Raw genomic sequence first — 121,896 nt, 5'->3', positions numbered from 1 at the left:
TATCTACACAATTTGTGTAGAAGTAGACCTGCTCAGATTGACCCAGTTACACAACTGTTATATACACAATTTGTGTAGAAGTAGACCTGCTCAGATTGACCCAGTTACACAACTGTTATCGACACAATTTGTGTAGAAGTAGACCTGCTCAGATTGACCCAGTTATCCCTTTTTAAAAAACCCAGCTTCTGTCATATTTTCACTTCTTTGGCACTGAAACAACTACACCTCATAGTTCATAGAAAAATCTTTGAATACAAATGTCAGTCCACCAAGGGCAATGCCCTATTAACACATGAATGTCCACATGGCAACAGTTTGTTCAAATGTACGTAATAAATGTAACTTACACAAAAAAAAAGGCCCAACGCAGATCGATATAAATCACAGTGTATTTATTGATTACAATTGATAACTTGAACACCCAGGTAGAAGAGAAACCAAGGTAATACAACGTTTCAGCAAGGTTTTTTTGTTTCTTTAGCATGACCTCTAGGCAGGAAGAAATAAATACACCAGAAAATAAGTTCAATGGCTAGCCTGGACAACTAATATTGATCTTACTATTGATACATATTCAATAATTGGTGTAAAACTTTGTGCCACTAAGCTATTTTAAAGTGTAATTCAAATATGAAATCCTACAGTTAAAGACATATGCCAGGACACATACATTGCAGTATTGCTCTTTATTGGAAACCTACAATGACAAATGAAGATAGATAGTCCTTGATGTCATCTGAAAGAGCAGCAGCATTTGAGCAATGTCAAGACAATACTGTTGCCTCATGTAGGACAAAGCTGGCCACCCAATGCATTGTCTCTTAGTTCAAAGATTCTATATGATTACAACAAACTGTAGACCACTAGAAAGATCCAGCCACAGATGTGCACAGTTTGTTAAGTGCACAGTTTGTCACATCTAAGTCATGTGCAATGCAAATAACTAAAAAGACTAAAAAAAAAGATATATTAATTAAAGATAGTCAACACATAGACAGTTCTACTATAATAATACTATTAAAACAAGTCTATGTTGATAATATTTGACAAGCTGTTAGCATTAGATCTTTGGAATGAATGAATCATTGAGAGCAATAGGTATTCAATTTTGTGCCTTATTAAATGTAAACAATTATTTTTGTTGCAACATTGAACCCTGAAGACAATACACCACCACCCAAGAGAATGTTCTAGCCGTTGACACAGTACACACAAACTGATTACATGGGGGACACACTCAAATGCTGAGTTCTTCAACATAATGTTTATTTGCTGAGTAGCTGTTACATAGTTTAAATATGTCAAAAGAAAAAAACATTTAATTTCCTCAGTTTTGTCAAATATATACACCATAAAAAAATAAATTCACTAAGTTATTAAAATATGTAAATAAGAATCAGAGATTCTAACTCGCAGTAGAGTTTCTTTCACTTGATAAGTTTCTGTCTCAAACAATTTTGTGTAGTCTTAACATGACTTCAAATAAAAATATCAGATCCAGATAAATTATTTCCAAATAAATAAAAGCTATCGAAGAGAAAGGCTATTTACAGTAAAAGTCTATCATATTATAGTATGCTATACATAGCAACATTGCCAGGATTAAAAGTATCCATAGACTCAAAAAGAAAACTATAACTGTTCAACCAAAATAAAAACATTGGACAGCATGTAAACTGGAGGTACAATTCAAGGGACAAAGGAAAAGAAAGAAGGACTAAGTCAATACAAAAATAGAAAACATCTCAAATGTATAAAAAAAAAAAAAAAAAAAAGAAATAAAATAAAATATGAGTATTGAACAAAATAAAAGTATATCTCTATGTTCTGTCTTCATGATATTTCCACATTCACAGCCGTACACCTCAGTTTAAAAATGAGAATGAAATAAGAAACTATGCTACCACCAGACAAAACATTTGCTAAATAATTTTAAAAACTAAAGTCACTTTTGAAAAGTGGACCGAATGAATTCAAAGAGTTTCTTCTGCGAGTGTATCGCTATTGAAAGAAACCAAGCTAAAAGCTATACATTATCTTTCCAGTAATTACAGACAGAATTTCTGTTTCCCTTCAGAATACTGATCTTGACATTCATGTTTTCACCATTTTTGTGTGACTAAAAAGCACAAGTTACTGAAGAGGCATCAATGTCTTGTCAAGTAACTTCATAGGTAAATGTATGTCTTGTCAAGTAACTTCAAAGGTACATCTGTCTTGTCACATGTACATCTTTCTTGTCAAGTTAGTTCACAGTTACATCTATGTCTTGTCAAATTATTTCACAGTTACATCTATGTCTTGTCAAGTTAGTTCACAGTTACATCTATGTCGTGTCAAGTTAGTTCACAGTTACATCTATGTCTTGTCAAGTTAGTTCACAGTTACATCCATGTCTTGTCAAATTAGTTCAGTTACATCTATGTCTTGTCAAGTTAGTTCACAGTTACATCTATGTCTTGTCAAATTAGTTCACAGTTACATCTATGTCTTGTCAAGTTAGTTCACAGTTACATCTATGTCTTGTCAAGTTAGTTCAGTTACATCTATGTCTTGTCAAGTAACTTCACAGGTACAACTATGTCTTTTCTTTGTCCTACATTACTGAATTGGTCTAAGAAATTCATAATAAAACATTTTCTACATTGTTTGGCTTTAAATCAGTTTGTCAGTGTTGCTGTTTTCAATACAAAGTAATTGTGATCCAATGTAGTAAATGGTCATAAAAGTCACACCAGAATTTAGTGAACACTTAATGATAATAATAAAAAAAAGAACATTGAGGCAAACTAAGAATTTTTTTTTTTCATTTTAAATCCCTTCATTGAATCCAAATGCAGACAATGAATGATTGGAATAAATCCTACACTGAGATTTTGTTCTCAGAATTTCTCGGACTGATATTCCAGTGACACACTTGGTCTAATATTTTTTAAAAATGTTTTAGAAGAAATACAAATAATTTAAATCTTTTTTTTTTTAATAAAGCCAATAGGACTTAATAATGTCCAAAACACACTTTGATCAACTTTTGTTACATTAGGTCACAATTAGACATTGGTTTTACACTGTGTAGCTCAGCAGCAAAAATCTAGCTAAAAGAAGAATACATTTATTTTCAATGACACATCACTCTTCTGTCAAATAGTACTATATGCTCAGAAGAAAATAAATTAAATAAAGCACTCATGCTACAGTACAGGCATGTGTGTAGTCATGCTACTTAGTCAGTTCTAATTGATCAAATTACTTACTGAAATATTCAGAAAAGAATTAAGGCTTTCAGTATAAAACAGTGTACAAACACATGGGAACAAATGAAAAGGTAAATGAAGGGACACACACTCAAAGTAGTTTGATAAGTTTAGATATTGAATCAGACTGAGCAGGCCCAGTATCAAGTAAGTCCATCCAGCTATTTACAGAAAAGCTTCAAGCAAATAGCCTTAGCTAGGACATATATAAAATATTATCATACTACATGTCTGAAGACAAAAATCTAGACCAGTATCTACATATGTTCAGGGTGATCACGAAGACAGTCAATGAAATTCCTAGGATCTACTTCTCTAGTACATATTCTGTGTATAGCAACAAGTAATGGAAACCTGCAAACAAAAAGAGAACATTGTATTATCATGTGAAAACAGATTGTCATGTACAGTGAATCCTAGTTGGCTCATAAAACATTTCTTTATTTATTTGCAATTAAAGACAGAAATTGCCAGTTTTGAAATATATTTTGGCCATTCAATTTACTCTGAAGTTCCTGTTCAATGATCAAGGGATGCAAAGGATGTAAGGCTCATGTTTGAATTGCTGACAGTTGACAAGAGTGTCATGTGGTCAGCACAATGCACTAGCATGTTTACTTTCCCAACCAACACCACATACCCATTAGAGTTGAGTCTTCAATGGAACTTGTGACCCTTCAGATTGGAAGCCAAACAGAGAATATTGTTAAAAAAAAAAAGGATGTTTTTGTCAAAGAAAAGGCTAACAAGCTTGTGAGTTGGTTTATTGCATGACAAGCTTTCAAACCTCCTCTTATTGCCTGCAACTATTTGTATGTGCAGGTGTAGTAAAGTTTTAAGGAGCATGTTGGTAAAAAAAACAAACCCATCAAGACAAGGTTAAAAAACACAGAAAAGGTTCAGGCAGTAAGACAACAATATAAATGCAACAGAGATCTAGTAGTAAAAAAAACTTTTTATTTTTCAGCCTTATTACAAAGAAGAGTCAACTAGCTGTTTATTTCTACATACATTAACATCATATTTCATATACTTGTTGTACTACATTATGTAGCCTACATAGGACCATATTTCATATACTTGTTGTACTATGTTATGTACATAGGACCATATTTCATATATTTGTTGTACTACATATGTACATAGGACCATATTTCATATAGGCTACTTGAGTATGTTATAGAAATGTACATAGGACCATACTTCAATACTTACTGTTCTAACATACTGTTGTCTTTCAAGTAGCTATAAATTTCTTTGGCGATAAGTGGACCTTGAAAACTTTGACCTCTAAGGATTTCTTTTTCTAGCAGTCGAATATCCTGACAAACATTAAAAAAAAAAACAGTTACTGTATCTAAAACTTCACATGCATTGGCTTATGCCAGGTAGGAGTGTTGAAATGGTGCTTCAAAATGCTCTTTGAGAAACTAAACACAACTAGTCTGATAGAGATGCTCCCATTTGGCAATGAAAAAAAAAGGAAAGAAACTAATTTAAAAAAAAAAAAGGTCTTGAAAACAATTTTGTTAGTTAAGTGAGCAAAAGCATTCAAGAAAACTAACTCTAGATAGTTTCACTGCTGCTGACTCCTCTGTGCGCACCCAGCACACACAAATTAAAGAATATATATATTAGAAAAAAAAAAATTCCTTATAGCTTTACCAAAAATAATAGAAAAACTCCAATGTATGTGCATAATCCCCTATGAGGATGCTTAAAAGATTGCTGAAGATGATGTAAGATGTTTTGTCTGATGTAATATATAGCATGTAATAGACTAATTGATACATTTATACTTCGAGTAAAATGTTTTTTTGATCTTCTAGTAATTTTTTTTAAAGTTTAAAAGTTTATATAAAGGCTGAAAATAAAATAAAATTAACAAAAAAATATGTATAAAAGACAATCATTAACAAAAGCAAAGCAAAAAAAAAAAAGTTTTTTTTTTCAGTTACACCGTAGCACATTGTTAAGTACTAGTAAATATATATATACAGATATATTTGAATTATACTGGGAAGAGACATTATGTTTTAAGTGGCATGGGTTTAGTAGTGCTGTGTTTCAGATTTGACAAGTTATAAGAACCCCCAGTAGAGAATGAAACCACAAAATGTTTCTAACAAGATAGAATTTACTGCCTGGTCTCAATTTCCTGTGACATTAGATACTATGAAAACTAAAAAACAGATTATCGAAAGAATATCAGGTAAAAACAACAAGGGCAGAAAATCTAGAATATGAACGCAACAACTTGGAAACAAGTTTTACATTACCACTCCAGCTATTCCACGTTTCTGTAAATGAAATATTTGAAATGTTGAGCAGTTTTTTAAGTTTACTTTCAGCTATAATGTTTGTTATCAGTTGAGTTTAAAGGTTTCTCAGCAGTTTTTATATTCTATTATTGGCAGTATTTCAGCCTACTATCAGATGTATTAAAATAAAGCATAATGTTGGCAGTGTTTTAAGTTTATTAACTGCATTACTTAAAGTCAAATATCAACCATGTTTAAAAAAAAACTATAATATCTGCATTACTTAAAGTCAACTATCAACCATGTTTAAAAAAAACTATAATATCTGCATTCCTTAATGTCAACTATCAACCATGTTTTAAAAAAAAAATTAAATATCTGCATTATTTAAAGTCAACTATAAGCTGTATTTAAAATAAAGTATAATATCTGCATTATTGAAAGTCAACTATCAACTGTGTTTAAAATAAAGTATAATATCTGCATTATTGAAAGTCAACTGTCAGCTATGTTTAAAATCTATTTCAAACAAGCAAACAAAACAATTCCTCTGTCATTAGCCATGTTGATATTGTTGGAGACAAAAATTATAAAAGATTGACCAATAGCATAAATAGTTCTGATCAGCATATTCATACCTTCATTGATTTCACAACAGCTTCCCCTAGCAACCGGTTTCTGCCTCCATGACATGTAGCCACCAAGTCGGCTACACCACAACTCTCAAAGAATACTGACTTGTCATCATCTAAACAAATTTAAGGAATTGTTGAGTAGTAAGTACATTTAAAAGAGAAAAAAAAATGTGACACATTTTAAAATTATGTGTGTAAAGAAGTAATTTCTTTCATTTTGTTTTGACAGTTGCTATAAAAGAAACAAATAATATCAAATGTTTTGATGTCACATTTCTAAATAAATAGATAAACACAGTCAGTAAGCCAATTCTTCAATCTTGCAAGCTACTAGCAATGTGGACAAACACTTTTAGTGCTGACAGATCATTACTATTAAGATAATAATTAATATTGCTGACACTTTACAGTGGATTGACAATTAGTTTGTGAAGACAATTGATATACTGACAAAATGTTCAAAGTTTCTAAGTGTGAGCAAATTATAGTAACAAGAAAATTATCCAAGAAAATCCACCAGTTCAACACATCAATATTATTTAAAGATGTTAATAAATTCAATTAAATGATGTACACAGCCCTAGCAACTAAATTAATTTAAGCTCATGTGAATTTAGGACCAGGGGTGCCACCCATGAGACCAAGTAAACCCTGAAACCAGAATTTCCAAATTTCACAAACCCTGAAATCATAAACCCCAAACTTTACCAACCCTGAAACGTACCGCATATACAATTTAAACACCAAAATTTTACGAAAGAAGAACAGTATTAAATTACTACCTAGATCTATGTCATAATATGCCCCCCATGTTTTAAATATGTAATTAGTAAGCCTATCATTATAATAAATAGAGTTTGTGTGTATTTATTGATAAAGCTTGTAATACAAGTTAAGAGGATTTAGTACAATTTTATATTAACAATGTTTGTAACCCCCCCCCCCCCCCCCCAACACACAGTTATTTTAAATGATGTTTCTCTCTTAACATTTTTTCCCTCATTATTCATTTGAAGCAGCCTACTTTAATCAACATTGATAAAACTGATTCCATCAATGTACACGCATGGACCTGTAAATCTATTGCAACAAGATAAAATTGATTTTGAGATTTAGTACAGATCTACTCCAAAATGAACATTAAGATTTAGTTTCTAATATTTAAATGTAGACCTAGATGGCTAGAATGTGCTGGACTGCCTATACATAATTATAATTTATTTGTATAAAAAAAACAACTATAAATCTATTGACCAATCGATCTATTTTTTCTAGCCTTCAGGCGAATGCAAACTTACTAATTTAATTCTTCAATCATTGATTCTAGTTCTGATCTAAAAACGATATAAATATCCTAAATCTAGATCCTACTTCTATAATACTCTAGACATAGGCTAAGGCTCGATGTCAATATGGAACCTATACAAATTTTAAAATATAAAACACGGGGAAAAAAAAAATTTTCTCACTCGTGAATTTTTTTTTCTTTCTATTTCTAGATCTAGGACTAGCCGCTAGGTACGCGAGTAGATCTAGACTATTCTAGACTATATCTATACTAAATACAAGACTTTACAGTCTAGATCAGATCTAGATTGATCATAGAAATAGATCTAGACTCTAAATCGAGCCGATTCGGGGCGCGTTCCGTAGATCTAGAAATTCTCTAAAGATCTAGAATGTTTACACTTTTTTGTCACTTAAAAAAAAAATACTGTATCGGTAAATAAAGCTTAGTGCGCATGCAAAGTGAAAGTCTCGCGAATAGCGAGATATGAGACTGGTCGATTTTTTTTAAAAATGGCGGCTCGCGCGATCGGAACTAACAAACTAAAATTAACGGGGGAAAATGACCAGAAATTTCGAAAAAATCTAAATCAACTAAAACCCTGGATTTTTACAAAATTGTAGAAGGCAAACCCGGAGGGGGGGGGAAAATCGCACCCATCAAAACCCGGATTTCCAGGTTATTCCGGAAAAGTGGCACCCCTGTTTAGGACTGATACTTTTCTTTTAAATATTTAGTGTCCTTATAAAATATCAATGATCCTAATGACAGATTTGGATAAATTAAAATCAACTCACTTCCTAAGAACACTTTGGTAAACTTCATCATCTCCATCAGACCGAGTCGAATCACTGCTGCCTTTGTATTGTCTCCATAGCCAAGACCATCAACTATACCAGCTCCAATACCAACAACATTCTGGTGCAGTAACAATACATTTGGGTAATTATTGACAGCAGATGGATTGATATTAAGTACAAATCAATTCAAGAAATGGACTATAATATAAGTTACAAACAACCTTTTTGCAGTTGCTGTTTTTTTTTATTTGCTTCATTCCCTAATTCTTAATTGTTCTAAAATAAATCTGTCAGTGAAATAAAAAAAATTGTATGGAGACTAGGCAGTCATTAGGACAGGGGATGTAAAGATGTAATATAGGGTATTAAGACATGATGCAGACATTTGACAATGAAGAAATTCTTGAGTTAGTGTCTTATTTCATTGATGTCAGTCACTTTTCCTCTAGACACCTTGCCCAAGTCGTTGTTGTAGAGTGTAGCATGAGGTCTTGATTGCTTATATTAAAATTGTGCTAATTTTATATTTCTGCATGAGAGCTCATTAGTCAGCAAGCTGGACTCCCTCAACCCTTATTAAAGCATGATAGAGATCTCTTACTTCAGTGTTGAATGAACATTGACTCATCAGGCTGGTTTTTTTATATTTATGGCAAAGCTATTAGCGATTTTTCTAAGAATTGTAACTCCAAAAGAAAACATTACAGCCCCAACAATGATTTGATCCAAAGACTCTCAATTTATCAGCCAAATGATTTACCTATCAGCTGGCTCCCATAAAAATTAAACAGTTTAATGGGGAATTTTTTTTTCAAAGATAATTTTCACAAATAAAATCATCAAATATAAAAAAAAATATTTAGAACTCAAAATTGAGTAAGTAATTAAAATTCAGCTCCTTTTTGTACAAATATATAGATAAATGAACAAAAGTTTGATTATTTTTTTTAAAGAACAGCATTATATGGCCTTAGATCAATACAAAACAAAAAAAAATTAGACCTTCAATGCTCCACAGGCCTCAACACCAGCAACATTTTTTATGACTTTGCAGCGGAAATATGAAGTCTCAAACAGCGCAGTCAAGAGTGGCTTGTAGCTTTCATTTTCACAAGCTATGGAAGCAAATAGAACAGTACAACTCAGCCAATGAAAATGATTTATCTTCTTTTTTGACCATCTCACATACATCAAATAGTATAATGTGTAGTGTAATAACATTAAACTCAGATCTGTCACATAGCACAAGGACCACTATAGATTTATTTCAATGAAGAAAGTGTCAGCAAAATCAAGTTATTAGAAGGTAATCTGTACATAGATATTCTTTACTTTTTTATTCTCCCTGAACTGAAAACTGAGCCATCATCAACACCAGGGCAAATATATATTCTGGGTAAAAGTGTGACTGCCAGTCAAATGTGTAACCTGCTATAAGATTTGGTTAATTTTGTTTGGTATTAAGTTTTTTTTCTCTAAATCAATGTCCATAGAAGTTCTGAAAATGTGTAGTATTGCATAAAGATATCAACACAAACAAACAGATTAAAATTATTTTTCTGTATGCAGATAAGCAGAGGGTTGGGATTGTGGAAACATGAGAAGCACAAGTATTTAGGTCAGAGAGAGAGGGATATTTATTTTGAAAAATGTAAATTAGATTAAAGTAAACTAGCAAGTTAATTTTAGTTCAGCTAGAAAGAGATACTTATTGTCCTTGTGGTATGAAACAGGTGGGTGAGTGTGACATGAACGCTCCCTACCCTCATTAGAAAAACAAGGTAAGGATGAATGTTTTTATGTATGTGCGTCTTTTGTTAATTGAACTGAATCATAATACAGTGGCTAATACAAAATGAATATCATTGATGGAAGAAATGATTAAGGCTAAATACTCTGATCCAAAGAAGCTTAAAACTAAATTGCTACTGATATCAAAGAACACTTGAAACCATAAATCCTCATAAAAATACTAAATTATCTTACACAGCAAGTTGTGAAGTCACTTTTTAAAAAAGATATTGAAAAAAAAGCAGTTGTGTTAGGCAAAATGTTATCTTCAAAATGAAACATTTTAATAAATTATTATTGTCTTCATCCTACTAAAATAGTTGAAATGGCAACTCATAGTATAACAAAGGAGAGCATTTAGTTTATAAATGAAGTTGACCATGGTCCTCATTTTTCTTGTACAAAGTTTGTGTTCAAAATGTTCTCTTATTGTCAATTGATAGTCCCTGCTGTAAATGTGATTTATGTGAGAGTTTAAAACATTAGTATGTGAGTCCAGCTGTACTGCAGGAGACACACATACACATTTTTGTAACATTACCTTTGTCACTCTCACTTTTTTAAAACTATCATTGAGTTAAGAGCCAAAAAAACAACAACATTATCATCATCATCATACTGAACAAGTGGACTTGAGACAAAACTTATAAAGAAAAAGATGAAAAACTTAGTTACTGACAAAAGTACATTTTTCTTCTACAAAACTGCCATTTGTGGAATGAGATGGATAAAGAATTTTATACATTGAAAACAAGGGAACTGATTATGTGATTGAATTGGTATCCATAATAGGTGCAAAGTGTTTATTTGGTAGCCAAAATCTGGCAACCATTATGTACAAAAAACTGTGATCACCACTCCTAGTCTACCTTATTGTACTAAACAAAATCTGACAAATTTTTGTGCCAAGACTCACCTATAGTTGTTTCACAAAACATTTCACTAGCTACTTCTGTGGCCAAATTGGCTCCCATGAGAACAGCAGTTTCAATACCCAAAGTTTCACTGATGACCTTTGATACCAATTGAATGCCATCACTTTCAGTTAGTATAAAACCCTGAAATATTATTATTTACAGTTTTTAAAGTCAAAATTTCCCAATTCTTTCAGGTAAATAAATAAGAAAAGGATTTTTAATAATTCACAAAATTTAAGAGGTAATGAAAAAAAAAGTACACTGTTGCACAGAAAACATTAAAACCTTTGTCACTGCATAAGTAACATGAAATAGATAGGCCAAAATACATGATCACATAACTGAACAAAGGCCAGGGTGGTCAAGGATTAAGTATTTAGATGCCATTTTAATTTTTGTTTTGTTCTTATTTGAAATACATAGAATTTCAGTAGAATAAAAAGAAGACTGAAATGAGTATGTGGTGTTAAACAGTTATAATTGGGCTTTGTACTTATATAAAAAAACAACAACTCACATATTAGTTAAACAATAACAAAAGCAACAAATATAGAATCTAATGCATGAAGTAGACCTTTGGCTTAGAGCCACATTGATTGGTAGGGTACATAATAGTTTGTTCAATACTTAAAGACAAATATAAAGTAAAAATGTCTTTTAGAAAAACCCTATTCCCTGAAGTTCAAGCAAGACTGAAATCTATGGGTCAGAGAATTTAAGCATGCTGGCTTATTCAATAATAATAATCATTATCTGGAATGCCTACTGTCAAAAGGTGGAGAAAAAAAATTTCTAGCAAGACAAGTGGCTAAGTGCCAATAATACTTTGACCACACATTAACTGTTGTGTTATATATACAAATGATTATCAGGTTTTATAATAAGTAGATAAATCACAAATTTTGATTGAACACACTGTTATGCTGGCCCAAGAAATGATACTGACATATTTTATTAATGTGATTTGAATTACTTTTGAACTGATAAAAACTATAAATTGAAATTGTCATGGATGAGGGGCATGGCACTTAGATTCTAAATAAGAAGTACTGAGTTCAAATAGCAAGTAAACTCAAGTGATTTACTTCAGGATTTTTGGGAAGTCAGTATTTAACAATGGTTATGGAAAGTGAAGGTGGTAGGTCATGTTGAACACAAGATCCTCAATAGCTCTCGCAAGGAATGCAGAATCAACACATGTGATTGATAATAACTAGCCAGTGATGGCTCTCCATTGGCTGAGGCTTCTGGGTAAATGGAATAGCCAAAAGTTAAGTAAAAGACAACCTAAGAAATCAGGATTGATGTATACACCGCAGCAAGAGGTCAAACAATCCCATGCTCTGAACATAATTGACTTTTTTAAAGTAAAGATAAGGCCATCTTCATGCTCACAGAAAATAGAGTTTGTTCATCTTTGGCCAAAAGGCAGAGATTTGATGTTTGAAACAGACACAATGAACTTCATATTAATTGCTCACAGACTAAAAAGTCTTGAGGGAACATTTTTTGAATTACCTACTGGTAAATGTCAATCCGTAGGCTGAGTGGTGGACCACAAAAACAGATGACCTTTACATCATCTGCCCAATTAATTGCAAGATCTGAAGGGGGGAACTCTTACTTTTTAAAGCCAATCCAAAAGCAAATGATTAATTTTAAAGCTCTGCTACTTTAGATAAGATTTTACTTTCTAAGATAGTCAAGAAAAATACATCCAAATAGCATATTTTCAAGTTAAAATATTTGACATTGTAAATCAATAAAATAAATTCGCAATGGAACCTTCTTTTAATTAATTTTCTAACAGCTAGAAATCAGCCTTAGAGGATAGTAACAATTGTGCCAGAATAGAATTAATTTATCACTGATACATAAATAACAATGAAGATATCACTTCCTATAACTGCAAGAACAGTTAATGAATAAAAATGAAAGGAACTATAACACTCAATAAAAGATGTCTATCAAAAACTAAAAGAAGATATTCTACAAAAATTTTAAATTTGATTATAATTTTTAACAAATATGATAAACAAAAAAAAACAACAAACTTTTATCAAGGAAATTCCTAAAGCATTGGGTTTAATGAACTGTTTCATTTTGAGACAGGTCTCCTTGACAAATTGGTGAGGCAAAACAAATATCAGTATGTCAGCATCATTACAAGCTTTCACCACATCAGGGACAGCAATCTGTGGAACATGTGGGAAATGTAGTTTCTATAAGTTGGAGATTCAGAATTAAAGCAATAATTGAAACCAGCATAGAAAATACTTGACAAGTGTTACTAAGTTTGCCAAGTCCTATCTTTCTGTTAAGCATTTCTGGAGTTTAAAGTATGTCACAGTAAGGTATCTTTCACTTTAATGATTAAATTAATTACAAAATATATTTGCTGTTAAAATATGTTCAAAACAATTTTTCTAAAAGAAAAGAAAATGTAACAAAAATGACACAGACCTATGGTTCTTTTTTTTTTTTTTTTTTTTTTTTTACCCGGGACCACTTTTCTTATCTTTACTTTTAAATTACAGTTGTTACTTCAAAAAAGAAGATAATTACGTTCTACGAGTGTCCATAGGTAAATCTTCTCATGCATGTTTATCAATAACTTTAACTTTGCAAATGAATTCAATAGTTTTCCTTGCTGACTCAGGCAACCCTTCCATGCTCTTATTGTACCAAATAAAAAGACAGAAAAGAAGCCAACAACTTCTGTACAATAACCCATAATGCAGGATATAAAAATGGAATCTGGTTTGTAATTCGAATATGTGGTATCCTAGTTCAGACATTATTGATATTCAGATATTGGTTGAAGTTCCTACATTTGTGGATTTCTCAATAAGCTGCTCCTGTATTAGTATAAATTAATCTCTGATTCAGATGTAAGTTTGTCAAAAAAAAAAAAAGGTTCAATACCCCGTCAGGAATATCCAAAAGAAGAATTGACTTCTAATCTTTGGTTTAGGTTATCATAGAATAGTTCCTAATAGACATATTAGTACAGAGGGGCTAGTTGATTATTATTCAAATTATCCAAATGGATAAATTGACTTTTAGCAAAGAAGTTATTTTAATTGTATACTATTTCCATCTTCCTGTGGACTCCCTACGGTCGTCTAACAGACCCCTGGGGTTCCGCGGACTGCAGTTTCAGAACCACTGACATAGAATATTATGCTGGAACACAGAAATAAAACAACAACCACATTTATTAACCAAGAAATTCTCCCTCTCCTCCATGCCAGCAAGATTCAGAGGAAGCTACACAAAATAAAAGTAACTTCTAGACTACTTAAATTTAGTACATTTAGAATTTTTTGATATATTTAGAGATAAAATACAACAAGATACCATTAATATAATGTATATCTGCATCACATTGATGTTCAAAATCTTGACTAAAATAATTTTCACATGAACATGTTTGTAGTCTTTATAAAATTTGATTTTTATAAACTTTCAAAAAACTTACCACATTGGCAGGCAGTTTAATTTCTGGTAAGTACTTTACATTTTCATGTTCTGAGTTAATTATGTCTGTTAGTTTCTGTCCATTCACAATTTCTTCATAGACATACATGAACACTTCTGTTTCAAACATGTCATCATGGGCCAACACATTATTGCCAACAATTTTGGCTATAGCTGAGCCCCTAAGAACAGAAAGATAAAAAACAATATTAAATTGCTTTTACGAAATATTAAGACAGAGTAACTGACATTTAATAGAAATTAGATTTAAAATTTTATACAATTTCAAAAGACTACAATTTTATGTATATATACAGTGGCCTTGATAGGGTATATTATATGCTGCCTGGTGTGACAGCCTCTCATGATGCTCTACAAAATAAACATCAATAAAAAAAATGAAAAAAGAGAATTAGATGAATTACAGAAATGGGAATCAAATTGGAGCATGTCTTTCCACCCAGAAAAATGTCAGTTATTAAGAGTAAAAAAAAAACAAAAACAAATTCCACTTATCTTATTCATGGTAAACCAGTAACACAGACAAAAAACGCAAAATACCTAGGTGTTATAATGAATGAAAAACTGTCATGGAATTCCCCATATTGATGAAACGAAATTAAACAAAATTTCTTTAAATCAAATAAGAACATAAAACTAAAATGTTATTTAACCTTGTTTAGGTCAATAATAGAATATACATACTCTGGTACCCCTCAACTCAAGAAAACATTAAGAAACTGGAACAGACACAAAATAGAGCAGTGAGATTCATAACAAACGAATATTCACATTTGACTTAGAGTAACACCTTTAGTAAAATCACTCAATTTAGAAAGCCTTCAGGATAGAAGATTCAAAAGTAAAGTAGCAATTATACATAAAATACTGAACTATAATCTTCAAATACAAAAACAAAATTTTATAAAATACTCAGAAAGACACAAAGATAAAGGCACATTCCTGGTTCTATATGCTAGGACAAATTTGTACACATGCTCATTCTTCCTTAGTGCTATTAGAGCATGGAATGAGTTGCCTGAGCCAACCAGGAAAACCAATGACTTGACAGAATTTTAGTCATTGGTTAACATGCATGACTAGATGCATGACACGTTGGATGTAATCATCTTCTTTTTTGAAGTAATGTCTGTATTATATAAGATAACATAAATATATTTCTTTTAAAAAAAAGATCAATGTTCAGAAAGAAACCTTATATCAGGAAAGAGATATAAGTGAATAGGGCACATCTAAGGCATATATACAAGTAACCTAAAAAAAAGATTAAAAAAAAACATCCAATTCTTCCTTTATGAAGATTGCAACTTTTTGTAAGTGGGATTACTTTGCTTCAACATGTTTATGCTTGTTTAAAATTTTACTAATGTTCCTTCACATTTGAAGATAATTAAATCTACCCAAACCTCAGATAGGAACACAGGGGTAACAGCAGGTAGGGTTTGAACAGGGAACCACCAAACAACAGTCCAGAGAACAAACCAAACAACCAGGCATCCATGCAATATAATATATAGGTCTAGATCAGTTTTTCTCAAACTGTGAAGATTTGCAGGTGTGCCGCGGGAGTTTTCAGAATGCCACACATGCAGGCGTTGCACAGGTCTGCCTACTTTTACATTTGTATTTTATGTTGCGATGACATCCCCACTTGCAACGACCAGTAATAGTAGTGGATCGCTCCATTATGACGGAAAGGGCTGTTAGCTATTCAAGTTATGGAATTTTTTTTTACTATACATATATTATTATAATGACTCAAAGGTAGCCCGCCTTAGCAGACACACAGCAGTTCTTGAATTGGTAACGATAATGATCATCATTGTCCTCATTGGCCTCCTTCAGTCGTAAAACGACTATGGTTCATCTCAGAGCACACTTCCTCATGTGGCTGTGGAGCCCTATTTTGGAGAGACACTCCTGTCCACAGATAGCACAGGTTAAGGTGGCTTTTGCTTCGGTGGTAGAGGAGCTGGCCGTTTTTCGGATTGTGCGTTTTTCTTCCTGGGCTGAGACCCATGTACTTTCACTGTCCATAGCTTTCTAATAATAAGCGATGTGTTTTATGTAAATTTTTTAGGTGTATGCTAATAACAAATTATTACTAAGCCTTATTCTTTGTTATCCATGGAGAAATACGTTAGCAAGAATGAAACTTCTAAAGTATCAAATGAAAAGCAAGAAACCAAACGAAGGTACAAAGAAGATTACATCGGATATGGTTTCATATTTTCTGGACCTAAAGATGCTCCATTGCCATTCTGTCTGATCTGCAATGCAACTCTGTCGAATGAGGCGCTTGTTCCAAGCAAATTGAAGAGACACTTGGAAACAAAATATCCAGCTGTAAAAGCGCAACCGAAAAAATACTTTCAAAACATCAGGGCTAAACAAAATAAACAAGCTAAGAAACTTACGAAGTACCTAAAGCTGCCAGAAAAGGGATTGATTGCAAGTTATAAGGTTGCTCAGTTATTAGCAAAACGCAAGAAAGCACACACAGAGGCTGAATCAATTATTGCACCAACTTTAGCAATAGTTGTTGAAACTATCCTTGGACCTGATGCCGCCGAAAAAGTTAAAAAAGTTTCTTAGTCAAATGATAATATCTCGCGCAGAATGGAAGACTTATCGTCAGATTTACAAGATCAAATGCTGCGAACACTTCGACGGGACTAACGATGAAGTGTCTCTGCTGTGGTCTCTTCAAGTTAATGAATCCACTGACGTTAGCGGCAAAGCCCAGCTGATAGCTTTTATTCGGTTCATAAAGGATGAAAAATGTGTCAACGAATTCTTATTTTGCAAAGACTTACCAACTACGACCAAAGGCGAAGATATTTTCATTGTGGTGAACGAAAACATTTTGCTCTTCAAACTACAGTGGAAAAAGTGTGTCAGCGTTTGCACCGATGGCTGTCCTTCCATGCAGGGAAATAGAAATGGATTCGTCACTCTTGTGCGTCAAGAAAATCCAAATGTATTAGTTGTTCACTGCATGATCCACAGAGAAGCTCTTGCTTTCAAATCTTTACCGAAAGATTTGTTGTCTGCTCTGGATCAAGTGATTGAAGTTGTAAACGTCATCAAATCTCGACCGCTTGCATCCCAACTTTTCTCAGAGCTTTTTGAAGCAATGGATTCAGACTACAAATGTCTCCTGTATAACACCAACGCTCGTTGGCTCTCCAGGGAAAAAGTGTTAAAGGTGTCGTCCAACTCGAGGCTGAACTGATTTCATTCTTGGAGGCTGAAAAAAAAAAAGACTTTGGATTTTCTATTCATGACGAGATCTGGTGGGTTAAGGTAACATTTCTCTCTGATTTATTTGACAAATTAAATTCAATGAATTTAAGTCTTCAAGGACCATCGGAAACCATCATCACTGCATCCTCCCTCAAAACTGAAGTCATTTGGTGAAAAATTGTCTTTGTGGCAAAGTAAGATCTCGAAAGGAGTCTTCGACTGCTTTCCTACTTACTATGAATGTGCTTCAAATAAAGAAATCACTCCCGAAATTCTGGACACTTTGAAACACCAGCAGTCAACATTGCAGCATTACTTTCCAACAGTTGGAAGTAATGAATATGAATGGGTCAGCTATCCATTTGGAAACAATGAAGCTACAAATCTGACAACTGAAGAAGCAGAGCAGCTCATTGATTGAAAAAACGATGCATTTCTTAAGTCAAGTTTTGCCGAGAAAAGCCTGGATGCGTTTTGGATTTCAATCAACAAGTTATATCCTGCAATCAGTTTAAAAGAAATCAAAATAATTCTTCCATTTGCATCTTCATGGTTTTGTGAGTTTGGATTTTCAGCATTGACTAAAATCAAATCTAAGAAAAGAGAGAGTCTTCTTACAATAGACGATGAAATGCGAGTTTGTTTGACTCTGGAGCCTCGATTAGATTGCATTTGCTCTAAAAAAAAACCAGGCACACCCTTCACATTAAATGTAATACTTAAAAACGGGTAAAATCTTTTTTTCTTTTTTATTATAAAACAACTGTTGCTCTTCGTGGTGTGCCGCGAAATTTTTGAAATTTTTTTACTGTGCCGCCAGACAAAAAAGTTTGAGAAGCACTGGTCTAGATAGATAGATAAAGGGACATCACTCTTGTCCGTGCCCTCTGGTCATCACCCATCAACTTTCTTTTAATATGTTCAAAATAACACTTTAATTAGTTAGTTCTTTATGTTGAATCAACACAGTGAGCCGATTAACCACTTTTATTGATTGTTACTCAAATGTAAAATGAGTGTCAATTCTATTATAAAATCCCACTCTTTAGATGACATTTATTGAATTCTTATTTCAAATTTTACAATGTATTTGTTATTTAATTAAAAGTAGAAACAGACTTAAAATCACCTGAACAGATTTCCTTTGTTATACTTTGAGACAGAAAAGGTATAGCGTTGTGCTGCTGTGTCATTTAAACTTAACCATCTAGATGTGTCTAGGCATATAACCATATTTAAGTACATAACAAGAGTCAGATTTTATTATTATTATCTTTTCCGATGTGTCTGCTTTTGCCAAGATATAAGTCTAATTTATTCCAACTTGGGTGTCTCCCCCCAAAAGGGTGTCACCCAGTACAGACTGCGCTCTTGCACCCACCTAGTGACAGCACTGGATAGATGCATATGTCACAATTTAATTCTAGCAGTTCAGCTAATGATATTTAGGCTTTTCAATATTGGAACATAGATCTAGATTTAAGAAATCAAATTATCATTATGATATTAATAATTATAATTATTTTAATTTCCTTCCATTTAGCTGTCTTTTTATGTAAGAAAAACGAATTTCAAATTTGTTTGTCAGGTTGTTGTTTTTTTCCTATGTTACCCGGATGACTTTACCTCTTCCTAGGGTTAAGACTATATTTTTTATTTTTTGATTGGCTAAGTCTATACTAATGAACCTGGCAATATTTATTCTGTTTTTGGAGCTGATTTATTTGATTTATAAGCCAAGTCGTTAGATTCCATACAAAAAAAAAATTAATAGGGTGTTCGAATTAAATTAAGATTTTCTTACCAAAATTTATATCGGACAGCCAGTTTAGGACATCAATGTTAATGATCTTATATTATATTTGTTCGTTTGTTGTTGTTGTTTTTTATAGAGAATAAATGGGCAAATGTTTGGAGTGAGCTTGGTACATTGAATGAAGTTAAATGCTTAGATCTAGAGCTACTAGATAGATCTAGATATTTATATAGAGAGAATATAGAATGATAGAGGATTCAGTTAAGCAAGAATGGCTATCCTAACTGGTACTATACTACAAAAGATCATCTGTATTAGAAATTTATTAAATTTGAAATTAATAAACAAAAAACACAAACATTCAACACACATCTAATCGTGCAAACATAAAATAAGTCTAAAAGTCAGTGCAGAAGTCACTATCCCAGTGACCTAATTTTAATAGAATTTAAGTGTGTTCATATTTTTATTTTTTGTGCTCGTATTTATGCATAGTTTGAAAACATCCTTATGATTTCATGTGAGGGGCTATGCCTGGGGATCTTAAAATTTAGTTAATGTTAATATAGAATTAAAACCTGAGTTTATTGATGCCTAAATATAGAAACTGTCCGAAATAAATTATTAAATATGTTGTCCAGAATCAAATAATGTGGGTCAAATTTGTCCGAATTAAATGAAAACACACGGCCTCTTTGACCTTAAATATAATAACAAATATAGGTTAGGGGAACAAATATAAGTAGTCATCCTTATTCTCCTTTAACTAAAGAAGATTTTGATACGTCATTTTCTTTTCTATGTCAAACCATTGTAAAATAATGCGCTGTCAAAGTCAAACTTTCACATTTGGGCCTATATTAACTATATAGGTGTCCGAATAGCATAAACTACTCTAGTTATAGATTCTAGTGACAACTATTATTAGTAGGCCTTTTATAGTCATTAATATTATTATTATAGATCTATCATCTATGCATCTTAGGTCTTAGTGTAGGCCTAATTATAAAAAAGTAATACTAATCTAGATTCTAGATATCTAGATCTAATCTATATAGATCTAGACTCTAATTCTAGAATAGTAGAATCTCTAAACTAATAGATCTATATTATTGACTTATAATTTTAAATTTACATTTCAAGATTGACTAGATTTAGTAGATTGAGATTCTAGATAGATCTAGACTAGATCTAGACTCTAGACTAAGACTCTAAGTCATTCTATTAATTCTAATGATTCTAATAATATAATAAGTGAAAGTGAAAAGTGAAGGTGTAGAAGATTTCTTTTCTTTTATTAAATCTTTACTTACCAATTGCCAGAGCCTACAACACAGACACGTTTTTTAACGTCAGTCATTTTTATTTGTACAGAAGATTATACGATTTAAATCAAGATAGGTATGTTCTAGTCTATAAATTAGAATCTAGTAGGTCTACTCTAATAATCATATAAAATAAATGTACTGATCTGTTTGTGTTTCGTTTTTCGTATCCTTCTAGCAAGCTATTAGGAACATTTTTTAGCGCTATTGACCTTGACAACGGTATGCTCGGTCACTCTCCAGACCTATATATAACAGTGACTCGTTGCTTTTATAACGGTTGTGTTCAATGCTTAAACCAGCTCTATATTTATAATATACCAAATACAATATCCAGTATCATTATGTATGAGCGTGTCCAAATGCAAGTGTATGAGTGTAGCGTGGCAGACTCGCACAACAGAAATAGTGGTGACAGATTATAGGAGAACCAAAAATAAAATAAAAGGGGGGGGGGAGAGAAGAGGTAGTTGCCAGTAGCAAGGCCTTGGAATCCTTATTTTCTTCTTTAGCGTAAATCTAGATCAGTGGTTTCGAAACTTTTTTGGCTCTAGGACCTTTTACCGTGCTTTCCGGTTTTCAGTAGACCCCCCTGCTTAGCTAATATTGCATTACACTGTGTGATGACCTGTGTGATAAGCACTCTGCTAAGTGAAACATAGTCAACCTACTCATGGTAGGAAAAAAAAAGCTAAATATCTTCCACCTCCGATACCTAATTATAGGCGGATCTTTAAAATAAGGTGGCAAGATAAAATAACCAATGAAGTAGTGCTTCGTAAAGTAGGTGTTATCAGCAGCAGACGCATTGGCTACGTTCATAGAATGCCAGAATGTCGACTACCACAAGACATTCTGTATGGCGAACTAACAGAAGGCAGCAGAGCCGCTGGTCGCCCACTGATGTATGCAAAGACAAGAAGCTCTTCAAAATCGACACTAACAGCTGGGAAAAAGTCTCACTGGATAGATTCACATGGAGAGCGAGCATAAAGGAAGGGTCCCGGATTGCAGATTCCATACACAACAGTAGTAGAAAGAAGGGTGAAAATGCAACGTGAAACTTTGAGAGAAATAGAAGTGACAACGAAGGATTATAACGTTTGAGATGTATTACAATTACCACGACATCACCAAACAAAACAATACACGGTTGTAAGTGAGAGGGATACAGAGGCGTAGCTATGCCATGTGCGAGTGGTGCAGCCCACACGGAGCATCTAGTGGTGAGGGGACAATCTTTCTCAGTAAGAACAACACACTGAACATAAATGAACAAGGACAAACTACTCAGGAATAAGCCTGATGCTTTCATAATAAAATGTCCATATTGATCTTTCATTTAGTTTGGCTTATCTCGGTTGGTGATGTCCAGTTATTATTATTATTATTATTATTATCACCATTATTATTATTATAAGTTTAAGATTGTCAACGATGCTGAGACCTCTTTCATCTAATTATGAAGATGAAAATTAGAAACTTTCTGGTGATATTCCATAATATTGAATAAGTATCAGATATGTCTTTTTAAGCCAGAAGTGATGATATCCTTTTTAAAATTGTACTTTAAGCTTTTCATTACTAAACTTATTCCGGACAATTCTTTTTGTAATGTTACAGCCGTCTCTTTATATCCTCATTTTGGATTATTATCATCATACGTCATTTGAGAATCAGGATAGAGGACAGTTACATGATCTATTTCTGTCAAAACGTCATTTTCCATCACCTTGTAGCGTCCAGTTATTCTCATTACATTTACAAAACACGTATTTGAAATAGCAATGTCCGATTTCTTCTTGGTGAATAGAGCAAATGTTTTAAAGTTGGATCTAAGCATCCACTAACTTCAAAACAGTTTCAAAAAGAGAAAAACCGGTCAAACGTTTGAAGACTCACGGACATTTGTACGGAGGAGCAATTGATGAAAGCTCTCTTCGTTTTCTTCACACAACTGAGCAAATAATCGCCTAGTTTTTGCTTTGGTTCGAATTCGTGAATAATAAATTGAAGAGATTAATACAATTCACCACACAGATTTTATACAACTAAATGTTGTCGATGAATATTACAGGGTTTTTCTAGCACACAGGGAACAAATGTTTTTAAAGGCTTACAAATCCACGGTACCAACAAACCTTGACAGGTGCTCCATCCGTTACTATTCATATTATATTTGATAAAGGAATTTCTTTGTTTATTTGAAGTAGCCCTTACAAACATTAACTTTTTCACATTTTATTATAATTGCAAAAGATAGTGTTAGATACTCTCAAACATCATTTTCTCTTTCGTGATGTGTACGCGAAGACTTTGTCCTCTTCGGGTCTATTTGTCTACTGTTGGTTCATTTTGAACTTTATCTGAGTATATGAATACATTTCAAATCTTAATCTTTCTTTTTATCATGGTCTCATTGTCTTAAATGATACTACAGCTTTGATGGTTTCATAGCGTCATTACCTTAACAACTTAGACATTGTTACATTATAACACACCTGAAGCCAAATTCAAATAATCAAAACTATACTGTCAAAATTTCCTTTTTAGATTTGGGAATGTTTATCGTAGACCTCGTTTGTACCTCATAGACTGTCATAGACCCACAACTCACTTTTTTTTCATTCTCGCTGATTCCTAGTTTCCAATGCATATATGCAAGAGATCTATAATCAGTAGATCACATTGGGTATCATTGATTTAGATCTATAATCGATGCTATAAATCTACGTATTTTTGTTTATAGCGGGGTCTAGTACTGGTAAAAGGTGCTCATTTATTTATAATTAATAGACCTAATTAAAGAGTTTTATATAGAAAAATGATGAAAGATGTAAATTTTCAGAAGTTGATGTTGTATTGTATGGCATTGTATGGAATAAGTGTATAATCCAATATCGAAAAGTTGATTACAAATTTTAAACAAAGTAAAGCAAGAGAAGGGAATTATGTTATCAGGAATTGTAAGTTACTATCTAGAGTTATCTTTCTTTTTCAATAAAATCAGTTAATTTATATGCATGACTGTAAAAGTGGCCACTAAATTTCATTCTACCATGTGCAATTTTAATTAGTGCTAGATCTATCTTCATTTAGATTTAGTTTAGAGCTTGATCAAGGATATCACCTATACCCATTTCCAAGTATTCTTAAGTTTTTTAGGGTGCGCACTTAAACATGCTGTTTGGCTTATACAGTGCATTCCTAGTGTATGCTTGACTACATGAAGAGAAAGAGACAGAGAATCTAGACTTCTAGGTATGTGTAATCTGTTATATTATTACGGTAAAATAGGGTATACTTATTTGTAGGCCTACAAAATTAGATTTCTTGAGGTTTAGGCTTTTCTAAATAAGGGTAATTTCTTCATTTAACTTGGAATCTAGAACCAACATATAAAACGTATGTCTAGATTTAGACTCTAGAGATAATCTAGTCTTTTTACCGTGCAGGGCCGTCTCGAGAGTTGTGGCCACCTGCGTGCGCAAACAAAAAAAATGCCACCCCTTATTTTTTGGTATAGACGTACGTTATTTTTTTTAGAATTTCTTATTATTGTATTCCATGGACGTGGCAAAGATTTTTTTGGGGTGGGGTGGGGGTGGGGGGTGGGGGGTGGATGGGGTAGGTGGGAGGGGAGATTGCTTTAAACTCAAAACCCCCTTGGTCTATGCTCATGGAATTTAGTGACTGTCTTTGCTTTAGGTTTTTAATCGAAGAAGGGGGTTACAACCTCAAAACCCCATGCAGATGGGTTTGAAACTCAAAACCCTCTTGAGTAGGGTTTTAAGCTCAAAACCTTCTCTGGCTATGCTAATAGAATTTGATGACTGTAGTCTTTAGTTTTTTATTGAAAAGGCGGTTACTAAACTCAAACCCTCTAGAAGCCCAGGCAATTGTCTATAATGAGTGGAGCTTTCAGAAAATATACTAAAGATACCCAGACGTCGGAGACACTGTCTTTGAGTCGCTCCGTTCTGTCTGCTGCGCAACAAACCAGACTATGTGGCACCTCTGAGCAGTGGCGTAGCTACCAATGTGCGGGTGGTGCGGGCCGCACAGGGCACCAAGTTGAGAGGGGCACCAAAATTCCCCCAGCGTGTATTAATTTCCTATTTCCCTGAGCTTTTCAGTAAAAGCGACTAATTGTATGGACACGAACAAACATAAACTACTGTATTTTAAACATGAACTAACGATTTATAAACTAGTCATGTCGCTATTTTGTTTCATCTCCTTGACTATTTCTTCAATACAATGTAAGCTATAAAACAGTTTGAATCTAATTTACTAGATTTATTTCGGACACACGGTACATGTTGTTACTACACTGATCAATGCTCTGTAATATAAAGAAGAAGAAGAAGATAGGCCAACCCTTTTTACTTCATTGTTTAGTCCATTGGTTTAATCTAGATATTGAGTTAACAAATATATTTCTAAACTCTAGCTCTAAACAATTGTCTTAGTTTATTCATTTCTTTATGATTCTTAATAGTTTAATTTTGGAAATAATTATATTGTAATGTCAATTTTTTAAAATAAGCTAACCTTTGTTTTCTACGAGTTTTTTTTTTTTAACTAACTAGTTAATTGTAATACTGTAACGTAAACAAATTGATGAACAATGCTCAAGACTGACTAGTCTGGCTGGCGCCTCAAAACCCTTTTAAGCTCAGACGGAGAAATCGGTATCTCTGGTTCTGTCCGGTCTGGGTAGACTATAAGGGCCCCATACCCAAATCTATCGGGGTTCCTCTTACCGACCCATCGGTATAGCAGAAAATGGCATCTGATGGGTAGGACTTTAGTGTAGCTGATGCCAAGTTTTGGAGTATGGCAGGTGTTAATCGCCTCTTGGTGGCTCCCTCTTGCCCTATAAGGGACATGTTTATTTGTGGGGACGGCAATCTCCTCCACGGAGGGCAAGTATTAATTCTTCTAATAGAAATTCTATCAGTGGAGAGCCCAGATGATTTTGACAAATGGGCCGCAATGTGGAGGAACGATCGCATTTTTATGCGGTTCCTCTCTCTCCACTGTTGCACTAAGATTGTGGTGGGTAGCCTAGAGTCGCCCCTTTTGTAGCGCTCGTAGGCCATAAGTACCGCCCTCTCCCTCCTTAAATGTAAAGGGGCCACGTTTGTTAAGATTTCATCATCTTCATTTAAATCCAAAGATGGATTCAATGAGTGGTGGAGGTTATCCCCGAAAATAGAAAAACATTAGACCAGCAGAGCTCACATTCAGTCATCGCTTGCTTAAAGGGGACTTGAAGTTCGCCTGAGAGTAGGAAACAATATGGACAACAAGGCCCAAGATTTGATTATACAAAAAAAAACGAAAACCTGGAGAGTTAGTAAAATTACTATCAAAGTACGATCCACTCTTGAGGGAGCATGTGCTTCGAACTAACCTTTGTTCCAGACCGAATACATACATGTCTCCACAAATACAAAATGAATTTATTACAAAATTGGGGGATCACACTAAAAAAACAAATCATACAGCAAGTAAAACAAGCCAAATATTTCTCTATTATTTTTGACAGTACACCTGACATCTTAAAGCTGGATCAAACTTCCCAAATTTTACGGTACGTTGTCATGGATAATGACGGGGTGCAGGTTCGTGAGTCTTTTATTGACTTCATCGACACAAAGGACAAGCATGCTGCTGGAATCGCTGAGATGATTCTAGTGAAACTGCGTTCGGATGGCTTAGACATAATGGACTGCAGGGGTCAAGGCTATGATAATGCTGCGGCCATGAAAGGTCAAAACTACGGTGTCCAAAAACGTATTCTAGAAGTCACTATTCATTGCCTGCTCAAACTCTGGAGACATTAACTAGCAGAGATGAAAATTCATCGACTAGATCTGAAGCAGGTGGATTATTGGTTGCTGTTCAGTCTTTTAATTTTGTCACCTATCTTGGATTTTGAGCTCCTGTATTAACTGAAATTAATGATGCGCAATTCTACCTTCAAAAACAAGGATTGTCTATTCGAGACTGCTCACTCAAACTAAAAACATCAGAGACATTTTTAAGTAGCAATCGAGAGGACATCGCTGAAGCCAGCATTACCTTTGCCGAAAGCGTGTGCTCATATCTGAGAATCAGTACAGAAACTCAAAAACGTATGGGCCATAAGAAAAAGATGCCTGGTGAGAAAAGTGACTACTCTGTACTTACACACAAAGAAGAGCTACGAAGGGAAATTTATTCTACCTTGGACAGGATTGTTCAAGAAATAATCACCCGATTCGAGCAACTTCATAATGTAGCAGATAGATATGAATTTTTGTCGCCTTCCCAGCTATTAAATCCTCAGGTCGAAATCAATCTCGATAGTACTCCTAGCGACATTGATAAAAACAAATTTCTTCTGGAGCGAAAGAGGCTTCAACGGTTTGTCACAGTTTCATCAGAAGCCTCCGAACTTCCAAAACAAGGACCTGTTGAGCTCTTGAAATTTATAAAAACAAATCAGCTAGATGATTCAGTCCCGAATATCTCATCATGATTCGCATATTTTTGACTATTGCGGTAAGCGTCGCTACATGCGAGAGACGTTTTTCCAAACTTAAACTGATCAAGAATTACTTGCGATCAACGATGACAAATTAACGACTCACTAATTTGGCCATTTTGTCCTTTGAATAAGAGGTGGTGGAAAAAATGGATTTCGATAAAATTATTGATACTTTTGCCAGCAAGAAAGCGCGTAAAATTCATTTGTAGAATGTTTATGTAAAAGTAATTTTTTTAAATTAACAATATTTGATATATGAATACATATTATTTTGAACAGGTTTTGCAATGTTATTAATTAGTTAGTTGTTGTTTTTTTTTGGGGGGGGGGGGGCATCAAGATGAGGTACCGCACCAGGCATCATATACTCTAGCTACGCCACTGCCTCTGAGAACTGCAGACGGTCTCGTGGACAGAGCACCATAATTTGCTTTTTAGTGGCAAAATAATCTTTAATTTTTTTCATAGTTGATAAAAAAAAATAATTTAGGCGGCTGCTGTAACAATTTTTTATTTAGTGAAGATGGTGATTCGATGTACAGCCTATATTATAACAACACAATAAATAAATTTAAATTTCCTTTGTTTATTATCGAGACCACATATACATACATATACTCTTTGAATTACAGTTATTACTTTTAGGACGCCGCCAACCCCCTCCAAAAAAAAAAACATTGGCCGCCTGCGTCCAACGCCCGGTGGCTAGACTAAAAATAAAATAGATCTAGATTAAGATTCTAGACACTATTACTAGCATAACTAGGCATGAGGCCTGATCGATCTAGTTCTAAATTTAGATCTAGATCAAGATTTATGCATTAGATCTAGAGATAAATTCTATCTAATCTTCTGATTCTCAGATTAAAGGTCTAGAACTGGTATACCGTACCGTATAGTAATAGTCTAGATCTAGATCTAGAGGTTTAGATCTAGATCTATCTCATGATTTACTTACCAACAGCCTGATCCGATAAGCGCTACACGGTTTCGCTCCACCATAATAGTATCGTAGTATTTGCTTGTTACTTAGTTTTGATCTAATTCTCAAAACAAAATATAGATTCTACATCTAGATTATAACTATTTCAACAAATTTGTTTTCTCTCGGGATAACGGCTACATCTTGTAGGATGTCGCACCAAACTAAACATGTGTGAACATAGAGCGACGCAAATAAAAATAGTGTGAAAGATTTGGTGTTGACGAGCTTCATGTCTTTAGTCATGCTGAGACTTGGTTCTTTAGTCTGTGTTGTCTTCTGTTTAACACGTTTATAGATACGTTAGAGGTATTGAAATGACACAAAGAATTGGAAGGCTTCTGCAGCAATGGCATAACTATCTAAGTGTGTCTGGGAAAATGCCAAACTGGCCATGGCAACCAAAATGCTAGTCTAAAATGTTTGTTTTACATGTTTCGGATGTTCCTTCAGAGTTGAAGATAGTTTACTTCCTAGTCCAAACCTCCCGCAGGACGACGGGGGATGGGAGCGGGCAGGGTTTAAACACGGGACCATCGATAAATCCCAAAGGACAGTCCAGCGCGCAAACCGCACGACCAGGCAACCATCTGTATCTTAATGGTACTGAGAGCTGGTCAACATGCATGAATAGATTAAATAGTTTTCATTTGATCTGCCTGTGGCGCATTATGTCCACCTCCTGGAGGGATCGTGTCTCCAATGAGGACGTTTTGAAATTGGCCAGTACGCACAGTATCTATGATTTTTTGCCATAAGACTACATTGGATAGGACATAGGAAGAATTCCTAAGGGCATCCTATATGCTGAGCTTGCATAGGCAGTCAGACCCAAGGGACGCCCAAGACTAACCTAAAGAGATGTCTGCATGTCTGACATGAGAACCACAGGCAACAAAGAAAGTATGTGGGAGAAAGTCGCACAAGATTGGATAGCATGGTGACAGACTGTGCGTGCTGGTACGAATCTCGATTCAGTTTTTTTATTAGTCACATCAGATTCTGCCCGGACTCAAAAAGAAACCTAAACCAGTGGTTCTTCATTATCTTTCGAGGCAGACTGAGTCATATATATATATTTACAGGCATTGTAGTTCAACCGTTGATTTGCGATTGGCTGATATTTTCTTTAGTCTGTCCTTTTTTTTTGTATGGAGTCTAGACCATGTTGTACATTGTTCAACGTCCTTGACATTAACCTCGTTCTTGTGTTCACAAGTTTCCCAATACCAGCCGTCGATGAGTTCACCGACTCTACTTGAAGTTGATATTATCAACAGAGTCAGAAATGATAAGTGATCCTCAACTACATGTTAGAGAAACGGTTAATGTAGAACTACTATGTTTTCAGTGGCGTAGCTAGGTACCCCTGGACAATATGTCAGAAATATGAGAGTGCGCCCCATCCCCTTTTTTTGTGTGGATGAAACTAGATTTTGAATGTGACAAAACAAAATGGAAGCATATCCTAGTTATTTACACAAAGACCATTCAATGTATGCAGCAGACAAGTAGGACCAGGACACTCAATTTAATAACGGTTTCTTTCAAGTAATAGTGTCAGGACATTCGATACCTGTGCGTCTTTTTAAAGTAATAAACAATTTTATCAATGGGCCCTTATTTGTCATGAACTCTTTCATGCGCATGTTGTTGTTGTTTTACGCCTCTGTATGTTCTAGTGTCTATGCTACATAGAATTTAACATCTCCTGTGTCAAGCGAGAGCTTATTTACACTCCATGTTTTGTAGTAATTGGACAGCTCCTGTTTCCTACAGTCTAGACCAGCCAGCATTAAGTTTTCTAGTACATCAACCTTCTAACTTCCTCCTTCAGTTCTTTTAGTTCTAGAAATAGTTGCTAGGTTAGACGTATATCCTTTAACATGCTTACGAAGCATAATTTGTATACTTTTGATTACTTTTGAAGAAAATTACTCCAAGCAACAAGACATCAGTTCATACTTTGGCTGAAGCAGTAGTCTATAATGATGGTCACCGCACTTCTGCACCATTAGTACAAAGTCTACAACTATTGAGGTGCCCACCGTTTTGAAAACAACGGGCAAGAGTCAAAGTTATATATATATATATATATATATATATATATATATATATATATATATATATATATATATATATATATATATATATACACAGGGCCGGCCTTACAAATTGCGGGCCCAATTTAAAACAATAACAACTATTACGATTAATTAGACCATTATATCAACATTTATTATACAACATGCATAGGAAGCAACTCAAATGACGTAAGGGCCAGTGGGCTAATTAAAGTTACGCCAATTGTACAATGCACTAAACATGTTACCCCTTTGAGTCCTACATCTGTAAAAGCCCGTGACAGAGCCTTGACTGATAGAGATATGCTAAATGTAAATTGTGGGCCCCTGCCAGGCGGACCATTTTTTTCCACACAAAAGTCGAAACTATAATAAAGTGCTATGGTCGGAATAGATTCGACCATTCTGAGACTTCTTTTTCTTCTTCTTCTTGAAACTGTCAGGTAGAATTGAGCCTTCGGCTCTTGGAACTCTAGGCCAGCAAAAATGAACAAGAGCTCCCTCTCACCGGCCTGAATGAGAACAGTTTACACTGTTCTGTCTGGCGGGTGGGTCAGACTCGTGGCAAGAGGCCGCGTACAGTAAGACCCCCGCCATTTTCCTTTTCTCTACCAGGCTAACCGTGCGGGACACGCCATTTATTATGTAACGGCTACTAGAGGAACAGCGCCTAAATTGTGACAAGGTTGTGGGAGCTTTTTTACAACTCCGCACAGTGCAATGAGGATGCTCTCGCACCCCCACGGGAGTTTTGTTTTGCTACCCTTTAGCCTAATCGTTTCCTCCTACGATCGTTTCCACCCGGGCGCCACTATGAGGCAGGGTAGCATGCCCGGGTCCATTCTGAGACAAAAAAAAATCCGGATGAATTACACTAAGCGAAACGTTTTGCAATGTTTTCTTCAAAAAGATTTGACCCATATCGTTGCAAACACCTCTCGAGAAAATGGTCTACGCTTGTCAAGGTCTTATTAGAAAATGAAACGACGTCTCTAACTTAAGATATTTTAATAAAAAAAAAGGATAATTATGTAACTTTAATAATATTCTGACATGGATTAACAAGTTGCCCTCCCCCTCCAATACATTGTTGTTGGTCGGTAGTTGGCTTGTAGCTCCAAACAGTTAATAAAGCTGAACCGATGTAGGCGTATTATATTTTAAATAAATAAACTTTAAATAACTTGAACAAACTTCTCTTGGGAACAAAACACTTAATATAACTGTTATAACAATACACTTACCTAAGTAACAGCCATTAAAAAAGTGAAAACATTGGCTTTTGAATTACTAGATCTACTTACAGGGCGGGCAATTCGACTAAACAATTGAGTTCTAGATCTATGTAGTAAGTAGTTCTAATAAGAAAAAAATTGTTGACTGTTCAGCTTCTCTAAGTGTCATTCAAAACAAATATTACAAACCCACAAAAATTCAAGAAATGAGTTGGCACCTATGGAAAATTCCGCCCTGCCGCTCCGCCCTATTTTTATTTCTTTGATAAATTTCCAAAATAACTTTTTATGCACGAATATCATTTTTTTTTTAAAAGTTATTAAAGGATACTGGAATAATTAGAACTAATATAAAATATTTAAATACTGAAGTATTTTTTATTAAAACAAAATTTCAAAAATAAAAAAGACTAATGATTTGGCCGCCCCTTAACTTTAGCAGTCTGCCTGCAATGCACACATTGCACAATAGGTAGCGGCGGCCCAGGTCGGCTACGTCCAATCGACTTGACACTGGATATGTTTGTTTCCTTTTTATTGCCTTTCATCTATAATCCAGTAATAAAATGTAGTATTCTATATCGATGTTTATATTCTGCAAGAAATTCAAATGCGTGTGGATGGTTCCGCACTATTTTTTTTTGTCATAAATGTACTTATTTTTTTTAAATTATTGTTTAACATCTTGCTTGCTGACCACCGAGAAGATGGCCGTGGGAACTGCTGGTGCATTTATTGAGCGCTCGACTTCCATTACCGATCACAAAAACAAAAGCTTTTTATTGTGTAATGTATATTCTATGTCCTGGATAGCAAGAATTTAAAGAGAAAATATCTTATTGCAAAGCTAATATCAACTCTCTGTCATTTCGTCTGTTTGTAAAAAGTTTGTACACGTTATTTCGCCCACACCCAATCTTAGATCAAGCTGAAATTTTGCAACATTTTTGTCGCCTCATTCTTTCTCGCCTCATTCTTTCTCGCCTCATTCTTTCCCCAACTTTCATTGTTAACTTGGTCAGACAAGTGATAGGATCATAGCGCATCACTGATCCATACTAATTGATACAACTACGCTTAATACAAGCTTTGTTTTTCTTTAAATATTGTTTTCTTGTTTTATTAATTGTTTAATTCATCTTCTTACTTCACAAATGTAGAGCTTATATTCAATCACTCCATCTGTCTGTCTGTCTGGGTGAATTCAGTTCCACTTTTTTTTTCTCCTATTTTTGATTCTCGAATCAAGTTGAAACTTTGCACAATTATTGTGGATGACACCACATAAACCATTCAGAAATTTAACGAACTAATTAATCAATTAGTGCTCATCAATTAATTTTGTTGTATATAGAAAGAGGGGAGATAAAACTTTTGGTGTAGCCTCTATGTATTTTAATGCCATTCAGTTTCCTATCTTGCTTTGATAGTGGAAAGTTTTTCTCTTTACAAATGCACTGTACTCTGAATGATATGAATACGTTTAATACAATATAATTAGCATGCACAAATATTATAAACTGTTGATTCAATGCTATCTGGGTAAAGGCAATACATTTAAAAGCTGTCTTGTTACTGCAACACTAGTGTGTCTTCGTAATAAAAGATGTTTGGTGCCTATTCATATATACCCTATTTTTAGGCTTATTATTCTATTTTTAAATATAAACGTTAATACATTCTATAACAGACATTAATGGAACGAGGTCCACTATATACATATTAAATAGATACAAGGTGTGCTTTTTACTATTCGAACAACTATCCTGCAGTGATATTCTTCCGGAGCCGAATATGGCCGGATTGTGAAAAATGGCAGAATATTCGGACTGAGCCGGAGCTACTATCAGGTGCACCCCTACTATTGTCACATTAAAACTAAAATTATATGGTCACATTACTACGTTATTGGGGCTCGCAACGACCTTCCTTCAGGGAACAGTACCAGGAAAAAAAAAAGAGGCAGAGAAAACGATGGAAAGACAACATAAAGGAATGGACGGGGGAGGAATGGAAAAGGACTGTCGACTAATCTTGTGTGGTGCCCCGACGGTCCAACAGGGATAGGTGAGGTGAGTGTCACATTTGATATAAAGATTATTCATCTTAGTGTAAACATAAGCTAGCTACGTGCACGCAGCAATATTCTCTAGTTGTCTTTGCGGGTGTCTTTATTTCAACACAACAGCGAGTCAGACGCGATGGAATTGCAATCCCTGATCTCAAGTTTCGTTTCAGCGGAGTGATTTGATTTTTATTTTGCTTCAAATATTTGTAATTTTGTTTCGTTTCAATGAAAAGATTAAGGTTTTCCATTTATTTTATTGTTTTTTGTTTCTTGAAAGATGTCATCATACAGCGGTGATCGTGTTACAATGATTGATGTGTCTTTCTAATCCACGAACATAACTCTCTTGACAATAAAGATTTATGTTTATTCTTGACAATAGCTATTGTTTAGTTCTGGTCAAGTTTCTTTTCGACTGATTCAAGCTATCCAACTAAAAATATGAATGGTGTAATTTATGAATGTTGTTAAATACTTTCCAAAATTAATATGGTTAAAAAAATAATGAATAATAACTAATTACATTTATGTCATTTTTTTTTTTAAAATTTGAACGTTTTAAAATAATATTTCTACTTTTTCTTTGGCTCCAATTGTCTGAGTTTATATAATTATTAATGGCTAGCTATTTGGTGTATCCGGTGTTCAAGGTAAAGGAAGTCTTGATAAGCTGCGGTTTTTTAAATATTTTGTTCGCACTTTTCACTGCAGAATCAAATTTTCTAAGCTCTTATGTTTATTTCTCATTTTTAGCGGCCCCCGATAGAGGAAAAGACGCTATTAGTTTTGTGTGGCCTGTCTGTCCGTCCGTCTCGTTTAGATCTCAGAAACTAGAAGAGAAATTGAAATTCGGACATCATGATATTTTAGATCAATCAAAGTTCTGATGCAACTGCTACTTTTTTCTTTTCTGAAAGCTAAAAATCTAATTTTGAAAATCAATTATGCAAGCAGTTTTTTCAACAGTTTTTTCAACCATTTTTACAACTAATTACTACGTCAAACAAACGTCGGAGGCTTTTTATTAAGGGGCATATTCATATACCATTTTTGTAACACATTTATGCAAATGGTTTTAGATTTTCGATAAAAAATATTATTTTTTAGAATCGTATTGCTAAGTTATGTAAGTTCTGTCATACTAAATACTACATTTATAAAAAAATTTTAATTTTTTTTTAAAGAGAAAAAAAAATTATTTATTATGCAAATAATTTGGATATAATTTAAAACAACAATTAATAAGTAGTTTTTTCATATTATCGTGTGAACTGCAGCGCTCACACATATACTCCTGGAACACAAAACTAAAGGAATTTTTTTTTTACGAAATCTTTTTTTTTTTTTTTTTTTTTACTGAGGCTTTGAATAAGATTGACCCTTTACAAAACAATTAGATCAATTAGATACTCATTATAAGACATCAGTTAGGCCAGGTTCACATCTAACTTCACATTCACTTTCACCTATCCCTTGGTCTGCTGGACCTATGAGGCACCACACAGGATCTGTCAACTTTTTTCTCCATTCTTCTCTGTCATTTGCCTTTAAAAGTATTTTATTATGATATTCTTTCTGAAAATATTGAAACCTTCCTTTTTACCTGCCTGGGTGGACCACTTCTGATAGAATTTAATACCGATGTTCTTCTGAAAATATTGAAACCTGCCCTTTTTCCTGCCTGGGTGGACCACTTCGGGGGCCGATTTTGAGTTTGTCTTTCCACACAAACTGTATTTGTAACCTTGTTTATTTAGTTATTTGGCAACAATGAATTTTAAATTAGCGTCCTTGACATTGTTTCGTGTATCGTGAAAATCCAAAATTTACACCAGTCACTTTCTTTTATTTCAAAGAAATCAAATCCAACTCAAATGACTGCATTAAAAACAAACAAACAAAAAGTCACACAAATTTGAATAACATAGACATGACCTATATATTTGGACCTTTTTGCCCTGTATTTTAAAAATAATTTCATTTTTTTTTTAAATTTGAATGTGAACGAAACTAAACTCTACAATCAATCCAATGATGAGCTCGTAATGAATCACGTGTTTGTAATTGCTGTTTCTCTCATGAAGCAATACAATTTCTCATTGCCTTACATTGCCTCGCATTGCCTCTTGCTAAAACGTCTTGACGCATTGCTGCAAAAAAGACCAAAAAAAGTATTGTTAGAATAGAAGTAGTCGAAACTTTATTATTTCTTCTAACAAAAAAAAAAAACAGCAACTTTGTTTTGATTCTTTACTTAGAGTCATTTGATGAATGTTGACATGCTAGATTTTTTCCAACTAAGAACATGACACACACCTTTATTAAATTACCATCTGAACAAAATAAACTCCACACAACTCCCCCTTTGCAGACACTGCGCCCACCCTTATGAAACCTTAAACCATATCCTCTTTGAATGCCCCTCCCTAATCCACCTTAGGCAGACCCTACTTCCACTACAGCCCAACATAACCAACACCCTGTACGGCAGTGCTGAACAACTGAAGAAAACAGCACACTTTTTTTCCTTGGCACAGTCTGCAAAAGAGCTCACAGCTCAGCAGCAATAAAGCTGGCTAGAAGAAATGTCTTGCACCATTATATAGGCAACACCAGGAAAATAAAGACCTTGACTTGTAGTAGTAGAAAAACCAAGACTAGAATAATAAGATTTGCAGTGACACACAAAGCAAGATTTGTAGCAAAACAAAGACAAAGACCTGCAGTAGAACAAAAATCAAGACTTGCAGTAGAAAAAAAAACCCAAGATTAGTAGCAGAACCAAGACAAAGACCTGCAGTAGAACAAAAGAACACGATTTTGCATTAGAACATAAAGCAAAATTTTGCTGTAGAACAAAAACCAAGACTTGCAGTAGAACAAAAACCAAGACTTGCGGTAGAATAAAAACCAATAGTTGCATTAGAACAAAAAAAAAAAAACTTGCAGAAACAAAAACCAAGGATTGCTATACAATTAAAAACAGGACTTGAAGTTTGTAGTTCAACAAAAACCTTGCCTTCTAGTACAACAAAAAGCAAGAGTAGAAAAAAACCCATTAACTAGCTGAAGGATACCAAGGACAAAAAAAAGTAAGACGCTATTACGTCTTTTTGTCTCTTGTGACATTGAACGTGATCTTCTGAAGGAGTATCTATGGATAGTTCAAAGTGATCTTATGGTGTCATTCCTTGTTCATGATCTGGAATACTTCTATCTGCACATTTGAAAACACATTTATCTACATACTTCTTATAACCGGATGTTTCGAAATACGGTGTACATTCTAGAAGCAATAAAATGTTTCTTTTTTTTTGGGGGGGGGGGGGGAGGGAAGGGATTGCTTTCAGAATGTAATGTAAATCAAAACATTTATGTTCACACAAAACTACCCTTTCAGTTACTTTTAGGAGGAAGTACTATCTAATGATATGTCATCAAAATTTATCTCCCTTGAAAGTCAATCTGAAGTCAGGTGTCAATAGCCTCCTTTTGTGTAAATGTCAGAAGATTATAATCATGGCCCACCCAGCCTTCGTGTCATTCTAACTCATATTTCACTGTATCTACAGTCTCCTAATGGACCCACAGAAATGTCAACAGGTGAATTTGTTTTTCAATCGGCAGTAATTAATTCGTTTCTTTATATAGCACAACTTTTGATAAACCTAAAGCCTTTTTTTGGGTACTTCTTCTGTTATCAAAACATTTCCCTCCAGTGCAAGAGCCTTTAGTCCACCGAATGTTGGCATACTATTCATTTGAAATGTTTTGTCTTTATATTCATTGTGTGTTTTTGTTTTTTCTTGCGTTCAATTTTTATGATTCCTTCCCATTATAAAAACAATTTCTCCGCACTAAATCACTACCAGTCTACAGTCTACTCTTGAATATTACAAGGAGGTAAACTCTATGCCATGATTACAAGACTGTTTATACAAGTTTTGGCCTGGAGATCTATATGCAAACTATATTTTTCTCTTTGGTTGAGCCCTTCTAAATTTCGCGATTGTACTAAATCTACTCGGGAGTCGTTGTGGCTGAGTGGGTTCGAATCCACGTGAAGGCTGGCATTTTTAATGTCTGGATCTTTTGGGCGCATCTAAATCTACCCAGCTCTAATGGTACCTGGGCCACAGAAACAGATGACCTTTACATCGTCTACGCCAAAGATGGAAATGTCTGAAAAAAAATGAATAAATCTAGTCCGTGACATTTTAAGTCTCGAGAGACGATCTTTTCTATTTGCAACTTCTATATATAAACTACAGACGCGAATCCTTGATCACAGGCTAGGCATGTGTAATGTAGCAACGTCAGCATTTTCCCCCTATTTCTGGGTGTACACCATCGGCTCCCCTTCCCCCTATTAGATCAGCATACAATGTATCTTGTGAAAGTCGACCCTGTGGCATTCTGTGTACAGGTCTATGCCAGCCTAGGCGTCTACTGCTGATAGCAGTGCTTGATATCTCCCAGTACGATGTCCTAGGAGGATCTTCAAAATAAGGTGACAAGACAAAATAACCAACGAGGACGTCCTGCAAGTGCCAGTAGCTTGTTATTAATTTCTCAGCTGTTTTTTTTTTAAATTAATTATTGTGCGTGTGCTTGTTCTTATGCATTACTTTAGATTATTTGGTACAGTTTGCCATTGAGACAGCCAAGATCTATAGTCTGATATTCGTTAGACTAAATGGTGAGGAAAAATAAACAACAACCTTTTATTTGGTCGTGAAAAATGTATGCTGTTCCAATTAACGAACTAACTTTTGCTACTTAAAAAATGTAGGCCTACTTCTGGAGATAAAAAGTAGATAATTAACTAGCAAAGCGATCGTACAGCATCAAATAACAAACAAACGTGGAAAAGGTAAATTCACGGAGTAGAGAAATCGAGGCGATAGAATGGGTCTTACCGAGACCAATCGTTCTAAGGGGCCTTAGATTAAAGGAATAAGTAAAATCAGCCATATTGAGGTCTACAAAGGATCGCCAGCTACTTATCCTTACAAACAGTGTCTCTATCTTGAAAGGCTGATCACATTATTCAATGTGTCGGCCATATAGATAATAAATAACTGTATCGTTACCATGGCGAACTTTAAGTGAATTCATAGTCTCGGCTAATCTAGGATTTCGCTCACGATAAAGTGTCTTGATTAATAAAAACGAGCAGACATCTGGAATTTGAAATGATCAAAGCAGACGACATTGACCAGGATCACGTGACCATGGAAGTGCTAGTTAAAAGTGTGTGTGTGTGTGAAAGCGTATATGTGTATGAGTTGGTGTGTATTTCAACTGACGGACTAGAGGAACCATAAATATAGTTTACTGTCGCTCCTCCCCACGCCCCCTCTTCTAATTAATTTTTTAAAAATCTCATTGCTGTTTTATTTTACTGGTTTATATTTAAATTTTAGCCAGATAGCCAAATATTTAAAGCATGGCGCTAACGCTTGCTAAAGATGTTTGCAAAAAACATTCTTACGACATAGATATACTAAATAACTAAGCACTTTTAATGACATATGAACTTTTTTACAACATAGATCTACTTAACACTTTTTGCTTTTGACTACCAGACGAGCACTAGCTTCCACATCATCACGTGGTGGCAATTTACTACCGCAACGATGGGGTAGTGTGGTCGAGACATTGTTGTAAAATAAACTTTATTCAATCATCTTTTAGATCAATGTCTTATCATTCAAACACCATCGAAATGCTGGATTTACTCATTCTATGTATTCTAGAACTTGGAATCACTATAATACTGAAAACACTTTGTAAATTAACAATACAATTTAATTTCTATACATTTACTGAGGACCCTAAGCAGTCAATACTTCTAATTATCTACTCTCCCCCAAACTACGGTGTTACCCTTGCTCGAACCATCTAAGCTATTTTTAGCACGCATGGAAACTTTCTAATGTTTTAATTTTAACTAAATTTTAAACAATTGTCAACTACGCCTTACTGCGCAATTGATCTACGCTCTCCGATATACACCAGTAACAAACGAACAGTTTATTTTTCAAACCTTTACGCATACATTACGTGACGTGACCAACTTCTGCCGATCTTGATACATTGTTGAACTGTGAAACCTAATTACGAACATTTTAGCCATAGGTCTGTTTCGTTTCTACATACTTAAGTTCAGATAATATTCCAAATTTTTTAGTCAATTATTTTTAAGAGATTAGCTGAAGGGGCAGAATCCAAGGGAGGACTGGGTATCAAAATTGGCCCTGGCATTACCAACGCAACCTGGCTCACACATAGAGCGTCATACAGAGTTCGGGAAAGTAATTGTTAAAACAGTCCCTTATCTCAGTAAAGCCTCTTATTGTACCGGTATATTAAATGTAACACGGACCTTACTGCCATCCCAAACGGTCTGTTCAGTAGCATCCCCACCGACTATCTAGGCATATGCTAAATAACCCTCATGGCCGTGATATATTATCTAGAGTCAGGCCTATTCTTAGCATTGCCTACATGAAGTATGCAAAACAAAACAAAAAAAGCCCATTAAAAAATTAGTAGCATTTTCCTTATAAAAACTCATAGCCTAAGTTTTGTACGGACAGAACAAAAGATACCCACAATGTGAGATGCCCTGAAATTCTTAAAATATCCCATTGATTCGGATAAGTCAAGTTTATAAATCACACATAGTCATTGGTTCATGTCTTTTTTTTTTAATTTCCGTCCAAAAAACTGTGCTCTAGATTGAATTAGTCAAGGATAAACTATAAATGTGAATGATTGTTTTCGTGTTTTCTTTCATCTAAATGACTTGTTTATAGGTCGATGAAAATAGAAATTAATTTGAGATTGAAAACTATTAAGTCTAAGGTTACAATGTGATTTATTTTGACTAAATGACTGGGTCAATAGAAGAGAATGTGCAGGCCTATTGATACAACTGTGGAAGACACGACGTTTGAAAGTCGAACATTGAGAGTCTAGACTGGTTAATGATGAACATGCTGTAGAATAGAATAACTTGGACAGGACGAGACGGTGAAAGAATGGAAGGTCACGTGATCTTCAATTTAAACACCCCCACAAAACTCAATGATCTGTATCTGATTACTGTGAAGCAGAAACACAAATACCATCATCGCTGTAGGTCTAGTTCTTCCACAAATATCAACAACTTTGTAGGTCTAGTTCTTCCACAAATATCAACAAAGGTATAGGTCTAGTTCTTCCACAAATATCAACATCTGCGTAGGTCTAGTTCTTCCACAAATATCAACAAAGGTATAGGTCTAGTTCTTCCACAAATATCAACATCTGCGTAGGTCTAGTTCTTCCACAAATCTCAACATCTAATGTAGGTCTAGTTCTTCCACAAATAACAACTGTGTATGTCTAGTTCTTCCACAAATATCAAGAACTGTGTAGGTCTAGTTCTTCCACAAATATCAACAACTGTGTAGGTCTAGTTCTTACATAAAGAAAGAAAGAAAAAGGGAAAACAGAAACGAGAGAAATGCAAGAGAAATAGACAAAGGTAAGGCAGCAGTCATGACAAGTTGGCTGTCAGTCTTGATGTGGGTGGCAAGAACAGGGTTACACAAAACTTGTGTTGTTCCAACAAAACAACATAAAGATCTATGGGGCACGACATGGCCTAAACTGTGCCGATGTGCCGAAAACCCAAAATATCAAATATAGATCTAGGTGAGATGAATAGAAAGCAAAGAGTTTTATGTAGATCTATGTCGTTAAAAGTTTAAAGTACATCTATGTCGTTAAAAGTTTAAAGTACATCTATGTCGTTAAAAGTTTAGAGTAGATCTATGCTATTAAATGTTTTAAGTAGGTATGTGTCGATAAAACTTCTAAATAAATCTATCTCGTTAAAAGTTTAAAGAAGATTTATGCCCTTAAAAGTTGTAAGTAAATCTATGTCGTTAAAATTTTTAAGTAGATCAATGACGTTAAAAGTTTTAAGCAAATCTGTGCTTTTAAAAGTTCCTTAGTAGATCTATGTTGTTAAAAGTTCAAATTTGTCCTAGATCTATGTCGTAAATGTTCTAAATACACCCACATGAACTAGAATTATTCTATTAATACTCTAGGAAAAAAAGAAAAGAAAAGGACTCTTTCTTTTTTGCAAAGCTTATATCAACACACTCTGTCTGGTAAAAATTGTGTCCACTTTATTTCTCCGACACCCGATCTTTTGCACAATTATTTCTTTTACCTGACAAAACAAGATTAAAAAAAAATAACTATTGGTAATTAATTATTTTGTTTGGTATCTCAAACAAGGGAAAGAAAGTGCACTTGACTGAGGAGGCGTGATCCATGAGTTCGAATTCAGGTCGTTCCCCTTTTTTATGTAAATGCTTTAAAACCGATAACGATAAAATTCATCCAGATCCAGATAACTTTTTTTTCTTCCGCCAACCCCCACCCCATTATCCCCAACTGGTCCAAGTAAGTGATAGGATCATATCGTTGTGACAATGCTAAAATGAATATCCAAAATAATGTATACAATTACACTAAGTATAGGCTTTTTTTTTAAGTATTGTGTTTTCTTGTTTACTTGAATGGAATTGATATTGTTGCTGACATTAAGACATTCTCACATTTGTTGTTTCTTTAAATTAGTATTGAAAGTATTTTAGAATATCTGACCAGGGAGCGCATGTCTGATTTTTAGTGTCGAGGGTTATGCCTTTGTCTCTCCATATTGTTTACAATTGTGCTGCTGCCAACTGTGCAACTCTGGCCAGTTGTTCAGGTTTAATTCCTTCATCTGAGACCATAGCTTCGAGGTATTTAACACTTGGCTCGCAAAGACCTTCCTTCAAGGAATAGTACCAGGAAAAAGAAGAAGAGGCAGAGAGAGAAAGCGATGGGAAGACAAAATAAAAGAATGGACGGGCCTGCCATCGAAAGAGGTTCTATCCAAGGCAAAAAAAAAAAAAAAAAAAAAAACAGGGAGGAATGGAGAAAGACGGCCAACATATCTTGTGTGGTAAGGACCTTTCAGATTTAAAAAAAAACAACCTGTGAACCCAGATGCACTGAGAGATATACATTGATTGAATTTCATTTAAAGCGGCTAGATGTATGTTTACTTTTCATCAAATAGATGGACCACGTGTAAGCCTAGACCAGCGTCTCTCAAACTTTTAGTAAGACTGCCCCCGCCCTAAAACAAAATAATAATCAAAATAAATGGAGTGGTAGGTAATATATTGCTTTTACAGTGCAATTAATAATACAACGACCAAATTCCGAAATCGGCTGATTCGGAAAGTGTCCGGCCGAAGCAGAAACTGTCCTAAAGCGCTAGAGCTGCTAATGATAATTTCTCTTTTTTTTTTAGAGGTGTTGGGGGAAGGGCATTAGCCGGCCATTTTGAGAGATGTTTTGTGCAAAACACACACAGATTGGAACAAAAGTGTTGAATTCTCTTTATAACCTTTTCAAATAGTATAGCGTTGTAGGATAAATATCATTTTGGAATACTACAGCTTGAACCTTGAGAGAGTTATGTCCTCCTGATCCTAATTTGCTGAAACATAATTCTCGTTTATGACAAGAACTCTTCAAGGGTCACCGTTAGGTCACCGCTATGGTGTTATTTCTATTTTTTTCTGAGATGGAATTTCGCAATTTAATTTTCAGTGTCTTGCATCTTAGGTATACAAACTGACATGCTAGTCAGAAGGTTAGTAATAAGCGCTTTGTCAGATGAACCTGGTAATTTAGTCTAAACCTTTTATTCTTTGTCATGGCTAGCACTGAGATCAGCCAAGCTGATTAGAAGCTAGATATTTCTTAGCATTCACCAGTTTTGTTAGACAAGCCTTACATAAGTGGCACTATGAAGTCACTTTTGAGTTTTGTACTTTTTCAAGTTGTTCGACCTTCGAGCCCTCGTCTCAAAGGGGCAGCATGCACTATGTCTATTAGTTTTCTGTGCGTACAAAATAACGCTTTGGTAACTGCACAGTAAGTTTATTTCAAAAAATTTGATTGTACATTATTTCTTTATTTTTCCTAATTTTGTTTAGCAGTAGACTACACTAAAATCTGCAACTCCTTTACATCCTCATACTAAAACAGACTAAATTTAATTTCTTCTCTTATTTAAAACAAAATACTTTTATATAGCCCATTTAGAAGTAACGTCTGTAATAAAAAAAAGACAAGATAATGCTTGGAGCGCTATGGTCCAATCTCTTATTAGGCATTTTAGACTATTTATACCTTATAGCCACACAGTTTCCCCCTCCAATACGTGTGTGTATAAAGATCATTTTTGAATGTTATGTTATTATATCACAACACTGGCGGATCCAGGGGGGGGGGGCGGTAGGGGCGATCTCCCCCCCCCCTCGAATTTGTATACGACTTTATTACTTATGTTAATAATATATACTAATTATTTATATTTCAACCTATTTTTAGATTTTTTCTCCCCCCCCCCTTGGTAGTATTTTGACCGATTTGGTAGGGTCGGGAGGGGGCGATGGCATCAATTCGTCCCCCACCCCCACCATAAACTTTCGAGTGGGGGGGGGTCCTATATATTCGTAGAAATCACATATTGCTAACAGAATCAATTAAATATCTATATGATTAAAACTTGTTATTGGTATTTTAACCGGTCTTTATATTATGTCGTTCACCTGTTGGCCGATTGGAAGGGGAGGAGAGAATACCTCTACTGCCCTTCCCATCTAAACCCTTTGTGTGTGGGGGGGGGGCGGTTTTACTTTTATGGAGAAATCATAGTATGTGAACCAAATTAGTCGAATATCTATATAATATAAACAGGTGGAAGTGCGATACATGCAATCACCTTCCCCCCATCGGACAAACCAATACTTTTTCTTTTTGTATTATAGTAAGAAATTACCAAATTTAAAAAATCTGTCACTAATATAATTTATATATGCTATAAAGTAAATTCTTATATCGAGTCGCCCAACCCCTATTCTTTAATGCAAAATGCATTTATTAGCAGAAATTATAAAAAGGAGCGAGGATTAATCGTTTTCATTTTACCGCCATTCCCCTTTCCAGAGAGAGTTTGTGTAATTTCACATGAATTTATCATAACTATTTTAAGAAAGACTTTGCTTTGGAAAAGTTATAATTCAAACAAAATTTTTCAATATAACAGTCACGGTTGAGATGAGTTCAAAAGCCAGATAATCTTTTCCTAGTCGACTTTTTCCAACCTTGACTCTATCTCATATTTTTCTAGTTAGATAAATTTAGGACAATAACTCACAATTTATGATTGAACTTTATTGAATATTATTAATCAAATATTTTTTTATTTTTTTTTTCGGCGGCGATCCTTAAAGCCTTAATCTAAATATCTTGTCAAAGAACAAATCGGTTGTATTTGCAATGTATTAAAGGACTATAAATTCATATTAGAATATTTTTCCACATTATTCAAAAGGTCCTTTATAATAGAATGAATAATGAGCTGTAGGTCAGGAGAATGCGTTACTGCAGTGAAGAATGCCAGAAAACGCTTTTAGCGTCGAGGCTTCGCCCCGAACCTCACTGATGAATAATAAGCTGTAGATGTCAGGAGAATGCGTTTATGCATTGAAGAATGCAAGACAACGCTTTTGTAGTCGGGGCTTCGCCCCGAACCCCACTAATAAGTAATGAGCTGTAGATGTCAGGAGAATGCGTTTGAGCCATGAAAAATGCAAGAAAACGCTTTTTGCGTCGGGGCTTCACCCCGAACCGTACTGATAAATAATGAGCTGTAGATGTCAGGAGAATGCGTTTCTGCAGTGAAAAATGCAAGAAAACGCATATGGGTGTCGGGGCTTCGCCCCGAACCCCACTGAGGAAGCTTAAAGCCCTCTCCCAGGCCCCAAGTTTGCAAGAGAAGGCCTCAACATGACTCTTTATTGTTCTGTTTTTTTTTTTTCGCCGAACATTGAGAAACAGTTTTATTTTATTCTCATATATCGAATATATATATATATATATATATATATATATATATATATATATATATATATATATATATATATACATATATATATATATATATATATATATATATATATATATATATATGCTGTACGTAAGTTTATGCATAGGGTTAGGGTTTACTGGGCGTTAGGGTTAGGGTTTGGAAAAAAATCGTCACCCCCCTCTCCAAAGTTCTGGATCCGCCAGTGTATCACAATGATACCAACATAAGCTATCCCAACACGACCAACGTCTAATGTTTCACTTTGGAACCGGACACAACAGAATGAGACAACATATGTTCCAGAAACTAAAAATTTGGGCTAGCGAAATTAGCACTTGTGGAGTGTCATCAGAGAATGCCGACCATGTCTTCAAAACTGCATTCTCCATCAAGAGGCCTGACCAAGACACTCAGATAGAAGAAAATCTGTATGGAGTGCTACCTGATCTGGAAACCACTGCTCACTTTATCTCAGATATTGGTGTAGTCATCTGAACCCTCCAACATAATAATGAGAACAAAGTAGAAGACTGTATAAAAGTGAGCACTTGTGTGTGTGTGTTTGTTACTCTGTAATTTGAAGCACGTTTTGAATCACGTTAAAAGACTTGGTTGAAAAAATTTAAAGTGAAGTCCATACTCTTGGTTGAAAAAGTTTAAAGTGAAGTCCAAACTCTTGGTTGAAAAAGTTTAAAGTGAAGTCAATACTCTTGGTTGAAAAAGTTTAAAGTGAAGTCAATACTCTTGGTTGAAAAAGTTTAAACTGAAGTCGAAATTCTTGGCTGATGAAGTTTATTAGTATCACTGACAAAACAAAAACAAAACAACAACAACAAAACAACAAGGTTACAAAGACAGTTTGTGTGGAAACACAAACTCAAAATCGGCCCCTGAAGTGGTCCACCCAGGCAGGCTTCAATATTTTTAGAAAGAACATCCGAATGAAATTATATCAAAGACACATGAGAGATAAGAATGGAGAAAGAAGGTTGACAGATCTTGTGTAGTGCCCCAACGGTCCAGCAGATCAAAGGATAGGTGCAAGTGAATGCAAAGTTAGATGTGAACCTGGCCTAACTAATTCCCCTTTCAGACCTTGTGGTCTATAGGGCAGATGATGTAAAGTGCATCTGTTTTTGTGGCCTATGGTTAACGAGGGTGTCATGTAGCCAGCACAACGACCAACCGCCTTTACGTTTCCCTAACTAATGTCAGGTACCCGTTAGAGCTGGGTGGACTCAGAGGCGCCCAAGGATTCCGAAGTTGAAAATCCCAGTCTTCATCAGGATTCGAAAAATTAGATTTTTCGCTTTCAGAAAAAAAAGTAGCCGTTGCATCAGAACTTTGAATGGTCTAAAATATTGTGATGTCGGATTTTCACTATCTTTTCTAGTTTACGAGATCTAAATGGGACGGACGGACAGACGGACAGACATTTCACACAAAAGTAATAGAGTCTTTTCCCCTTTCGGGGGCCGCTAAAAACAATATAAAAAAAAACATTGGAAATCATCCCACACATAAACACACAGAAACGCACACCTTCAAACACACACACAGGCTGGAACATTTCTGAACTAATAATAAAACATTATGTAAGACTTGCATTTATTTAACTAGGTAAGAGGCTGGAGCCGGAAGTAGTTTTCAACTCTGACGGAAAAAGACAACCACAAACAATAGACAAGACATTCTAGAATGCAAAAAACCTGTTTCAAACAAGTAGGCGGCCTCTGTTGGTGTAACATTTCGTTACAGAAATCCACATCCTTATAGCACTCACATAGTGACCCCGAAGGAACTCAAAGGAGAATCTTGTCGTTGACAGAATTTGTAAGAGAAAAGAATGGATATTTGTCAACTTCTTTTGTCATCTCGTTAGAGTTGTGAATAAACAAGATCCCATACAAGTTGTGATGTGATAGTTTACATGGAGCTCAAGTATGTCACCCACACGACGTAGAAACCGAAAAGACTTCATACAAATTCCATACAACATTTGCAACACTCCACGACAACTTTCATTTATCAAATTCATGTTACAAAATCTGACATAACTTTCATGTGTCATGTAAAATTAATATTTTAGTTGGCAGAAGTGACCTTTAAGTAAACTTCATTGTTAATTTTGTTTATTAGTATAAAAATTCTCTCAATCTCCCCATTTTCATTGTTTTTAAAATGTTGTTCCTTCAGGACCGTTACATCCTCTTCGCACGCATTTCTACATATCGCTTTGTTGCCTATTCCTATCTTATCGTATTTTATTTCTGAATCATGAGACGTGAGATACAAAATGAATGTGAACTGAATTCTACCAATCAAAATAAAAACAAACAGCTGACTTCTGTGATCATTATGATAATCCTGGATGAGAGAGATCAAATAACATGTATTTCAAAACAGTGGTGTAGTTCAAAGTTCAGTTGAAAGGAAAAGACTTGAATGTAGAGAAGAGAATGGCCGGTTATTGAAACTTCTCAAAGTAGACTAGACAGGCCCCTAATTTTGTTTTAAACTTGTTTGTCACAACGAATAAGACATTTGAGATAACTTGAAATAACAAAATGGATATCTACTTGAAATGAGTAGTTAAAATAACAACTTGAAATGAGTAGTTAAAATAACAACTTGAAATGGTAGTTAAAATAACAACTTGAAATGGATAGGTAAAATAGCAACTAGAAATATAAAAAGACAACTTGAAATTACAACAACTTGAAATAACAACGGGAAATTAAAAAAAAATAATTAAGTACACCTTTCAGACCTTGCGATCAATAGGGCAGATGATGTAAGGGTTATTTGTTTCTGCGGCCCACGGTTAACGAAGGTGTCATTGGGCCAGCACTATTGTCAGAGGCGCCCAAAGATCCCGAAATTTAAAATCCCAGTCTTCACTAGGAATCGAACACAGGACCCCGGTTCGGAAGTCAAGCGCTTTACCCCCCAGCCACTGCGAATCCCCAACAACGTGAAATAACAACGGAAAATAAAACCTTTAGATAAAAAAGCGAAATAAGTACTAATTAGTAATTGATATAACTACAGGAAAAAACAAAGGGAAATAGAAATTTTTTACATTTGTTTTGTGCTTAAACCTCGACCTCACCTCCACTTATCCTCTAGTCCCATGAAAGCCTTTGTGAGGTTGCCTCTTCCATTTTTCAGCATCTGTAAAAACAAAATGAAGTGAATTTTATTTTAAATAGGACAATCACAAAACATGGTCTCTTACAGGATTACAAACATAATAGCATGGGACTGTCCAAATCTTACGGTTGAATCAAGGATTTGCCTTTTACGCAATTCGAAAATCCTTTCGCTAAACCTTCAAATATTTTCATACGGTTTTCGTTGACCGCGCAAGTACACCGATGGCTGCCATCAGTAATGCAGTAATTGACGAACGCTCCTGTAACCACCCCCCACCGTTCTGCGGTAATATTCTTCAATTCTTTTTCTTCCTAGCTAAAATTATATAGACTTTTGTGTATTTACATATAGACACACACATATATACATATAGTGCTTTTTTTGGTAAAAAAAATAGGTGCCGGCACTCAGTTAAGGATCGCCTAACTTGTAACTACAAATAAATTAATAATAAACATTAAAATACAAGAAAAGTAATACTTTTTTTCCCACACTAAAAAAGGTACCGATACGTAGTACCGGTGCCTACCGTCACAAAAAAGCACTCTCTATATATATATGGATTTAGTCCCTTATTACGTTTCGACACGTTTTTTTTTTCTCCCACTTACCATTCTCGGAACAAGTTGAAATTTTGCATAATTATTCCTATACACGTATCAGTCCTAAAATTAACCAATTATTTAATCGTTTAGTAGTACTAATTAATTGAATTTGTTTTATATAGTAGAAAGGGAGATAAAACCCGTACTTTTTAGATAAATGGCACTACTTAGCGGTTCATTCCCTTGTATACTTTTGCTTTTAAAAAAAGAATTCTTTTTACTATTTAGGAAAGACATATTCAGAATATTTTTCGAATAACGAAACCAAACCAAACAAAAGGATACATTTTTAAAAATATAATTAATTAGATCATTGTGAACAAGAAATAATGTAATAGATAGAATTGAGCATTAAACACGAGAGCACTCGTCCTTGACATTTCTTCTTCGCTCCGTTTTGTTTGTTTGTTCAAATTTCAGTTGTTGACTGTGTATTAGAATCGCTTCGTTACATCACATAGCAGAAAGATAGCAGTACGACAGAAGGTACGCTAAACATAAGAGGGGTTCCAAGCGAGAATGGATTAGCAAGCAAAATATTTGTTTTAAATCCCTTTAAAAAAACAAAACAAGTTTATCTGAAGGGTGAAGAAATCTGCTATTAAAACTATATCTTCCAATAATATACAAGCTATTTTCTTTATTCGATATCAAACTAAATAAGTAATTACCAATAATTAATTGACTTATTGAGTATTTTCCTTGTTGATTCATGTTTTGTTAGGTATAATAAATAACTGTTTAAAGTATTAACTTGATAGGAGAATGCGTGAGGGAGAAATAGCGTTAACAATTATTTAAGGGGACTTTCAAATTTAGCCATATTTGTGAATACTGAAGTATTAGTTTCCTTTGATGCTATTAAACCAAATAATGCATTACCAGTAATTATTGGTCTAATTGATTACTTTTTTTAGTGATTCATGTCTTGTCTGTGTTAAAGAATATTTGTGCGAAGTTTCATCTTGATCCAAGAATGGGTATGAAAGAAATAACGTGTGAAAAATCTTTTACCAGACAAACTGACAGACAAACTGACAGTGAGTTGATATAACATTTGTCAAAATAAGAGAAGTTGGGTTCCTAAGAAATTAAAAAAATGTGTTCTCTTGATCAAGACATTGACGTGATTACGTCTTAGTCTGAAGCCTTCAACTCCTCCTCTCTAAGAAACTCCACATCAGACGCCAGACGTGATCAAGCTACTAATCCAACTGGACACCATCGTTGTTTTGTCCTAATGGTCACCAAGAGTCGTTAGTGTCCGTATTACGGTGTGCATGGCTGGACAGGATAGAGATGACTCTATGGTCCGAACAATGCAAAGTCATTTCTCTTCATAATATCACCACAGAAGCGCCAAATAGGTGGTCATCCAGTGGTCAGCCTTGACTGGAACAGTGTTAACGAGAATGCGAACGATATTGCCAACATGTTCTCACTGGACACTAGGGTCTACTTGTTGATGGCAGTGTTTAATTACACAGTCTCTGAACTAGTTTCGCCGTGTTCTCTAACCCTGCATTAGGAATTAAGCTTTTTTTTTAAAGCTTATATCAACTCACTCTGTCTGTTTGGTAAAAAGCTTACATCAACTCACTCTGTCTGTCTGGTAAAAAGCTTACATCAACTCACTCTGTCTGTCTGTCTGTCTGGTCAAAAGGTTTTCCACGTTATTTCTCCCAAACCCACTCTCCGATCAAATTAAAACCTTGTACAATTATTCATTGGCATAGATAATACATGAATCAGTTTTTAAAAAAATTCCCTAATTAGGGAATTACCAATTACAAGTAATTAATTATTTGGTTTCATACAAACAAAGGGAGATAAATCCTCCAGAACAAACAGATATCGATAAATATTTAAGGTTTTGTACTCTTAGATAATTGTATGCAGAACACGTTATTTCTTCCCATTCCCTATCAAGTTGAAACTTGAAACAATTATTAATTGTATCCAACAAAACAATTTAAAAAATTAAACAATTAGTCAATTAATTATTGGTAATTAATTGTTTTGTTTGATATCGAATAAGGGAAAAAGCTTCTACATTAAAGAGAGATATTGTTATAAGTGCAAAGCTCTCCTATCTAGATACGCTATGTTTTTGTTTTTTTTAAAGGATTTTTTTATATTTTGCTGTTGTTTTTTTAAAATATATTTGGCTTATTTTTTTTTTCTTAAAAAAATGTATAATGAAGATGAAAAGGAAACTGCTTGGGACTAACATCCTTAGACTAACAGTCTTTAGACTAACTGTCCTTAGACTAACTGTCTTTAGACTAACTGTCCTTAGACTAACGGTCTTTAGACTAAGTGTCCTTAGACTAACGGTCTTTAGACTAACGGTCTTTAGACTAACTGTCTTTAGACTAACTGTCCTTAGACTAACGGTCTTTAGACTAACTGTCCTTAGACTAAGGGTCTTTAGACTAACTGTCCTTAGACTTACTGTCTTTAGACTAACTGTCCTTAGACTAACAGTCTTTAGACTAACTGTCCTTAGACTAACTGCCTTTAGACTAACTGTCCTTAGACTAACGGTCTTTAGACTAACTGTCCTTAGACTAACGGTCTTTAGACTAACGGTCTTTAGACTAAGTGTCCTTAGACTAACGGTCTTTAGACTAAGTGTCCTTAGACTAACAGTCCTTAGACTAACGGTCTTTAGACTAAGTGTCCTTAGACTAACGGTCTTTAGACTATTGTGATATAGACTATCAGTTCTTAGACTAACAGTCCTTAGACTAACTGTCCTTAGACTAACGGTCTTTAGACTAACGGTCTTTAGACTAAGTGTCCTTAGACTAACGGTCTTTAGACTAAGTGTCCTTAGACTAACAGTCCTTAGACTAACGGTCTTTAGACTATTGTGATATAGACTATCAGTTCTTAGACTAACAGTCTTTAGACTAACGGTCTTTAGACTAACAGTCTTTAGACTAAGTGTCCTTAGACTAACGGTCTTTAGACTAAGTATCCTTAGACTAACAGTCCTTAGACTAACGGTCTTTAGACTATTGTGATATAGACTATCAGTTCTTAGACTAACAGTCCTTAGACTAACGGTCTTTAGACTATTGTGATATAGACTATCAGTTCTTAGACTAACAGTCCTTAGACTAACGGTCTTTAGACTATTGTGATATAGACTATCAGTTCTTAGACTAACAGTCCTCAGACTAACGGTGGTTAGACTAACAGTCCTTAGACTACTCGTCGAGATTTCCTTATCAAAGTATGATGCTAAGATCGTATGAATTTCAATCATATGAAACATCTCGTTTCTCATTCCAGGACAGTGGATAGAAACTCAGAACTCACAATTTTTTTACACTTATCCTAAATTATACAAGTTCAACTGATAGAAAAATCAAATTGACAGATAAGCTGATGCGTACATCATGGAACAATTTGATAGATAAATTGAATTAAAATAAAATTGATATTTGTTTAACAAAAAAAAAACAAAACATTTTTTAAAGACTATCATTACCTAAAGAGAAATAGAGGAGTCTATATTATATATTATATGCAGAGAAAAATTAAACTAACAGAAGCTGAAATGTATGTTTTCAGCTTACTATCGATCCGAAGAATCATTTGTAAATTAATAATTCAAGTAGATTTACAGTTACAATGTAAAATATTCCCATGATGATCTGATACGGTATTATATGACTGTATATATATCATCTCATCTGTCCCTCGACTTTCGTTTCGTCATAAGGGTGATGTGACAGTTTGCGTAACCATACTCCTCCATTTTTCCCAGTCACAAAAGCTGTTCTTAGTAGGATATCAAGAGGAAAGGTCCACTTTTTTTTTACATTGTCCAGTCAGCCTTTCTTTCTTTTGCATGGTAATTGGTATCATATAGATGCCGGGAAGACTTCCAAAATATTGAGTGACAAGTCCTAGTTAATGAGAACTGATCTGACTTGCGAAGCTGAAGTTGACAAGGAAATCTACGATCGCGGGGTTCCCCCTCAGGCGCGGGGCCTGCAACGGTTGCCCACCTGCCACCCCCTAGGGCCGCTACTGCTCCGTAAACTTACCTTGATAATAGCTAGCAAGTAGCAATGACTGCAGCCCTGGAATAAACCGCTTGCCTCGACTACCTTGGAAGCCGCTGGGCCTGTATCTCTTCTCCAGGGAAGAGTCTCCCTCATCCACCACCTCTATAGGTAATGCTGTCCTCAGCCTGCTTAGTAGATCTGCATAGGTGGCAGCAGGAGCGTACGGCCTGTGGCGCACTGGGGCACCCATCGCCTGTCCCTCTTCACTGATAAGGACGGGACCTTGATGGTACCAAATGGACGAAAGAGGTAGGGCGGAGGCGGAGGCACCAGAGGGCGCATGATGTCCACTTGTTGTGTGGCCCAGTGGGAATCTGTTCTGTCTGTGTGTGTCTATGTCAACATCAGCACGTGAGTTCAATATCTGGAAATAGAGTAGTATATACTCAACTATACTCAACTCAAGACAACATTAAGAAACTGCAACAGACATAAAATAGAGCAGTGAGATTCATAACAAACGAATATTCACATTTGACTAGAGTAACACCTTTAGTAAAATCACTAAACTTAGAAAGCCTTCAGGATAGAAGACTCAAAAGTAAAGTAGCAATTATACATAAAACACTGAACCATAATCTTCAAATACAAAAACAAAATTTAATAAAATACTCAGAAAGACACAAAGATAAAGGCACATTCCTCGTTCCGTGTGCTAGATTACATTTGTACAAATGCTCCTTCTTCATTAGTGCTATTAGAAGATGGAATGGGTTGCCTGAGCTAGCCAGGAAAACCAGTGACTTGGCAGAATTTAAGTCATTGGTTAATATGAAGGACTGAATGCATGACGCGTAGGACGTAATCATCTTCTTTTTTGAAGTAACGTCTGTATTATATAAGATAAGATATATATCCATGAATATGTGGAAGATGTGGATGCTTAAGACAGATCTTTAAAATAAGTTGGCAAGATAAAAAAAAGCAACGAGGAAGTGACGCTAAGAGCAGGGTGCCAGGACATTAGCGCTGTTATCAGCAGCAGACGCCTTGGCTGGCTTGGTCGGGTTCACACAAGGTCGATCCCATAAGACATTCTGTAAGATGATCTAATAGAACGGAGGAGAGCCGCAGGGCGCCCACTTTTAAGGTAACGGCATTCTGATGTATATAAACGCGATATGAAGCTCTTAAAAAAATCAACTTTTGGGAGAAAGAGGCACTGGATAGATCGACATAGAGAGCAAGTATAAAGGAAGGGTCCTGGAGTGCAGATGGCGTACACATCCAAAGTAGAAAGAAGGGTTGAAATACAAGCGCCTGGTGATTACAATTGCCCATCCTGTGACGGCAGCTGGGTATCAAGGAGTTGTCTCTTTAGTCACACGAGACGTTGCAAAGGGAGGAGACTGTCACTGAAGACGTAGGATGCCACAGAATGTATATGCATTTTTTAAATATTATAATTAATAGTAAATAGTTTTTAAAATGGTTTAATTTTCTAGGTAATAGAAGAAAATAGTGGTTTACATAGTTAATTACAAAGCTTATATCAACTCACTATGTCTGGTAAAAGGTTTGTACATCTTGTTTCTCCCACACCCATGTTGAAGCTTTGCACAATTATTCATTGGCATAAACAAAAGAATACATTAATTTAAAAAATTACCCAATTATTCAATTAATTAATTAATTAATTCTTTTGAATAAGGGAAATATATTCTACATTATAGAGTAATTGTAATTGCGGAGTTCTTCCCCTGGATAAACTTCTTTTTTAAAAAAGGATTTTAAAATCTTTTCCTTGTTTCAAGATCTAAACGTGAGAGACAGACTGACAGACAGAACACACAAAATAAAAAGAGTTATTTCCCCTAAGCTAAAAATATCCCGTTTTTCTTTTATTCGAGATTCCAACATGCTTCGGCAATGACACCTTGTACATCTATTATTCCCATACTTATGGTCCATCAAAATTGACTATTATCTTTTATTTTCTAATAAGTTAAAATATTTTAAATATAGTTAGTACAAAAACGAATAAATATGTTTTAAAGTTTAATTAGGAAACAAACTAGACAATAAAAGACTATATAAAAAAAAAAAGAGTTCCCACCCGTGTGTAGGAGTTGTCTATCTTGCCCAGTCACACCCAGAACAAGTTTGGCTTGATTGATCAAAACATAATAATAGCTTATATACACACAACTGTTGGCTGATACCGACCTTAATTAGCTCCCTTTCATCGTCTGAACTAGCCGCTCGTGCTTGGCACGAAACACATAGAGCCAAGGCAAGTGTGAGGACAGTCAGCCACAGATATGACGTCATTATCGATCTACAAAAGAGGAAAGTGAAAGAGTTTTTACCAAAAAAATTAAGGAAAGGGCATTAAATGTATTGAAAATATAGTCATTGAAATCTTATCTGGCAAGTGTTATCTTTTCATTTCAGTTCTAGAGTTTGTTAAATCTGGCTTCTCGTACTCTTCCGGCCGCTTCAGTGAGTTTCCATTCGTTTAAGATCAGTTCAGTCAAGTGTCACTGTTGGTTTGGAAGTTGCCAGATAAGCGTAAGGTATTTGGGCTAAGAAAGAAAAAAGTTTCTGATTCTATCCGATAAGGAAAAGTTAACTTAAAATGAATAAAAAGTCTGCCAAAATGCATCTTCCATTACTCAGAGGGTACACATACACAACATAATAGATGCATGATTATTTCAATGTGTTCAATTGTATGTTGTATGTATTTAAAAACACAGGATCCAATTTTAAACAATTTTCCAACATGCCCACCGAAGAAGGGCAGACAGCATTTCTACATGAAACGAATGGCTTATTTTATACTACAAACACAATCTTTTTAAGTCTATGCTTGGGAGACACTAGACCTTGTTAGTGTAATCTTGTTCTATAACTTTGTATGTGTATTTATCTTATATAATACAGACGTTACTTCAAACAAAGAAGATGATTACGTCCTACTCGTCAAAAACCTTGTGTAGCCGTATGTGTATTATTTGTATAGTAAAGTCATCTTTCTCTTCTCTTCCTTTGACTGTATTACTTCTATAGTAAAGTCATCTTTCTCTTCTCTTCCTCTGAATGTATTACTTCTATAGTAAAGTCAGCTTTCTCTTCTTTTCCTCTGAATCTATTACTTCTATCTATAGTAAAGTCATCTTTCTCTTCTCTTCCTCTGACTGTATTATTTCTATAGTAAAGTCATCTTTCTCTTCTCTTCCTCTGACTGTATTACTTCTATAGTAAAGTCAGCTTTCTCTTCTCTTCCTTTGACAGTATTACTCATTTGTTTCGGTTGGAAAATAGTTTCTGCCCAAAAAAAAACAAAGAAAATGTGTTTATAAGAAAGAGCATATTAAAAGATATTAAAGAAACATTACGCTTGACATTGTGACTCCCATTAAATCTTTGACTTTTAAATTTGTGGCTTGAGCTTCGGGCTGTCCGCTTTCCATCCACTGCCGTCCTGTGGGAAGTTAAGACTACGGCGTACTAATCTTTAATTCCGAAGGCACAGGTAAAGAAACACATAAATCAAAGAAGGAGATTTCTGATGGATACTGTAACTACATCCACATTTATGACGATACACGTATCTGCCCTTTATTCGTAACCTGTATGAAATATGATACAATGAGTTCCATGGATTCGCACTATGTTCTTCAACCTTTGTGTAACCTGATACAATCTATCCCATGTTTGTTTTGTGGTTATAATTGTCGCAATGAATAAATGAACAAGTAAAGTGGTTCTGTTGCACTAAAAACAACTTCAAGAGCTTTGAATATAATAATAATAATAATGATAATAATAATAGTAATAATAATAATAAGCAATGAGTGTTAAAATCAGGCTTAGGGGCCCACTTTTTAAAAAGCAATCTCTGTAAATGGCAACAATCGGTGCAAATGATAACAATTTATGTACATGGAACAGTCTATGTGAATGTAAACAATATGTGACTGTAAACAACCTTTACAAATGGAAACAATCTGTGCAGATGGAAACATTCTAGAAGTGTACATGAAAACAATCTGTGTAGATGTAAAATATATGTGTAGTGTCTTCTGACCTATGTAAATGGAAACAATCTGGTTATAGGTAAACGATCAATGTAATCTGGTTAAAGGGAAACAATTGACTTTATTTCATCATCCTGAATGATACAGCCTCTTAGTTCGATTTATTCCTGATGTCTCAGGAACTAGACTCCGCCATTAGATAATAAATGACTTGTCGTGTTGTTTAGGCAATACAGAGAAATGTCTCGGTCTCCGACAAGTGTTGGCTGACGTCAGACAATCAAAGAGAAGACAACAACGTTAAGCATTTTATTTGTTATGTCTCTTTGATTGCGTAACCCGAGACTGGAGTCTCAATTTCCCTCTTTTATCACCATTTAAGAACGATAACTCTTTTTTTTATGACCTTACCTAAAGGGAAATAATTCGATAAATACACTTCGATCTTTTGGAAACTATAAGGACAATATAACCTCAAATAGAATCGGTGGTTTTTATATTCACTCATCAAATGTATGCACTGAGTGTCTCAAGTGTTAGCCAGCAATCGGAACCAAGGAAAGATCTCTCTCATCAATCTATATATATTTGGCATAACGCAGAAGAGTTCTAGTGATTTTTTCTTAGCGTTTTCCAAAGCTTATATTAACATACTCTATCTGTCTGCATTGCATCTTTCGAGCCCGGAATGTTCGGCCGCACACTGGGCAGGTTATTCCAGCTGGAGCTAGTGTCATTTGTCTTGCTTTTCTTTTCTGGCGTTTTTCTTCTGCCAGCGTTGTTCTTTTTTCCTCAGCAACCTGTGCGCCAGTTTTCACAGCGCGACGCCATGATGCTCTGTCAAGTGCCTCTGTCTCCCAGGTGCCTGGGTCTATGCTGAACGCCTTCAGAGAAGCTTTGAGGGTGTCCCTGAAGCGCTTTCTTTGCCCACCTTGCGAGCGCTTTCCTTCTCTTAGTTGGCCATACAAGAGTCGTTTTGGGATGCGGTGGTCTTCCATTCTGTAGACGTGACATGCCCATAGCAGCTGGGACTGCATCAGGATTGTGTGGATGCTTTGCAGACACGCTCTTCGAGGACTTCTGTATCTGGTATTTTGTCTTGTCATTTGACATTTAGTATTTTTCTCAGACATGTCATGTGGAAGTGGTTTAGTTTCTTTGCATGTTTACTGTAAATTAATAAACTTTATTTCTAAACAGTTTTGCAATTCCCACGCGCAAATAGGCCAAGAAATTTCTATTACAAATTAGCATCAGCAAGAAGATTATTTCCTTGCATATTATAATGTCGCAATAGATTTGTATGATCAAAAGTGAAAGCGGAAGTTGAAATGCTAGAGTCCCTGTGAGCCGAGAAGTGGTCTCAGTTTCGGCAGCCTATTGATACCTTCATTTTGTTTTTAGCTTCGTCTAATCAAACAATTAACTGTGGCCAATATGACGCTCTGGATACGTGACAGAGGATGAAGGTTTAAATATCCAGAACATTATTTAAAAAAGACATCTTCCCATTATTCAGTTCACCGGAGACTTGGTGTAGGCCTATGTGTAAAATGCCAAGCATATCGCATGTCAAAGCTAATGAAAGGTCAACTTGACCAATAAGATACGCGATGACCTTTCCCGCATACGCATCCGGGGCACTCAATATAAGTATATATATATGTATGTAGTGTTATATGTCATAGACATGACGTATGCAACCTAATTAAAATACGATCTTCTATTTAATTTGACAATGTTTGTGATATCATGTTTATTTTTAACTTTGTAGTCACCAGTGCTGTAATTTACTAGTCATTCGACATGGTTTTACCTAAGACAAAACTTATCGAGCAACTAAAAATCAATAAAATCTGTAAAGACCTACTGTTATTTTTAGTTTTTGACATTAATCTGCTAGTAGTAATTGGATTACTTTCTTTGAAACATACTATGCAAACAATTGAAACAGATCTAGATCTAGGAAAGTTTTGTTCACAAAATAAAATTATAGGCAGAAACAAAACATTCCTCTGTCTCTTTTTTTACCTTTACCTATCCCTTTGTGACACCTTAGTCTATTGGACCGATGGGGCACCATGCAAGATTCGTCGACCGTCTTTCACCATTTCTATCTTTTGCCTTAGTTAGAACCTATTTCAATCGCAGGCCCGTCCATTCTTTTATGTTGTCCTCACATAGATTTCTCTGTCTGCCTCTTCTTCTTTTTCCTGGTACTGTTCCCTAAAAGGAAGGTCTTTGCGAGCCCCGAAGATCTTGTAGATGTGCTGACAGAATTCTACCATAGCGATTCACGTGTTAAAGGGTCACGTGGTCTAACATCACTAGACTATTACGTGGTCGACCCAATTATACTTTACTTTTAGCGGCCTCGGAAAAGGAAAAAGCCGCTACTGGTTTTGTTTGGTTTGTTCGCTTACAGAAAACAAAAGAGTAGCCTTAACAAGAACTTTGCAATAAATAAAATTCCAATATCTTTTCTAGTTTCTCCGATATAAGCGGGACGGACGGAAAGACACTACAAAACTAATAGCGACTTTTTCCCTTTCGCGGGCCGCTAAATAAAGGTGTTTTATTAAAATGCAACAAAAATGATTTGAAAGCTAAGGGAGATAATTTGTGTACAGTTAAAACAAAGCTCTGGCAAGACAAGACACATCCCCAAACACGGCAAGACTAATCAAGATCCAGAAAATAATTGAATTCCGGATTGACCTTTCAACTTGGTACAGTTCCTCTTGCTTCTTTGTCTTACCAATTAAAAAAAAAACCAGTCATAGCATTGTATTGCGTTGACATTCTCCTTTTCAAAAGTGTCATATGAACTCCCCATGCCATACAGAGATGATGTCATTAAGATATAACGTATACATATCGATATTCTTTTCAATAGGAAGTTCCTACACAGCTCTGTTTTAATGAAGCCATTTTTTTCTCTTCGGTTGTAGAGTTATCTATATCGGCCAATTCAAGATTCGGGTAGTTCTGCGTTCGTGTATGTCGAATGGACCTCATTCACCAATCGTACACAAATAACATTTTGCCAGTGGTTCTCTTTATCTTCTATACAAATTACGCAATCCATAAAGGATGTCACGTGATACGTAATTTTCATTGTTTTATCAATATTATCACGTGGCTAAATGTTGTTTGTTTACGATTGGTGAATGAGGTCCATTGAAACGTCAATGTCCATGGCTTAAATCACTAGCACACCTGATACCTAACATGCTTTGGAAACGGAGCCGTTGTATTATCGACTCACTCTGTTTGGTACAACATTTTGTACACGCTACTTCTCCTGTAACTTCCCATTCTCGGATCAAGTTAAAACTTTGCACAGTTACGCATTGTCCCTAACAAAACATAAATCAATAAAAACAAAACGATTAATCAATGTGGCTTTAAATTATTTAGTTTTATATCAAAAAGAAAATAATCTTACAGTATTAGGGTATATCGCTTATAAATGCCCATTTTTTTTTTAAAAGTAATTTTTATATTTTGCTTGTTTTGCTTCTTGATGTCACTTCAATACTTTTTTCCCCTTTTTTTTCTCTCTATCATACCACTGTAAACAAAGGTTCTGAAGGGGCTGAAAGTCGCCTTCACAAATAGTCTGATTATTATCGTCTCCGACTATTCTTTTGATTTTCGGTTCTAAATCTAAATATTTGATAGGCTCTATTATGTTTTGGGGCTGGAGCCCCTTTTTTTCAAAGCTTACACTAACTTACCGTGTCTGTCTGGTAAAAAGTTTGTACATGTTATTACTCCCACACCCAATAACAGATCAAGTTGAAATTTCGCACAATTATTTCTTTTACCTAACAAAACAAGAATCATTAAAAAACAACGACAATTAGATAATTAAATATTGGTAATTAATTATTTTATTTGGCATCGAACATGGGAAAGAAATAGTACTTGACAGATGTGGTGGTATAAGTTGAATGAGTCCACTTGAGGAGGCTTGAACAAGTTTTTTTTATCCATTTAAAAAGCGATCATGGTAGCCTTCACAACGATACCACATTACCCCCCCCCCCTCCCCCACCCACCCCTTCTTTTCCCAACTGGTCCAAACAAGTAATAGGATCATCGCGCATTGAGAAAGCTAAGAGCATGAAATTTCCCTAAACAAAAACAATTTGTAAAAATCTTTGTAATCGCACATATTTATTATTGATAGACTGCATCTATTACAAATTGAATCATCACATGGTTGATCTTAACTAATAGATTTAATAAGTCTTAATAAAAGCTTTTTTTTTAAATTAAATGTATTTTTAAAAATGTTTTTCTTGTTTCTAATTACATCCTATAAACGTCCACATAATAATTTGACCGGAAGTTCCCCCACTCCCCTCCCCCCTTTAATTTTGTTGCACTTTCCGTAAAAATGCCCGCATTTCAGCATTTCCCCTTTTGACCCGAGAATTATAGTATGCAATTATAGTATAGTATAAATATCAACCGCTTTAAAATGCCTTCTTAAACACACACATATATAGGCCTATACGTTAATAGACTATTTATTATTAATATTGTAATAAGGATTTAAGAGACAAAAAGAGAAATGATGATCTCTATACACACCATAGACACGTATGTAAAGTTTATTAACTATTTGTGTCCAGCAATTATAATAACCGTGGCCTACGAAGGAATGTTCAGCTACTGAACCCAGTGTTGACTACTACAAATTGGTATTAACCACCCAAAGCTAGCGTCACAATGATTTTAATACTCTTTCTGATGTAGGGTATTGCTTGTAAGTAGCTTATTCTACTGCCATATCGTGAAGTCAACTGATTTAAGTCATTTCGAAATTTAAAATTTCTTTATCAAGTAGAGAAATAAAGGTATTTGGAAACTCAAAATGACATCGAACCATAACACAATTGTCAACACGACATCCAGGTAGAAATAGAAGGGCGTACGCCAAAAAAAAAAGTCGACTTCATCAAAAAAAAAATTACAACGAAAATACAAACAATGACGTCAATAACTGCAATCGTTGGACACACGCGCTCATAATGACAGGATCAAAGATGTCTACCCAAACTCGGAACTCGTCGGCATGTCATGAATTGTGGGAATGTTTGCAAGTATCGGGAGCTCTCCAGTACAGAGACCAGAAAGAGTTTTGAAAAGGATTTGCCATTACAAGAAATCGAATGTCAGTAATGCAGTAGCCCTGTTCCGAAGAGCGCCCTCATTCTTCTCCTTCCCCTCCCACAAACCACCACATGGGCGTCGACCAGCCAAACTTGATGTGCCTCGTTTGCTCTATCAATGGCTGCACCCGCCCGGAAGAGCAGCAACTATCCGGCGTAGCGAATCAATGAAATAAGCTGCGCATTACAAGAAATAAAAATGATATCTACGTCAAGAGAAAAACTCAGAAAAACTCAGCATCAGATGTTAAGTCTGAGATAGGCAACAATGCACGAATTCTTGTATTTCTGTAAGCCAAGTAATGTGGCTAAGGCCACATTATTAATGTAAAACTTCTTATCACTATGGAACAATGCTATGTTTTATTATTTTATATTACAATGCTTTTGTAAAGTACGTCTGCAATGTTATAGCATGTCAAGCGCGCTCTGGACCAATCTCTTTGTGGACATTTGGGGAGGGGAGGAGATACCAGAGAGAAGGTGTTCGTGCTGAACTCAACAATGTCAAGGACGATCAATTGAACTCAATGTTGCCAACTTAGTTGTTAAATAAAAATGAGCAACAAACAGAAGAGCTCATAACAATGCTAAGAAGTGCAAAACGGGTTAAATATCATATTAGGTTTTAAAAAAAAAATCTTAGTTTATCAATACTTTCTTTATTCTGTACCCCCGGACACATCTATGGCACCAAAAAAAAAGCCAGTTATTTATAGTTTTTTCCATCATAGCTAAAAATAGTATTTCACTTCTTCACAAATTTTGTATTCATTCTGTTATTTTTGTTCAGGCCCTATGTTGGTCAAGGGTCCTGACGCAATAAAATCCTTAGCGCCATGATTGCTGCGCCGCTGCATGCAAAGGACATTCAGTAGAAGAGCAACAGGTTCACTAAAAAAGAAAGTGTATTGGGAGGCCTCTTTTTCCGAGTTAATTAATCCAATCTTTGCTAATTAATCGACCCTGGGAATCAGCAATTTAAATATAAGAAAAATACCTTTGAATAACCTCGATTATAATGAGTGAAATTGCATCAATTATTTTCAATCAATCCTAACTGTACACAATTGCGTAGCTTACACTTCTGGTCTTGTGACTTTTATGTATCTTCTAACTTGCCCATTGACATTCACATATTGAGTCCCATTAGCTTTTTTTTTTTTTTTGGGGGGGGGGGGGATAGCACCGCTCAGTCGCTGCCATATCCCTCATTAATGCAAGGCTTATCTCCCGTTAGCTTAGTACATTTTCCATTAAAAAAAAACAACGAATAAATTACGACTAATTGATTAACCAATCGGTTAAATTTCTGATTGATTTATGTGTTGCATGAATGAAGAGTGAAGATATCAGCTACGTAATAATTTCAACTAAAACTCCTTAGGGTGTAAGGCTACCATAGTAACATGGTGAGATGTATTTCTTTATCATACATAAAGGAAGCTGTTTGTGGGTGGAGAGTAAGAAAGAATAAAAGGACATCGTGTATGTTTGGAACAGTAGAGAGCCTTCAAGCTTCTGCGGGTAGCTTGTGACCGGGAAAAGTGGAGAGCTTCGACAGCTCGCAAGATAACAGCACCCCCCCCCCCCCCAGGGCTCAATTCACGGGTACAGTGAATAGCGTTTCAACTATTTAGACTTATAACTCATGGACTCTTTGAACTTGCTGTTGACGTCTTGTCAATCCCGTTCATCTTTATCGATGACTTATCGGATCACTGTAGATTGTTTTTAGTCTTTCTCTCCTCACGTCCCCTCCCTCCAAACTCTATTTCCCTGGTGTCATTCAAGTCCGCCCTTTCACGATAAATCCTGTCACTCGGTGCACTTGAATTACTCTGCATCATATAGAGCTATTTATCTAGGTCAGGTTGTGGTCTATATATCTTTGTTGACGCTGTGTCGACGACACTTGTTGCTACAATGGATGCTCACATGTACCGGAAGTTTACTAATTCCGACTGGGCTGGGCGAAGCATCGGTGAACTGCAGTACAATGTAATGGCGTCGCCATTTGTTTTTTTTTTTAAAGACAATAGAGGCAAAACCAGAGCAGGGTGAATAAGTTCAAGTCATTAAAAGGTACTACTATCCTCGAGTAGGCTTAAAGAGTACACTATAGAAAACATTACTTACTCACAAACGAGGCATTACAAATAGAAAAACAAAACCTAAAAAAAATACTCAGAAAGACACAAAGATAGAGGAACATTTCTTATTCCTTATGCTAGAACCAATTCGTACAAGTGCTCCTTCTTACCTAGTGCAAATTCATAATGGAATGGGTTGCCTGAATCAGCCAAGAAAACCAACGACCTAGCAGAGTTTAAGACATTGATTAACATGCATGACTATATTGACACATGACATACGTAGCACGTCATTACCTTCTTTTTTGAAGTAACGTCTATAATATATAAGATAAGATAAAGTGTGGAAATGAACCGAACTCTCTCGTGCTTGTTCAGCCTTTTTTTTTTTTTTTTTTTTTTTTTTTTGGGGGGGGGGGGGGGGGTAAAAAGCTTAGACAAATCTGGTACCTAACGACGAGATCACAAATGATGAACTCACGTGCAAGAAAATTAACAATAATATAAGAAATATAAGATATAAGAAATATGCTTTCCATTGCACTTTTCCTCTACCCTAGTCTACTAAAGTGTCCTGGCTACTAAAGCTGCAAGTAAAAAAAGGTAAAAAAAATAAAGGTAATATAAAGGTAATTGTGTATCTGGTACAGCGTGTTACGTTGACGAGTTATTCCCAGACAATCCACTTTCTAGAATTGTCTTTCTGTGTCCAGCCTACGTCTCCTAATCCTAAATAAGTAAAAAAGAAATGAATCAGTTCCATAAATAAAGTAGGAAATGAATCATTCCCATATGTCTCTCTTCTTCTGTTAACATTCTAGATATGTCGTCTCTACCCAGTAATGACATATTTCTATTAAAGATTGAATAGACAATCAAGTGTTACGTGGGAGAGTAGTGTTACAGTTCCAGACTCGAGAATGGAAGTCAGGGGATGGTCTTCTTGGGAGATAGTTTTTGAAATTGGAGACACAGCGATGTCACTGTCAGGTAGGCACAAGTTGAACGTAATTAGATTCTAGTTCGTTTTTGTATTACACATTAACTTTGAATGATGCTGGGCGTTGGAGATAGGACATTTTTTTAAAAATGACCTAGGTATAAAAAAAAAAGTTTCCCCTGAACCTCTGTCTCCTTCTCCCTCTTCACCAGATCCATCTCTTGTTTTGTCTTCCTCTTTCTATTTCTCTCCATTCCTCTCCCTCCCTTTCTACTTTTACTTTTCTCTCTCCTTCACAAACCCTCTTTCGATCTCTCAGTATCCACGTTATCTTCCAATCTTTATTTTTCTCTCCCTCTCTGTCCCCTCTATCACTCTCCTCCTTTCTGTCCTCCCATTCTTCCCCTCCAACTCCATTATCATCTCTCTCCCTCCCCCCTCTCTCTCGCTCTCTATCTTTCTCTCCTTCCTCTCTCTCGCTCTCTACCTTTCTCTCACTCTCCCCCTCTTTCTCGCTCTCTACCTTTCTCCCCCCCTCTCTCTCGCTCTCTACCTTTCTCCATTGATTCCTTATTGAATCTTTAATTTCATCGAATATTTCTCTAGGCCAAATAATTGTCAGTTCTGACTCTAGATGCCTTAATAGAGCTAGTAATTGATACAATTCCATTTCTAAACGAATTGATAACTAAAACTATTATCTATCTATCTATCTATCTATCTATCTATCTATCTATCTATCTATCTATCTATCTATCTATCTATCTATCTATCTATCTATCTATCTATCTATCTATCTATCTATCTATCTATCTATCTATCTATCTATCTATCTATCTATCTATCTCTCTCTCTCTCTCTCTCTCTCTCTCTCTCTCTCTCTATATATATATATATATATATATATATATATATATATATATATATATATATATATATATATATATATATATATAAAAGAAAGTAAGAATAAAATAGACAAGATAAAATGACGTCATCAAAACGTGAGATCCCACCAATGACGTGTGCTGATGTCACTCATGACAATGTCCCACAATTCCCCTGGCCAACTTTTGATGGACAGGGGAGCGTAGGAAGACATCAAAAGAAATGCCAAACAATCAAACAAAGTTTACAGTCAAGTTGATTGAAGGGAAATAGGTTTACCGCCTCTGGAGGTCATGCGCACCAAATGAAATTTTGTTCGACTTGTCGCCTGGCCACTGGGTGTCCATGTTTGGACACACGTAATATAGTAGTCCGCAAGATGAGAGACATCGGAGACACTCAGTCTAAGATCTTTGAGTTGCAGTATCGAGAACTGCATAAGAGATAGCCATTACAGTGTGCTGTGAGAAGTGCTATGAGAAAGTGCTAAGTGAAATTAATGCTCTAAGAGTACCGAGAGTGTGCTATGTCATGGGCTATGAAAAAGTGCTATGGGAAATTAATGCTGTAAAAGTAGTGTAATTTATGCTATAACAGTGCTGAGAAAATGCTACATCAAGTGCTATGAGTGAGTAATGTGTGAACTAGATAAGATACAGCTAAAACAGTGTGCCGGTTCTAAAAAAGGGGGGGGGGGTAAAACATGAAAGGCTTTGAGTGAGTACTACTTGAAGTGTTACTTGAGATTATATAAAAGAGTGCTACATGAAGTGCTAATTGAGATTATATAAAAGAGTGCTACATGAAGTGCTACTTGAGATTATATAAAAAAGTGCTACATGAAGTGTTACTTGAGATTATATAAAAGAGTGCTACATGAAGTGTTACTTGAGATTATATAAAAGAGTGCTACATGAAGTGTTACTTGAGATTATATAAAAGAGTGCTACATGAAGTGCTACTTGAGATTATATAAAAGAGTGCTACATGAAGTGCTACTTGAGATTATATAAAAGAGTGCTACATGAAGTGCTACTTGAGATTATATAAAAGAGTGCTACATGAAGTGTTACTTGAGATTATATAAAAGAGTGCTACATGAAGTGTTACTTGAGATTATATAAAAGAGTGCTACTTCACTTGAGAGTATATAAAAGAGTGCTACATGAAGTGTTACTTGAGATTATATAAAAGAGTGCTACTTCACTTGAGATTATATAAAAGAGTGCTACATGAAGTGTTACTTGAGATTATATAAAAGAGTGCTACATGAAGTGTTACTTGAGATTATATAAAAGAGTGCTACATGAAGTGTTACTTGAGATTATATAAAAGAGTGCTACTTCACTTGAGATTATATAAAAGAGTGCTACTTCACTTGAGATTATATAAAAGAGTGCTACATGAGGTGTTACTTGAGATTATATAAAAGAGTGCTACATGAAGTGCTTCTTAAGATTATATGACATAGTTCTGTATGATGTGCTACTTGAGATTATATGACATAGTGCTACATGAGTTTTTTCTTGAGATTTTATGACAGTCCACACAAAAATTATGGTTTTAAGCTTTAACCTTTGGTCCCAATTAAATGACAATGTTTAAGGATATTTTAAATGGGGTTTCTGGTAAAAATCCCCACAAAACATTTGACACACAAAAAATGCTAAATTTTATATGAACCCTTAGTAGACGATGGCTTCAGGTGCTTTATATTAGGCAAAAAGAAATTGGTTGGTTATGCTATTACAACCTTGGTAAATATTTGACAGACTACAGCGCTAATGAAATATAAATAGTCATATAAATAGTCTATATAGCTTGAGAATCATGAAATAAGAAAGACTATAGCGCTAATAAAATATGAATTGTCTATAGAGCTTGATAATCATGAAATTTGAAAGACTATAGCGCTAAAGAAATATGAATTGTCTATAGAGCTTGATAATCATGAAACTTGAAAGACTACAGCGCTAATGAAATATAAACAGTCTATATAGCATGAGAATCATGAAATTTGAAAGACTGGACTAGAAATGTTTTGAAAATTACAGTATATATTTATATATATATTATAACCGTTTTATAAATTTACAATATTTATATATATATTCATGAATAACATACGATTAAAAAAAATCTTTTCTTCATTTCTAAACCGATAACTACCAGTTGGAATTCGCCATGATCTACTCCTGATGGTTGAGTTGATCACTTGTAAGAAGAGACGTTCACCCCATTTACAGTTCAGTAAATACGTAAATATCAAAGGTATAGCTTTCTTCATTTCCGTTTAGTCCATTTCTATCTGTAATTTACGATCAGCCAAGTCATGATGTTCAGCTAATTACTACAACAACTGATCACCTGGTCTTGTACAACATGTAGGAACTTGATAGATGATAGAAAAATAAAGTGATTGTGTACCAATTTTTTAAGGACTTGAATCAATTGTTTAGATGTTGGTAGATCTATGTCTTTTCATACTGTCGTACAATGATATAGAACTGTGTTCCGCGGAACCCTTGTGTTCCACAAGGTCGGAATAGGTGTTCCACGAACTACTGGAATAATTAACTAGTAGGTCACCACTGAATTAATCACTCTAAAAAAATAAGCGAATTGTTCCACTAAATACTCAGAATGTGCGAAGTGTTCAGCTAAGAAAAAAGTTTGGGAACCACTGATCTAGAATGTATCCAGACGAAGTAATGAAGTAATTGTATGTTAGACACATGAGTTGGCGAATTTCTATTCGTTTTCATAGTTAATACAATAACTTCAAGAGTAATCACATTTTATCATGGCGCCGGAAGTGGCAGATCGCAGCTGGGATTGCGTAGCCACAAGAAATACTGTACTTTTGTACTACTGATTAATCTTCGGATTCGAAGAAAAGCTTATTATGTAGCTACAGTTGAATGTCTCTTAGACACAGGAGCGAAAATAACTTTTACAATTAGCATAACGGTGATTTATAAGACAGATCAAGAAATAAGTAATTAGATGTACGTGAAAATGTTAGTAAAAATGTACTTTGCAGAAACTTTATTTTTTTTTTTTGTATTTGAAATTTCCAGAAAATCTTCTATACGTTTTTAAAATGTTGTGTCGCCCCCTCTGCGTGTGGCGTTTCTCTGAGTGTGGCGCCCTCTCTGCGTGTAGCGCCCCTATGCCTGTGGCGCCCCTCTGCGTATGGCGCCCCTCTGCGTGTGGCGCCCTTCTGAGTGTGGCGCCTAGGGCACTAAGCTTGTCTGGATCTATATGTAAGGAAGAGAGAGTGAAAGAAAGAAAACTCATCAGGTTGACACACCGTCAGCTTGTTGATGGAAAGACTCTACTAATTAGGCTAGTGGGTATTGTAGAAGATGTCTAGTATTTATAAGAGCGTTTATTACTCGTAGATCTCTTAAGATCTAGTCTAGATATAGATCTACTTCTAAAGATCTAGTCTAGATAAAGATCTACTTCTAAAGATCTAGTCTAGATAAAGATCTACTTCTAAAGATCTAGTCTAGATATAGATCTACTTCTAAAGATCTAGTCTAGATATAGATCTACTTCTAAAGATCTAGTCTAGATAAAGATCTACTTCTAAAGATCTAGTCTAGATATAGATCTACCTCTAAAGATCTAGTCTAGATATAGATCTACTTCTAAAGATCTAGTCTAGATATAGATCTATTTCTGAAGATCTAGTCTAGATCTAGATCTTCTTTTAGATCTAGAATCTAGACGTAATCTATACATGGGCATGGAATTTTTGCAAGTGGGTGCAATCTGCCACCTTTGGCTCAAAGTCGTAGCCTAAACTTTCTTGTTATTATATTTAAAAAAAGACACCCTCCCCCCATTTTCGGGCCCATATACCTAATCGATATTAAATGCAAAGTAAATACTTTTTTTTTCCTTAACAAAGAAACCAAACTCGTGAACAGTGAACAAAGTATTTACTGTACACAATGTTAACTTTATCTGTGAGGAACGTTCTTCCCTACGTTCGATCAAACAAAAAACAGCAAACGTTGACTGTGGCTGCCGAAACTATCAATAACTATACACATGAATTGCTTTTGGATGAATGGACAAGCTGCCAATGAACCCTTATCATGCAGTTCTGATATTCTTCTTTGCATTGCAGCTTTTGCATCGTTTTAGGTTGAACCCCAGCAATATTATTGCTCGAAAAGCAATGAAGAAACTTAATAATCAAGATATGTAATGTAAAGCCGTGTTCTGTAATAACTCCCAAAATCCAGACAGCGATATACATCAACAGTTAAATTTCTTGGAAAATCGTTATAACCATTTTTGAGATCAGCGTCCGCCCACACAGTTTCCACATAGGAGTGACTTGAATAAAAGTATCGTAGAAAGATCAAGACAAAGAGTTAGAGAAATAAGAGACAAGGGCCAAAAATAATGGAAAAACAAAAGAGTAAGAGAAAGAATAAAACTTGTTCAAGTGAAAGAAAAAAAAAGCAATGAGAGAAAGAAAGAATGCGACGTACCAATCAGATGTGTAACACTACACTTATACTAGACAATATAGCCTTAACAACCTTTTCAGACAAGTAATAAAGTTTCGTATCATTGCTCAGAGTTTTTAAATCACAGCTCGTTCTATTATTCATAGTTTAGTTTATCTTCTCATTCACGTAAATGTCTATACATCATATTGAATTTACAGCGGTAATGCTGCCGGATAGATCAAATGAGCGTAAGAAGGTTAGTTACCTGTTGTGAATTGTATATTTAGATCAAACTAGATCATTGATAAATCTCAATAAGTCAAGCAAAATTAAAACTACATAAACAAAAAGAAATCTCAAACGTGTTTGTCTATGGCATACATTTGTATAGAGTAGTCTAGACCAACCCTTAGGGGATCAAACCGAGACCAATCGGTATAGAAGGCCTGAACGCTGACCTGCAACGTCGCAACCTGTGGGCAGTTTAGACCAATAGCTCTTTGGAAAGTCGGACCGGTGATGTGGCCACCAGCTATCATAAAAATGTACTTTCAAAAGACAATTTCTCCTATAGGCCTACGAACTGATATTATCTTATTAGAAAAATGATCTCGCTCTTAATAACTAACTAATGATAGATAAAAGGAAAAAAAAATTGCTCGACTAATTCCTCCACCCACCCACCCCCCACCAAGAAAAAATATCCTGGTTACGCCCATGTATTAATAGTATAGAAAATTCTAGTTTGATGATATAGATCCAGACTTGGAATCATTATAAGATTGTAAACTGAACCTAGTTAGAGACGTAACATTGATATTGTGCATTGATAAATTGTATAAATATTCTATACAAATTGATATTGTCACAAATTGATTTTATTAGTTCAGATGGTCTAGCTAATGATTTCTACATAAGACATTGCGCGAAATGTCCCTGAAAGTCTGTTTATTTATTTAATTCTTTAGTTAATACTTATGGCAATTCACAATGAATCGTGTTAAAAAAAAATAAAAGGCGTTAACCAAATTTAATTTTAAGATTATTATATTTTGAAAATTAATTAATTTTAAGATTATTATATTTTGAAAAAGAAAATGCGTTCCCTTTTGACCAATTTGTAATTTTTTTTCAAGAGGATATACATAAACTTTAATGTCTAGGAAAACCGTTTGAGCCGTTTTCGAAATCAGTGTCCATGCAGTTTTTAGTTTCCACACATTAAGAGTTTGCAAGGTAATAATAGGAACTGTAAAACCGTAAAACTTTTACCGAAAAAATATCTGAATTTTAAATAAAACCTGATGCTTCGGGGAATCGAACCATGCCCTTAGATACAGTCTTTATACAGTTCTACCCATAGCATTAGGTAGTAATGATTTAAAATGTGCAGAGAACAGAGTTTAAAAAAAATGGCTTAAGTCGACTGTCTCTCTGCTTCGCCGTGAGCTCTTCAAGACAGAAGTTTAATCGTGGTCAAACGGAAAACGGAAACACCGTAATGGAGCACTTGTATTGCGCGCGCATGCCCCAATTGCGTTTGGAAGAGTAAGTTAATAAAGTGTTTATTTCGAGTTTGGCTCAAACCTCTCCCCTCCCCCATCTCACTCCTCTCTCTTCTTTCATCCCATCACTACCCTGCTATCACTCTGTTGTTCCTCTTACCCTTCCCCCCCCCTTTTTTTTTTCTCTGGAGATGTCAAACTCACTGGTCAGACCAAAAGACAAGAATTTCGTTTTGATTCCCTTAAGATGATCACTTTATATAAGGTAATTCGAGTGCCTAGAGCTAGCGTTGGCGGGAAATGATCGGGCAAGAGACATGTACATAGTCTGACGTCACAGAGCTCTAATATCTGGGGTGACAAAAAAAAAAAGACTTTGTCCTTTTTTTCTTTGTAAGAAATGGTACAACTCAATTGGGTGGCATTCAAATAGTAGATTAGTAACACTTGATACATGATTACTATTACCATGGACGGACTGGGTGTCAAAATAAGCTCTGACGCTACCATACGGCCCACGAAATGATCCGGCCCACACAATTGGGTACATAAAATACCCAAACATAATCTCTGCTCGATTGTGAACAAGTCTCTATATATCACATCGCACGACGTCCACCTTACATTTTTATAGATATTTTTTTTTTTTACAATTGCTTGTAATTATTATTAAACCTATTTTCACACTCTACATTTATTTTCGTGGCAAAATTGTTAAGAAATTGAAGGAAATATTCTCCAAGTTTGACACAGATCTAAATTCAATCCAGTAGATCAGTTATACCCAAAGTAAGGCCCGCAGACCACGGGTCATATCAGGTTAGTCTAATATAAAATACTGTAAATAAAAACGGGTTTTCCCAATTTGTTATAAACTTTCGCTCTTAGTAGAGATAAATATAGCCTTTAAAAAAAATTGCCCCCCCCCCCCCCAGTTGTAAGAAGTAAGATAAGGTTCTTCTTTCATATCTTGCGGCGATCTAGAGGGCAGTTGATGTTATGGTCATCCGTTTCTTTGGATAACGATTTACAAGCAGGGTGCTATGTGACCAGCACAACGACCAACCATCTTTACTTTCCTCAACGAAAGTCAGGTACCCATTAGAGTTAGGTGGACTCAGGGGCGCCCTAAAAATCCCGAGATTCAAAATCCCAGTCTTCACCGAGATTTGAACCCAGCACCCTAGGTTCGGAAGTCAAGCGCTTAACCACTCAACCTCCCCTCCTCCTAGTGACGTCACTGCATAGACTTACATAATCTTACTTTCGATTATATATTAGAGTAAAACAAAAACAACTGGTAATTACTAATGAAATGTAGAAGCAGTATTTATCTTCATAATATTATAAGCATTTAATAGAAAATAAATATAACTTTCATTCTATTTTCATTAATTAGCCTGCCAGAGACACTGTAAAACTAAAATCTCACAATAAATTAACCTGTTTATGTCTGCTTAACATAAACAATCAGTCTAATCACCTGTCACTGTCTCCGTCAGACTGACGCACTGAGTGCCACTGACAAAATAAATGTGACATTATTAAAGAAAATATCGCACCCGTGCTGTTATTGGTCATACTGACATCTTATTGTTGTTGGAATGATCAACCCCCCTCCCCCCGCCAATCCCAGGGTTATTGGTCATACTGACATCTTATTGTTGTTGGAATGATCAACCCCCCCTCCCCCCGCCAATCCCAGGGTTATTGGTCATACTGACATCTTATTGTTGTTGGAATGATCAACCCCCTCCCCCCGCCAATCCCAGGGTTAACCCAGTATGAAATACAAGATTTTTTTTTTATATACCATTACAATTTCAGGCAAAAAGAAACGTATATTGTACACATATATAAACATTTTTGTTACAATAATCAGAATTCTGTGATGTGTACCGCAGCTATTACTACCGTGTTAATACAAACGTAAAAAGAATTTCTTGTACAAACTTTCAGAACTATTTTTTTCTCTCATTCCCCCCCCCCTCCTCTTTCTCTCTCTCTCTCTGCCTCTTCCCCTCTCTTTCTCTAAGTGTGTATTCTCTACAAATGTATAAATGAATTTTAAAAATCCTAAAAGATATTTTATGAGAGAATGGTGGTGACATATTAAACAGAGAATCGTGTCAATGGGAAATGTAGGCAGGTCTTGGCCACCAAATCTACCACATTTGCATGTTCATGTTTAATTTGCATTCGATACCCAGCAGAGAAATAAGTAAAGAATGATTTGTAAAACGAGCTGTCTAGATTTGGTAACTCGATTCTTTTCTCACTTCAAAAAATTTGAAAGATAATTTTTTAAAAAAATATGGTAAGAATCATCTTCACGAAACAAAACTGAACTATTTGAGGAAACAAAGACATTATAGAAAAGTAAAAAAAAAATGTACAGTTAAATTTAAAATAATACCGTGAATTTAACTAGAGATTCGAATCAAGCTATAAGCGTACATCGGCTTGGTCTACGTCATTTTTGTTACATATGGATGTCACAACTGAGTCTGAATAGCCATGCAGTCACAAAAGGGTTTGAACAGCCGTGCAGTCACAACAGGGTTTGAACTTTGAACAGTCGTACAGTCACAACAGTCACAACTGAGTCTGAACAGACATGCAGTCACAAAAGGGTCTGAACAGTCGTGCAGTCACAACAGGGTTGTGCAACAGCCGTGCAAAATATTTTACATTTATAATGTGCTACTACTTTACAATGCAGAGAACCTAGGTATCAGTATAGAGTTAAGTAACTTAAACTTGGTTAAAACTTGGAATAGGAGTAAAGGACTATATTAGAATATAATTTGCTATTGTCGGCAATTTCAATAGACTATTTATAGAGCCAACACCACTATGTAAGCCTATTAATGGTCATTCCTTTAAAAGGCATAAAACTAAAAAGTGCTGCAATATTATGAACAGTTTAAGGGCTTTTAAGTGCATTTAGTCACTTTCGTTCTGAAAGTTTATAATCAAAAGATAGATTGACACCTAAAAAAAAGGTAAAATTTCCCTTTCAGACCTTATGTTCTATAGGGCAGATGATTTAAAGGTTATGTGGCCAGCACAACGACCAACCGCTTTACTTTCCCCAACTTATTTCAGGTATCCATTAGACTTGGGAGGACTCGGGTTAGGGTTAGGAGTGACCTTAAAATCCAGAAAGTGAAATCCAAGTCTTCACCGAGATTCAAACCCACCCGGGACCCTTTGGTTCGAAAGCCAAGTGCTTTACCATTCGCCCCCCCCCCTTTCTTCCTTAAGATCGACTTTTTCTAAACTGTTAATGTTGCAATGTAAAATCAATAATTATTGTAGGGAAAGCAGACGTATTCTTAATGAAAAGTCAGATTCTCTTATACGATTTGTCGTCAATGATTCCATATCAACTCCAACCTACCACGTGACCATAATAAACGAAAGAAACCAACTCATATTGTAAACATTCAACCAAAAAAAACCGTCATTGCTATCACAACTACACAATTTGATCTTTATAGTCTCTTTGATAAAGTCCCGGACAGACCAAGCGAAATATCCGATGAGACTGTCACAGTGTGGAATAGTTGAATGGTCTTTATTGTGTATGATTTGATCAATGATGGTGTGACTAATACGAACTGATAGGACAGAAAAACGATAAAGATTATTAAAAAACAAGCAGCTATTTGTTATTTAGGTTCGTACTTCTTGTAGCAAATTTCTTATTCACTCCTGGGATAAAACAATGTTATTGTACACTTTTATATCATTGGAAACACATTTGAGCAAAGTCTGCCTAAAACATTTTCATTTTGTTTGATTCAATTCAATTAGCACCCTCCAAAAGAAAAGAATTTTGGAATAAGTAAGAGTTCCATTTAAAATCTTCTCTCTTGAATAACATAGTGAATCCAAGCACCAGATTTAGACTTGATTAGGCCCTAAGCTATTTGAGATACGAGGTCCCCCTTTTAATAAACATAAGGTTAATTTTCTGAACATTGTCTTGGAACCATTTTTTTTTTTGGGGGGGGGGGGGGTCGTCCTATTGTAAAGTGTAAGTGTAGCATATTATAAAGTAATACATTTATTTCTACTTTCATACATTGTAAAATTGTGATTAAATCTGTACGACAGATGTAACAAACTATGTTCGTCTAAGCTGCATACATCTTTAATTATCTGACTCGAAAACAATGTCTTATATGTCAATGCGGCCTCCGATTGAAATACATATTTTCATCTCGTCCCTGGGTCGAAAAGGTTGCCTACCTCTGGGGTATTATAGTTTACACCGTAAACATTGAGCTCTAGAGTAACTGAATGTACGACAGATACACCATGGAAGGCATGAGTTCAACTACCAAAGTTGATATTTTGCTCAGGACAATGAGATGTTAACAAGTGTTCAATTACTTTTTATTCAACGTCGTTTGAAATCTCTCCAGTACCGATGTCCCAAGTTTCTGTAACTTGTAACTCTTGAAATTACCAGCTTGCCCAACACTTGGTATCACGAGTGACGCTGTTTTTTCAAAGAAATGCTAAGTTGTAATTATCCTTCTTTTGGGAGCTCGCGTATGTCGCCTGTAGCGTTTGTAACATCAAAGTACATTGTTACTTAAAAGTTGTTAGTTTAATAAAAGGTATGTCATGTTGGCATAGCAAATGCAGTTTGTTTAATGAAAGCTGTTATATACAATGGGAATGTTTTTTTTTTAATTATATTTTTTTACATATATTATGGTATTTTTTAAATTCGGTTGACATTTTAATACAAAGAATATTTTTTTTTAGTTTTCTATTTTGTTAGAAAGTTGTTTTTTTTTTTTAAGCAAATGAGCATAAAGTTGACTTGTTTTTTCTAGTGAATCTGCATATTATATTAGCCTGTTCATTTTAGTGCAACTATACACACTCTAATCTGTTCTCTTTTAGTGAAGCTGCAGAAATCTTTTTTTTTAATGAATCAACATATTTAAATGAACTTTCTAGTAAATTTGCATAGAAATTTACTTTACTTTTCAAACGTACACAAATACTGATAATAAACAAATTGAAAGTCTATATCAGCGGTAGGTACTGGAACAGAACCGTACGAGGCCGGAAAGACCAAAAAGAGGCATAAGTCATCTAAAAAATATTTTGTATTGGTGTATGTCGGCACCCCATAACTGCTCCTGGCCCTCCCCAACAGCGCTTTAAGAAGCCCTGAAGTTTAAGAGCGTAAGGAAATGATAAACAGGGGAGACTACCCATGAGATTCGCCAAATGTTTGATCTGTGTTGACAGAACGTATTAAGTCATTACGGCAACCAATCGTGATAACTGGAGGATGAACTATTAGAGAGATTTGTATTTCTTCTCTCCCCTTGGGGAGTCGCCTACACTTGCTTGCGTGCTTAAGGTCGTCTTCGTAGTGTAGAAGTCTCGTTTAAAAAGTCGGTTTAAAGAGGAAACAACGCTATCAGCGCCGTGTCAGTTAGGCTGGCCATATGACCCTCGTTTAATTAACTTTGTTTTTTATTGAGCACTCCCTTCTTGCCCCTCCCCCGCAAGCTTTTATACTTTATGTACCGAAACTGGGTTTTTCTACCCAGAGCCTTTTGTGATCTATAAGCAAAGTAACTGACATTTGGTTAATTACATATCTTTTATCTTTTATTTTTGATGGAAAAGGTAAAATTGAAATATAGGTCTTTGGGGATCAAACACACGACTTTCGCGTTTTTTTGAAATCGCTATGAACATCTTAGCTAACCAGCCAAACATAAAATGGTCAAACATAATGTGTAAATTTAGATCCATTTATAACAACTAAGTCAGAGTAGGCAAACTTTATCTATCGAGAGCCGCAATTTTGGTAGTGTTTAAAGAGCTCCAAGTCCAGTCTAAATATAATATAAACATATATCGATCTGTGTTTGAAGCTATGAGGAATGTGTGAGTTCAAAGTAGTAATTGCGTAAATAAACGAGACAAACTAGCGAGTGACTTCAATTTAGAAATGTACGTTTTTAGAAAAGATTATGTTCGATTTGATTAAATTGCTCATGACTCACATTGCCTGTAGGAGGTAGCAAAGAAGCAATTTATAAAAGGTCTATATTGATTGAAGGGAAACAATATCTTTCAATATCGCGAGTTTTATCTCCCCTTTTCTGTATAAAAAAATTACCACTAATTGATGCATCAACAGGTTAATTTTTTTTAAATTGATTCTTATGTTGTCATGGATAATGAATAATTGTGCAAAATTTCCACTTCATCAAAGAACGGGAAATGTGAGAAAAAAAAGTGTAAAAGAATCTACACAGACAAACAAAGTGAGTCAATGTAAGCATGAAAATTAAAAAATTAGGCTATTCTATAAATGTATTTGTTGAAGTATCTTATTTGTAAAATGTTTTACATGTTTCGGATGTTCCTTCAGAGTTGAAGATAGTTTACTTCCTAGTCCAAACCTCCCGCAGGACGACGGGGGATGGGAGCGGGCAGGGTTTGAACCCGGGACCATCGATAAATCCAAACGACACTCCAGCGTGCAAACGCACGACCAGCCAGCCTATATTATCTAGGATTACTTCGTGAGAAAGTAAAAAAATACCATAAGCACAGACACATTCACACTTATACATACGTGCATAATCACATATACACAAATGGTCCTCTTTTGTGCGAATGCACATAAACATGTGTATAATAATAATAATAATAATGGCCGCCGGAAGCTATGGCGTGTTTTCAGTCTCTCTGGCTTTGTCCACTTTTTAGCGAGATCAAGAAAGTATTTGTACACTAGACTTGAAGAATACTCAAGTACTGATACATGGTTGTAGATCTGTATCTATTTAGGCCAATTTAGGGTAATTTCATTCATTAGATTTGAAGATTTTCATAGATTTGATGTAATCTCCTATCATAGACTAGGAACGCCATTTTTGCTGCATCACTTCCATGTTTGCTAGATCTAGATCTTAAAAGCTTCTGTACGAAGATTGTAGATCAAAGTCAATAAATCAATGCACGTTCACTTTAAGAAAATTAGAACGGGCCCATTGCTTCTTCCAGGATAATGATGAATAAGGAATAAAGTACACAGGCGGTAGAGTCTAAATAAATTGTTATTCACCAATGAGTCGAGTGTTTACTGAAGGTAATTTACAACCTCATGACCAAACACAAGAGGTCGGTCTACTCCCTGACTCGCACCCCACACAATTGAGAGGTGCTGTTGGTGGTAGAACAAGAGGAGCCAAAAGGATCAAATGGACGAGAGAAATGAATATAGACATTATCAAATCGTTCCTCCGTATAAATAACTGTGATGATAAACCTCTCCCAGGTTATAGGCAAAAACTCTTCCAGGAATTCAACAAAATATATCCTAATCTAAGCCTTACAGAGCAGAATGTTGTAGACAGACGGTCTGTAATAATTAAAAAATGCTATTTGACCCCTATAGAAATTGACGTGAGAAGTAGGTCATGAGCTTCAGTTACAAGAGCTCATCTCAGACACGTTCGGTGTCATTAAATGGACAGATACCGACCTACATGGCATTGACAGAGTCACGAGGAAATTATTAACCAAATTTCGATGTTTACACCCCAAGTCCTCCACCATAAGGCTATACCTGCCCAGGAAGGATGGAGGTCGTGGATTGCAGAACCTCTTCAAACTGTGTAAGACGCAAGTTTCAAAAATACGATCAAAACTGCACGCCTCCAGCAATGAACTAGTTTCCTTCCTACGCAAATACGACTATGATGCAACCCCTCTGAACCTACACAATGTTGATGTTAATATCGGTTTGGACGACGTCGGGCATGAGATTCGCCAATGGAAAGAAAAAACACTCCACGGAAAATTCCCGGCTTTATTAGATGGGGACAACATAGGCAAGGCTGCTTCCTTAGCATGGCCATAAGCAGGTCATCTCTACCCTGAAACTGAAGGCTTTGTCACAGCAATACAGGACAGAGTAATTAGGACAAAAAATTACGAGAAACATCCTAAAACTCAATATTGTTGACAAATGCCGAAAATGTGGAAATGTGGGTGAGTCAATTGAACACATAACCGCAGGATGTTCAGCCCAATCGGAATCTGCCTACCTAGGTCGCCATAACCAAGTTGCAAAGCTAATACACCAGCACTTGGCTTTGACACATAATTTGATCGGTAAAGATACTCCTCCATATTACTAATACTCACCACAAAAAGGTTCTCGAGCCTACGGATCATCTACTGTACTGGGATAGGCCTATTTTGACTGACAAAACTGTAGATTTTAATCGCCCTGATTTGCTGCTCATCGATAAAAAAGAAAAGGCCGCTACCATTATTGACATCGCCGTACCACTATGTCATAATTAAAAAAAAAAACAGCTGGAAAACGAAAATATGGGAACCTTGGCTTGGAGATTAAGCGTCTATGGAAATTATCTAGAACAACAATATACCCCTTAGAGGGCCCTAATAATGCAAGCATGCAAAGCGCCTACATGTTAGTAAGCTCACAAACCCAGATATCAAACAAGAGCTCATCTACAAACTAGACAGTGAAATTAAAACTTTGCACTTAAACAAGGATGTGGAAAACAGCTGGAATAAACTAAGGGATTCTGTGTACTATTTGGTTAGCCGTGTCATCGGTCAGCCAAAACGCAAGCACCAAGATTGATTTGAAAACAATGTGCAAATCAGCTTTTAACACACAAGAAACAATGCTTTAAGGTCTTTCTGTGTAACCAGCTTGCCCCCAAAGCGGAGAACGATACACTAATAATAATAATAATAATCTTTATTATCCGTAAGGAAATTTGTCTTACAATTTGTGCATTACACCAAACAAAAAACATTATAACTATAAGAAACCAAAGTGTACATTCACACCAGACTCACTCATAATTTACATGTGACAAAGTTTATACCAGATTGTTCTTATTTAATGATTTGATTGCCAGGGGAACAAAAGAGTGTTTGTGTCTGTTTGTCTTTGCTATCGGTGTCTTGTATCTCTTTTGTGATGGTAAAATCACAAAATCCTGACACAAAGGGTGATTCTTTATTTCGAGGATCTTGTTAGCTTTTTTATAGATGTTTGTCTCAAACAACTGCCCAAATGGGGTTTGTTTTTTGCCAATGATTTTGCCAGCAGCATTTAGGATTCTATTAAGTTTATTTTTATTTTTAATGCTCAGATTGCCATACCAGGCAGTGATATTGAAACTTAAAATATTGCAGATGTGAACGTGATAAAACATAGCCAAGGCCTTTTCGCTAACATTAAACGAGGACAGTTTTCTTAGTAGTCGTAATCTTTGCTGCCCTTTTTTGCTGATATAATCAGTATTTGCAGTAAAATTTAATTTATTGTCTAGGATTGTACCAAGTTATTTAAAGGTTTGCACAATTTCAATAGTCTCTCCAGCTAGTGGAATCTGAGACTCATGAAGGAGTCATGGTTTAACAAAAAGCAGAAGAAATCCAGTCCTACGCTGACAGTAAAAAGGCAAAAAATGTTTTTTAATAGGGGCCTACACAATACAAATAGATGAGACGACTAGGCCTCATCACGTGTAACATTCTTTGTTGTGGCTATTAAGCCATACTTAAAAGAGGCATTTTAAAATAGTCTCGTAATAACAATAATAGTTTCATGTCAGTGTGTAAGGGGTTATTATTAGTATTCTATTTTAAACGTTGACCGGAATCGCCAGTACGATGGCATGATGGCACAGTGTACTGTAGAAATCATGATGAGCTATAGTTTGTTATGCTAAATATAAAATGAACTCAAGGCTCATTCTAGAAGAATCTAGTAGCTATATTAAGCTTGTACACAAATTAAATTCTATATTTAGGTTCCAGCCATTTTATTACTTAAGAAGTTACTATTTCTGTGATCAACAACTAATAAAGTCAGGTGATGAGACTGACAGTCTAATTCTAACGTAACTAAGGCTGGTCATTCAGATCGTATAGAGTTCATTTTAACAAAGCTTGTGTCAACTCTCTCTGTCAGTCTGTCTGTCTGGTAAAAAGTTTGTTGACGTTATTTCAAGTTGAAAATCTTTAGAGCAGTTTCATGCTTTTAATGCGCTATGTTCCTATCACTTGTCTGGACCAGTTGCGAAAGGAAGGGAAATGGGAAGAAGGGAGTATCTCTGTGAATGTTACCATGATCGCTTTTGAAAAGGATTTTTAAAAAGTTTTACGACCTGAATATGAACTCCATGGCTCAAGCCTCCTCAAGGGGACTAATTCAACTAATGCATTACATCTGTCAAGTACCATTTCTTTCCCTTGTTCTATAAAAAAAATAAGTACTAACCAATAGTTGATAAACTAATTGGTTGATTTTGTTTATTGATTCTTGTTTTGTCAGGTACAAGAAATAATTGTGCAAAATTTCAACATGATTCGAGATTAGATGTGGGAGAAATAACGTGTACAAACTTTTTACAAGACAAAAAGACAGACATAGTGAGTTGATATAAGCCTTGCAAAATACTTTTAAAAGAGCTTTATATAAGGGAAGGAACCACACAATTACTGTCAATAACTGCCAATAATGCAACATTTAATTCCTTTTTACAATATAAAACAAAACAAAATGAATTCAGTAACACTAATTAATTAACTAATTGATTAATTTAATTTTTAAAAAATTGATTAACATGTTGTCATCGATAATAAATAATTGTGCAAAATCAATTTGATCCGAGAATGGGTGGTAGGAGAAATAACATGTAAACGCTCCCAGACAAGCAGAGTGGGTTGATATAATCTTTGCTAATAATTCCGAAGCCCGATCTAGACATGGTAGATGAGAATCTTCACGTGTAAATATTATATTTTCTAGATGAGTAAAAATTTGGAAACTAACAAACTACTTTCTCGGAGCTATTTGTTTTTAGACTATCAAAGGCTATGAAAGCGCACCTTATGTTTACAGTGATATTGTATTGGAGAAGCCTTCTAGCTTGACTAATAAATTTAAAGAAATTATTGGTTTGTTTGTTGATCCAGGGGCAGTGGCGTAGCATCCATGGCGCGAAGGGGCTTATTAAGCGTGGGCCCATGACTCATGGCCAGTTGGAGACCACATTATAACTTAGGAAGAACATTTGTTTGTTTATTTGAAACACTTCTAAGTCGTTTAACTCTGTTAAGAAGTTGTAAAAACATTGACTTTTAAAAAACTATTACTTATATGCAGTCCTATCTGAATCAAACGTTACGACATAATTACTTATTTAAGAAAAAAGGTACGATCTTTACATTGAAATGTCTTTACATTTAGATTACTTATTTTTCGTCACACTCTAAATTTGTCTCTAGCCAAATTTAAATTTATTTGGAGGGGGGCTCACCAAGATGTCATTGAACCCGGGCCCACGGGTACCTTGCTACGCCACTGTCATGGGGAGTTGTTGATATTATTCCAAGTGATGTGACACGAAAGGAGGTCTAATAAATACATAGATCTACTTCCTACAACATACCAGAATTTCAAAGTCGTTGGGTCAAGGAGAAATTAAAGGGTACGAAGGTGCCAACGCTTTCACACCTTCCTCTGACCAGAGAGCAGAGACGCCCCAGGATGTAACCCTGACAGAAAGAATATCTTGAGAAACCACCAATTATAATTCCAACATTTTTTTGATGCTTTGTTTATGACGAATGTATTTTTGAGTTTAACTTAAGTTTTGGACACTACGAACGTGTGTGTGTGTGTGTTTGTGTGTGTGTTTAGCTACTCTTGGGACATTCAGACGACTAGGTCGCTCACGTCGGCGACACACCAAGACGCGAAGTTCCGTTAGACTCGTTCTGAATGTACAAGAACCAAAACTCTTGGAGCAGTAGTTTGGGAAACAACGAACCAAAATGTTGTGTCAAAACGAGACTGCAGTTTAACAGCCCAAACATGGTGGAGACTAGACAACCAGGAAACAGGAACACAGAAACATGAAAAAAAAAAGTAGTTTTTTAAAGATAATTCCTCGTTTATGAAGTTGATAACTTTTCCCAAGAGCGACTAGGTTTATTCTTAATAATAACTAATGAATCACAGATTTAAACAACAATGGAAACTCAATCCCCAATCCCCCCGCCCACCGAAAAAAAACCTGGTTAAGAGTGAAAAATTGCGAGGTCTGTGTCCACATTGTTTTTTTTTTACCCCATTAAGAATTTGCAAGCTTATAAGGGGAATCGAAAAAAAAAATGTAGCATTGATTTGAAGTAGGAATAGATTGTAATGTAGGTTTTAATCCATTAAGGCTCAATAGTCTTTCAACCTCAAGTTTTAGTAAAACAAGATGCATGTATTGAACTGATTCTAATCGATTAAAAGTGCAACTGACTAAACTTAACAATTAATTTTTTGTAGTAACAATTTAGCCTACGCTACGTGAAGGATGAGTGGTAAAGCGCTTGGCATACAAACCGAGAGGTCTTGGATTCAAATCTCGGTGAAGACTGGGGTTTTGAATTCAGTGATTTTTAGGACGCTTCAGAGTCTACTCAACTCTCAATGGTACCTGGGCAAAGTAAAGGCGGATGGTCGTTGTGCTGGCCACATGTCAGCATCGTTAACCGTCCGCCATAGAAACAGATGACCTTTACATCATTTGCCCTATAGATCTTAAGGTGTGAAAGAGAAATTGTACGTTTCGATTGTACAAAATGTTTGGTATCTTAAACAAGGGGAAAAAATCGTACTAGACAGATGTGGTGATAAAGGTAAATTAGTCCCTTTGAGGACTTGAGCCCTGAGTGAATTTTTTTTAATGCATTAAAAAACAATAATGTAAACATTCACCCCCTTCTTTCCTCCCCCTTTCCCAACTGGTCCAGACAAGTGATATGATCATAGCAGCATTGAGAAAGCTAAAAAACTAAACAAAAACAATTAGTAAAATTATTTCTAATCACACAGTTAAATATGTCTAGGTCAACTACAGTGGATAAACATGACGATCCAACGTAATGGATACAATTAGACTTATTATATAAGCTTTATTTTTTTCAAAAAGTATTTTTGGTTTGTTTTTCATGTTAGGATAACATATGTGCACTTTGAGTAAGAAAGTTCAGTAAGAGAGAAATAAAAAAACAAAGCAATATATTTTCAATGTGGTGGCGATGTAATGGAAGCTAAAGAAAAACGTAAACAAAACAATGAAAATAGGAAGATTGAGGAAAAAGTTTAAATAAATTGAGAAGCCAAAGAATGTTATTTTTTTTTTATTTTCCAAAACTTTATATTTCACTATACTTGTACATTTTCCTAAACTTTTTGTTTTCCTAAACTTTTTAATTTTTCCAACCATTTTACTTCCTTTAACTGTTTTCGTTATGTATTATATTTTTTTAATCTTTATGTTTTCCTAGACTTTTATATTCTCTTAATCTTTATGTTTTCCTAAACTTTTATATTCTCTTAATCTTTATGTTTTCCTAAACTTTTATATTTTTTTTTAATCTTTATGTTTTCCTACGCTTTTGTATTTTCTTAATCTTTATGTTTCCTAGACTTTTATATTTTCTTAATCTTTATGTTTTCCTAAACTTTTATATTTTCTTAATCTTTATGTTTCCTAGACTTTTATATTTTCTTAATCTTTATGTTTTCCTAAACTTTTATTTTTCTTAATCTTATGTTTTCCTATACTTTTTTATTTTCTTAATCTTTATGTTTTACTAGACTTTTATATTTTCTTAATCTATATGTTTCCCTAAACTTTTATTTTTCTTAATCTTATGTTTTCCTAGACTTTTATATTTTCTTAATCTTTATGTTTTACTAGACTTTTATATTTTCTTAATCTTTATGTTTTCCTAGACTTTTATATTTTCTTAATCTTTATGTTTTACTAGACTTTTATATTCTCTTAATCTTTATGTTTTCCTAAACTTTTATATTCTCTTAATCTTTATGTTTTCCTAAACTTTTATATTTTTTTTTAATCTTTATGTTTTCCTACGCTTTTGTATTTTCTTAATCTTTATGTTTCCTAGACTTTTATATTTTCTTAATCTTTATGTTTTCCTAAACTTTTATATTTTCTTAATCTTTATGTTTCCTAGACTTTTATATTTTCTTAATCTTTATGTTTTCCTAAACTTTTATTTTTCTTAATCTTATGTTTTCCTATACTTTTTTATTTTCTTAATCTTTATGTTTTACTAGACTTTTATATTTTCTTAATCTATATGTTTCCCTAAACTTTTATTTTTCTTAATCTTATGTTTTCCTAGACTTTTATATTTTCTTAATCTTTATGTTTTACTAGACTTTTATATTTTCTTAATCTTTATGTTTTCCTAGACTTTTATATTTTCTTAATCTTTATGTTTTACTAGACTTTTATATTTTCTTAATCTTTATGTTTCCTAGACTTTTATATTTTCTTAATCTTTATATTTTCCTAGACTTTTATATTTTTTAATCTTTATGTTTTCCTAGACTTTTATATTTTCTTAATCTTTATGTTTCCAAGACTTTTATATTTTCTTAATCTTTATGTTTTCCTAGACTTTTATATTTTCCTAAACATTTAACTCCTGCATACATCAACGAGAACTACATTGCTATCTTACATTCACCTTACGTCCTGAAGTCATGTGATCGAACGGTGACTAGATTTAGACAGCCGTGAGTTAAATGATCAATTAATAACGAATTTTACCGATGACCAGGTCACATGACAAAGTGTATTTACAGTTAGTCGTGTGACGATCTCAAATGCCAGAACATTGATTCTATCCCCCATCTAATGAAGATAACATTTCCTGGAGGACGTCAACTGACATCTTGACAGTGCCATGCCAAGGTGCAGCCACTCAACCTTACCCCACCAGGTCACATGACGTACGCGGTGTTCCGTTTAACCCTGCTCTGTTTATGTATGGAAATACTTACCTCCCTTTTCCTAGAGTTTCCAATACGTAGTTGGTTCTTCCCCTTTGAACTTGATCATAGCTGAAGAATTAGTTTCGCTCTAACATTTGTGAATGTCTGCGCGCGTGTTTTGGTTTGTGCTATCTTTAGGAGTTTCTATGTTAAACAGAATACAACATCTTCTAAACTACAGAAGCTCCTCTTAAAAAGATAATTACGTCCTACATGTATCCATGTGTGAATGTTTATTACAGAACTAAACTCTTCGAAGTTATCGGTTTTCGTGGCTGGTTCTGGCAACCCATGGTCTGTTGCACTAGAAAAGAACGAATATTTATACGACTGTGTTTTAGCAGATTGAATAGGAAATGTATTTTTAATTTTTTTGTTTTTCTGATTATTTTATTATGTTGTATTTTGTATGTATAATATTTTGTATAAGTTATGGTTCAATGTTTTATGTAAAGTTGCTACTTTACTTTTTAGTCTTCTGTCCTGGAATGTTCCTAAGCTTAGAGACTTTACTAATGGTGTTGTTCTAGTTAAATGTGAAAATTCGTTGCCTAAATCCAGTATAGAATAAAATGCTGCTTTGATTATAAGTTAAGGACATAAAACGTATTAGCCGATTATTATACCTGTCCAAATGACAGAATAAATGAATAAAAACATGCTTATAAAAATAAACATGCATTTCAACTACATAACAAAAATGAAGCAACAATGATATCAATAAACTATTACAAGAATTAAAAAAAACAACCCACAAATAACAACATAAAAAAAACCAACATTAACAAATAACAACAACCAATATAAACAGCATTCTCAAAACAAAATTAGCAAACAACTTTAACAACGAAAGTAAAGTTTAAGAAAAAAATACAATGTAAATACAGCATTACAAACGAATAACGACAACAATCTAAATTTAGAAAAAAAAAACATCGACCAATAACAAACTATGACAATCTTAAACATCAAGATTAACATTCTTTTAACTAAAAAAACACACATTATTAGAGGCCCCCGAAAAAGGAAAAAACGCTATTAGTCTGTCCGTCTGTCCGCCCGTCCTTCCCGTTTAGATCACAGAAACTAGAAGAGAAAATGAAAATCGGACATCATGATATTTTAGATCATTCAAAGTTCTGATGCAACGGCTACTTTTTTTCTTTTCTGAAAGCTAAAATCGAAATTTTTAAATCAATCATGCAAGCAGTTTTTCATAAAAATACACCATTTTTACAACTATTAACTATTAATAGTAACAAACACATGACGCTTTTTAGTAAGGTTGATATATATTTCACCATTTTCTCAAAACACATTTATGCAAATGGTTTTAGATTTTTGATAAAAAATATATTTTTTTTTTACAATTTAGAAAAAAATCTATTTACTATGCAAATAAGTCGGACATAATTGAAAACAACAATTAATAAAAAAGTTTTTCATACTATCGCCTGATCTGCAGAGTATCCATAACACCATAGAACACACAACTAAAGGAATTTTTATTTTTTACGGAAATGTTTTTTTCTTGAGGCTTTGAAAAAGGGATACAATTAGATCAATTAGATACTCATTATAGACATCAGTTAGGCCAGGTTCACATCTAATTTCACTTTCACTTTCACCTATCCCTTTGTCTGCTGGACCTTTGAGGCACCACACAGGATCTGTCAACCTTCTTTCTCCATTCTTCTCTGTCATTTCCCTTTGATAGAATTTCATCATGATATTCTTTCTGGAAATATTGAAACCTGCCTTTTTTTCTGCCTGGGTGGCCCACTTCTGATAGAATTTAATATCGATATTCTTCTGAAAATATTGAAACCTGCCCTTTTTCCTGCCTGGGTGGACCACTTCGGGGTCCGATTTTGAGTTTGTGTTTCCACACAAACTGTCTTTGTAACATTGTTAAACGCATCAACTTCATTCCATTTTTCATTATCTCAATAGCGCTTATAAAATGTTAACTGTGATAGTAAGATCTAGCTTCTATCAAATAATTTGTTCTCGCTACAGCAAAGTAAAGTAGGCCTATATCAGTCAAATAATTTGATGAGTAGCTACAGGATGGCCGATAGTCTGTCACGATAAGAAAAACTACTAACCAGATTTAGCTAACAAGGATTGCTAGTGGAAAGGATGAAAGAAAGACTCCACTAGCCGTCCCATCTCCTTTCTTCTTCATGCGGTTTGTGGTGGTACATTATAGGAACACATAGGAACCCCTCGTGGGCTCCGCCTCCGGGCTTACTGGGATGGAAGAATCCAACTCAAAGAGTTGTGATTTAATGATCATCTAGCAAAATCTAATTGATGGGGAACCTCCGGACAGAGCAATCTCTCATTCCTGGCTCTTGGGAAAATTCTTCATGTTGGTCAAAGTTCATAGTAGGGTGCAAGATTGACCCTTACTGGACACTCACTGAGGTTAATTGAGGCAGATCGGCATGATCACCCAGTCCATCACGTCCGCCACAACGTTCCACAAAGGGGCCTTTATTAGAATTAAACCCTTGTCTGGAGTGGCTGTTCTTACACAGTGTGTGGCGGTTACAGAAATGGCATATGGCTTGATATATAGCTGTCCAAAGACCGAAGGGCTTCAAACCTGTTTCATATGAGAAATCCTTTTTGTGAAATGTGACGATTTATAATAATAATTAATTAATTACGTCCCTTTAATGGAGGATTCTTACTTTTAGCCTTACTTACAAAGTATATTATTGAAATAAAATAAAGGAAAATCTATTACCCTTCAAGCTGTCTAACTTTAACCGAGCGGCCTATCTAATTAGTTTGCAGCTTTAAGAAGGGTGTGTCTATTTTTTTTACAAAGCTTATATCAACTCACTCTCTTTCCCCGCCCCATCCCCATTTTCCCAACGGGTCCAGACAAGTGATAGGATCATAGCGTATTGAGTGAGAAAGCTAAAAGCATGAAAAAACGCTAAACAAAAACAATTGGTAAAAATATTTATAATCGCACAGATTTATTGTTGTTGGTCTAGATTCTAGATCTATTACAAACTTAATTACTTGACTGATCAACTACACTTCGTATTAGCTTTTTTTTTTTGTTTTTTTTTTAGCGGCCCCCGAAGGGGGAAAAGACGCTATTAGTTTTGTGTGAAATGTCTGTCCGTCTGTCCGTCCGTCCCGTTTAGATCTCGTAAACTAGAAAAGATATTGAAAATCCGACATCACAATATTTTAGACCATTCAAAGTTCTGATGCAACGGCTACTTTTTTTTTTTTCTGAAAGCGAAAAATCTAATTTTAAAAATCAGTTATGCAAGCAGTTTTTCAAAGAGAAAAAGCTAATTAGTATTCATTATAAGTTAAACCTAATTTAAAACGAATAGTAATCTTGTAAACTATATTTTCCTAATTTTTGTAATAACACAGTCCACAAATATTTACTTGAGGATTCGAATAAGAAATTGAGCCTTTTCAAAACAATTAGATCAATTATAAGACATCAGTTAGGTCAGGGGAGGCGCGGTGGCTGAGTGGTAAAGAGCTTAGTGTCCCGGGTTGATATCCTGATAAAGTTAAGGATTTTTTTTAAATCTCGGGATCTTTTGGCGCCTATGAGTCCACTCAGCTCTAATGGATACCTGACATTAGTTAGGGAAAAGTAAAGGCGGTTGATCGTTGTGCTGGCTACATGACACCCTCGTTAACCATAGGCCACAAAAACAGATGAACTTTACATCATTTGCCCTATAGACCACAAGATCTGGAAGGGGAACTAGTTAGGCCAGGTTCACATCTAACTTTACATTCACTTTCACCTATCCTTTGATCTGCGGGACCGTAAGGGCACTACACAAGATCTGTTAACATTCTTTCTTCATTCTTATCTCTCATTTGTCTTTGATATAATTTCATTCGGATGTTCTTTCTGAAAATATTGAAGCCTGCCTGGGTGGACCACTTCGGGGGCCGATTTTGAGTTTGTGTTTCCACACAAACTGTCTTTTGTAACCTTGTTGTTTTTGTTTTTATAAAGTATTTTTTTTTTATGTTTTTCATATTCATTGGCTCTTATTTATTTGATGTATTAAGTTTACTATCGCAAGCAATAACCATTCTGCCCGTTGGATCTTCTGCTATTGAATTCGGAGAGACTTTGTTCCATTTCAGCCCGTGACAATGGTGTCAGAAATGGAGAGAGAGAGAAAGAGAGAGAGAGAGAGAGAGAGAGAGAGAGAGACAGAGACAGAGACAGAGACAGGGAGTAGGATTAAGAGTGAGAAAGAAAGAGAAATAGAGAAAAAAAATAGATGGGCAAAGACAATGAGACATGTTGTACTGGCGATATAGCGCCCTCGTTAACCGTTAGCCATAGAAACAGACGAGATCAACATCCTCTGTCCCACAGACTTCTAGATCTCAAAGGAATTTTTTTTATTGCTTTCTGCAATCGCCATTTATTTTTTTTCGCCCTTGCCATAATGTGTTAAGGCCGAGGCGCTGTCTCAGCAGCCCCTGGGACGATCACATGCTATGTATCTAAGCTGTCTTACGTCGATTCCCCGTGGGTCTATCATGTTTTGCTTTACTAGATCGGGTGTATGTGTGCGTGTGTAGATATATTCTGGTGCCCTAGGTCTCTACAATTGATTATGTTGTCCCAACCATTTCTTCTGATTGCATTGCCAAGCGTCCACTTCTCACAGGGAATTATCGCATTACACCTGCTGATCTTGGACGCTTGCTAATGACGATAGAACTAATGCTAAACATTTCAATAAGTTATGACGAGACACTACAATAACAATAAGTAAAGAAAATAATAAAAAGAGCTTTAGAAAATACAAAGCTTATCTAAGGGGAAGAACTCCGCATGTATAACCATATATCTCAATAATGGAGAAGTTATTTTCCTTCTTGGAAGAACGGTGACTGAGCGATAAAGCGCTTGGATTCCGAACCGGGATCCCGGGTTGATATCCTGATAAAGTTAAGGATTTTTTTTAAATCTCGGGATCTTTTGGCGCCTATGAGTCCACTCAGGTCTAATGGTTAACTGACATTAGTTGGGGAGAGTAAAGGTGGTTGGGCGTTGTGCTGGCCACATGACACCCTTGTTAACCGTGGGCAACAATCAATCCATGTTTTGTTAGCTTTAATAAACATTTATTTAAAGTTTCAACTTAATCCGAGAGTGGGTGTGGGAGAAATAACGTGTACAATTATTTAGCCATATCTCTGAATACTGAAGAATTAATTTCCCTTGTCAGAATAAAAGACAATAACAAAAAAAAACCAGTGATTAATAGACTGATTGGTAATTTTTTAAACGGATTAATTGCACACAATTTCAACTTAATCCGAGAGTGGGTGAAATAACGTGTTCAAACTTTGTACTAGACGAAGTGAGTTAGTTTAAAGTATGGAACGAATCGCCTACTTCTCTACATTATTTGGATTATTGTCAAGGATCGCCCGTCGCTGATTTAGAACATATTTTTCATATAAAACAAAGTTAAATTATTACAATTAATTGATAAAATATTTGGTTAATTTCTTCACTGATTCGTGTGTTGCCATTCTGTCATCGACAATGAATAATTGTGCAAAGTTTCAACTTGATCCGAGAATGGGTTTTGAGAGAAATACCAGATTTTGAACAGAGTGACTTGATATAAGTCGGGTAAGTATTGTTGTCAGTAAGAACTGTAGTTGAACAAACAAGATTTTTCCATTAAAAAAAGAAGAATGTGAACTTTTCGACGCAGTTAATAAGTTGTACATAAACAGAGAGACAGATTCTGCTAGTGGCCTAGTAGATCAGCCAGCACCTTGTCCACTTACACTGGTTCTGTTTTATACAGAAAAGGAAAAGGTTTATAAAATATTTAGAACTAAATACAATTTGTTAGTCGGAGGGGGGGGGCGGACTGGGTGTCCCAATCGGCCCTAGCAATCCGGGCCACAAATTGTGTATCTTACGATGAGCCTTTATTCGTAACTGTCCACCAATGTAAATTTTGATGATGCATTAAAAGTAAAAAAACATACATCAATGGTAAAAAAAAGTGTAGACCCTACATGTAATTACAATGCCATTAATTAACTAGGTTACAAAGACAATTTGTGTGGAAACACAAACTCGAAATCGGCCCCCGAAGTGGTCTACCCTTGCAGGTAAAACAATATTTTCAGAAAAAATATCAGAATGAAATTTTATCAAAGGCCAATGACAGAGAAGAATGGAGAAATAAGGTTGACAAATCTTAGTGGTGCCTCATGGACTAGGTGAAAGTGAAGGTGAAGTTAGATGTGAACCTGGCCTAATTGATGTCATATAATGATTAATTAATTGATCTAATTGTTTTGTAAAGGGGCAATCTCTTATTAAGTGTTTCATGCTCTGGTCATATTATCCAGTTCACGCGATAATATGAGAAACTACTTATTAATTGTTGTTTTAAATTATGCTCCACCTCTATGCATACTAAATAGATTTTTTCTCTTTAGAAAAAAATATTATTTTTTTTTGTGTGTAAATGTAGTAGTTAGTATGACAGAACTTATTTAACTTAGCAATACAATTGGCAATTTCTTTTTTTGACAAAAATCTAAAATCGTTGGCATAAATTTGTTAAAATTATGATTAATAGCTACCTCCCTTACTAAACAGCCTCCCGTGTTTGTTAATATTAATAGTGAATAGTTTTAAAAATAGTGCGTTTTTATGAGAAACTACTTGCATAGTTGATTTTAAAAATAAAATATTTCGCTTTCAGAAAAAGGAAAAAGGAGCCGTTGCATCAGAACTTTGAAAGGTCTAAAATATCATGATGTCGGCTTTTCAGTATCTTTTCTAGTTTACGACTTCTAAACGGGACGGACGGACGGACTGACAGACAGATCACACAAGACTAATAGCGTATACTCCCCTTTCGGGGGCCGCTAATGATACTAAGCTCTGCAGCTTGTGGTGCCATGAACTAAACTCCGTAATGAACTGTATTTTTTACACGTAGATAGGCTGTTAAGCTATAAGTCTACCATCATTACTTAAAATGTGTTAGCCAAGTTATATATTACACTGTGTTGTTGGTTTCCTTCACTCGTAATGACTATATTCATCTCGTAGAACACTTTGACACTTAAGTTGGAAGAACTCAGCCGTCCCCATATATCGTAGGTATTCCATTCTACGGTAAAATCTATAAAATAGCTTTTATAATAAGTTATGGGGAGGGTCAGTGATCAATCACGACAGTCGGTAGGCCAGTTTTATAAGAAAATTTAAACTCTTTTATTGGCCTTATTGTCATTCAAAGCGCCCCCTTCTGCGGCAGCTCCACCTAGCCTTTGGATGCAGCTACACCGGGCATTTGCCCAGTCCCATCTTCCATTGTAAAGTGATTGTTAGTGGGAAGCAGAGGCGTAGTGAGCAAAATGTGCGCCCGGGGCAAGGTATTTATTGTCGCAGTCCCCCGACCCCAATTTTCCATGAACATCACATAGAAATATAGGCTGTGTGTGGCTCCCCCTGTGGATGGCGCACGGGGCATCGTTCACCCTTGCCCGCCCCTCCCCCTCACTACGGCTCTGGTGTGGGGGTTAATGGTAGGACTATCAATCTTAAGACTAAACGACTTATCTGTCACTTTCTCATACTAGACCTACAATGCCATAAGTGTTTGTTTTTCCCTCTGAGCCCTCCATTATTCTGTTGACCTTTCTCTCGCCATTTGCGAAGCACGTGCCTCCACCGTCAATAAATATACAGATCACGTGTTAAATAAACAATGGCCCATTATCTTGGGCTTCGTGTAGACTAGAGAATTAATTAATTTTATTTATCGTAAATAATTAATATTTCCTCAACAGTGTTCCATTAACCGGTGATTAAAATATGTTCAGTTACCTCCCTTAAAGCACTGTTAGCTCGCTTTTTGGCATAATGGTTAGTGAACCATTTCTTGTCTAGTACTGCTATTCTACTTACCTTGCGTCTGCCAATAATATGCGCATGTCGTGGCGCGCAACTTGCTTTCATTAACTTCTACATCTTTTGCTATTCTCTCTTTTTTTTTTTTTTTGAACTCCTCCTTCTATTAGCCAAAGAACACTTGACAAGTAAACACAGAGAAAGGTTCGGGACAAAAAACATTAATTAAAATCCTGTCATTGATTAATCAATAATCGGCAGTTCGTACAAGTTCGCGAACACACAGCAATGGGAATTATTGTTCTATTAATAGTCATTGACACCATACATACACATTTAGCAGACCGGGGCTATTTTCGCTCTCGAAAACATAATTTTTCAAAAGTTCGAGTACTAGAGTAGAGTGTGATCTTACAGTACGAGACAAACAATTAATATCACATTTTGTTTGGTTTATTCTTGCTTAATATTTCGAAATTACAGTGGCTTGGGAGAGTTTAAATTTAACTGGTATGTGAATTCATCAGTGTGGATCAATATAATATTTTATTTTTCTCACTTTATTTTGCTTTGTTTCATTGTTATTATAGATGTGTTCATTTCTTAGTTTTTGTTTTTAAATAACCCATGTCATCTGATTCTTTGACAAGTCGGAAATGGGATTGCCAAATCTTGTTTTCCCTGTCAATATTTACTTATAACACAGATACCATGTCATAACAATGTTTATTAGAGCATTCAATAAATATAACTAGTTTATACTTATCTACTAGATATACCAGTCTGATATGACCTGTGACCTGCGGGCCTTAATCACTGACCTAGTGCATTGGATTTAAATCTATTTACCCACTTCTAATTTTTCACATGAAAATGAAAGTAGACTACGACAATGAGGTTTAGCCGACATATTCATAGTTAATATAAAATACTGTGGAAAATAGATTTACACGATTTTTTTAAGGTTAAGATAATTTTTATTTTTAGGGTCCTCCGGTTTTAAGAGGGACATTTTACATTCACTTCTGTATTCGCTGTGATCTAAGGAACGTCATGTCAAATTTTATCAAGATTGGTCAAACAGTTTTGATTTCTTCAAAGTAAGTCATTAGTTCACACGCAAGATCATAGTGTAAACATGGAGTCCGAACGAGACTTTTCGATGGCATTGATGATTTCTAAGTTAAGAGTGTTAGTTAAGTTTCCCTTTCAGAACTTGCGATCTACAGGGAAGATAATGTTTCTGTGTCCCATGGTTAACGAGGGTGTCATATGGCCAGCACAACGACCAACCGCCTTTGCTTTTCGGGTACCCATTAAAGCTGGGTGGATCCAGAGGCGCCCTAAAGATCCCGAAATTAAAAATCATAGTCTTATTCAGGATTTGAACCCGGGTTCCTCCGGTTCGGAGGCAAGGAGATTTACCACTCGGCCATCGCGCCTCCTAAGTTAAGACTGTATGGATACATAACGAGGTCCACAGGGCTGACAAAGACTTTTCCATGCAGGCAAAGAAGAAGAAGAAGCAAAGTAATTGGAGAACAACATGAAACAACACTCCATGCAAAAGTCAGAGAGGAATGGAGAAAGACGGTCGACAGATCATAGGTGGTGTCCAAACTGTCCAACAAACTATAGGACAGCTAAAAAAAATGCAGGTGAAGATTTCATACGGTCATAACTGATCACAACGTCAGCAGTCAAATCTTTTTCTTATGACAAAGTTGTCTAATGACCTGTCAATGATATTGTAATAACTTAAGTGAGGCAACTCAACGAGGACATAGACGTTTATTTACATAGAGACATGACAAACACAAAGGGCATCTGCCTTGAGTACAGCATCTCCATATTGGCTCTCTACTTGGGCGGAAATCGTTAGTCTCTTCATGTCAACATCCTGATCTAGTTTGGTTACTAGAAGTGCGCATCTCTGCACTAGCCTGGACGGTGGTGCGCATGGCAAAGTCATAACAATATGGTAACACTGGTATGATAAACATTAAGTTAATACTAGGTACTCAAAGTCTAGGTACTAATGTTAGCAGCAGTTCACTTCCAAAGTATACAGAAAAGACGCTTTAAAAGACCGCGATAGATCGATTAGTATCGATTAAAGGATCGTTCACAAATCTTTGTCAACACCTGTGAGATAAAAGGACCTCGGAAACTATGAGACGCTGACCAATAGGTCTGAACATCGTCTGAATAAGAGTTTAGCGGTGACTGATAGCTCTCAAAGGTGTGATGACACATCCACAGGTCAAAGTTTCACCCATTTAAGCTGCGAAAAGATTCTTGTCTAAAGACAACAGAAGCAATGAAGAAGAAGTATGCGGGAATATGAACGAAGTTATAATTGACAAAGTCTCAAAACTTATTCGCTGGTCTTACACGGAAGTGGCGGTACATGGTAGGAACATAAAGGACTTCTAGGGGTGCGAAACCCTTGGCAGAACTTAACTTAGGATGATTGAGTCGGTAATGGTTGTGATTTATTGATCTTCTTTTCAGCCCAAAAAAAATCTTGAAGAGTGATTCTTTATTCATGACCCCCAAAGGAAAGTCTTACTACTGGTCAAGTGTCTCAAGAGACTGTCTTCACACTTTTTTGTACACTTTTTTTTCCAACATTTTAAATCTACGCACAAGAGTACTTGCATTATCTCACCCCCACTTCTATCCCATCCCAGAAGACATCACGATTGGATGCTAAACAAAACAAACCTCAGAAAGTAAGAACATTTACAATGACAGTAAGACATTACAGAGAATTCCGCTACTTCACGCTCGATTGATGAGAGATTGATTTCATGGGTCAATCAACCTAAAAGATTTTCCAGGCGTATGTCGGGATCATGAAGTGCTATGCCGAAGTCATCACGCTTCACAGACTATAGGTCGGTGACTAAATGCACACACATACACATACATGTATACAACCTGTATAGTATTGTAAAAAAAAAAACAACAAACTTAACTAAATTCTCCCTTTATTCAATCAACCCAATCATAGACATAGAAATATAGGTCAGTGATTCCTGTCTACTCTTTTCTACTATGAAATCACATCATATTTCAAAGCAATATTTTTAGAGGCATGAAGGTATGTATTGACGGCCACTGCTATCTATACATCGTTGAATATGTAAGACTTTTAAATAATAAGAACATAAGAACTGCATATTAAATTAGGTTTTTAAAATGTGTATCAATATGTTTTTACAATATGATTACTTAGTTGTTTATTTTAGTCAACAATAAGTAGCTGGTGCACCCATGAAGACTTATATAGCTCACATAAAAAAGGAAGACGGCGTAACAGAGGTGCCCCTCCCCCCGGAAGTGCCATTAAGATCAAACTAAGCGACATTTTGCCTTCAATGGAATCAGGCCGGCCCTAACAATAGACCTCATTCACCAATCGTAAACAAACAACATTTAGCCACGGGATAATATTGATAAAACCATGAAAAAAAAATGTCACGTGACAGCCTGTGTGTGTTACGTAATTTGTATAGAAGAGATAGAGAACCACGTGGCTAAATGTTGTTTGTTTGCGGGGCTCTATGCGGAATGGATTGTGCGTGGCCCAGTCTGGGTAGGGATAAGAATAATGAGTAAAATTTAAAAAATTTATTAGAAAATAAATTCGTCTTTGCATTTTATTGATTCTTTACTAAGTACAAAATCATGATCAAATTAACTTTACTTTACGAGCTGTGCGTGTAGCAAAGTCTTACAGTCATACAGTATAGCATCGAAATTCTGTTTCCTACATAGATCACGCAAGGATAACCAAATTGTTTGAGCTATCTTCGTGAATGGTTGGCTTCAAGTAATTCTTGATTAGTTTGAGGAGCGAGAAGCTTCTTTCACTAAATGCCACAGTAACGGGTATTGATAAAAAAATATTCTAAGCTGCGTTTTCAATGTTGAATGACACTTCAAAGTGCCAATTTTGTCTATTGTTCGGGAGATTATGAGTTTTCAGGAGTTTTTAATAACTTCAAACGATTTTGCAATTTCAGGAGATTTCCAGGAGTTCCATGGCAAATCAAGAGAAACGTGCTGGGCCCACTGCGGCCGCATAGGTTGTAATGGCGTAAGGCCGGCCCTGAATGGAATAGATGAAAATAGATGGCAGCAAGTGGCCTCTGAAAGAGTCGGAAAGATCTCGCGAAGGCCGTGGACACACATTAAAGACCCTAAAAAAACCTGTGTCGAAGACAGGGAAGAAGACGAAATGAACACTTAAATAGACCGCCGGTGGACAACGGCTTTGTCTGGATTAAAGTTGACACTATATTCAGGTCATAAATGGGTTTGTATAGCCATGTGAGACACTGAACTCATCCTTAATCTTCTGAATCGAAGAGATTATTATTATTATTTTATATTTCATTTTTAATATATAAGAAAACTTTAACAAATAAATACATATTTAATTAAAAACCTATTATCCTGTCTCACAGACCCATATATATTATACCTAGACTGGACATAAGATTCTTAACACGACACACAAAAATGTCGTGAAAAACTTTTAAAAAGCTGAAACAAGGGGGTTGCTTTGTAACGTAATTACAAGATGCACATTTTTGTTTCAACCCTAACCTATGTAACATATAATTTAATGTTTGTTATAGTAGCCCAAGTAATTAAACAATGAAAATAAGAGTACACTCGTCTCATAATTATTATTTAGCCATTTTTTAGATACATAATCTATATCTAGAAAGATCTGGGTAATAAATCTATAAATTGCTTAATCTAAAATCATAAGATGATAAGAATCAACAGGCTTAAATTAACAGAAAATGGCTTTATATCATAAATTTGCATAAATATATAGGTTTATGATTAATATTAACAATAGCTCATTTTATTTAAAATCCGCAAATTATATCTAAACTTTGAAAACTAAAGATCATTACTTTTTTAAGACAGAAAAGATCAAGTTTCCTAGATTCGGGGCGACTTCCCTTATAGCTACAAAATAGTTACTTACATAACTATCTATCTAAATGTTAGACATTTAATTTTTATTTTAACAAGGTTACAAAGACAGTTTGTGTGGAAACACAAACTCAAAATCGGCCCCCGAAAAGGTCCACCCAGGCAGGTAAAACGGCATGTTTCAATATTTTCAGAAAGAATATCATAATGAAATTGTATGAAAGGCGAATGGCAGAGAAGAATGGAGAAAGTAGGTTGACAGATCCTGTGTGGTGCCCCAAAGGTCCAGCAGACCAAGGGATAGGTGAAAGTGAATGTGAAGTTAGATGTGAACTTGGCCTAAATGATGTCTAAAATGAGTATCTAATTGATCTAATTGTTTTGTAAAGGGTCAATCTCTTATTCGTAGCCTCAAAAAAAAAAAAAAACATTTCCGTAAAAGAAAAAAAAAAAAACATTAGGTATGTTGGTCTCATTGCGTAGTTCACGCAATGATATGAAATTTACTTAATAATTGTAGTTTTAAATTATGTACAACTTATTTGCATAGTAAATAGATTTTTTTTCTTTAAAAAAATATTATAAATTTTTGTGTGTGTAAATGTTGTATTTATTATGACAGAACTTACACAACTTAGCCATACAATTGTAATAAAAATATTTTTTGACCAAAAATCTAAAACCATTTGCATAAATGTGTTTTAAAAAATGGTAAATTGTAATCTCCCTTACTTAAATTCAGCGTATGCCCCCACTTCAATCAAGTACAAATTCTTTCCCTTGTTTGAGATACCAAACAAAATAATTTTTTACCAATAGTTAATTACTAATTGTTTAATTTTTCTTATTGACTCTTGTGTTGTCAGATTGATCCTAGATTGGGTGTGTGAAAATTAACGTGTACAAACTTTTTACCAAACAGACAGAGTGAGTTGATATAAGCTTTGTAAAAATATTCATTCATATAATTGAGACAATGAAGCATGAAATCAGTTTACAAAAAGATTCATTCATAACATCGACATCTGAAACCATGAGACAATTTCAGAAAATGATTCATTAATAAAATGACCCTATGTAATTTGCGTACACTGTGCGACATAATATCAAAACAACACAATATCAAAATGATAATGGGAAACTGCACAGTGTAGAATAAATAAACTGTATTAAAGCTTGCAAGAGCAATTTCCAGATAATACATAAAATATAGTAGATAATTGTCGTTATTTTATAGCTATCAATCTTATAAGTGCTTAGTAGATAGCATGTGAAACATTTCCTTTAAAAAGATCACGAGAAAAAAAAATGTAAAAGTTTGTAAATGGGAACTTATTGTAAGAACAGATATCCACGCGTCGGGGATGGAAAAAGAGCCCCCTATAATCATGCATAGTGAAGAAGGAATGCTGGGAGCTCACTGTGTACCCGGCCTTCAACGTCCCTATCCCGAGTGTCCTGAGCCCCGAGACACTGGAAAATAGAAATAGTTTTCCATTAAATAGACATCTGCTTGGACCCCCTTCAAACTGAAAAACTGTTCAGTCAGACCGGCGAAGGCAGCTTTGTTTTTATTTTGCTGGCCTAGAGGTTCAAGAACTTCGGCTCAACTCTATCGACAATTTCTAAACGTGGTCCCTGTAAGGGCACTTTCTCCATGGATCCAGGACATGAAATAGAGTTGACAGTGTTCAGTTGGGTCTATTTCAATAAGTTTTGTGAGTTGTTTGTTTTCATTGTGGGGAAGTTCTGAAATCACATAAATTTAAAAAAAAAAAGTATTCCATCTTAGAAGTCAGTAGGCCCTACATGGAGACGGTTTTCTGGTTCGGCAAAATTTTGTATAGAAAATCTCAGGAATGCTAGCAAGGACGACTTTGCTTCTCTGTGATATAAAATATTCTAAAGTAAAGATCTCGACACTTGTAGCCATAGACAAGGCTTCGAGTCCTGGCTGATTACAAAGCTTACATCAACTCAGTCTGTCTGTATGTCGGTCTATCTGTTTGTTTGGTAAAAAGTATGTACATGTTATTTCTCCTACACCCATTCTCGGATCAAGTTGGCATAGACAAGACATGAATCAATAAAAACAAAATAGTCAATTAATCACTGCTAATTAATTTGTTTGATACCAACAAGGGACATAAATCTTTTAATATTCACAGATACGGCAAATATATAGGGTTTCCTCCCCTTAGATAATCAAACACGTTATTTCTCCAACACCTAACGAAACATGAATCAATTTAAAAATTAATCTATAAAAAAATTAATAAAATAACCAATTAGTAATTAATTGTTTTGTTTGATATAAAAAAGGGAAATAACTTCTACATTATGAGAGATATAGTTGTAAGTGTGGAGTTCTGTTCCTTAGATAAGTTGATTTTTAAAGTATTTCTCCAAGTCTGATTTTCGATTCTATTTGTTAAAATTAAAGTTATGTCTGCCATGTAAAGAGAAGGCAATAGCAAAGTGAAAGCACTGCCTCACCAGTTCTCAGATGATAGATTTAAGATACAAATATTAAACTGAGAGATGGCGAAAACACTTTCATAGTTCAAATTCCAATCGAACTTGTGACCCTTTACCTCAAACTAGCAAAACATTAGCCGAGAGGTGATAGTATAAAAACTTAAATTAATAATAAATTCTATGTGCACGGCTATAAATTAAAGTAAATAGCTAAAGATCATTTTCATTGAACAGTGCCCATGTTTGCGTGGCGTATTAAATTACGGTCAATAAAAATAAAACTTTTCCTTTTTGTTCGCCAGAAGCTTTTTGTTGACATAGCGGGGTAATAATCTCTAAGACAAGTTACTGACAAGCGAGCTGAAAGAACAAATATTGAATGAACATTTCTTTTCTTTGCTCGATATACGCAGTAGCTAGCCAGAAATGAAAGTTATCGTGTGACACAAGTTTGGTGACACAAGACACTGTCACTGAACAGAAGCCTGAAAGTGTCCTAACTCTTTAAATTCCGTTTTCCCCTCGCGCTTCTATGACATAAACATATTCGCCAATAAATTTTCCGTCAACGGCCTCCAATTAGCTGGCTTAAGTTGTAGATCTCGGGCTAGAACAACATATATTGAATTTGTTATTCAAATAAGGTAAAACTAGTTATACAACATAGAATCTGAAATTTAAATAAATAAATAAACAAACAAGTAATACTACACCACACATGGAATGTACATAACAAAAATAAACAGAAACTTAATTTTAGAGGCATATGTTTATATCAATATTGTAAGATTTATTTCCATTTTTCGATGTCAAACAAAAATAATTAATTATCAAATTTTAATTTACTAATTGGATAATTTTTTAAAATTGATTCGTATTTTTTTTTAAGGAACAATGAAAAACTGATGAAAGTTTTTACTTGATCCGAGAATAGGAAGTGAGGGGAAAAACGTGTTCGAAATGTGTACCAGACAGGCAGATGGGGTTCATATAAGCTTTGTACCAAGTAGATTTACTCACTTTCCTGGCCCCCCCCCCCCCCCCCCCAAAAAAAAAAAAACTTTAAAAGTTTCTAAACTCTCTAATATTGTTGCTCAATGTCCACGTCAACACCGATGGTTACCAACGCGACTAGATACTTCATTTGTTAGTGAAATTCCTTGACTTTAACAATTCTTCTGCTTCAGCTTGATCTCCGTTTAAAGTCACACATTTCATAACGTGTCTTGATGTATCGGAAGTATTTTAACCACATTGCAAGCCTTTATATTGTTTCGTGGCGGGAAAACAATAAATAGCTCGCTTTTTTAGTGTCTCCGGTGACTAACTACAGGAAGTGCTAATAGCTTATAGTTTTCTAAAAAGATATATGATCATTTTGGCGTCCTTTTTGACACTGCAGATTAATTAATTTTTTTTAAAAAGTTTTTCTGTTTGTAGCACAAACTCATTTCAATATGGAAGAAGCTTTAGACGTTCTGTCTTTGGCTTAAAACTTGTCAGACAACAACTGAACAGTTCAACTGATATTTGGTAGGATGATCAACTGCCAAACATTAAGATATAGTTAAATTTTAAGCGAATTTTAAGCTCATTTCTGTTTTATTTCTTTGGCACCATTGAAGTTCACTTTCGCGTCATTTACAATATTTAGTTTCTAGTGAGAAACCTCAAGAATAAACTTTTCCTTATCTGGCGAATAACAGATTATTTTTGTGGAAAATAAAATGACATGTGTTAACCCGGTTCTACATGTTAAGGAGATATTTAAATTATTCTACGCTGTTGGTTTTTATGAAGGATTCAGACAACAGGTATCTTTCTTGAATAGTACTTGAAACAAGGAATACTTAAATGACTTTGTCCTAGCATGAAGAAGAAGAATTTTGCCTTTTGTCGAGACGATGCACTAAACTGTAAAGAGAACTTTACAACCAAGTCATTTCACAGGATTGTATTTCTTTTTTGCCTACTTTTTTCTTTACGTTTACTACTGAATTTGTATCATTAATATTTGTGTATACGACTGAAATGTAAAGTCTATAGAAGCTAAATAGTTGCTTACATAATGGGTTATGTTGTGCTTATGCGTTTCGTTTCTTTGGTCTAGAACTAGAATTAATAAATTGAGCTGGAAGTACCTTTTTCCTTATATATCTTTGCATTTTTCAGTTCTCTTTTAAAATTAAACTGACATTATTAGGCTAGAATTTTAAGTGTACGTGATAGAGAAAAAAAATTCTGCAAAAAAATACGATTATAAAAAGCTTAAATGAAAGATATACGAATCAATAATTGTCACCCATTGGTACAAGTTTTTTTCTTCGGAACTGTTGTTGCTGTGGTTGACTGTGCATCGATCCCAAAAACTATTCCAACCTGATAAAACCTGTGTGAGGCAAGAGTGAAATAATCCATTCCCAATGCGTTACATAATTAGTATGTGGACTAGATTCGTTGTCTTTCAGTTGTTTAAATGTGTATAAATCTAATGAAAATATCTGAGGGAGACTGCTTACACAAATGAAGTTCTAAATGGAAAAGGCTCTGATTTAGTATTCTCTATAATCTATATGAACTTAAACCTGTTGTACACAGACTAATCGTTAATCCAGAGACAAAAAAAAAGATAAAGGGGAGGGTAGATTTCAATATCACATGATATGAGGATTCTGCTTGACCTGAACACTAATAAGATGTCTGGGAATCAAATCAAACTGGCATAGGTTGTTATTGATTTTTAAATTTTGTCAAATTCCGATCACGTATCGGACTACAAGTACACCCCCACTCCTGATCTCTCCAGACACACACGCACATTACATACAAACTCAAATGTCAACGTTAATGAAGTTCTACAACTCATCTTGCTACTCAGCACCTTTTATTCACAGTCTATGCATTTGTTTCTCTCCCTTTCATTATTTCCTGTTCAACCACAATACGCTTTTATCTAGCACAAAACAAAAAGAAAATGTTTTAAATCACAGCAATTGTTCTAGAATGGAAGTCAGTCCAGGTTTTATTTCATAGAGAGATTATTGTCTCAGTGTAAAACAAAACCTTTCAGTCTGAACATGCTTACATATCTGATCTTCACTTTCAGCCCTAGACAGTGCTTCTCAACCTTCATTCAGTGCACTTCTTGTGTTTCGTTAGCCTCTGCTCTTCTAGTCTGGAAACTTCTAGTGCTTCGTTAGCCTCTTCTCTTCTAGTCTGGAAACTTCTAGTGCTTCGTTAGCCTCTTCTCTTCTAGTCTGGAAACTTCTTGTGTTTCGTTAGCCTCTTCTCTTCTAGTCTGGAAACTTCTTGTGTTTTATTAGCCTCTCTTCCTAATCCTTAAACCGCTTGTGTTTCGTTAGCCTCTTCTCTTCTAGTCTGGAAACGTCTTGTGTTTCGTTAGCCTCTTCTCTTCTAGTCTGGAAACTTCTTGTGTTTTATTAGCCTCTCTTCCTAATCCTTAAACCGCTTGTGTTTCATTAGCCTCTTCTCTTCTAGTCTGGAATCTTCTTGTGCTTCGTTAGCCTCTTCTCTTCTAGTCTGGAAACTTCTAGTGCTTCGTTAGCCTCTTCTCTTCTAGTCTGGAAACTTCTAGTGCTTCGTTAGCCTCTTCTCTTCTAGTCTGGAATCTTCTTGTGCTTCGTTAGCCTCTTATCTTCTAGTCTGGAAACTTCTAGTGCTTCGTTAGCCTCTTCTCTTCTAGTCTGGAAACTTCTAGTGCTTCGTTAGCCTCTTCTCTTCTAGTCTGGAAACTTCTAGTGCTTCGTTAGCCTCTTCTCTTCTAGTCTGGAAACTTCTAGTGCTTCGTTAGCCTCTTCTCTTCTAGTCTGGAAACTTCTAGTGCTTCGTTAGCCTCTTCTCTTCTAGTCTGGAAACTTCTAGTGCTTCGTTAGCCTCTTCTCTTCTAGTCTGGAAACTTCTTGTGTTTTATTAGCCTCTCTTCCTAATCCTTAAACCGCTTGTGATTCATAGTCATCATCCAGAAGTCCTTATAGGGGCTTAGCGACCATGATGCAAATGGGTTCATTGCGCCCGGGACCTTGACTAGGAAGGTTCTATTCGGCCATTTAAAGATATTACTTTGTTGCTTGTACATACATACTTATGTCATGACACTTCTTTGCAAGAAGTCGTAGCTCATTTTTTTTTCCTTTTTTTTTCGGATGTTTTTTCACAATTAAAGATCATTACATCCTAGTCCAAACCATAATCCAAGCCTTTGAGAGTAAATGTTCCAGAATAATGCTTGGTATCAAATACCATGCAAAGAATACAAATGAGCTTGTACTTTTACAAGTCAATACTCTGGCTGGTAAAATGAAAGAACAACTCAATACTTTGAAGAGACAAAAGCTGAGCTGGTTTGGTCATATTATAGACATTACTCAGTATCAAAAGTCATTCTTCAAGGTACAGTAGAGGGAGCATGAAGACAGAATCATCCGAAGAAAAGCTGGTTGGACAATGTAAAACAATGGACCGGCCTCTCTTGATATCCTGCTGACCGGGAAAAGTGGAGGGATTTCATTACGCGAACTGTCACGAAAGTCAAGGGAAAGACCAAACCTCCCATAGGACGCTGGGGAAAGTCGGGGCTCGAACCATGGAGCATTAAGACAACAATCTAGAGCGCAACCCACACAACTTAGCTGCCATCCAGTTGGCAGTAAGGAGGTGGTACATTCATTGAAACGACTTTTTGTAAATACTGCCAACCAGGTGTTTCTTGAACAGGGGTTGGGGGAGGGGCTCAAACTTGGGCCCTTGGTACCTCTCTATCCCATTTCGTCTGAAGGTAAAAACACAAACTAAATTTTTAAAGCTCTTACATGAATAGCGCACTGATTACGAAAACTTTACGTCGTGTCTAGTGAATTCATTACAAAACGTGAAAGAGGTAGTCAATATTGAAATATTTAGAACCACTGTTACATGAAAATATATTTAAGATTATATCATATTTCGGATAAACCAAGGTGGGTAGGCTTTTAAAACAAAGATATATCATATTTAAGCATTTTTTTTCAAAATTTGAGTATAAAATTGCTTACAACATTAGTTTTGACCGGAAAAATCGTGACTAATCTATACATGAATGACCAGTTAGTACAGCTGCTTAGCCCCTGTCCCTGTGTTATTATTATTATTATTATCATCATTATTATTATAATTGTATTAGTAAATGAAAGTTATTCTCTCAGATTTTACGTTCATTGAGGTGTAGATGTATCTGACTTCATGGGATTTGAACCAGACATTCCATGTCTGACAGCGAAGTTCAATCAATATCTGCCACTATAGTATTGAATATTAGGTTTAGATAACTTTTGTGTTAAAACAACTTTAGAAAGCTCGAAAGAGAGTGAGAGAGAGATAAAGAGAGAGAAAGATAAATAGAGAGAGAGATACAGAGAGAAATATAAAGAGAGAGAGTGATATAGAGAAAGAGATAGATAAAGTGTCAAAATGGCATCCATGCGTCCATTAGGATGCCCTACCGGTCCATTGGGTACCGGCTCACGGGGCATTTGCCCGAATGCTGATATAGCCAGTCCGCCCCTGCATAAGACAGTGGTTTGAAAGGAAAGAGAGAGAGAGGGAAAAAAGAGTCAAAGATATTTTTGTTAGAATAATGAGGTGCGCGTGAACTGCTCTTATCATTGACAAAGAGAACGATAAAAAAAAACAAAGAAGGGAAAATAAGGAGTTATAAGAAAAAAAAAAGGTTTGAATATAAATAAGTGAGATTCAATCAAAGAATCTATTCAATTTTTTTTTTAAAAGATCATTTTGTAAAGCAATTAAATAAGAGTTTCGTGTCAGACTACCTACGATAGAGTACCGCTAGCAACAGTTCCAGTTCTAGGATTTTCCTTAAACATTGTCTAAAGTCTGAAGGATGCATATTTAGAACGGTGAATTCCAGAAAACTCTTCGTCCCATTTCCCCTCCCCTTTCACAAAAAATGGTCAAGTTCACCAAACACTAGGGAATGATAGACGCTCATTTATAATCATTGTTTTCTTTCGCAGTTAGCAATGAAAGAATAGATTACCCATAAAGCCACAGTTTTAGCAGATCTGAAGAACTGTGCTGCTGCTTTTTGTCAAGGAAAGTAAAGAGAGATTTTAAAACGTTCTTAGCTCCCCTGATAATGTATACATTGCTAGGGAAAAAAACACGATCTGTCGGAAATATCTAGCAGCTTCATCTATCATGCCGCGTGTGAGTTGGTTTTTTAGGTGACTGGTTATAATGTGTGAACCGTTTTCTAAAGCTCACTTTGTTTCCGTCAATTTGGTTTGTGTGTCACGTGATAGAAAACACCAATACAACTTTCTAACCAAACTAAACGTATATATCTATGGGGAATTAGTTCTATCTTAGCCTTGTGTACACTCTATAACAGTGTGTTTCCTTAACGCAACACTTCGCACATTCTCGGTATTTAGCGGAACACTTCGCACATTCTCGGTATTTAGCGGAACACTTCGCTTATTTTTAGAAAGATTAATTCACGCGGTGGCTAATCAAGTTAATTATTCCAGTAGTTCGTGGAACACCTATTCAGGTCTAGTGGAACACTAGGGTTCTGCGGAACACAGTTTGGGAAACACTGGTCTAGAACAGGGGTCGGCAACCTTTTCAGTCAAACATGACAATTTACCAAATTTCGAAGTTTTTAAAGAGCCACAAAGTTTTTTCTTGCCAGCTATAACTAGTTCTAACACAATGAATTTTTTAATATGAAAAAAAAAAAAACTAATTCATATAAGTAGTGTTTTTCACAACAAATTAGATAATATATATATGGCATTATTAGATAATTATTTTTTAATTCGGTAACAACTAAATAAGTTAGACATTTACTTGCATCACTAACATGTACTTCAATAACAAACAATTGAGCAAACAAATTCAATGGGAGCGATGGCTTTGGTTTTAGAAAGTTTGGATACATTTTGGCTCATAACTTGTTGCTTTTAGTTTCAAACACGACTCTAAATTTTCATTTGTTAGTGGGCTCCTTACTTTACTTTTAATTATAGTCATGCAAGAGAACAAAGGCTTGCACAAATATGTCGATTCATAGATGGTCATCACTCCCAATGCCAACTTCTTCACCTCACTGTAGCAATCTGGAAGATTATTCCATGTGCCGAATTAACTCGTGGCATTCCTTAGAAAGCTGTCCACTTTTGTTGCGTTACGTGCATTTCTGGACCTCCAACACTTCCAACTTGCTTTTCAACTCTGTAAATTTTCCACCCCACAAAGCTTTACTTTTTAAATCGATCAATTGAATTTCCAGAGATCCAGTAACAGTTCCAAATGGCTCAATGTGGATTTCATTACTATTTGTGTTGAGAATGTGTACTAGGAATGCTAGAATAGTTTTGTAGGTTCAAATGCTCAAATCTATCAAGAAATTCATCTTTGATTTTTGTTATAACTGTGCTGAAGTAATTTGTGTCTCAAGTGGCGCTGATTTTATCGCGATGCTGCTTTAGACGTTCAAAATGAAATAATTGACCGCTCTGATTATCTTCGGCAAAAAGAATTAATTGTCCTTCAAAACAAACCAATTCTTATACCAAAACATAGGCTGGGTTTCCCTTTCCTTGCAGCTTTAGATTCAGCTCATTTAATTCTCTGTTAAATCAACCATAAAGTAAAAGTTTTGCAACTATATGTGGTTCTCTAATTCGGTGTGATAAATGTCTTTTTCATTTAGAAATAAATGTATTTATTTCATTCAAGCACAAAGCTAAACGTTTCATCACCTTACCTTTGGAAAGTCATAGGTCGGAATACTGAGTCTCCATTTCCTTTAAGCTCACAAGATGCTGTTAACAATCTTTATTACCAAATTCATGACCTCACCTATTTCGGTCGGAATTGTTTGGGCTCACAGTACTTCTTGGTGCATTATTCAGTGAAACGTAAGAATGTCTTGGTTTATTTTGCTCAGTTGCTATTTAAATGATTTTAGCTAAATCGATCTTATTGTCTTCAAGGTAATTTCGCTTAGCTTTCGCTCTATCGTCCCCTCTAGTTTGTCATGAGAGCGGTAGAAATCCTAGAAGTTCTTCTTTTGGACTTTGGGATGACATATACCTGACAAAATAGGCAACTTGTGCCGTGTCTTTATGTTGCAAGAATAATCTATTGCAAGTGATAAGTGTTTTGGAAATCAGGAAACAGTTCTTCAGATGCACGCAGGAAGCAGTCTTTGACATACTCATCATCTGTAGATGGTATGCGTTTTTGTGCAATTTCTAGTGGTACCGCAAAGTTTGCCAGAATATATTTTACTTGTAGATTGTTTCTACCTTTGAGGAGATCATTCGCTTCTAATCATTTACTTGAAACAACAAACTATACGTCACAGTCAAAGCATGTGGTTAAGATGCCAATTCTTCTTGCGTCAAAACGAATTAAAACCATCTGACGACGGCGTCATTCGAGAGCTTCTGACGGACTGACAACAGTGACGACGCGTGCAATGGGGGAAGGTGTGGTGAAAAGCAAGTACAAGTGGCTGTGAGATCGAATCGGGGCCTAATCTTTGTTAAAAGATTCAGAACTATTTTCAAAAACAATGTTTCCATAAAATAAATAATATTTGCGTTTGGAACTAAAGAGCCGCAGCTACACATTCAAAGAGCCGCATGTGGCTCGCGAGCCGCAGGTTGCCGACCCCGGGTCTATAATATGGTTCTTATAATACTGATGATAACAATTCTCTCACAGACTTAGTGATGAATGTTATAGCTGAACTTCGTATGATAAAAGTGTTTTGATACATATAAATAATCACTAAATAAAATATTACATCAGTGTCAGTTTTGACATAAAATATACAATCCGAATAAGTAATGGGATTTTGAAGAGAGATAAGTCACAATATAAACAAAACAACAACTCTGATGCTGCTATTCTGATTTCTATCAAAACCTGCTTTGAATATTCTTTTGTGAAACATATTTTGGTCGGGTAGTATTATTATGAAGGTGGACTCAGACTCCCACACGCTTTATGGGGTGTGATTACAGTAGGGCAGTGGTTCCCAAACTTTTTACCTATGCGTACCCCTTCTAGAATGTTCGTAGCGCTAAATACGCTTCGCCACCCCCCCCCCCCGGAAATGTTTTTCCTTTTTTTGTAGGCCTACATACACACAATAATAATAACTCTATTACAATTAAGTATTCAATTAGTGGTTAATTGTTAGCATGCTTCAGAGACACATCGAATGCTTTCTTTAAAAAATGGAAACATTGTTTTGACATTGAAAAAGTGGGCGTGTCGACGGAAGTTGTAACCTCCCAATTCGTTTCCTGATCTTTGTAGAAGTTCGTCTTAAAATGTAAAATTAGCGCCGTATTTGAGTTTGTAAAATCTTAAAATAAATAATAAAAAGGATTTTAAACTTATGATATTTTATTTATAAACTAAATGGGTATTTAAAAAAAAATCAGCATAGTTAACTATGTGCCACGCGTACCCCCTTCAAACTCTTCCCCTACCCCTGGGGGTACGCGTCCCCCACTTTTGGAATCATTGCAGTAGGGTACAAGAAATAAAAACTTAAACTGAAAATGAGGAATAGAAAAGTGAAAATATGGTTGGATCAGACATAAAACAATAGTAAAAGATGAAAGGGTTTGAACAACACTGTCGAAAAGACGAAGAAGGATAAAAAGTGAAGTTTGTGTCATACACAAACTCGGGGACAGCCCCTGCGTTAAGTCGTAAATACACATTGCGTAACTAACGGAAATACAGAGTGACTGTTGAGCTAACACGAACGCTGTGTAAAATATTTTTTAAAAATATATACATGTGTGTGTATTTTAGCAGTTGGACACCGATGCGCTTTCTATATAACTTTCAAATCTTGTTTCAAAAACGGCGAATGAGTAGAAAAACGGGTCATGAAATTAAAAGTTCACAAGCGCTTTTGTTTTATATTTATTTATTTTTGTCTAGTTTTATTTTTATTTAGCTTTTAACCTAACAGACAAACGAACATCACAAAAAATAATCGCAATTCTTTCTATCATGGCATTTGTTTTGCTCGAGATTTGTTGGTATTTCAAAGTAAAGGAACAAGGAAAGAGACTTTTGACGGAATAAAGAAACTTCATTTCCTTAAGCACTAATGGCAGAATCAAAGCCTTAGGAGAGGATCAGATAGAAGTGAGGAAAAAGTGGATCTTTTTTTTTCCTAACAATCTAACAATCATAACCACACCTAGACAATGTGCCAAGGAGCTAAACGTATCAGACATTTGACTATAAGAAATGAGAATTAAAAACATGCTGATATCAAAACGAAGACTTAACTCTTTCACTCCTAACTGACGATACCGATGTTGATTCGACACCAATTAAATTAAATAAATTTTTGGTTTTATAAACTTTAATTTTTGTTATATAAAAAGAGCATGCATTCTTCGATAATTATATACTTAATAAAAACATTTCCTGATTACATACAAAAAAGTTATTAAGGTTTATTTATAACATGGTAATAAAACACAAGTGAGCAAAATTAATAATTCCATCGGCACGTGAAAAATAATTACGGAGAGAAAGAGTTAAGTTGACCACGTTGAACACTTCTATAACAAATTCCCTGTTTTGTAGACTACGCGATACGCAAAAGATCACTGCAGCTTCTGCACAGAGGAGTCTCGTAAAGATTTGATGCCATCTATTCTAAGTCTGTGGACAAAGTTACTCTGAGAACTACATTCACATAAGAGAGAGCCGATTTAACTGTCCAATTGATTTGTTGTAAAGACAATGTGTGTTGAAACTTGATATATTCTACACACTGCTCGCGGATCGCCACTAACACATATTTGTAATCTTTTTTATACTATTACTTTGTTTGAAACCTAGATGTTACCTCTCACTGACATACCAGTCATTGATCAAGAGATCTCTTAAACTATCGTACGTCACCGAATCAAATATCGTACACTGGTTCCTTTTACCTACTAAACGCACACTAAGAACGGTTTGACAGATTCGTAACCTTGGGATCGCTATTCGCGAAAAAACGCAAGCTTTTGTATTTTATTTTCGGTATTTCCTAAAAAAGGCCGCATTCTAAATATTAAGCATTTTTTAAAAATCACAAAAAAATGTAAGCAATTTTTTTTTTTCTTTTTCCTAAAGTCTACTTATTTTTAATATGCCATACGTCATTTATACTACCTTTTAGACAAAGCCTATTCTAATAGCATTAATAATATAGATCTAGTCTTTTTCTTTTCGAGAGAGAGAACACGTGTAAGAAGGACTAACTTTTTGCTGTTTTTAGCGGATAAGCAAAAGTGCTACTAAAAATTAACGGGCCCAATATATAAGAGCGAATATGCGGGTTTTTCGAAATCAAGTCAAAAGTCTCGGGAGAAATTACGATGCGCAGGTAAAAAAAAAAAGGTTTCAGGGAGCGAAAGAGAGAGAGAGAGAGAGAGCGGGCCGTGAAATTTCATTGTAACACAGGGGTTCTCAACCTTGTATGCTCGGCGACCCCTTTTTACAATCCGTCTATCTGCCGCGACCCCCCCTACCCCCCCCCCCACACACACACATACGGCAGTAGAAAAATAGACAATAATAATCTATATTTTCGATGTTCTTAGGCGAACCATGGCAAATCGTCAATCGACCCCCAAGGGGGTCGCGACCAACAGGTTGAGAACCGCTGTTGTAACAGATTCACGGGCTAAAAACGTATGTTAGGTTGATCGTTAAAATGTGGTCCATTTGTTGCTTTTCTTTGAAAAAAGAGTGTTCCAGCCATAATAATCACTATAAAGGTTATCAACGGGTAGCCGGTGGGTACTGCTAGTATATAAATATATATATTACAATAAATACATTACTAAAATATGATCTCAAAAGGAAGTTACTGATATTTATTTATTTATTTATTTGTACCTAAGGGGTCTGCGATTATTGAGGAAGGACCTTGATTTAAAACACTATTGAATATTGCTAAGTTTTAATAGAATATAATAGTAATAGAATAATAATATAGAAAATACATAATATTTAGTAAAAACAAATGTTTAATTAAGCAAAAGGAAAAAAAATACGGTAATTTAACTTGAGCTTGATTACAATACTAAATAATGACAGGCACAACAGTATATGGGAAAATAGATCATCTATAGTCTACAGATTTCTATTGGTGAATACGAATATAAATTCAATTGTACCCCGCGGAGCTTGCCAGAGGTTAGCAGAAGGGGCGTAGTGAGCAAAACGTGCGCCCGGGGCTAGGCACCATATTGGCCACCTCCTTGTTTTCCATGAACATCCCATAGAGAGATAGGCTTACAATGAAATTGTATTTAATAATAATGTAGCACAAATAACCTAAGAATGTATTATCTAACTTAAATATCTACAATAATTTAATTTTTTTTTTGGCGCTTCTCTGCGTGTGGCGCCCCCTTGAAAGTGGCGCCCGGGCATGTTGCCCCCCCCCCCACCCCTCACTACGCCCTTGGTTAGCAGTTAAGTCTGTGTTTTGTTGGAGCCTTGTTTAAAATATGTTTGTGGCTAAGACAAAGCCTATTTTAAAATATGTTTGTGGCTAAGACAAAGCCTATTCTAAAATATGTTTGTGGCTAAGACAAAGCCTATTTTAAAATATGTTTGTGGTTAAGACAAAGCCTATTCTAAAATATGTTTGTGGCTAAGACAAAGCCTATTTTAAAATATGTTTGTGGCTAAGACAAATCCTATTCTAAAATATGTTTGTGGCTAAGACAAAGCCTAGTCTAAAATATGTTTGGGAATAGACAAAGCCCAGTGTAAGTTTTTGTTTGAGCTGAATCAAAAGGTATAAACAAAGAGCTCTAAGGTACAGACTTCTATTTTCATTTTTTTTTAGGAAAATTCTAAATAAAATTTAGTTCCGTGACTAAATGTTCTAAATACAGGTAAGTAAACAATCAATGCCGGTACCGGTACTCAGTCTATCTTTTAACTACTAATAAATTAATAATAAACGTTAAAATACAAGAAAAGTATATTTTTTACCTACATTAAAAAAAAAGTGCCGGTACGCCGTACCGGTGCGTACCGTCACAAAAAGAACTGAATTAATAATAATTCAAGTACTCTCTAAAATTAAATAAACAATTCTAAGAGGTGGACATATCAGAAAATCAATTTTTTAAATACTTGATTGTATATTGATACTAGCCGGATTTGACCCGCGGCTTGGGGGCCTTAGTTTGAGTATTACTGATCCACTGGATTGAATTTAGATCTATTTCAATCATGGAGAAGGTCCCCATCAAATTTTGTTTATTCTACCACAGAAATGAAAGTAGAATATGAAAATGCGTTCACACGTTCAGCGGACATATTCATTTCTAATATAAAACACTATGAAAACGGGCTGACCCTAATTTGTTAAAAGTTTCGTTTCTTAATAATTAGAGATACTATTAGGTACTATTTGTCTATTTTTAGCCCCCCCCCCCCCTTTCCCTGTAATGGAAGTGATTTTAAACATACAATACGGTCTAAAGAACATTTATGCCAAAGTTTTATCAAGATTGGTCCAACAGTTTAGGGTTTTCATTTTTATTCGGAACATAGGTCTACAATACTACATTCATACAAACATACATACATACATACATACATACATACATACATACATACATACATACATACATACATACATACATACATACATACATACATACATACATACATACATACATACATACATACATACATACATACATACATACATACATACATACATACATACATACATACATACATACATACATACATACATACATACATACATACATACATACATACATACATACATACATACATACATACATACATACATACATACATACATACATACATACATACATACATACATACATACATACATACATACATACATACATACATACATACATACATACATACATACATACATACATACATACATACATACATACATACATACATACATACATACATACATACATACATACATACATACATACATACATACATACATACATACATACATACATACATACATACATACATACATACATACATACATACATACATACATACATACATACATACATACATACATACATACATACATACATACATACATACATACATACATACATACATACATACATACATACATACATACATACATACATACATACATACATACATACATACATACATACATACATACATACATACATACATACATACATACATACATACATACATACATACATACATACATACATACATACATACATACATACATACATACATACATACATACATACATACATACATACATACATACATACATACATACATACATACATACATACATACATACATACATACATACATACATACATACATACATACATACATACATACATACATACATACATACATACATACATACATACATACATACATACATACATACATACATACATACATACATACATACATACATACATACATACATACATACATACATACATACATACATACATACATACATACATACATACATACATACATACATACATACATACATACATACATACATACATACATACATACATACATACATACATACATACATACATACATACATACATACATACATACATACATACATACATACATACATACATACATACATACATACATACATACATACATACATACATACATACATACATACATACATACATACATACATACATACATACATACATACATACATACATACATACATACATACATACATACATACATACATACATACATACATACATACATACATACATACATACATACATACATACATACATACATACATACATACATACATACATACATACATACATACATACATACATACATACATACATACATACATACATACATACATACATACATACATACATACATACATACATACATACATACATACATACATACATACATACATACATACATACATACATACATACTTACTTTCTCCTTTATATTATATATTTAAAGTCGACAGCACAATTACAATGAAAATAAATGTGTTGGTACATTTGTGTAAAAGCACGCTGTACAATTTACAACTGATAAACTAACTATGTGAAATGTTACATAGTCGCATATAAATACTTCATTCTACTTGTGAATTTCTTACATGCTACAAAAAATACTAAAATTTTTTTTATTTAAACACATTTCCAAGTAGCATTTGAACTAACACCATTTCACTAAGATTTTTTTTTAAAGTCAATACTCTCATCCATAGTGTAATGAATCCTATATGTATTCATGTATTCGCAGGAATAATCTTCATACATCATTAATTTATAATATCGACTATATCTATCTATCTATCTATCTATCTATCTATCTATATATATATATATATATATATATATATATATATATATATATATATATATATATATATATATATATATATATATATATATATATATATATATATATAAAGAGAGAGAGAGAGAAATTGATTGGAATTTACAATAAAGAGATAAAATATCATTGAAAGATGTTCTAACCAAGGCGAGAAGGCTAGAAATGGAGAAAGACGGTAGACATATTATGAAACAAATACATAAAAAATAACAAATATACTTTGTTTTTTCAATTTGGCAACTCATATTGTCTATGTTTAAAAAAAGAAATTAACTTACCTTAAATTTCTAAAAAAAAATCTGGTCACTGACTTCTAAGTTTCAGTAATTGCTTGAAATCGAAATCTTGTACAACCTATTTCGTTACTTATGGATGTAATCGCCTAGTTGTTTTTTATTGTTCTGTCGATATATGTAGGTAGGTCTATCTCGATTCTTAAATTATGGGAGGCTTTTTATGTATAAAAGTTGTTGTTTTTTTATTTCAACTAAAGATATATTTAAATTTTCTATTTTCAAATCTCCCGTTTCAGTCCTATAAAAATGAATCTTAAAAAAATTGTCCGTTTCGCTTCTTTTTCTCCGATGGACGTTTTTTAAAATGATGCGACACCCACAGTTCACGTGACAGTGGGTAGAGCCTACGCAAAAACGCGAAATGAAAAAGCGCGTCCTGTAGCCAGACGGAACCAGCCATCTCGCCTCAAGCCAACGTAGCTAGGGTTGCCAGCGCGGGAGAAGAAGCGTGTACCTTTTTTATTAGTGTCAACAACTGTAAATAAAAATTAAACAGCCAAAGTACAATAAATACCTTTAAAAAAGCTTATATAATTTAAAAAACTACACATTTACAGCCATATCTCTCAATACTGTAAGATTATTTCACTTTTACTAAATCAAGCAAAATTAATTTAGTACCATTAATTAATTAATCAATTGTTTAATGTTTTGATTGATTCAGGTTTTAATAAGGACAATGAATAATTGTGCAAAGTTTCATCTTGATCCGAGAATGGGAAGTGGGAGAAATAATGTGTACACATTTTTTGTGTGTACCAAACAGACACAGTGAGTTGATATAAGCTTTGTACCAGACACAGTGAGTTGATATAAGCTTTGTACCAGACACAGTGAGTTGATATAAGCTTTGTACCAGACACAGTGAGTTGATATAAGCTTTGTACCAGACACAGTGAGTTGATATAAGCTTTGTACCAGACACAGTGAGTTGATATAAGCTTTGTACCAGACACAGTGAGTTGATATAAGCTTTGTGCCAGACACAGTGAGTTGATATAAGCTTTGTACCAGACACAGTGAGTTGATATAAGCTTTGTACCAGATACAGTGAGTTGATATAAGCTTTGTACCAGACACAGTGAGTTGATATAAGCTTTGTACCAGACACAGTGAGTTGATATAAGCTTTGTAAAAAAGAAAGTAATCACCATTTTTAATGACTTTTTAATTTTATGATTTACATGAGTAATTATACAGTTGGGGGCTTGGTGGTTTGCCGTTTGGCTTTGGAACTCAGTAGTCTCTTTTTCAAATTTCGATTATTACTGTTATTTTGAATTAGGGGGTTTTGGAAGACTCAACCCTAATGGGTACCTAACATTATTCAGGGAAAGTAAAGGCGGTTGGTCGTTGTGCTAACTACAAGACTCCTTTTTTTTAAATTATGCAATTCCTCCTGTGTGAAGATTGAATCATCTAAACAGTCGAAAAATAGACAAAAAAAAAAAGTATTTAAAATGAACATTGGTTGATTTGTAAAGCGCTTGGTTTCCGCATTGGGGTCCCAGGTTTGCACCCTGGGACTGGGTTTTTTATTTTCGGGATCTTTGGGTGCCACCTCCCACCCCACCTCCACACCAGCTGGCCCACAAAACGAATTAGACCATAGCTCACTGAGGATGCCATAAGCATTAACAAAAACTATTAATAAAATATTTCCAATCACATAAATTAATTATTGTATGTCTTGATCTTCTAGACCAGGGGTGGGCAACCTTTTTGGATCGAGGGCCGCATTTCTTTAAATTTGGGAATGGCGGGCCGCATATCTATATACAACTTAGAAATATACTCTAGCTAACTTTTAATTCATAGTTACACTGTATTCACGTTTTTTTTCCTCACTCCACGTTAAGGAATCACAACAAGAGTTAGCAATGTTTTAATCAATTTTTTTTTTTAATAGCTCTTGTCTTTTTATATTACAAAAACCCCGCTAATATACAGTTGTACTTAATGTGCAGTATTTTACTTTTTACACTCGTGCATAATGTTCCGAAACTGTAAAACTAGCCTACTAGTTGTTACCCTTGTGACTGCTGTCAAATTACAGTCAGTCAAAATCAACAAGTAATCATACTTTTTTAGTTTCCCCCCACCCAAAAATAATATTGCTTGTTCACTGGATGAGACAATTTATGTTCCGGAAGTTAAATGTCGGGACGAGCGAAACTTGCCCTTTTGGAGCATCACCAGAGAATGCTTCAATGGTGCATACTAAATCAGAGACCCGAACAGGACCTTGGCCCCAAGGCCCTCCTATAGAACCAAAACTATTCGGAGAACTGCCTGATCTGGAAAACATTGCGCGGTTCATCTTAGATACTGTTCTGAACCCTCCAACATGTAAAATGAGAACAAGGTAGAAGAAGAACAGATGCATGTATGCATAAATAGTGTGAACAGCAGCACCTACAGATTCTGGCACCCATAAGACTCCTGTGGAGGTACTGACTGCTCGGAGTTATGTCCTCTGGAGCTAAATCAGCTTCTGCGCTAAATGGTGAGCAAATGGTATTGCAAACCTGTTCTTGACGTCTTAAAATTTGCTTTTATAAATTGCAAAATTAAGGAATCTAAATAGGTGTTGTACTTTTAATCATTTCACTAGACATAATTTCACCTTTCAGCAAAGGAAAATGACAAAAGCTGTATTCTTTTGATTGCTTGTAGAGTTGGGAAGACCTTGTTTGAAAAGATTTAACATCCATTTACATTTCATATGCAAGAAGCTCATAGCAATATCAATTATGAAACATGAAATCTGTCTTCCACGCTTCATTAGAAATATTGGTAACAAAATATCAGTCAGTGTCCTTCAAGTAACAGAACAATTTCTTCCTTGAAATTTTATATTGTTCTCGTTTACCTTGCCCATGCTATGATAGAGGAAATTTGGGATTAATTTATTCATAATCGGAACTACCTAAGTTAATACCCCTATCTCTAATAAATTTGATTTATCGTGAGTAGCAACTTCCGAAACTAAAATTTTATGCAGCTTTGTGCAAACTTTCCTGTTTAAAGTTTGTGGTTGGGATATTTTAAAAAAAACAACAACAACATTTTACTCAGTTAAAGATCGAGCTCCACCAGTTGTCACCCTTGCCATCTTGTTCCAAGCATACCCAACATTCAACACAGTTCTTCATAGCAATGGATAAATACTGATCAGAGATTGTGTCTTGAATTGAGTGTATTGATGTATAGCCAATAAGCATAGATTTCGTTTGATTGA

At 35.0% G+C, this 121,896-nt stretch overlaps 2 protein-coding genes across 6 annotated transcripts; both read right to left on the bottom strand.

Annotated features, from left to right (window-relative positions):
* Positions 1-376: 376 nt before the first annotated feature.
* LOC106054830 (glycerol-3-phosphate dehydrogenase [NAD(+)], cytoplasmic-like) lies at positions 377-28,443 on the bottom strand. Of its 3 annotated transcripts, none has more exons than XM_013210892.2 (10): positions 28,274-28,443; positions 14,431-14,611; positions 13,004-13,144; positions 10,949-11,090; positions 9,244-9,356; positions 8,239-8,359; positions 6,157-6,266; positions 5,537-5,557; positions 4,473-4,579; positions 377-3,611 (listed from the first exon to the last, which is right to left on the bottom strand). In XM_013210892.2, exons 1-10 carry the CDS (start codon positions 28,315-28,317, stop codon positions 3,515-3,517), a joined length of 1,077 nt encoding a protein of 358 aa, XP_013066346.1. In that variant the 5' UTR covers positions 28,318-28,443; the 3' UTR covers positions 377-3,514. The 3 variants fall into 3 exon arrangements, with proteins under 3 accessions (XP_013066346.1, XP_013066345.1, XP_013066347.1); XM_013210891.2 differs by lacking the exon at positions 28,274-28,443 and adding an exon at positions 20,766-21,024; XM_013210893.2 differs by lacking the exons at positions 5,537-5,557; positions 28,274-28,443 and adding an exon at positions 20,766-21,023.
* Positions 28,444-35,604: 7,161 nt separating this feature from the next.
* On the bottom strand, positions 35,605-119,006 carry LOC106054835 (uncharacterized). Of its 3 annotated transcripts, none has more exons than XM_056004521.1 (5): positions 118,638-119,006; positions 55,692-55,803; positions 53,505-53,889; positions 48,795-48,856; positions 35,605-35,834 (listed from the first exon to the last, which is right to left on the bottom strand). In XM_056004521.1, the coding sequence occupies exons 2-4, from the start codon at positions 55,794-55,796 to the stop codon at positions 48,801-48,803; spliced, it is 546 nt and encodes a 181-aa protein (XP_055860496.1). In that variant the 5' UTR covers positions 55,797-55,803; positions 118,638-119,006; the 3' UTR covers positions 35,605-35,834; positions 48,795-48,800. The 3 variants fall into 3 exon arrangements, with proteins under 3 accessions (XP_055860496.1, XP_055860495.1, XP_055860494.1); XM_056004520.1 differs by lacking the exon at positions 118,638-119,006 and adding an exon at positions 95,476-95,516 and having other exon boundaries at positions 48,765-48,856; XM_056004519.1 differs by lacking the exon at positions 118,638-119,006 and adding an exon at positions 95,476-95,516.
* Between the last annotated feature and the right edge of the window lie 2,890 nt (positions 119,007-121,896).

Source organism: Biomphalaria glabrata, chromosome 11, assembly GCF_947242115.1.
Source record: "Biomphalaria glabrata chromosome 11, xgBioGlab47.1, whole genome shotgun sequence".
In the NCBI taxonomy this organism is placed as follows: domain Eukaryota; kingdom Metazoa; phylum Mollusca; class Gastropoda; family Planorbidae; genus Biomphalaria; species Biomphalaria glabrata.
The sequence above is the reverse complement of the archived record's forward strand: the minus strand, read 5'-3'. Positions and strand labels throughout refer to the sequence as shown.

What these genes read in the sequence shown, in the direction of transcription:
- LOC106054830 (XM_013210891.2), bottom strand. Translation starts at nt 20,812, where the DNA reads ATGACTGACGTTAAAAAACGTGTCTGTGTTGTAGGCTCTGGCAATTG. An exon ending in AGGCCTGTGGAGCATTGAAG is followed by an intron (nt 8,360 to 9,243) that starts GTCTAATTTTTT and finishes TTACTGCACCAG; the next exon opens with AATGTTGTTGGTATTGGAGC. An exon ending in AACGTGGAATAGCTGGAGTG is followed by an intron (nt 4,580 to 5,536) that starts GTAATGTAAAAC and finishes AATGTTTGTCAG; the next exon opens with GATATTCGACTGCTAGAAAA.
- LOC106054835 (XM_056004520.1), bottom strand. Translation starts at nt 95,501, where the DNA reads ATGCGCATATTATTGGCAGACGCAAG. An exon ending in ATGAAAGGGAGCTAATTAAG is followed by an intron (nt 53,890 to 55,691) that starts GTCGGTATCAGC and finishes CTCTATTTCCAG; the next exon opens with ATATTGAACTCACGTGCTGA. An exon ending in ACTTGCTAGCTATTATCAAG is followed by an intron (nt 48,857 to 53,504) that starts GTAAGTTTACGG and finishes TTGTTTTTACAG; the next exon opens with ATGCTGAAAAATGGAAGAGG.